The 144,179-nt window shown below is 40.9% G+C and overlaps 1 protein-coding gene across 1 annotated transcript; it reads right to left on the reverse strand.

Annotated features, from left to right (window-relative positions):
- Nucleotides 1–33,853: 33,853 nt before the first annotated feature.
- Nucleotides 33,854–104,583, reverse strand: LOC124605328 (E3 ubiquitin-protein ligase RNF185-like). The gene is made up of 7 exons (XM_047136937.1): nucleotides 104,454–104,583; nucleotides 104,234–104,333; nucleotides 103,838–104,050; nucleotides 101,993–102,124; nucleotides 79,191–79,245; nucleotides 47,361–47,475; nucleotides 33,854–34,182 (listed from the first exon to the last, which is right to left on the reverse strand). Exons 3-7 carry the CDS (start codon nucleotides 104,014–104,016, stop codon nucleotides 34,085–34,087), a joined length of 579 nt encoding a protein of 192 aa, XP_046992893.1. The 5' UTR covers nucleotides 104,017–104,050; nucleotides 104,234–104,333; nucleotides 104,454–104,583; the 3' UTR covers nucleotides 33,854–34,084.
- Nucleotides 104,584–144,179: the final 39,596 nt, after the last annotated feature.

Genomic DNA, 144,179 nt, shown 5'->3' on the forward strand with positions numbered 1-144,179 from the left:
ACTGAAAGGTTATATTTCCTCTGTTTCTTTCGTGAACACAACTTTTGGTTCTGTCTGCTTTGATTCCACTATAGCTTTCTTCTCTTTGAATCATTTCGAATGTTCCCTGCATGGAGATGATGTTAGCTACTTAACAGATTCAGAGCAATCCCATGAATTCCACACATAAGTCTGCATTTTATGTGTGGAATGGGGTGATAAACAAACAGGGATACAGTTTTCTCTTACTTTGTGTACCACACAAATGTGATATGATGCCCGTCAAGTATTAGTACGACAGGATCATCACCAGATGGCTTCACAAAGTGTACAAAATTGACAAACCACTTAGTAAAAATGAATATGAATTGAGCTACTAGGGTAGGAAGCAGAAGTTGCTCTAAATGAGATACCATGTCCTAATATGAGATACTGTCATGTGTTCGGATACCCATGGCATCATGTGTTAGGAATAAGGCATCTTCTGCTAGAAACTTAGTCTCATAATTCAGCTTCTCAGTTTGAAGGACATCTCATTATAGCAAATGAAAAAGTAAATATGTTTCAACAACCACTCAATTTCAGATATTAAATCCCTACAAACACATGCACTCGCAACTGTGTAATTCAATACTTTTAAAAATCAAGCGCTCTCAACAATGACCAGCTCCATATTGGTCTACTGTCACTGCCCTATACCTAAGGTGCTATGAGAACTAAGTTCTTATACTTTCCAACAGAGCTGAGCTGTTACTTTTAGTCAGAATCTAGCTGTATCACATTAATTAACTCTCCCATAACAAGCACCTTTCCTCTACATTCAAAATTATTTTCAGCAATGATAGTATCTTTTGGATAAATTAAAAACAATCTCAAATCAGAACACAAATAGTCCTTTTCTCAGATTAAATTCTAACTGCACTAAGGCAAAGCATGGTGAATTCCATCACATGGTGTCTGAGTTTTGTACCCACAGACACGTGAAATTATTGGGTTTTATTTTCCTTCAAAATGAGGAGAAACAAGCCATAATTTCCCTCACAAAAATTTTCTACGCTTGTCTTGGCAGTTAGAAGGTTGTGCAGTTTCATCTCTGCTTATCCCTTTTGGTGCATTATACATACCCAACCATACTTCAATAAATATGGTCTGCCAGAATTTAAATGTTTTATTCAGAGCCAATAGGCTGAATAGTTGAACTTACTTTCCCACAGAATATATGTAATTTTACTTTGAGACCAAAATTTATGAGCTCATCATTACACATATATTCTCCTCTCTTACTCAGATTCATCTTAATATATGTGTGTGTGTGTGTGTGTTTTCTTTATATTTCTTTTGAAAGTCCTCCCAAGAGGAAAAATTCTTTTTACTGTACCCCATCTGAGGCTTCCCCTAGAAGCTACCCCACAGCAAATTCGATCTTCTTAGAATTTTCCCAATTTTTTGGTAATGCTTGGTTAAACCTTTTTTAAGAAATGGGTCAGATGTACAGCTCCGTCCGGCTCAAATTTAGGGAAATGTCTAGATAACCCTGAATTAGCCCCCATTGTAAATCAGGCACAGCTTTACTAGTTAACACCACATTAGGTGACATTACCCTTTTTTCTACTTTATCCTGGATAAGCTTGAATTGTCTCCACAAGTCATCTATACCCTTCCTGGTATCACTAAGTTCAGAAGACAGAATAGGCGATACATTTCTGGAGGTTATTCTCTCGGTAACTTTTCGATCTATAATTTCTTCAAATTGTTCTCCAAACTACTTACATTTATGATATCAAAGTTCGTTATTTTCTCTTTGAAATTTCTTTCTACATCATCTACTCATGTACTGGCACCTCTAATTTGCGACTGAATAATCAGTATTAATTCATTATTCTTATCTACACTCTCTTTCAAAGTATTAAACTTAACATTACACACATTTCCAAAAGATACTAACTTTTCATTAATTTCGGATTCCACGTTATTATATCTGTCCTCAATCTTAAATTCTAACCTTTTTGATAAATCTTGGACATTGTCATTCTGTTTCTGAATAAGGTCAGTAAACATTTGATTTACATGAATGGTCAAAGGATTAGTCAATTCATTCTTTAAATCTTTTTTTAAATTCTCTACTCTACTATTTAAGGCCTCAAATACAGTCTTAAGAGCACCCATGCCTTCGCATAGATTACTAAACTCTTTGCTTTGCAAGTCGACTTTGGCATTTAGCAAACCTAGATTTGTTGCTTTATTATTTAGAGTTTCACCCTGGGCATTTAGAGTTTCCCTCTGAGCATTCAAAACTTCACTCTGGGTATTTAATTGTGAACCTAATGAGTTTAACTTAAGACTCTGAGCATTTGATTGAGAATTAACCAAACTTCGAGTCGCACTCTGAGCTTTGATTAAATTTACCAACTCAGCCCAGTCAGGTGTTTCTTTGCTAACTCTCATAGCTGTAGGTGGTTCTTGAGTGTCCTCAATTTGTTGTATATTGTCCATGTTTTTATATGATTTAGCCCTGGTAAGCATTTAAAAGTAACTTTAAATACTATAATTACACAATAAAAGTTCACTCAACAGTATGTAGCAGTTCATACTAAATAATGAAGTTTTGTTTCACGCTCATCCAGTGTAGAAGCCTCGTTGCGTAGGTGAGCGGATGCAGAGGCAAATCAGCAGTGGTGAACAGCAGCAGGTGCCGGTGGCATCGGACATAGGTTGGTTTCCGCATCTGCGTCCACGCGATGTGTGTGAGAGCTGTATACTCCCCGCACTAGATCATCTTGGCTGAAGTGTTCTATACATATTTCTTCTTAGACAAATGCGTCAAAATCCTCTTTGCTGCTTTATAGTTGTGAATTTTCCATGTCTTCAGCATTTTTCATTCAAATTATGCTTCATTGGATACTTGAACATATTCCAATATCTCAGAGTAAATCCCTTGTCATGTTATTTTTGGTTGCTGGGGCAACACATAACAACTTCTTCGTTAGTTTTTGACTTACAATTCCCGTTTTCTCAGATTCTTTCACACAGGTCACCACGTTCTAACATTTTTGATGGCAATTTAAAGCAAGAAGTAGACGTAAAAACATCCCACTTCTTTTATACGAGGTGACGTACTCGAGAATCGCAGCCGATCTTCTTTGCTGGCTAGCTGGCAGCTAGAAAATTCTGACTTTGTCTCCGTAGAATGATGCTAGGTATGGGATTATTTAAGCCTCTTTCTACTTGTGAAATAAGTAGATACATGAACTTTACTTTTCGTCAACCAACGACATATTTGGACTCCATACAGAATAAAATTCTCACTTTCCACATACATATATGACTTCCAGTAAGTCACTCGTTCTGTCCAACATCAGAAACAAATTTAATTTATAAAAGAGTTGGGTTAATAAACATGACTCCACTTCACTTGAATCATAAAAAAAGGTCTTGCCTCTAACAAGGCTGAATTAAGAGTTCACAAGATTACTTTTTCAACTGTTCTTCTTTCACTTGACAATACGCACAGAGCTGCATAAAAACTCCATGGTTCTTCCTCTAAAACATCTGTGGATTGTCCAACAAGTACTTGTTGGTGCCGTTCGACTGCCTCATCTAGTTTCTTCTCTCTTTAAAGCTGCACGCCCAAACATGTGACGCGCAGTAGGTAGGATTTTACCATCCCACACTCATATCTAGAATATCATGTGTTCGGGACAGTAGACGGCTCAGTGGTTCTAGAATTTACACAGAAATTCGCGAATCACTACAGGGCTTATGAGCAACTAATTGCAAATGAAGTTCATCTCAGGAATTCAGTATGTATCACATAAAATTGTTTACAATTGCTGCAATACTTAGGTATCACTTTTTTTTGTGTCATTTTCATTCTTTCCTCTGATGCCAGCTGGCCTATTATTGTTTGTGCGTTATGTACCTACTTTGAGACTGGAAACTTAATGGCAATCCAATGCTCTCCATTTTCTCATAATGATAAGCACAAACAAGTCTTATTTTTTTCAAAGTTAGAATTACGTAGACAGATCAAAAAACTTAATAATAGGTTAATAATAAACCTAGCAATCTGTTTCTTGTAACAAAACCATATGGGTGTTAGCTTAGTACTTGATGCTTGAGCAGCCCATTGTGCATCATATTTAATTGAAACTATCTCATTTTAGAAAATTCTGATGAGAGTTCCGGTTGGGAGTACATGAAAATGTGATGCTTTCTTAAGATTTTATTAGCATAATGTATTTACTTAAACTTCAACGAGAACAAAGTTTCCCACACGCCAAAAATATGGTAACGTCGTAAGCAAATGCATTTTCATAAACTACCCATATATTGTATTAATAATCTGTTGCCATTAAAAAAAAAAGAAAAAAGAAAAAATTAAAAAAAATAATAATAGAGCTCTTCCAGAACATGCCAATGCCAATTTCATACTTGTAGAAAGAATAGCTTGCCTGTTTGGGTGAGTTGATTGATATGTAAGATCATGCACCTGTCCTATGTGGGATATGGCAACCCTGCTCCACACCTTCCATGTGCTCCTGTTAAAATGTCAGTCCTAAAGTAATTTTGCAATATTGTGAATAGGTAGGAAGGTGCCACACTCACCATATGGCAGAGATGCAGAGTCACATACAGTCACAACAAAAAGACTGTCACAAATATAGCTTTCGGCCAGTAAGGTCTTCGTCAAAATTAGACGACACACACACACACACACACACACACACACACACACACACACACACTAACACACACATTTTTGGTAAGCCTTTGTGAGAGCTCAAGTCTGTCTGATTTTACATTCATAGTCTTTTCTCAAAATATAAGTAGGAGCTGCTGTGTAAGAGCACAGGAGCAAGTGAACACCCTAATGTTCAACACCTTGTGGATTTAGTGGTTATTTTTCTTTGAATACTGCTAATCGTAACATAGATGCTGCAATCTGAAAGATACGGCACTTAAATCTACTCCTCCTCTACTTCTCCTCTAGATTCTGTGAACCTTGGCATCAGGGTAGCGAGCATACCTTCAGTAATGCATGTTTTAAGGAGTTTTTGCGCATACACAACTCATGTGCCGTAATTGCCTTGTGGGCCAAATACATACAGATTTTACAAAAAACATGCGCAGTTCACGATGTGCACTCTCCACTCAACTAGAAGTTTACATCAGTGCTACTAGGTGCCCACTCAATCGCTAAACATTAAAACGTGGTCAAGGGAGGCCTGTTTAATAAAGTAGAGAACTCTGTTAACAGCTGTAAAACACCACATGTTCCTGGATATGGATGGTGTTGCTGACCAGAAGGGAATGTAAAACTGTATCATCTTATTTACGAGTTTACAGCTGTCAGTGTAAAAGATGGTAGCACCATGAAACTCCAGGAGGACTGAATGTAACAGATGCCGAAGCTCCTGGGGGTTACAGACACTCTTCGTTTACATTCCTGACATAAATGTTGTCGGTAGATGTAGAAGGGCATCCTGAACGACGGTCATCTTTAATTTCTATCTGGCCATTTTTAAACTGTGTGAACCATTTGTAACATCTAGTACGTCATAAGCACTCATCACTGGAGGCTTCCTTCGTCATTTGGTGTATGTCCGTTTTCTTGAGTTTTGTGCAAAATTTAATGCAGATGTGTACTCCTCAAACCCTGCCATTTCGAAATTCACAAACTGTGTCACCCAATGTTCTGCTCAATACAGCACTTAAAAATAGTTAACAGACATACAACAATGAAACTTCAGGTAGCTACACATTAAACACAAGCATGTGCAAGGATGCTATCCGCATTTTGTCCCAACGGTGGCCTGAAATTATAAACGTTCTGGAATTTTTTGAACAGACCTCCTACATCAGGGTGTATACACGGACAAGGAAAAAACAAAATTCCGTATTTCTCGGTTAAAAATACACTTTCTCCTGGGTGGAAACACAGTTTTTCCCTGTTAATTGACAGTATATTTTCTCTCGGAACTGTATAACTTATAAATCCTTTGAATGGTTATGGTTTTATACATGGGCGTAGAATTCCCCGGCGCTTTAGAAAACGAAACTCAGGGGAGAAAACACCTTTTGGAATGATGTTTGATGTGCAGTAACATATACGCTGCATATTTTCGAATTACGAAAGTATAAATTCGAATTCCATCAAACACCGCATGTTACTTTCCGAAGTATTGAAATCGAGATTTCGATGCGTGTTTGTAAGCCAGTCATAGCTTATGTCACGTGATGTCGCCAGCCGGATATTCAGAGCTTTGGACACATGGTGTAGTCAGCCAATAGCAACATCACTAATAAGTAGCACGAACACACGAACAGGAAAAGTTAATGGTTTATATATATATATATATATATATATATATATATATATATATATATATAACAAAGATGATGTGACTTACCATACGAAAGCGCTGGCAGGTCGATAGAAACACACACAGACAGACACACACACACACACACACACACACACACACACACACACACACACACACAAAATTCAAGCCTTCACAACAAACTGCCGCCCCACCAGGAAAGAGGGAAGGAGAGGGAAAGACGAAAGGAAGCGGGTTCCAAGGGAGAGGGCAAGGAGTCACCCCAATCCCAGGAGCGGAAAGACCCACCCTAGGGGGAAAAAAGGACGGGCACACACTCGCGCGCGCACACACACACACACACACACACACACACACACACACACAGCCATGTGTCTGTATATGTGTGGATGGATGTGTGTGTGTGTGTGTGTGTGTGTGTGTGTGTGTGTGTGCGCGCGCGCGAGTGTGCCCCCGTCCTTTTTTCCCCCTAGGATGGGTCTTTCCGTTCCTGGGATTGAGCTGACTCCTTGCCCTCTCCCTTGTAGCCCGCTTCCTTTCGTCTTTCCCTCTCCTTCCCTCTTTCCTTGTGGGGCGGCGGTTTGTTGCGAAGGCTTGAATTTTGTGTGTGTGTGTGTTTCTATCGACCTGCCAGCGCTTTCGTATGGTAAGTCACATCATCTTTGTTTTTAAATATATTTTTCCCGCGTGGAATGTTTCCCTCTATTATATATATATATATATATATATATATATATATATAGCTTTCACATATAATATTGGTCCTAAGGCCAACACGCTGAAAGAGAAGCTAAGCTTTCACATATAATGTTGGTCTTTTATTCACGTATTACATTTTAAGATATATCACACAAATGTGTCAGTAAATTTTTTAATAACGACACAAAAGTGTGATCTTCTGGGCTATAAGTTCTTCTACATGGCTCGTCATCAAAGAGCTGATTTTTAAATGAGTCCCAGTGAAGTAGGCATCGACCTGATATTAAGCTTTTCAGTGTGGTTTCGGGATGTAAATTTCCTTGGGTACCAGTAGTTTGTTATGTCTGGTTCTTTGTTATGGCATAATGCCATAAGTGCTAGAAGATGAAAACGTACAGTTGAAATGCACCGAACAGTTGAAACTAGCCAATAGTTCGAAATTAAACCCTTTGTTTCAAATATATTGACTGCCTCAGCGGAAAAGATTAATAAAAGAAAATTTCTTCAGCACACCGATAAAAATGACTTCATTGTTCTGCATGGCAATTAATGCTTGACTATCAGAAAGGTGGAAATAAAATAAAATCTGAAACTAATAACGTATTTTAGCCTTCCGTAATTATGTAAATGAATTTTAATTCACATGATAGCTCCCGGCCAAAGAAATCAATTTTGTTTTCATTTGACGTGAGTGCAGTAGACAAAGAGGAAACAGCAAAATCACTAAATGTAAACACGGGTCACGTTCGGACTACCCGCTTCCCTATTATAACTCAGGCTGCTCTGCGCATCACACCCATATCTACGATATTTCCGAACCGGGGCAATAGTAGATAGTGGCGTCCCTTGAGCGTTTGAAATAGGACGTCAAAAAAAAATCGAATTTTCAAAAATATGTTCATTTTGTAGCGCACATCTTTCTGAAGAGTCTGATACATAAAACATATGTATCCGAGGAATTGTAGCGCCGCACCTCTTCACACAGCATTCTTCTATCGCACGTCACTGTATTTCGGTCTGTGGAACTGAAACGTGTATATTTTGTACTGGATGCCATCAAACTATATTCAGGACAGTGGAAATTAAAATGTCCTGTGGTGCCTCTCCTGCTTCCAGTCGGCCGGTCTGACATCCCGCCCCTCTTCAAAAAAAATTTCAGAAAATTTGCACACACTATTCCCTACTAGCTAACAACTTGCTGCTTTGTGTGACGTAAAATTAAGTATAGGATACATAAAACCAGTAAAGAGAAGAGACATGCAAGACAGTACACATTTCTTCAATCCTTAGCTCCTAGAATTTTTTTCTCTCTAATCTTGCTACAGCTTTACATGGTGTGCTTTCCTTTCTGCGAAAGGATCTGTTACCTCATCAAACGTTTTGCTACATGAAAAATCAAAATTTCGCTGTCTAATACTGAAAAAGCTGTAATTACAAATAGACCCAAGGCTGGTGTGGTTTCTCGACCTGATTACCTACAGTTTTACACTTCATTCATACGCTCCAGTTTCTCAAGCATGAGATCGGAAAGTAGTAGTGCGAAATTTTTATATAAATTTGGAATCGTCATATTCTTGCATAATTTAAGTGATGTCACCATTTCTTCTCCTTCCTCGTTCTAACAAACAATGTTGTCATCACTAATTCTGTATCTATTCCTGCCAGTGTCAAAGCTTATTTGCCGGTTAATTTGACTAACTCTTCCAGAATCACCAGTTTAGGTATCCCGCAATTATTCTCGGGTTAGGCGTTATTACGTGTTCATACAACGTGTTTTCCACGCTACTTCCAGAATAAACCTTAAAGCGGCTGCTAGCCGAAGAGTGTACAACTGGCCCTTGCTAGTATATCGATCTGACAAAAAATTTTCTGTCAAAATTTCATTTTCTTGGGCACACCGTGAAGGTAATACGTAATCTTTCTTACCTATTAGTCGTTTATTCGCAATCTGGTTGCCTGAATCTATGGATTTTGCTGGTAATCATCATTCGTAAACCCAATCAACCACATAATCAGACAGCGGTTGGCTGTACTCTGCTCAGTTCGTATAGCCCCTTCTCTCTGCAGGAAAGTTTATTTCTAGATGTGACGAGGATTCCACTGACAGAGACATCACGTACACTATGCACGCATTCAGAAATCAACTTATGATTCATTCAGAAATCAACTTAGAATGCGTTCAACAATGTTTAAAAACTGACAGGGGCACGCTTGAAAGTCATAGCGAATAATCGATAGACCAAGGTGTGCTGGATGCTAGGCGCTTTGTGAAACAAGGTTTTTTCCTCAAGAATATGAATTTGCCCTCCCCCACTTCTAGATCCAGGGCTGCTGCGCAATCTGGCAACTTGGGCGCGCCAGTAAAATTTTTTTCCGGTAGCACCTAGCTGCCCTTTTTTTTTTTGCTGCGACTGCTTACACAGCCAACAGCCACGTTTCTGTAGCCACAAGCAGAAGAAGGTACTACGCAACTGCGCATGATCCCACTCGTAACTGTTAAAACGAATCTAATGTTAACAGTTGTGACGTCTTGCTCGTCGGAAGCAATTTGTTGTTACGAAGCATTGCAGTCTTTCTAAAGCCTTTGACACATTTTGCTGTTGGCAGACGCTTGTATGAGCAATCAGCAATGTGTTTAGTTGCTGTATATGGCGCATTTCCTTTGCAATTTAAGTTTTATTTCAGTTTTTTCTCTCGTTCATGTTTTATTGCTGCAGTATTATTCTGCAGTAGCAGGATACAGTAATATCCTTTGTTAGAGTATTGGTTCTTACCATTCAAAATTACAAAAATTTAGACACCCTGTACATACACACAAATGTCAATAGTGAAATACCATGAGCAAAGCCATAACGACTGACAGTTAGGATTAAATTACTTATCATGACTTTTTTTTTTTTTTTTTTTTTTTAACATTTGCTACTTGCTACTCAAGATGGTTGTTTTGGGACCAGTTTTGAGAGGCTGTACAGATGAAACCAGAACAAATCTGTTCTGTACTGTATGTTAACACTCTTCATCCTCTGACATTTTGGTGATGAATCTGGCAGGGAGGGAGTCATAGGGACTGGGATGGGAATCTGTCGTCTTTGTTTCTTAGATCCCAACACACCTACTCTTACTTTTCATTTCTTTCTTCTCCAGCAGGAGTATTGGTTCTATCTTCCCTCTTTACAGATATGTATGATTCTATGGCGGAAACCTGCACGAAAGCCAGGAGAGAATACAAGTAATACAGCAAACGACAGAAACTTTACTAAGTAGATCTACTGACAATTAACATAGGAGGGTTACAGATCTCATAGAAGAAATATAAATTTGATACCATACCAAACACCATCTACATTGCATTTGATCATGCAATATTAGTAGGAGATGACTTTAACCTGCCAAGTATAGACTGGGATATCTTTGGATTCACTGCAGATGGTACAGACAGACAGTCCTGCATCATACTTTTGAACACGTTTTCTGTAACTGTCTTGAGCAGTTAGTTCAACAGCCCACTTGCAATGAAAATATGTTAGACCTTGTAGATACAAAACAGGCCTGACCTTACAGACGGTGTTAGTATGAAGATGGGCATTAGTGATCATGATATCATAGTAATGATGGGTACTAAAATTAATAAATCAATCAAGAAGGCTAGGAGAGTATTTTTGCCGGAAAGAGCAGATAAACAGTCATTGGCATCCCATGTAGATAATGAATTGACACCGTTCAGTTCCAATGCAATGGACATAGATGAGTTATGCACAAAGTTTAAACAGATGTTAAGTTGTGCTTTGGAGAAGTATGTGCTGAGTAAGTGGATTAAGGACTGACATTTGGAAAATGTTGAGGAAGCAAAGACTGCTGCACTCCTGGTTCAAAAGAGAGTGTGCAAATGACAATAGGCAAAAGTCAGTAGTGATTTGTGCAACTGTAAAAAGATTGATGTACAAAGCATAAAACAGCTACCACTATCACACCTCAGTAAAAAATCTTGCCGAAAACCCAAGAAAAATCTGGTCCTATGTACAATCGCTAAGTTGGTCAAAGGCTTCTATCCAGTCACTCATTGACCAGTCTGCTGTGGCAGTAGAAGATAGAAAAATGAAAAGTTTTAAACTTCACATTAAAAAAAATCATTCACAAGAGGTTCATACAAATGTACCATCATTTGACCACTACACAGATTCCCATATGGAGGACACAGTAACAGACATCCTTGGTGCATAGAAACAACTGAAAGAGTTGAAAACAATTAAGTAACCAGGTCCAGATTAAATCCCAATTTGATTTCACAAAGAGTGCGTTACAGCCCTATCCCCTTACTTAGCTTGCATTTATCGCAAATCTCTCATCCAGCTCAACATGCCCAGCAAATGGAAACAAGTGCATGTAATTCCTCAACATAAGAAGGGTAAAAGCATGGAAAATTACAGACAATATCCTTAACATCAGTTTGCTGCAGAACTCTTGAATATGTTTTCAGTATGAATATAATTACTTTCTCAACACCAGAAAGCTTCTGTCCACAAATCAGTGCAGTTTTAGAAAGCATTACTCATGCAAAACTGAACTTCCCTTTTCTCACACGATACCCTACGAAGGGTATGAAGGGCAACAGGCATATTCCATATTCCTGGATTTCTAAAAAGCATTCAAGATAATGGCTCACTGCCGACTGTTAACAACGGTATGAACATACAGAATAGGTTCCTAGAGATGTGAGTGGTTCAAAGACTTCTTAAATAATTGAGCCGAGTATGGTGCCCTCGGTGAAAAGTGTTCATCAGAGACAAGGGTATCATCACTAGTGTCCAAGAGAAACGTGATACGACTGCTTTTATTCTCTATACACATAAATTTTTTCATGGACAGGGTGAGCAGCAATGCAGCTATTTACTGATGGTGCAATGGGATATGGGAAGGCATCATCATTGAGTAACTGTAGAAGGGTATGAGATGGCTTAGACAAAATTTCTAGTTGGTATGATGAATGGTAGAAAGATCTAGGTTAATGCGGGTGAGTAGGAAAAGCAACCCTGTAATGTTCAAATACAGCATTAGTAGTGTACTGTTTGACACAGTCGATTAAATATCTAGGTGTAACATTGTGAAGTGATATGAAATGGAATGGAATGGAATGAGCAAGTATGAATTGCAGTTGGGAAGGCAATTGGTCGACTTTTGTTTATTGGGGGAACTTTAGCAAAATGAGGTTCATCTGTAAAGGGGACCACATATAGGACACTAGTGGAACCCATTCTCGAATACTGCTTGGATGTTTAGGATTCCAACCAGGTTGTATGGAAGGAAGACATCAAAGCAATTCAAAGGCGGGCTGCTAGGTTTGTTACTGGAAGATTCAAACAACATGCAAATGTTACAAATGCACTTCAGGAACTCAAATAGGAACCTCTGGAGGGAAGACAATGTTCCTTTCACAACACACTATTCAGAAAATTTAGAGAACCGGCATTTGAAGCTGGTGCAGAACAATTCTACTGCCACCAACATAAATTTTGCACATGCACCACGAAGATAAGAGAAATTAGGGCTCATACGGAGGCATATATATAGCTGCTTTTCCCTTGTTCTATGTGGAACAGGAAATGAAATGACTAATTGTGGTACAAGGTATCCTCCCACACACCATAAAGTGACTAACGGCGTACATATGTAGATATAGAAGTGTGTGCAGTTTTGATTCCCGTCTGAAGAGATGACCAAATCCTAATGGCACATTTCATGTGCGAAATGTCTACCCTGATACAACCTAGACCAATCAAGGGCTCTCCCCACGGGTGCCACACAGGCACAGCAAGGGTCATCTGATATGATGGTTGTTGCTGGGAGTCCTGATGCCCTAGGAAGTTAGGTATCTACTCCTTGGTGTACATGGGGAGGTAACAGCCCATATTGTCAGCTCAATCAAAAGGGTACGTAACGACACCACCATGTCGCATTGGCTACTGTGCTGGCTTTGAAGCACAAATAACATCCAAAACAGGTATTGTCGCAGAAGATCTTTAACACTGCATGCAGTAGGTGATGTATCATCCTTTGAACCAAACTGCCATCTTTTTATTTATCATGAATGAACATTTTTAATTATATCATCCATGTGTTAAACAAAAGTATAATTACAATGCAAATAAAGCTGAGAATACAATCAACAGCAGAATCCATAACATATAATTTTACGTTGATCCTTCATTTCAAACCTATAAAAAGTCGTTTCAGTTCTTCACGCTTAGCCCTCACAAGTAAAAACACTATTTATGATACAGCTGAAAACGTGCTCTTCTGTTCATCGTACATAATCCAACTTTGCACATGGAACATATTCTTGTTGTTCTTTGGAAATTTTGCTTGCTTATGCAGTAGGTATACCACTTAGAAGTGCTCTTGACAGACACTTGTACTGCTGTATCAGTATATGCTGCCATTGAGATGTAGGGCATGAAATGACTTCTTGGACTATTTGATTTCCTCCACCCAAAAGGGGATGGGCATATGTCCCAATAGATCCTATGGCACTCCTGCAAGACTTCAATAATAACTTGGGCAACATATTGGGACATTTATACAAAATGTAATTGTTCATAATACTGACATCAATGAGGTGCTAAAATATTCTGGGCCACCATTTTCTGTTTTTGTGGTTATTGGCATATGCTGCCTTCAAGATGTTCTTTGTCAACAAATCCCATTTTTTTGGAGTACTCCACAATCTTTCAATAGTTGATTTTAGTTATGCTCCCATCTTTTTCTTTTCTGTTCACAGTTGTGATGAAGCAAGTAGGGATATTTTTTACTTCCCCTCTTGTTTTGACATCTGCCTCCTTAAAATTCATTTTTTCACTTTTAACTGATTATCGTTAACATATGTGAATATAATCCGCATTTTCATCAGTTTTAAAGAATATAACACCAGGTCTAATTTTGTGCTAGTTTTATGTATGCAACTGATTTTCTAATTTATTTTGACTATTACTAGTTAGTATCTTTCATTATAGGTTGAAATCAGTAATTGTTTTGTAACTTAAAAAATTCTATTGTTGACTTATAAACAACTATAAATTCGGTACTAATCGCAAACATTTGGAGGAACAACTAATAGTTTTCTTAAAGGATCTACTTGGCTCTACTCAAAAACATGTTAGCAAAACCAGCACTTAATTAATTCCAAAGTAATTAACAGTTCAGTCACAAGTATTGTTTCAATAACGATATTTGTTAATTTCATGATTTAAACAAATAACTCGGTCTAACTCTTGTAATAGAAGGAACTGTTAAAAAGAACCAATTTTTCGACGTATTCAGCTAGTTGAATGACTTAAGTTTTAATTGTAATTTCTGTAAATTAAACATCGAACAATGTATAGTTTCAGGACCTATTATCGTGAAGATACATAAGGGCCCGATTTTTGGTCCCGAGACAGTCAGTCTACAGACGACTTTCAGACGAGGAACCTTTATTGGTTAGATCAACAACAATGCATCCATTAAATAAGTGTAACACAATTAGACTGTGTTTTAAAACAATAACAGTGTCTGTTCTAGATATACTTTATTATTCTACAAGATATGTGAACTGTGTGGTTAAGCTTTTACTGTATGTAGATGTTCAACAGTAAACTATTGTGGCAGTATGTGGATGTCTGCCTGCAAACTATTAATGAGGCTTATCATAAGTTAAACAATAGAGCACTGGCCATATATAACTGAGTAATATTGGTGGGTTGTGAACAGTGGAATGCAACCGTGCACCTGTCGGCTACATTATTTACAGCAGTCAGAGTTGAAATTACAAACCCCATCTTTCTGCCAGTGTAGCAATGCAGTACGTCGACACCGAGGACAATCAACGAAGAAATAAAGCAGGTGAACGTAACACAGCGTATATTTCATTAGGTGATAGAATACTTGACAGTACTGTGTGACAGCATTTGTTCTTCGACTTGATGCATGCAAAACCATTATCACTTAAAAATCCTGCACTTTTACCTCTTTGAAGATCGCTATCTTTTGGTAAAACTGGAAGGTTACGTCTGTTTGGCCTCAGAGTTTATACTTATCACTGTCACTTTGATGGAGTAGACATCATAATAATTAAAAATAAAAGTTATATCTAAGAGTATTTCACAATAAGATAACTGATTTATAAAGTGATTTGGTAATGTGTTCCATTTTCAAAGATTCACACCACAGAGGTTTCAACGGACACCACAATTATAAAATTTTATACATACTTAATATAAACTAATATTTCGAAGCTGACACTATTGCCTATTATATACAGGGTGAGTCAGGAGGAGAGGTGCATGCTTTGAGGAGTGATGATTCTGAACAAAAAATTTGAGATGGGCATATGCCCTATTTCAAATGGTTTCCAAGATAAACACATTTAACATAATTTTTGTGCGCTTTCCTTGAATAACTAAAAAACCACACCCTCTAGTGTAAAAGTGTCAGTACATAATTAAACTACATTAAATTTCCTAAAAAAATTGGTCATATTCATTTTTTGTCTAGCACTAATAGTTTGGGGAGAGCATGCAAGAATGTTGAAACTATTGCACAATGCACAGGGGATGTAGTTTAGGTGGTTTTTGTAGGCCAATATGAAGTAGTTTCTTGACTTGATAGACCACTAGTGTCCTGCAACAAGTTCTTTATCTCAACTTACTCGACAGTGCTGTAGTATGTTGTAAACAACAACAATATTTAAATAATACAGAATATAAAAAAGAAGTACACTAAATGAATTCCAACTCTGAAACTATTTACAATAGGGTATATGTCCACAGAATCACTAATACTATCACATCCTAAGGTATGTACCTTTCCTCCCGACTCATCCTGTTAATAACAAAAACACACAATTATTGCAAATAAACTAATGAATGGGAACACTACAAACTTATCCTTGATTTGCCACTTACCTTACAGAGGAGATGCTGTCACACATAGGCACAACAAAGACTGTCACATTCCATAGTGGATTATCCATTGTTTGATATCCTTAACTTGCATTTGTTTTAAGTAGCACTGAGCCTGCCTACAGCACATAGTTCCTGTTCTGCTGCACGATGGTTGAATGTATTAATGCTGTTGAGGTGGATTGAGTGAGCAACTATCATTGCAGTAGGCACTAGTTGAAAATATTACGGTGGTTTCTCTATGAAACCATTTAGGCTGAAAGGGTTAAAGTGTTCTTCACCAGTCAGCCCACACTTCAGAAAGTTTGGAAAATGAAGGTCAAAACTGGAAGGGAACAACAAATTACTTCAGCAAAATAGTGGTGAATGAAATACTCCCAAGAAAGGAAGACAGAACCTAGACAATAGCTGGGCCGACATCAAAGAAAAAGAGAGCAAGAGAAGGAAGGATAGTCAGGGATGAGAAATTGCAGAATAGGAAAGATAGGAGGTGCTGCAATGGCTTGGGACCATATGTCCACCTCTCATGCATGCAAGAAAGAGTCTTCATCAAACAATGGAAAATCCAGGATGGAATGTAACAATACCAGAGAAGGAAAGTTGCTACTCACCATATAGCGGAGATGGTAAGTTGTGATACGCACAACAAAAAGATTCACACAATTATAGATTTCGGCCATTAAGGCCTTTGTCAGCAGTAGACATACATAGACACACGCACACAAGCATGCGCGCACGCACACACACACACACACACACACACACACACACACACACACACACACACACACTCAACTTGCCAACACGTAACCATCTCAGAGAACTGAAAACACACTGCGAGCTGCAGCACAAGTCCATCATTGGAGGAGCGACTGGGTGGGGCTATGGAGGACGCTGGGGTGGGGAGGGGGAGGGACAGTATGGTGGGAGACAGTGAAGTTTTGCATTTTAGACGGAGGGCAGGAGAGAAGGTGCGGGAAAGGAGAGAAATTAAGACTGGGAGTGGCAGTGAAATGACGGCTGTGTAGTGCTGAAATGGGAACAGGGAGGGGGTTGGAGGGTGAGGACAGTGACTAACGAAGGTTGAGGCCAGAAGGGTTACAGGAATGTAGGATGTATTGCAGGGAAAGCTCCCACCTGTGTAACTCAGAAAAGCTGGTGTTGGTGCCCAGGAAGGATCCATATGGCACAGGCTGTGAAGCAGTCATTGAGATGGGGGATATTATGTTTGGCAGCGTGTTCTGCAACAGGGCGGTCCACTTATTTTTTGGCCACAATTTGTCGCTGGCCATTCATGCGGACAGACAGCTTGTTGATTGTCATGCCTATATAGAATGCAGCACAGTGGTTGCAGCCTCGCTTGTAAATCACATGACTGGTTTCACAGGTAGCCCTGTCTGTGATGGGATAGGTGATGTTAGTGACTGGACTGGGGTAGGTGGTGGTAAGAAGATGTATGGGACAGGTCTTGCATCTAGGTCTATTACAGGGGTATGAGCCATGAGGCAAGGGATTGGGAGCAGGGGTTGTGTAATGATGGACGAGTATATTGTGTAGGTTCGATGGACAGCTGAATACCACTGCAGGAGGGGTGGGAAGGACATTTCTCTTTTCAGGGCACGACGAGAGGTAATCTAAAACCTGGCAGAGAATGTAATTCAGTTGCTCCAGTCCCGGATGGTGGCTGAAAGCTATAATTGTGTGAATCTTTTTGTTGTGCCTATCGCAACTCAGAAGGAGTCTTAAGTCTCTTGAGGATCCTATTTAAAACTGTACTAGTATCCCATCACTTCCAGTCACCTTTCCTCTGTTAACCGATTTTAGTTGTTTCTTAATCCCATGATTATTTATTTTGATGCCTGTCACTTTGATGTTCGTGCAATTATTTGAAGTAGGAACCACAGTACAATCTTCCCCCCTCGGAACTGTCTTGGAAAAAGGCATTTAGGATTTTGATCCCTCTGTTACCTTCTGTTTCAGTGCCATTATGGTCACAGTGTGTCTAGGCAGATGGCTTTCACCTGTTAACTGATTAAACATAAGACCAAAACTTCTTACGAGTTTCTGTCGAGCTGGCAGATAGAATTTTACTTTTGATTGTGTTGTGTGCTTCACACATGGCTCTTCTTCCGCTAATTTTTGTTTCATTCAGTTTTTGATGTCTGTGAGATTTTGGCATGTTTAAATTAACATTGGGGCTCTCTCTGCTTTCATAGCAGCTCACTATCACAGCTGTAATCCTCTTGAACTTTTTCCATTGATGCTCAACATTTTCGTCCTGGAGGTGAACTTTTCATGTTGACTGCACAAGCTTCTGGATTATCATTATTATTATAACATTTTTTTGCAGGGTAGTAAAATATTCCTAGCTTACTTTACATTCCTATTTCCAGTCATATTCAGTGATGGCAGCCTTGTGATCACTGATTCCCTGTACTACACTAACAAAGTCAAATATTTAGGGGCTGTTGGTGACTAATGCCTTGCCTTCAGGAGTCTTTTTCTGGTCTGCTGCTCAAGGCAACTTTCAGATAAGGCATTTTGAATGATTTCTTGTATAAGTCTCCCAGTCTACAGCTGGTATGAAATCTCCACTTAATACTATAGCAAGAGCAGGAAATTCAGGCAAAATCTTCTCCCAGTTTTCCTTCCAATCTTCAGCCACTACTTCTACTGAGGCAAGGTGTCTGTAACAGCACCTGATGACCATCTTTAACCTTCCTTAACATTTATCTTTACCCAAATTATTTTGCATTTGGAATCTGTACTAATCTCACTAGATGTTATTGTGTTTTTTACAGCTACAAACATGCCTCCATCACCAACTTTTAACCAGTCTTTGCAAAATACATTCCAACTGGAATTTAGAATTTAATTGCTATTGACACCTCGTTTCAGCCAGCTTTCTGACCTTATTACCACACTGGCATTGCTACTGTTTATAAGGCAGACTAGTTCTGGGTCTTTCCACAGAGACTGCTTAAGATAGTTAATATTATATTGACATTTTATTTTTTTGATCTGTCATGATGAACACAACTCTCTTTAGATAATGGGGATAACATTCTTCCCTGTTTGAAATTATAACAAACGATATCGGGCCTCTGGAGTGATTTCTCTACCCTAAAAAACCCACATGTGCACATCACACATGCTCCGCTATCCTAGCAGCCACTTCCTGTGTGCAGTCAAGCCTGATCTATTAAGGGGACCTGCACATTTCTTCTTTGATACCAGTGATTGTGAAATATGCATCCAAGTTTGTCACAGAATTGTCTGAGCCTCTGGTTTAAGCCTTCCACTTGGCTCCAAAGCAGAGGACTTGCTGCTGCAAAATGCTAGTTATGCTTCCATCCCACGCCGAATGAACCAGCTGCCTGTAGGATCCAAAGGTGATCTCTGAATCCAGGTGGCAGATGTCATTCGTGCTGAAATGCAGCCAAGTGCAACCACTGTGCTCAATCGCTGCAAGCAGCGCCTTCTCCACGTCTCGGAAGTGACCCCTGACTAGCAAAACAAGTAGACATTGGCCTTTCTTCCTGGCCAGCTCCTACTTCCCTAAGTGGCTCCATAACTTGCTTAATGCTGGAATTCCCAATGACAAACAACCCCATCCTCTTGACTTTTACAGACCTTTCTGGAAGATCCCAATGGATGAGATATACTGTGCTAGCTCAGATGTACATGATGATAACAATTAAACTCTCAAAACGTAGAAATAACACCACTGGTCAGAATCACATAAAATTGCAACTGCATGTTATCAGAGAAGGGGGAAAACATAAGGCAGAAGAAAAAACATCAGTTTGAAAATTGATCAATAGATGGCACTGTATGTGTCAGAATACGTAAATGAAAACACCTGTCATGCACACGACTCATTGAAGTTGGTATAAACACGACTGGTACACGGCTTTTCCTCCTTTCGCGTCTGTGATGTTTGCAATGACTGTCTCAATCCAGGATCGCACACTACTTGTAAAGCCGTGTTACAAGAATGATGACTGTGCACACATTACTCTGCAGAAGTTACGGACACTGAAGGGTTTGAAAAAAGGCATTGGTCCGACAAATGCCGTGGGTCTGGAGAAAATGATTCAGAAATTCGAAAAGACGGGTTCTTTCAGTGTGTAACCTGGTTGAGGGGGGGGAAATGAATTGATTCGACGTCAGTGGAAGCAGTGGCCACAGCAATGCAGGAGATGAGTTGTGGTGGGCAAACTTTTAGTGCACACAGAATTGCCCGAATATTGGACATACTCATGAGCACGGTGCATAAAATCCAACAAAACATCCTTCTTCCCTATTCACTCAAAATTACCCATATGCACAAGTTGCTTCCTGTTAGCCTGCCAGCAAGAGAGACCTCGGCTTTAGAATTTCTTGCTTGAATGGAAATGGACAATGATTGGCCATGGAAGATTTTGTGGACAGACGAAACCCACTTCCATCCGACAGGTTATGTCAATATGGGCAACAGAAAATTCACACACAAATCAACTAGTACAACTTCATCCTGAGAAGGTGGCTGCATGGTGCAGGTTTTTGGCATCATTTATCACAGTGCCATATTTTTTTTGAACAGACAGGTGCTTTCGGTCACATTACCTGTACCGTCACTGGTAAGCTCTGTTGAGTGTCTTTTGCGTGCAACCACATCATTCCAGCTCTCCAACAGTGTGGATGGGATCATTTTTATGCAAGATGGCGCACCTCCGCACATCACAAATCCAGTTAAGCAGATGCTGAAAAGCCATTTCGGAAATGCTAGTATTATCAGCCACCATTTTCCTACAGCATGGACATCCTGATCACCTGACCTTCATCCGTGTGATGAATGGCTGTGGGGCTGTATAAAAGATGATGTGTTCAGTGTTACGACTGCAAACTTAGCTGCACTGAAGGCATGCATTGCACAACACAGTCTGAACGTGACCCCAGAAGCTCTTATCAGTTGAAGAACATGCTGTTTCACATTTCAGCTTGCAGAAAATGGTGGGCAGCATATTGAACATTTGGTGCCAGCCACACAGAAATTAACAATCCAATTTGATTTTGATTGATGCTTTTTTATGCTGTTTTTGGCCTCAGGACAAATAAAAACTGATTTTTCCCATCCAATGTGATATGACCTTGCCATGGCGTATGGGCTTACGTAAGTAACATTATCACACCTGTACACCCATGCACACTGAGTACTACAGTTTGCTTAATGTCAAACATACACCTTAGGCATTGTTGTATCATTCACTTGTCATTTGTAGTTGGCCACTATTAAATTATTATGCTTACAGCGCCATCTATTGCTACATTTTTTAACTATTAATTTTTCTTCTGCCATACGTTTTCCACTTCTCTGATAATATTCTGTTGCAATTTGACCTCATTCTGACCAGTGGTCTTATTTCTACAGTATGTTGAAAGTTTACCCTTAATTATAATCACCTTGTACTTATAGCAGTGGACAGCACCTCAAATCTGTTTCAAAGGTGTAAAGGGACAACTGTGCAGCCAGTACCCATCTTCCGTCCAGAGATTTGTGACCTCACCATTGTTTGCCATTCACTGCAGGTGGGTGTTGACCAGCCGGACAAGAAAATCTGAAGGTGCTGCAACATAATGGACCCTAGGCGATGCTATAAGCACAAAAAATTTGGAAGTGTCCATCTCAGGTGTCCAAACGCCACCACAGCAGTTCGAAGCCTGTCAACCATGGCCAATGCTGCTTTCAGCATTGAAAGTGTCCATCTCAGGTGTCCAAACGCCACCACAGCAGTTCGAATCCTGTCGACCATGGCCAGTGCTGCTTTCAGCTGTTTACAGTCAATGGACAATTACCTTTGCAACCGTATACAATAGGTGCAACCCTATCCATCTTTAATTATTGTTTATCTATACTACAAGGAATACACCACTAACCCAAGTAGTCACTGTACACATTCAAAGTGCTGCTGTTATGCTACTTTTGGTTTGTGTTATAATCTAAAGCAAGCTTACACAATACAAATGTGCTACTCTTTAGGCAAAAATGTAAAACTTAGAATAAGTTAGCACACAGTAGTCAGCACAGTAAAACACAGAGATAAAATTCACTTCTCTGCAGAAGCACATGAAAACAAAAACTAAACTAGTCCTATGAATAAACAGATTCTCCTGCTGCCCTTGGTGCGTCTGCCCAGCTCCATGTTAGCAGCTACACTTACCATTACTGCCACCATACTGTCCATTCTAAGAAAGCAAAAAACAACTGGGGTTCAACCATCAACAATGAAAAGGTCATTAGAGGTAGGTACATTATAACCACTATCATGCAGGAAGATTTGCAGTTGCAAGCACAAGTGCAGATAGTTTCACTTTTATAGACTGACAATTATTATTAATACCTTTCTCTGATACATACTCATTTGCTGAAGCAAATGACTATTGAAGTAATTAGCTGACTGGTCTTAAATGGTTTTTTCACCCTGAGTACTTGATACATTGAGTGGGTACGCAATCTAACTTTTACTCTGAGGTGAAACAAAGCACTTAAGGACACTCAGCCACTCCCCTTTTTCCTCTCTAATGAAGGCTGGGCAATCCCACTCAACATTGGATGTTTTCCCGAAAAAATTCACATACTTATGCACAGCAACAAATTATATATGTAGAACCAGATCTGTGGCATAGTGCTTTCTTTTTGTAGATCACAGTTGCATGTTCATGATGATGATGATGATGATGATGATTTTGGCTGTAGGGTGGTCAACATCATGTCCATCAGTGCCCTGATGAAAAGTCAGCATGCCATTCTTTTGGGGGGGAGAGGGGGTGTAAAATGGCTGTCCCCACTTGAGTAGTAGTTTATAATGCATTGAAGGTCACCTTCCCTCTGCAGCACCTTAGGGACAAGGTCCGATAGAAGCCATATAACAAATGGTCAAATGGTGTCAGTGCCGGCATGCATGGTGAGCAGATCTGCTGTCAAACCAGGAACTATCCTAATGCCAGTATATAAGATACAGTCAAAATATGCTGAACTGAAAGTGGCACATCACACACTTCACACAGAGTGGTGGATCCTCCTGCCAGAGGAGGAAACTGTGCATGTCCTATGTGCAGTCAAGTGAGCAGTACTTCCTGCCACTGGTGAGGGTGGCATGGAGTCTGCCATTTCTGTATGGTCAAATTGAGTGACTACAGTTTGTTTTCCTACTACCTCCAACCACTCAGTTTCCTACTGAACCATGATTCATCTGTCAGATAGTGACATGATGGTGGAGAAGGCGAGGGCACATCGATGTACACCACCTTTTGGACATGCTTCTTCAGCCGCTTTGCTGACTAAGTTCCAGGTATCTAGCAAAGGACCAGACCAATTTCCTTCCACAGTGTTGGAGCCACTGTAATGGATAAGTTGAACAGACTGGTCACATGAGAAATCTCATACTGGGTGCCTGTGAATTCACTCCAGTGGCATCATAATTCCACATCATCATTTGTAAACTGTTCCAGAAAATATACTTTGAAACCCATATCAGAGAAAACAGCTGAGCAACTGAGGGCTTCTCTTACTAGGATTAATCTGTATAAGCAATGATAAAGTTGTAGTACCTACTTAAAATTGAAAAAAAGGTGACTTTTAAAAAATATGATATGGAGTACGAGTATTCTCATTCTTCATACAGCTTAAAATCACTTTGGGCCTTTGAAGACACCAAAACGGCATTCTGTTCCATTCCTGGCAGCGTAATCGGAGATCTGATGTATTCAGATCCTTGAGACAGTCTGTGGCACATATTTCGAATAGCTTGATAATAGGGACAATTCATGAACAGCTGCTCAAAGCTGGAGTGAATTGTCCCACTAAATGCCGACAAATGAGGCAACCCTAAGATTTCCAGGTCCTGTTGAACCAGATGAGGGCACCATCGAATCCAGAGTGGTGGGGGTCCAAAAGGCTCCAGGCAATGCCTGAATGCCCTCATAATGGAGAGCATATAACGTCTTAAAGTAGGAAATATGGACTGATCTGTACACCACACTCACACAGTCTAACTCTGATCTGTCAAATGCCCCATAAAACTGCAGGAGGCATGACCAGTCAGCTTCACCAGCCTTTCTGCTGAGCTATTTCAAAATATTCAACAATTTGGAGCCCTTTGTTTGCAGGTCTTTGAGTCAAACAGTGGGTCCAAAAAGCACAAATTGTCCTGAAAATGTAAAATATTGTTTCCCATTGTCAGCTCTGGTTGGTTAAAACTTTGATGAGCACAGTTCAAGTTTAAATATGTACACTCCTGGAAATTGAAATAAGAACACCGTGAATTCATTGTCCCAGGAAGGGGAAACTTTATTGACACATTCCTGGGGTCAGATACATCACATGATTACACTGACAAAACCACAGGCACATAGACACAGGCAACAGAGCATGCACAATGTCGGCACTAGTAGAGTGTATATCCACCTTTCGCAGCAATGCAGGCTGGTATTCTCCCATGGAGACGATCGTAGAGATGCTGGATGTAGTCCTGTGGAACGGCTTGCCATGCCATTTCCACCTGGCGCCTCAGTTGGACCAGCATTCGTGCTGGACGTGCAGACCGCGTGAGACGACGCTTCATCCAGTCCCAAACATGCTCAATGGGGGACAGATCCGGAGATCTTGCTGGCCAGGGTAGTTGACTTACACCTTCTAGAGCACGTTGGGTGCCACGGGATACATGCGGACGTGCATTGTCCTGTTGGAACAGCAAGTTCCCTTGCCGGTCTAGGAATGGTAGAACGATGGGTTCGATGACGGTTTGGATGTACCGTGCACTATTCAGTGTCCCCTCGACGATCACCAGTGGTGTACGGCCAGTGTAGGAGATCGCTCCCCACACCATGATGCCGGGTGTTGGCCCTGTGTGCCTCGGTCGTATGCAGTCCTGATTGTGGCGCTCACCTGCACGGCGCCAAACACGCATACGACCATCATTGGCACCAAGGCAGAAGCGACTCTCATCGCTGAAGACGACACGTCTCCATTCGTCCCTCCATTCACGCCTGTCGCGAAACCACTGGAGGCGGGCTGCACGATGTTGGGGCGTGAGCGGAAGACGGCCTAACGGTGTGCGGGACCGTAGCCCAGCTTCATGGAGACGGTTGCGAATGGTCCTCGCCGATACCCCAGGAGCAACAGTGTCCCTAATTTGCTGGGAAGTGGTGGTGCGGTCCCCTACGGCACTGCGTAGGATCCTACGGTCTTAGCGTGCATCCGTGCGTCGCTGCGGTCCGGTCCCAGGTCGACGGGCACGTGCACCTTCCGCCGACCACTGGCGACAACATCGATGTACTGTGGAGACCTCACGCCCCACGTGTTGAGCAATTCGGCGGTACGTCCACCTGGCCTCCCGCATGCCCACTATACGCCCTCGCTCAAAGTCCGTCAACTGCACATACGGTTCACGTCCACGCTGTCGCGGCATGCTACCAGTGTTAAAGACTGCGATGGAGCTCCGTATGCCACGGCAAACTGGCTGACACTGACGGCGGCGGTGCACAAATGCTGCGCAGCTAGCGCCATTCGACGGCCAACACCGCGGTTCCTGGTGTGTCCGCTGTGCCGTGCGTGTGATCATTGCTTGTACAGCCCTCTCGCAGTGTCCGGAGCAAGTATGGTGGGTCTGACACACCGGTGTCAATGTGTTCTTTTTTCCATTTCCAGGAGTGTAGTTCTCTCTAGTGAGAACATAAAACCAGTTTTATTGACACAAGCTTCCAACCTTCAGATGGTCAGCTGTAGTTGCCTTGTTGTTATAGGAAGATTGGAGGAAGAGTAAAGATTGCAAATTCATCCACAGAGCATTTAACAGGGCTCCTAACTGTGGAGGACATGCCACTAACAGTGATTGCAAACAGTGTGATACTGAGTATACTGCCTTGGGGGAACCCATTCTCCTGAACACAGCAGTCAGACAAAATATCATCAAAGCAATACTGAAAGCACTGGTCCTAGAGCAATGATTGGATAAGAAGTGGAAGACATCGACATAGTCCTCACTCATGAAGCTGGCAAAGGATGTCGTACCACCAAGTGGTGTCGTATGCTTTTTCATTGTCACAAAACACACCAACCAAATGGTTATGGTGTAATATGGTACCCTGTTTTGCTATCTCCAGTAGAATTAAGTTGTCAAGGGAGGAATAGTAGTGCCTGGAACCACAATCGGGGTAATATAGATTGTTGTAGTATAGACGGAACTCAGGATTCGAGGAGCCAGTTGAGAATGTGATTGACCATGCGCTCGAGAGTGTTACCAACACAACTGGTCACGTTTCACTACAGTAACTGTTAGGGTCAGTATGATCCTTGCCTGGTTTCCATGAATGAATTAATATTGCCTCCTTCCAAGTCATGGGGTACTGTCCATCAAACCAAATATCAATGAAACAAGATAGGAGCTTTTTGCCTTTGGCTCCAGGGCACAGATGACAGATCATGGCTTAATGAATCTGATCTGGAGCAGTGTGTCTGGCCATGGATGCAGCTGAGTCCAATTCCCACTTGGAGAATGAAAGATTTTGGCATCTGGGGTGATTGCTAGACTATGGAATGGAAACTGAGGCAACTTGTTGGACCATAAGGTGATATGGTCCACTATCTCCTGGGCACAGTCCTGTTGTTCGAAGATGGCCTGCTGATTGTACTGCTACCAATTTACGCTTTGAACCATTCATCTTCACGGTCTCCTGTCAACGAATGTCCAAGTCAGTAAACAAATCCACACTAGACAGTGAGCACTGAACTATGGCCAGTTTCCACTGAACTGAGTCTACAATAGCTGGGATGCAAAAACATAGGTCAAACATATGGTCAATAATCACCACAGCACATTCTGCGCAATGAAGTCATCCATCCCATTGTGAATGGGCAGGGAAAAGCCTAGAAGAGACCTGTCGGTGCATCTCCATCCAACAGATCGTGAGGTGGAATATAAAAAGAGCATACCATTATTTCATCTGGTGTGAGAACTTTCACTGCAGCTGCTTGTATGGCTGTGGTAAGATGGACAGATGAGTAGCGGCATCTGTCACTGACTAAAACAGCCACTCTACACTAAGTCCTGTCTCCAGTAACAACGTCCTCCTTGTAAATGTGGTACTCCCTCGATACAGGTGTGTAGGTGACTTTGAAATGAGTTCATTGTAAGTGTATGGAGAACTTTCTTCGCTGGACCACGGGTCCAAATGTGATTGGTATCTACTTAAGTTCTACTGCAATAGGTAAGTCCCTTTGTGAACCACTGATTAGTGATGGTTGTCCTTGTCCATCTCCCTTGTTGGTGGTGATTTACCTGAGAAGTCAGGGGAACACGGTGATTGCCTAGGTCTCTGGTTCCTCCATGTGTGCATCAGTGTCCTTGACAGTAAAGTCGCCACTGGAAAGAGTGACTGCACTCTGTTCCACTTTCTTCGATTTTGAATGACTTTTTGTGTGAAGTTTTTTCTTGCTCATAAGAATAGTTGCTTTCATTGGCAGAGAGGATGGTTCAGTGGGTTCTGGTGCTGTGCAGTGGTACATGGCTGAGGTTCCAAGTCTGTAACTGTAAGTTGCCGAATGATTTCAGGTTCAAGTGAAACTTTTCACCCACAGGTACACTGACAAGTACACGTTCTCATACTTGAATTTTTGTGTGGAGCCACCATGCTTGGTGACTAGCTTCTTAAGGGCCAATGCAAAAGAAGTAGTATACACCAGAGGTTTCATAGCTTTGAGAGCATTTTTAACTTCATCATACATTATGCGTCTAGTAACTTTCTACTCCAGGGTTTCCCTTTCCTCATTACTTACTGCTCCATACTGAATGATCCCTGGAGAAGTTTATACATTTCAGAGGCAGTGTACATGAGTTGTCTGATACATTAGTTAAGCCTCCACAATTTCCACATGTAACCCTCCCATTACATGCCATAGTGGTGCAACCAAATCTTCAGACATTTGAAGCTCTGCAATGGGTTGGGAACAAATGGTTGGTTCTCAAGACGGATGTAGCCTACAAGAATATGTTCAAGTAATTCCGGAGTGTTTAATGTTAGAATAAACATTGCAGTTTATTCCAATGTGCCATGACTGTCTTCATACAGCTTTTTAATTCTGTGATGCCCATGTTCATCCATTCTTCATGTAACTCCTCAGGGTCCAGGTCCACAATATCAGAGCAGGTAATCTTGCCTTTACAGAAGTTAAGGGTGTTTGTAACTAAGCCACAACAGTGTTGTCACCTAAGAACTTGAATCCCAGAAGCATAGAGACTTGGTTTTACACAGCAGTTTGAACTAGAAGTGTTCCATTACAAAGTCGTTTAACACTTTTTAAGCCAGAAACACTCTCCAACACATTGCGAATATAGAAAGGGAACAACCTTCTCAAAGGTTTCCCCTGCTCTCTTGATTATAATGGAAGTGTAAGGACAGACTCGTGGCTTGTTACAATAATTCTGAGATTACTTCTCACACAGACTGAACAAGTGAGCTCTCTTTGTTGGGTGGGTGCAGGTACTACCTGATGGTACACCTGTTCAATCAGGAATATATGTTAACTGAGGTCACTCCATAAGATTGGGTGGGTGCAGGTACTACCTGATGGTACACCTGTTCAATCAGGAATATATGTTAACTGAGGTCACTCCATAAGATTGGGTGGGTGCAGGTACTACCTGATGGTACACCTGTTCAATCAGGAATATATGTTAACTGAGGTCACTCCATAAGATTCTGAAAAGGCATTAGTGCAGGTGTTGAATCAGGCAGTGCCCCAGGTGGCTGAGCAAGTTTTATACAACTTTGGGGATGGAAGGTTCCCCAGGGGATGCCTACTAGAAACTGTTTATCCTCAATAGCCATACACCTCATCAGCACATGCAAACCTCAAGGTTGAAGTTTTTTTTTATATAGAGGAAGGACCTTCCTCGCAGTCCAGGTGGTGAGCCATGGTCCCCGTAGAAGAGGTCTGGTGGTGGCAGCCAGTCCCCAGCTTGGGAAACTGAGGTCCCCATCCCTGTACCTGTACCAAACCACCCTGGGAAAAAACACAGCCTCCCCTTCCCTAACTTGTGGGACACTCTTCATCAAGTCCCTCCGCTGACGTCTGTCCAACTTGGGTGGCCCTATCTGCAGCTATGCCAACACCAAAATAACCCTGAGTATCACTGAGGCAAACCCTCTTGCCCAGCACTAAATGTTCCTAAGATTTGCTGTGTCCCCTGGAAGGGATACTATTTGAAGCAGAATATTAAACTCAGTATATAATTCTTTACTTCCAGACTGATGAAACCTGGTGTTATATATTTGGATAATTTTGGCACATTTGCATTGTCAGAGGGAGTGGTGGAACAAGAATATAAATTCTCTGTGGAGAGTTAAAAATTAGGTTCAATATTAAGAATTGTGTGAAAATGTGAGGAAAAGCAAATATTTAAAAGAACAGTTTCTTTACACTTAGTTGTATGGTTAAAGGTGAATTCTGTAGACAGAAATGGCAATGCTGAAGAATAAAGGGTTTCTGAAGACATCTGTAACAGCAACAGCTGGCTCACGAGTTCTGCATTAAAATGTGTCTCAGAGGGGAGGGTCTGGTGTTGGGGAAACTTTAAAAAGTTAGTCACGCTGTGTTTGTGTAGGAGTGTGGGTACACAAGCAATAAAAATTAATAAAGTTGTCAATGTCAAATGAGACACTAAGTGTTGACAGGCACGTATACAAATTGAAAACAATGAAAGCTTTCACAGCCAATACTTATTACACTCTTGGTGGTTTTAGTTGAATAGATAAGAGGGCTATCCACAAAGTACATTACGTTTTGGAATTAAAAATAAATAAAGTATTGGAAATTTTTTTTATTATATACAGATGAAAGCCACACTTAAATACTACTTTTCTACATAGTTGCCATTTAAATTAAGGCACTTATCGTACCGATGGATGAGCTTGGAAATTTCTTCGTCGTAAAATTCGGCCGCCTGCGCCTTCAACCATGTGGTTAATCAGTAACCAGGTAGAAATACGATTTTTGTGGATTTCTTGGAAAGAGGCACTACAATAAACTCTCAAAGGTATTGACAAACTCTGCACAACCTCAGAAGAGCAATACAAAACAAGCGCAGGGGAAAGTTGGGCTCAAAGATCTTGCTGATTTACGACAACGCCCGAGCCCACACGGCAAATGCCACTCGTGAAGTTCTCGAATCTTTTAAGTGAGAGTTGTTTCCTCATCCACCGTACAGTCCCGACCTGGCACCGAGCGACTTCCACTTATTCCCAGCAATGAAGAAGTGGTTGGCTATGCAGTGTTTTGATGACGATGCACAGCTTCAAGAAGAGGTAACCACGTGGTTGAAGGCGCAGGCGGCTGAAATTTACGACGAAGGAATTTCCAAGCTTGTCCATCGCTACGAGAAGTGCCTTAATTTAAATGGCAACTATGTAGAAAAGTAGTATTGAAGTGTGGATTTCATCTGTATATAATACATTTTTTTCCACTACTTTATTTATTTTTAATTCCAAAACATAATGTACTTTGTGGATAGCCCTCGTATAATGGTGTGGTCTGTATGTTTTTACGTACCAGGTGGTTATAATTAAACTGACGCATGTTGCCAGTGCTGCAGTGTAGTGTGTATACATCGCAGGACACTGAAAAATCATAGGTATGTTCATTAAGCTGGTACGCTTGTGGAGTATGCTGGGGGGGGGGGCGGGGGGGGGGGGGGGGGGAGTTCCATTTTCTGCCACCAGGTGAAAATATGGCACTGTAATCACTGGGGGATTGGTACAGGTGTAGGAAAAGGGAAGGAACGATCAAACACGTGATAATGGTGGTTCTGGCAAGTTTATTAGGATATGGTCACAAACTACAACATGTCCTCGGACGGTCTGATTCAGCAACATACTTCATCCATAACATGGCATGGATGACAGTTGCTCGCAGCATATCTGATGTAATCAGAGTGACATGTCTTGTATGCTATCTTTCAGATCAGGAACAGTTCAGAAACATCCCTGATAGACAAGATCTTTCAGATACCTCCACAACCATAAGTCACATGGATTTAGGTTAGGGCATCTGGAAGGCCTAACATCTTGAAATTTCCTAGAGACGATGTGGTTGTTACCAAACGTTTCTTGAAGCAAATCTTTCACTTGTAAAGTGACATGTGATTTTGCATGACAGCAGCGGTGTGGACACAGTTGTGTTCCTACAAAGCAGGGACCACATGTAGCATAAGGAGGTCTTTTAATGTCCACATGTCTGCATACACCTAACAGGCCATAAAGAGTCAATCTTCTTTGGGAATAAAAAGGAGCTTGTTAAACCAAACCACGCAGTCAGATAAGCTGGGTGCAGTGGCTGTTCCTGTACATGTGGCAGAGTTGAACTCCAGTGCAACATTTATATTGCATTCACAGTACCGTGCAGAATAAAATGTGCTTCATTCATCCAAAGAATATTCCCTGGCCACATTTCATTCATTTCTACACATTTAAAAAAATGTAGGGCAAAGTCACAGTATTAAAGCCTACCTTGAGGTTTCGTTTGGTGCACATTCTGAATCTTGCAGGGATACCAGTGTCGAATACCCCACAAAATCATTTCAACTGTTGACCAGGGGAGACAGAATTTCTGTGACACAGCTTGAGCACTGCCTGCAGAATTTGTGGTATGTGCTGCTTGGTCAGTTGTAGACTTCGACAACAACTGCCATGGGAATGGGCCGCCTCCCTCTCCCTGCTGCGCTACCAAATTCTCCTGTGCTCCTTCAGATTTCTTGGTCATATTCTTTAGTCCACTTATTGACATAGGGCCTTTTCACAGCTGCCTCCTCGGTGATATTCCCGCAATGCAGCGCTGCTACTGCTGTTGTTCTGATAATTTTACCTGCAGTGCAGTTTCTATTCTTAGCAGACATTGTGTTTTGTGCAGAACATTTCACCCTTCTTAACCATTACACCTACAGTCACTTCCCGAAAGGAATCTACATGTGTCACCAAGTGACAAACAGCATATTGATGTCAAAACAGGAAACCTTTCACATTTTCACTACTCTCAGCACAACATTCTCATGTGGTGACAGAAAGTGGAACTATTATTTTTTCAGCATACTCTGCAAGCACACTGAAGTGCCTGTTAACTGTTCAACTGTTTTGTGATTATACATTTTTATTTTCTTCATTATTTATAATGTAACATAAATTCCAAATGAAAAGTTACGACATATACTTAAATTACACATCAGATGTGTGTGGTTTGCTGACTGAGCCAACCATTCTGGAAACAAAGTTAACACTTATTATCAGAAAGTGAAATTTTGACAACACAAACTACATAAATACAGACTACTGCAAAAGTGTAGCAGATTCGAGGTGTGTTATTTCTAAGATTATTTTGACCTGTAATAGTAATGTACTCTCAGTTGAAGATACTGTCCTCATGTATGTGAGCATCATATGTCTGAATCTTGGAAGAGAAAGGAGTTACAGCTACAACAACTGAATAAAGTATACAAGCTAAGTAACAGGAAATAAATTTATGTTTTTGGAATTGCAGAAAGAGTGAGTGGGTGTTGAACTGCATCAGACATTATTAGTATTTTCAGAGACTAAAAGATTAAAATAGCACAAGTATTACTGCAAAATGAATAAAATTAATTTATTATGGGACTCACCAAGACAAGATGATGTCTGAAATATAAATAGCAGTAGTTGTCCTGATCCACAGTTGGAAGAAGCAAGGGTGAGGAGGAATATGAATATATCACAGAAAATATATTTATGAGAGAGATGGCGGGATATGCCCTCTTCTTGTACATGCATGCTCTTTTTCCTGGTAAGAAACAGCTTCCTTGGAATTTTAGTTCATTATTCTTTAATTTCCCTCTATATAAAAATGTTACGTCACAGGACACAAAAAAGGTTATAGTCTAACTTTCATTGTGTACAAGAAAGCATACGCTACAATTACTTTTGATGGAGGACTGATTGTGAACTAAATCTTCTAAAATTGGCCAATACATTATATGCCCTTGGATTTACTATGTGACAGTAAGAAAAATATAAGGCATTTTTTGTGAAAGTTGTGGATGCATTAACTTGAATAAAGAAACTTAGTGCAATGAAGCATGATATCTGACATTTATGATTACTATAAGCAGTATCATCAAACTACAGAGCTATCCAAGCTAGAATATTAATTGAAAATATTATCTTAAAAGGTTGTGTAAGTAGAGCTGGGGTGGGGGAGGAGCTTTTGACTAATAATAAAGAAGGTCTCAGTTAAAATGTTAGTAACTACTCCATACATCTACAGAATATTAACTGAACAGCCCTGTATATATTTTACATGAATGTGATGTCTGGAATGCAAGTGCAAATATTTGGCACAAATATATTTCAGATTTATCTTTATACATAACCTATCCATTGACTTAGTCTGGTAGCAATGCATAAAATATGAAGGTAATGGAAGCCCAATTTAAAATTCAAATACATAATATTCACAATTTATGAAGGGTTACAAATTCTATAATACTGAACACCACTCGATAATCTACATATAATAAATGCAACATCAACAAAATAAATGGCTGCCCTTAATGGAGTTTAGGATTCTAGTAGCACAATGGATTGCAACTTCATTATTAGTAAAAAGCATTATTTCACTTACAATGGAAAACAAAGAACAGTTTTCTTTGCAATGCCTTGCAGATATATGGTAACCTACTATAAAATGACATATCTTCTTTCAACAAAAAGCTCCTTGAGACAAAATTTTGCATATTCCCAACCATTTATTGCTAATGCTAATATTATAAAACACTGCATTTATATGCACCTTATTTATATACACCTGAAAAGATGATATGAAAAATCAAGCAATTCAGTTATAAAGAATATTTATCTATCTATGTCGTGACAATATACATAATAATATATAAGATACATGATAAGAAAATGTTATACCACCACATATACATTCAGCATTTGACAACTGATAACAATAAAAGTGCTTCATATTTCTCTTTATACATATATAAATATTTGAAAAAATTTAAACAACTTTTACAGAAGGCTCTCGTGAAGTGGTTTCTGTGATCATGAGTGCTGATATTACGCCATCAACAGCCAACATATGAAAATAATTGCAACCCAAAGGAACACTTTTGACAGAAACTGCTCCTCTTCAAACTGGGGTGTTCCACGAGGAGCTAGAAAATACAAAGAAACAAATGCAATTACAACTAAAAATTTACAGCTTTACTACATGCATTAAGACAACTACACAAATATTTACCTAATTTTACTTTACTTTATTAATGTCTTTGAATGAAATGCTAATGAGCTTTCTAATGCCACAGTAATTCCTACTAAAAAGAATTCACATGTATCATCTTCCTGATAGATGAAAAGTGTGTGCTCACATAAGGGTTCAGGTTCAGGTCTCAGCCAGTCAATCAATTTTAAAGTGTCCCAAAGTTTCACAAAAGTGCACATTCCAAGGCAGAGTGGTCTATGAAGAGTTACAATTTTGATACTTTTTTCCAAGACATCCCCCCCCCCCCCCCTTTTAAGGGGAATATGGTGGCACTCTTATGCTGATATCTTCGTAAATCCATATCTCTATCATATTTTGTTCAATGTCACTGAAATTTTGCACACTGTATAAGTATCCAATATGCTTTAAATAATTTTTACAGAATCGTTAGTAGAATTTTAATGCTGTGAGAGAATTTTGAATTTTTTTTACATTATTATTTTAAGTAACACTTTTTCGTTATTTCCAGGCAAATTTTTTTTATGGTAAAGTAATCTAAAATAATAAATGTACAACAAGTGCAGTAATGTTTTGGTAAATTATTTGTATTATTTTCTATGATATTTTGGATTTTAACATTTTTTTTTTAACGGACAAATTTTCCATATAATATCAACCAGAAAACTGATTATAATGTCCAGATTAAAATTTTGTTCCTTTTAAATATTTCTTCCATGTAAAAGAATAGGTGTGCCAAATATCAACAAAATCCTTCCAATAATTTCTGATGTGTTCTTGAAAGGAGAAAAATTTAAGTTGCAGAAAAATCATTTTAAAGTTTGGATGAAGTATTTAAAATTTTTAAAATCATACCTTAGCTAAAACTGCCATGTCCATATTCCAGTTCATCATCATCATCATCATCATCATCATCATCATCTGTAGCTCTTTTAACTCCTCTGCTAACAATTTTTTCTATATTCTCTACTGAAATCTCCACCTTCATGATCTGTTGCTCATTGATGATCTGCAGTATCTGCTCAGTGAAGACTCCAGGTGTAAAGCCTAACTTGCCGAGGGTGTGAAGTCTTGCCACATTCCCCTCATTAAACACTGCTGCAGCTTCCAAAGCAGAAATCTTCACTACCAAATAGGAAACAAACACAGTCTTTGGACATCTCTTCCAAATAAACTTTGCATTGACACTTTCATTTTGGTTCTCCATTTTTCCATGCAGACGTTTTCTTAGCAGTTCTGGTGAAGCCAGTCCTTGTAAAGTTGTTTTAATAGTGATTGCAACCTCCAAGGGAAGGTTATTTTTATGGCTGTAAGCTTCCCCATTTTCCTTGCTTTTCAGAAATTTGCACCATTAACTAGAAAATAGACCATGTTGTGGTATAGTGTCTCTTGACAAGTAATGAAACCAAATAGCCCATACTACCTTCCTCATACTTTCCAAATCAGTGAGGTTATTTCAAACTGTAGCAGCATAACAGACTTGCAGAATGTCAGTTCTCTTCTTTGTTAGTCTGTTTTTACCTCCCAATGGCTTCCCATCCTTTAGTAGCTTGCCTTTATTGTCTGCAACAAGCCATCTGAGACGTCCGCCCATCTTCTTCTGAATACGGCCTAAGCACTCCAGATTTTTAACAGTGCAATCATTTCCATAGAGCTGATTTTCAACTACATTCTTGCAAGCTCTAGAGTCTCCAGCTCCTATATACTGTGTGTATCTTACACCATACTTTCTCCGAAGACCTACTGAAAATGATTTTCATACCAACAGCTTCTATACCACCACTGGAGTCTACATTAATTCCTGTTACAAACAGCTTTGTGAGCTTCTTGCCATTCTGTTTCTTTACCTGCATCATTACGTTTCTTGTGCAAGGAACATGCAGAACAATATTTAGACACAGCCTGTAAGTCTACCACTTTTTCAGTGTCATTAGTGTTGACTATTGAAACTCCATGCAGTGAAGTATGCTTCCTTTTAAGTGCCTCTGCCCACAATTCTGAAACCTGTATTTCTGTCGTGATTTGTTTCTTCTGACACACTTTTCTCAGGTTTTTGTTAGGATGCACTTCATCAGTTATTCACTTTCTATATAAATATATATATAGACTTTCTATATTTTTTAAATACTTTACCAGGCCCTTTGCACTGTAAAAAATGATCAATATATTCAACTTTGCACAAAGAATGACACAATAAATCCAATTTCACTCGAATTCCACTACTTACGGCTTTAATTTTTTTTTTTTTTTTTTTTTTTTACACCATCTGTAATTTAAATTTCAAAGAAAAAAATTGGAATAATAATCTCAATTAACTTTACTTTCTAATAAGCAAATATAAAAAAGGGGGGGGCGCGTGCGTGAGCGCGCGCACACACACACACCTGGTGTATACTTGAGGGGGGGCGCTCATGAATTATAAAAGTGATGTAGGAGTGGTAAAACTGATGTCCTAAAAGCAATATTGGTGCTACAGCTGAGATATAATTGGAAGGGAAGTAAAAGTGTATGGTCTGGGCTAGTACATAGTTCAAGACAGCAAGAGAAGCCCTACCCATGTGACCATGCGAAGCCAATTTTGGGTGAAGACAGTTACAGAGTGAAGATTGCCTTCTGGCAGGGAGATTTGTATCGGCCCTGTTTATACCAAAGCAAACATGAGTGTGCACAGGTGAACGCACATTCACTTGCAATGTGCATTCCATATTCTCTATGTAATGACTGTTGATGTGCTGGAGTATTATTTATAGACAATGTCAACTGGCAATACTTTTATGATGAGGATTATGATCCCACAAACACCTGTGGGGTCTGTACTCTTCAACTAAAAGGAAAGCAGTATCATCTAGCCACACCGTCGCTCCGAAATAACTCAACAAAATACTATATCACAGCAGTTTGCACGAAAAAAACATTACACTGTGGAAAAGCAAGTGTCTATTATCGAAGATTGTGCCGAATCGGTGAGGACGTGAACTTCCTTTGATAGTTTGTCCTGAAACCAAGAACAACTGAATCACAAGTGAACACATGCGAATGCAACCTGCACACAATCCAATGTCATGCACATAGCATTCAAACCAGAGCGAATGCGCATTCATTTGTGTGTGCTTTGGTGTAAACAGGGCTTCAGAGTAAAAGTGAGAAGGCTAAAAATGTAATGGCTATCCGTTGGACTGACAACAATAAAATAAAGTGAGAGAAGTAATCAGGTCAGTGGGTAGATGGGGCAAGGCAACTGTCCCGAGGGCTCTATACACAATGAGGGCCATCCTTCTCACAGTTTTGTCACCCCCCCCTCCCCCCCTACCCCATCTGTAACAGTGAAAGTGATGATGAGGGGAATAGCATCCACTTATTCATCAGAGTGCTACCCCTAAAACAGAAAATAGGGTGTAGCAGAAAAAAATATCCTCAATGTATCCCCAGGCAGTTAAAACAGAGTAAAAAGAGGGGCAGTTGGAAAAGGAAGTAGCCAAGGAGGAAGTCTCTGTTCTTTCGAAAGGAGGAAATTTTGCTATCACTCCATCACAGATTCCCACGGAAGATATTGTTGCCAATATAGAAGCAGGGATTCGTCTGTTACCACCGCATTCTGCCGATGAAATCAGGATGGAAACAGCTAGGATATTACGTATAGCCAAGCCACCCAGCAGTAATTTATCCCTAGGAGAAAGGAAGGCATTACAGGAGATTAATGTGGACAGGAATATTATTGTACTTACAGCTGATAAGGGTAATGCTGCTGTCATGCTGAAGAGTGAGGATTATCATAGAAAGATCAGTGACCTCTTGGATCCCACCACCTATAAAAAACTGAAAAAGGACCCTACAACGAAAGTGTTAAGTGCTACCCAGCGATTAATAAAAAGCTCTTCCATTCCTACAGAAGATAAAAGATACCTTTGCAAAACTGAAGCTTACCCTCCTAGACTGTATGGGTTACCTAAGATACACAAGCCCAATGTCCCATTGAGACCGATAGTAAGTGCCATTGGAGCTCCTACTCAAGAGCTGGCTAGATATCTTGCTTCTTTGTTGCAACCGTATATAGGTAAAACTGACACTCATATTAAAAATTCCATGCATTTTATTGAAAAACTGAGGGAGATCACAATTAGTCCAAGTGACATCCTTGTCAGTTTCGATGTAGTAGCCCTGTTCACCATGATCCCTGTTGACGAAGCTCTTTCTTACATAGCTGATATGTTTCCTACTGATATAATAGCTTTGTTTCGACATTGTCTATCCTCGACTTATTTTCAATATAACAACGAGTATTATGAACAGATTGATGGGGTGGCCATGGGTAGCCCTCTAAGCCCTGCTATTGCTAATCTACTTACGGAATTTTTTGAACTACAGGTGCTGCAGTCGGCCAAGAAAAGCCCTTTGAAATGGTATCGATACGTGGATGACACCTTTGTGATATGGAATCATGCTGAAGAGGAACTGAGTGATTTTTTGGTGCACATAAACAGTTTCAATCCAAGGATACAATTCACCATGGAGAAAGAGAGTAATGGACAACTAAATTTTTTGGATGTATTGGTTATTAAACGGGCAGATGGGACTCTAGGGCACAAGGTATATAGGAAAGACGCACACACCGATCGTTACCTACATAAGAATTCAAATCATCATCCTAAGCAGAAGAGAGGAGTCATAAAAACTTTAGTGGACAGAGCTAATAACATCTGTGAGCGAATTTACTTGCAAGATGAATTAAGCCATTTGCGAACAGCTTTCAAGAGAAATGGGTACACTGACAAGGAAATAGATCGAGCACTCCACCCTAGAAGAAAAGTGTCCGAAAATACACAACAACAACAACCGTCAGCTGGAAAAGTTTTTCTTCCATTTATTCATAACATAACAGACCGTATTGGTAAAGTTTTGGCCAAGTTTCAACTGGAGACAATCTTTCGACCTACCAAGAAAATTAATGAAAGTTTAAGATCGGTGAAAGACGCACGACACCCCTTAGCTACCCCAGGTGTGTATAAAAATCCGTGTAGCTGTGGCATGGTTTATATTGGAACAACTAAAAGGAGTGTTAATACCCACCTAACGGAACACAAAAGGAACTGTAGATTGGGACAGGTTGAAAAATCAGCTGTAGCGGAACACATTTTCAAAGACGGTTGGTCACTGTCCTCACCCATCCAGTCCCCTCCCTGCTCCCATTCTAGCACTACACAGCCATCATTTCATCGCCACACACAGTCTTTTAATTTCTCTCCTTTCCGCTACTTACCCCCCCCTCCCCCCCAACCTTCTCTCCTGCCCTCCGTCTAAACTGCAGCACTTCACTGTCCGCCACTCCCACCATACATCCCTCCCCCTCCCCACCCAGCCTTCTCCTTACCCCCACCCAGTTGCCACTCCCCTCATGCACTGGTGCTGCTGCTTGCAGTGTGGTTTCAGCTGTCTCAGACTGCAGACATGTATGCAAGTTGCATTTACGTGAGTGTATGTGTGCGCGTGTGTGTATGTGTGTGTGTCTATAGCTGACGAAGTTCTTAATGGCTGAAAGCTATAATTGTGTGAATCTTTTTATTGTGCTTATTGCGACTCAGCATCTCCCCTATATGGTGAGTAGCAACTTTCCTTCTCTAATATTGTTACATTCCATCGTGGATTTTCCATTGTTTGATATATTCAGATCCTTGAGACAGTCAGCAACACCTATCCCGAATGGCTGGATTGCATGGGGCTGATTCCTGAACAGCCACTCAAAGTCGGGGTGGGCTGCTGCACTAATTGCCAATAACTGAGGCAATACTGAAATTTTCAAGGCTTGTCGGCCAGAAACAGGTGCCACCAAATCCAGAGTGCTGGTTCACCAGCCTCTGCACACAAACTCTGAAATGGGGTGGTCCACAACGCTCAGTCGATATTCAAATTCCTCATGGTCGACAGCATCTAACATCTTGAAGGAAAAAATATGGGCTGATTCATAAACACTACTACTGTAATCCGACGAATGCCCTCTAAAACTGCAGGAGGCATGATTTGTTAGCTCCATTAATCTTTTCACTGTGGCATATCAAATTATTCAATGATTTGAAGCCCTCACCTGCAGATCTTTCAGGATCCAAGTTAATTTCGAATCAAATAGTAGGTCCCCGAATGTTATCCTTGAAACATAAAATACTGCTCCCACTGTGAGCTCTGGTTGGCTAAAACTTCAACAAGCATGGTTAAAATTGACACGCGTAGTCTCCTCTGATGAGAACCTAAAACCAGTTTTACTGGCTGGCCAAACTTCCATTCTCCTGATGGCCAACTGTAGCTGCCTCAGTGTTATCGTAAAACCAAAAGAACAGAAGAAGATTGTGAAGTCATCCACAAACAAAGATCCATGGTCATTGTAGAGGGCTCCTGACAGCGCAGGAGATGCCACTGATAGCCGTTGTGAATAGTGTGGCATTAGGTACACTGCCTTGGGGGACTCCATTCTCCTGAACACAGACCAGGTATCATCAATGCGATATTGAAAGCAATAGTCCTTGAGGAAGGTCTGAGTAAGACATGGCAGATGTTGACTTAGTACCGGTTTATAAAATTGGCAAAGCATGTTGTATCTCCAAGTGGTGTCATACTCGTTTTCAAGGTAAAAAACACACCTTCCAAAACATGCAGTAACTGGAGAGCAAAAATAAAGGTCAATGGCTGAAAATGCCCCTTTAGTTGTAGAAAAGTGTTATCTGACCAGAGTTCGAAAGGCAGATATTATCTGGACACATGAAATGCTTGATAAATTCAACCACTGGAGCAAATGGTAACTGAGGCTGACAGCACATTGGTGCACTGAAGTCACCCACGAGGAAGAATGGGCGAGGGAGTGCCCAGAAGAGTTCTAGGAGGAGGGGTTTAGTGGTTAACATCCTGTCAGCAATAAGGTCATTAGAGATGGAGCACAAGTTTGGAGCTGGGAAGGACGGAGAAGGAAATTGGCCGTGCCATTTCCTGCCATTTGCCTTAAGTGATTTAGGGAAATTGTGAAAAAACCAAATCTGGATGGCTGGACACAAGTTTGAACTGTCGTCCTCCTGAATGTGAGTCCAGTATGTTAACCAGTGCATGACCTCATTTGCTCAGAAGAGTTTCGTCAGTGCATCTACATCCAATAAATTATAATGTAGAAGACATAAAGAACACACTGTGATTTTAACTGGTGTGAAAAATTGTACTGCAACTGCTTGTATGGCCACGGTAAGAGCAGAGAGGGAGGGGAGTCTCATCTGTCATTGATGAAAACAGCCACTCCCCCCTTAGCCATGTCTCCAGGAACATCTTCCTCCCTGTAGGGTGTGGTACCTTAATGTATGTGTGTTGGAGAACTTAAAATAAGTTTCTTGCAAGTACATACGAAATTGTCTTAATTCTTTTAAATCGAAAGTCCCTGTGGGAGCCACTGATTAGCGATGGTTGTAGCTCTCCAGTTCTTCTATGTGGATATCAGTGTCCTCAACCGTAAAATCACCAACAGAAAGGGACAGTGCTTGTCAATCCAACGGTTTTGCTACTATTGCTTTCAATTTTGAACAACATTTTGTATGAGTTTTTCCTTACTTATGGCTGGAGTTGCTTGGATGGATGGAGTTGGCAGCTTAGTGGGCTTCTGATGGTGTGCAGTGGTATCTGGCTGAGGTTTCAAGTCCAACGTTGACAGATTCTGAATAATTTTGGGTTCCAATGTAGCTTCTCCCTCATAGGTACCCTAGTAAGTGCATATACCATACTTGAATCACTGGTCTGTGTTTGCATGGAGCCATCACACTGGTGCCTGACATTTTACCGGTTGCAGGTTGCAAAGCTTTGAAAGCTTTCTCATCTTCATCATGGGGTATACATCTCAAAACTTTCAACTCTTAAATTTTCCTTTCCTTATTAAAAACCCTATACTACCTGCTCTACACTGTAGATCTTTGGAGCAGTTTGTACACTTTGAGCACACCCCTATATCATATGTTATGGTCCAAATAAAATTTACACAAATTATCGATTCAAAATTCCGATGTTATGCTAATTATCAAAACTGAAGAAACAAATTTTGCCTGCAAAACTTTATTATTCAGCTTGTTGCTCTGGTCACAATGAACTAATTAGTTTTGTCGCAAATAATGAAAATCAAAAGATACAACAATTTAAAAAAAAAAAAATTCATACATCTAGTCATACAGAACAATCTGATGCACTAATAGGCAATGAAGGAAACACAACTTTCAAATTAAAGAGCTATTTTCCTCTTTCCAGCAACGAATTTACATTAGACCAAACTCAACTAGTTGAAAATATATTATTAATTAAAGATTTCACATGGTCCACACATTCATTGCCAATTACAGCCAAATTACTGTAAATTTCCAGGATTACCATTATATACAAATAAAATGTAATGACAAACTCAATAAACAATAAAATATGAACTTTCTGATCTACTGAATTTAAAAACTATTTTAAATTAACAAAAATTGCGTAATATTATGGAGGAAAGGCCAACTCTTGTGCCATTTCAGTCAATCTGTTGTTTTGCTCATGCTGCTCTTAATCTTCATTTAGTACAGCTCCAGTCTAGCTTTTTAGCTCAGCCTTTGGAATTGTTTGTGTCTGTGATCCATTCATTTAAATTAGGCTGAGAGAACATATTTTATAGTTATGAGCAGTAGACATAAAAATGTGTGTGTGTTTTGGTTTAGTCGAATAATACACTGAAGTGCCAAAGAAACTGGTATAGGCACGCATATTCAAATACAGAGAGATCTAAACAGAGAGAATACAGCGCTGTGGCAGGCAATGCCTATGTAAGACAAGAAGTGTCCGGTGAAGTTGTTAGATCGGTTACTGCTGCTACAGCGTCAGGTTATCAAGATTTAAGTGAGTTTGAATGTGGTGTTATAGTTGGCACACGAACGATGGGACACAGCTTCTCCGAAGTGACGAAGTGGGGATTTTCCCATACGACCATTTCATGAGTGTACTGTGAATATCAGGAATCCGGTAAAACAAGAACGGGACCAACAATGACTGAAGAGAATTGTTAAACTTCACAGAAGTGCAATCCTTCTGCAAACTGCTGCAGATTTCAATGCTGGGCCATCAACAAGTGTCAGTGTGTCAACAATTCAATGAAACATCATCGATATGGGCTTTCGGGGCCGAAGGCGCATTCGTGTGCCATTGATGGCTGCACGGCACAAAACTTTATGCCTCACCTGCGCCTGTCAACACCGACATTGGACTTTTAATGACTGGAAACATGTTGGCTGTCGGACAAGTCTCGTTTCAAATTGTATTGAGCAGATGGACGTGTATGGGTATGGAGACAGCCTCAAGAATCCATGGATTCTGCATGTCAGCAGGAGCTGTTCAAGCTGGTGGAGGCTCTGCAATGGTGTGGAGCGTGTGCAATTGGAGTGATATGGGACCCCTTATATGTCTACATACTACTCTGACAGTCGTCATGTACCATGTACGTACGCATCCTGTCTGATCACCTGCATCCATTCATGTCCATTGCAATGCGACACCCCACACATCCAGAATTGCTACAGAGTGGCTCCAGGAATACTCTTCTGAGTTTAAACACTTCTGCTGACCACCAAACTCCCCGACATGAACATTATTGAGCACTTCTGGGATGCCTTGCAATGTGCTGTTCATAAGAAATCCCCCCCCCCCCCCCCCCCCCCCCGTACCCCTACCCCTACAGATTTACGGACACAGCCCTGCAGGATTCATGGTGTCAATTCACTCCAGCACTACTTCAAGCATTAGTCGAGTCCATGCCATGTCGTACTGCAGCACTTCTGCGTACTCATAGGGGCCTTACACACTTTTAGGCAGGTGTACCACTTCCTTTGGCTCTTCAGTGTATTTGTAACTACGGTAACAGTTCTGTGACTTTTTTCTTTCTTTAACTTAAATTCTTGTGAAGCAACTTATGATCTTTTCATTTGTACTGCAAGCACTTTTACTTTCTGAAGAGAGAACAAATATTAACCTCTGCATATATCTATACTATCTACTGTTTGTAAACCTTAATAGAGGCTGTAAGAAACCTGGTTACCACTAGTAGGATAATGTGATTAAAGGTGGGTGACCTTCGAATTTTGAAAAGCTTCTGGATATTCACTTTAAGGGCAGATCCTACGAAATTAATTTCAGGTGATGGTCAGTGAAACTGCACAGCTACCAAAGGCTTAAACCACAACAGGCATGTTTAATTAAGATGATAAAGGACTGCCTGATTCACCAGCTGAGCCTCCACAATTTCCACATGCAGTCCTCCTGTTAAAGGCCATAGTGGCATGACTAAATCTTTGACACCTGAAACTTAGAATTGAGTTGGGAACAAATGGTAGACTCTTAAGACAGATATGGTCTGCTAGAATATCTTCAAGCAATTCCGGAGTCTTGAACATTAGAAAAATATGTTGTAGATTTTTTTCAATGTGCCATTGACACTCTTCACGTAGTTTTGCATTTCTGTCACACCATATCTTTCTATTCTTCAAGTAATTCCTCCAGGTCCAGCTCCATTATATAAGAGCGGGTAACCATGCCTTTACAGAAGTTAAGGGTATTATGCAGCTCAGCCACAACAGGTTAGTCTTGCTTCCCAGAAAGTTAGGGATGTGGTTTGACTAGGCAATTTCAACTAGAAGTGTTCCACTAAGAAGTTGTTTAACACTTTTTTAAGTACTCATACTCTTCAAAGCCTTGTGAATATAAAAATGGGAAATCTTCTCGCAAGTTCTCTCTACTCTCTTGATTACAATGAAAGTGTTATAGCAGACTAGTGCCATGTTACTACAAATCTGAGAATACTTCTCAGGTGGACTGTCCAACCAAGTCCTCTTTGTTGGGTGGGTGTAGCTACACCCATCCTGCCAGGAGTAGGTGTGAATTTATGTCACTCTATGGAAATCTGAAGAGCTGCTAGCGAAACATATGTTAACTTCGACAAAGCCCTGCCTGCCTGATCAAACCTATAAAGCTCAGGAGGGGGTGCGTGGGAGGGGGGAAGCAGTAGGTACCCCTGAGGTGCCCACTAGGGACTGTTTTAACTTAACAGCTATTCACCTCATCAACATTGTAGCGCTCCTCGAGGCTGAGGTTTATTTTATAGAGGTATATGCCTTCCTTGAGAACCAGGCCGTAAAGTCAAGGTCCCCACTCTCCGAATCTCACACCACTGCGCTGACACATTAAAAAAGTGTGAATGCAACATTTGTTTTACATCACTTCAGCCACAGCAAAAGGTCTATTGTACCACATCTCAAAAACTGTGGTTCTAATTTTTTTCATTGGAGGTACTGGTATGGTGTACCAGTGCGTACTGTCACAAATCAAGCACTGCCTGTACACAACCATTGTTGGAGGAGCTCCCTGGGAAAAACGTAGCCTTCCCGTTTCCTAACTTGAGAGAGGTACTGGCAGAAATAAAGCTGTGAGGATGGGGGGTGAGTCGTGCTTGGGTGGCTCAGATGGTAGAGCATTTGCTCGCGAAAGGCAAAGATCCCAAGTTCGAGTCTCGGTCTGGCACACAGTTTTAATCTGCCCGGAAGTTTCATATCAGCACACACTCCGCTGCAGAGTGAAAATCTCATTCTTAAGAGACATTCTTCATGAGGCGCATCTGCTAAGGCGGCATAGTCCTCACCATCAGTGAAGCATGCAAACACTTCTACCAGCACTATAGGTGTGTACAATGAGGTCGTGTCCTCCGGGAGGGAGAAACTAGTTGAGATGGATCTACATTCACTGTCAGCAACAATTCATGTAGAGTTTGAAACCAACTGCCATTGACAAGGTATGATACTCATCTCTGGCTCTTGTCACTTAGAATCTTTTTATGATCACACTTATCAAGACATGTTACTTGGCAGCGAATAGTACACCATTCCTTGCTGTCATGTTGGACTGACTCTGTTGATACAATGGCAAATCGACCAACTTACTTCACGGTGTTATGGGGACATCACAACACAATAAATCTTTCTGTCAGTCTTTCGCATCTCCAAATTGAGTCATTTTACTGTGCTGGTTCTATGCAAGCAATTGTCATGTACCGCCACTTCACCGCCGTGACTTTTGTCAGAAGTAGAGGGTGGCATGATCATCTGGCACCAGTTCTACATCGTATAATTTTCTAAAGTGAGCTGTGTGCTCTTTCAACTGGGTAATTATGACTTTCGTGCTGTGAGATACCTATGGCAGTTATTTGCTGGTGTCTTACCATATGTCCTATTAATCTATCCTTTCTTCTGATTGGTATTTTTCACACATTCCTTTGCTTGTTGATACTGTGAAGCTGTCGGTCATGTCAGAAATTATTTTTACAGATCCACGAGGCATGATGAAGTGCCGTGGTGCTATGAGCAACAACCTCGCCCTTAGCCCCTCTCAGTGCAGCTTTGCCTTGCTGATTAAACCATGTCTTCAGGTATCTGAGGGATTCCGGAAGCCAAATATCCAAATATTATGGTTCTCTCTAGCAGCCAGAGACCACCAGGGCCTAAGGGTCAAGATAACCTACTACAGAGTCCAGAGAATCATCAGAGATGTGATGATTAACTGAAAAGGAGTTTTGCAGTGTGGTGCGACAAGTACTTGTGGGTTCCATGGCTAAAGTGTAGATCGTCAGTCACATGATATTTGTCTTAGGATCCATGTGTGGAGCTGGTTATGGATAGTGTCTGAGACATTTCTTTGCTCTCATACTTTGACTATTCAAGAGAGGCACAACTGTCATCTAAGGCTCATTAGTTTCTTTCTCTAGTGCGTTCAGAGTAAGTAAATTTGGGTTGTATGGTTTGAGGTTGAAAAGTCTCTACGAAAGCATGCAGGCAACTCTTGATGAGAGATGGAACATTAGCCTCAATGAATGTGGTATTGTACAATATGTTACCAACAAAATAGTAAGAGTGAATCAATATGTCTGGAAACACATTGCAGAATCTAATGTGATCTCAAAAAAAAAAAAACAGTTTGAAATTCATTAGTATGGCCAGTCTTTACAGTTCCTACATACTTTTCTACAACTGGACTTCAATTTTTGAATTAAGAGTTGTTGTTAGTGTGTGCAGACGCACTATCACTCACCTGCACTAGGTCTAGGATCACCAAAATTGAAGGTAGATGTGAAGATACCAAAGGGAAAGGCACCAATGCCAAATGACATGTGAAGGCCATCTCCAAAACCAAAGCCTGGGAATCCCTGCAAAACACACTTATCAGCAACTGAGGGACAAAACTGAAAAATCATACACTTACTGTAAAGAGATGGATACAATGGCCACACCAATGAATCACCCTTCTGAGTTAACACAATGCAGTGATGAAATAAGGCAAACTGATTGTGTGTAGTTAACTATAACATCAGAAGACATACACATTAGTTTCATCAAATAAATACAGATATTTACATTTATAGTGCACAGTCTGACTGCACTGTATTAGCATTAAAGTAATATTTAAATTTCTGCATCCAAGAGCAAACTTGTTGCTAGATGCGTGAAACCCATATAACTTTTATGCAGCTTACAATACAAATTTTCTAGTGGAAGAGTAGGAAATGTGTATCTAATGTCTGACCCTATTTACCTGAATATACTGGAGCTGATTGAAGCCACATAACTACAACAGCTGCACTACAATGCGTACTCCTTGACTGCCAAATGCCAGTTAGCAATGTGGTACATTTATTTATTTATTTATTGAACATTGCAAAATTAGAGTCGATATACATATTTTAAATTACATCTAATATAGAACACATCATTTAGAAATTACTATGGTATAAAGAGTGAAGGGAAAAAAAACCATGATTGATTTTCATTCCTGGCTAGTATAATATTAAAGACAAATTACAGGAATGTAGATTTGAACTACGAACAATAACAGCACTGGAGTGAGAGATGGGGTGAAGAGGGAAAGAAAGAAGAATCTGATAAAAATCCAAGCAATGAAGACAGGAAAATGGTAGTGGCATCAATGATTCCAAAATTGAGGGGAGAGGGGGGGGGGGGGGGCGAGGGGGATATATAATGATACGTCTGCCTGTGTCTGTATATGTGCAGATGGGTGTGTGTATGTGCGCGCGCGCGAATGTATACCTGTCCTTTTTTTCCTCCCCTGAGGTTAAGTCTTTCCGCTCCCAGGATTGGAATGACTCCTTACCCTCTCCCTTAAAATCCACATCCTTTCGTCTTTCCCTCTCCTTTACTCTTTCCTGATGAAGCAACCTTTGGTTGCGAAAGCAGAAATTTGTGTGTGTGTTTTTTATTGTCTCTATCAACATACCAACGCTTTCGTTTGGTAAGTTACAGCATCTTTGTTTTTTTTTATATATATATATATATATATATATATATATATATAAACTGGGAGAAGATGACAGCACTTGCTTTACTATTTGACAGAGGTAAATTGCCCATATACATTAATTTTTAGGGACAAGGTACGACACAGACAGGAAGTACTTCAGCTTTTCCTCAAATGTAACAGGGCACTGACTTGTGCACCAAGTGCAGGGTAGCTTGTTCCAGAGGCAGACAGTAATAACACAGATGGAGCCTGTGGAAGCTTTTGTTTCGTCTGTGTGTGTGGTTGGGGGGACACAGTTAGGATACTAGGTAAGACAGACCTTGTGTTTTGATTATAATGACATGATAGGTTCTTATGTCTCATTCAATATACTGTGGTGTATGAACACTTAAGATGCAATGAAGTAGACACAGTGTATGGTAGTCATATAACTTGTCAAGCGACGAAATAAGAGTATGAAACTCCAACATTGTAAGACCTTAGCAGCTGTCCTGGCAGAAAGGTTGCCACACTATTGCCTCACTTTGCTTAATTTAATGTCCAATGTTGCAAGTGATGTGTTTATAGCTAAATCATCCCATCGCAACTTATACTGTACTTGACACTGGCTAGAGGCTTACTTTGGAGGGATCGTAAATCTTTGCAAAATACAAAGTTCACAGCAAATAATGGGCAAACCTTAACAGTCATTCACTTGCTGTGAGAAGACTGATGTAAGAGCTACTGATGGACTGCTTAATTGTGCCCTGAGGAGTTTCAGTAGTGTGCCACATTATTCTCAGTGCACTAGAATAGTAGCAAATTACTGTGCTGCCAAATTAATTTTCTAATCATGCTATGACTTCCAAAACTGATGCAGTTACATTAGTCTTAACTCAAATGAGTGGTTATAAGTTCCATTGACTGAGGGTATTATGAAACGCGTATTACAGGAATATTACAGTGAATGTAAATTCAATGTATATGACCAAGTCCTGATTTCACTTGTTTTTTGTCACATTTTTCCTCTTCTCTGACACATGCAAAATGTGTGTGTATTTATGAGGAATTTAAAAAAAAGTCATCTAAACTAGAGCAGCAGTACTATGATTCATGAACACGCTACTCGCATAACTGTATGCCACAATGTGAAAATGTGCGGACATAATCTTACTAAGTCTTAAGGCAGCATCCACAATAGGCTGCCAATGATATGCAATGCACTGGATATCATTTACTGTAATAAGTTTGAGAGAAATTTTGCCTTCTTGACAGCAAACTCAGTCTTTGAAGCAACAAACTGTAAACCACAGTACCCACAGCAACGTATTTATTTGCATTCTTAATCTAGATCCCAACCACAATTATATGTGCAGGAGAAGACCAGTAAAAAGACACTGGTAGCTAAACAAGACAGGACTTGTGAAAATGGTATGATCTGCAGGGCATGGGATTGGGGAGCCAGAGGGGTATTGGGATTAAACCAAGATGATGTGCAGACTATGTACATGACAGAGCATCAATTTGAGAGATGTGAAGTGGATGTTAGGAATTGAAGCCAATGTAAAGGTGTAGGATGAACTACTCAAATTCTGGATGGTAATTACTAACAAGTGGAGAACTGCAAGATGCACCATGAAATCAGCAGTATACCAAATGGAAGATCTGGTTTTGGGTCACATGCTAGGTAGTTATATGTTCCATTCATGTTCGAATTTTTATATTTTTTTTTTCAAAATTATTCAATTTACAAAATACATAATAATTATCAGTTTTCAAGTGAAGCTTTTGCTAGAGCTCAAACATTTTTGAATGTAGCTTTCTGTCAATGCTTATGTAAACACACATCTGATTCTAAGGATAGCATTTTTTTGTACGAACTGGGATGGCAATTGTGAAAGTTGACATGCTATTGGTGACTGGTGGGCTACACATGATCAAAGCTTCTTACAGACCCATGAGAAATGGAGACCGATACAATCAGATGTTAAAAGTTCTGGAGGGGCAGTGGATGGATATTCAGCCATAGGAGTCAAGATGATGTCTTCAATGAATCTGAATCACGAACGTAACTTATTAGTTTGTCTGGAGAAATAACTATTTTTCATTGCTATATACGCATTATATATATAAAGGATGCCACAGGAGACAGAAAACAGGCGTTCTACGGATCGGAGCGTGGAATGTCAGATCCCTTAATCGGGCAGGTAGGTTAGAAAATTTAAAAAGGGAAATGGATAGGTTGAAGTTAGATATAATGGGAATTAGTGAAGTTCGGTGGCAGGAGGAACAAGACTTCTGGTCAGGTGAATACAGGGTTATAAACACAAAATCAAATAGGGGTAATGCAGGAGTAGGTTTAATAATGAATAGGAAAATAGGAATGCGGGTAAGCTACTACAAACAGCATAGTGAACGCATTATTGTGGCCAAGATAGATACGAAGCCCACACCTACTACAGTAGTACAAGTTTATATGCCAACTAGCTCTGCAGATGACGAAGAAATTGAAGAAATGTATGATGAAATAAAAGAAATTATTCAGATTGTGAAGGGAGACGAAAATTTAATAGTCATGGGTGACTGGAATTCGAGTGTAGGAAAAGGGAGAGAAGGAAACATAGTAGGTGAATATGGATTGGGGGACAGAAATGAAAGAGGAAGCCGCCTGGTAGAATTTTGCACAGAGCACAACATAATCATAACTAACACTTGGTTTAAGAATCATGAAAGAAGGTTGTATACATGGAAGAACCCTGGAGATACTAAAAGGTATCAGATAGATTATATAATGGTAAGACAGAGATTTAGGAACCAGGTTTTAAATTGTAAGACATTTCCAGGGGCAGATGTGGACTCTGACCACAATCTATTGGTTATGACCTGTAGATTAAAACTGAAGAAACTGCAAAAAGGTGGGAATTTAAGGAGATGGGACCTGGATAAACTAAAAGAACCAGAGGTTGTACAGAGATTCAGGGAGAGCATAAGGGAGCAATTGACAGGAATGGGGGAAATAAATACAGTAGAAGAAGAATGGGTAGCTTTGAGGGATGAAGTAGTGAAGGCAGCAGAGGATCAAGTAGGTAAAAAGACGAGGGCTAGTAGAAATCCTTGGGTAACAGAAGAAATATTAAATTTAATTGATGAAAGGAGAAAATATAAAAATGCAGTAAGTGAAACAGGCAAAAGGGAACACAAACGTCTCAAAAATGAGATCGACAGGAAGTGCAAAATGGCTAAGCAGGGATGGCTAGAGGACAAATGTAAGGATGTAGAGGCCTATCTCACTAGGGGTAAGATAGATACCGCCTACAGGAAAATTAAAGAGACTTTTGGAGATAAGAGAACGACTTGTATGAATATCAAGAGCTCAGATGGAAACCCAGTTCTAAGCAAAGAAGGGAAAGCAGAAAGGTGGAAGGAGTATATAGAGGGTCTATACAAGGGCAATGTACTTGAGGACAATATTATGGAAATGGAAGAAGATGTAGATGAAGATGAAATGGGAGATATGATACTGCGTGAAGAGTTTGACAGAGCACTGAAAGACCTGAGTCGAAACAAGGCCCCCGGAGTAGACAATATTCCATTGGAACTACTGACGGCCGTGGGAGAGCCAGTCCTGACAAAACTCTACCATCTGGTGAGCAAGATGTATGAAACAGGCGAAATACCCTCAGACTTCAAGAAGAATATAATAATTCCAATCCCAAAGAAAGCAGGAGTTGAAAGATGTGAAAATTACCGAACTATAAGCTTAATAAGTCACAGCTGCAAAATACTAACACGAATTCTTTACAGACGAATGGAAAAACTAGTAGAAGCCAACCTCGGGGAAGATCAGTTTGGATTCCGTAGAAACACTGGAACACGTGAGGCAATACTGACCTTACGACTTATCTTAGAAGAAAGATTAAGGAAAGGAAAACCTACGTTTCTAGCATTTGTAGACTTAGAGAAAGCTTTTGACAACGTTGACTGGAATACTCTCTTTCAAATTCTAAAGGTGGCAGGGGTAAAATACAGGGAGCGAAAGGCTATTTACAATTTGTACAGAAAGCAGATGGCAGTTATAAGAGTCGAGGGACATGAAAGGGAAGCAGTGGTTGGGAAGGGAGTAAGACAGGGTTGTAGCCTCTCCCCGATGTTGTTCAATCTGTATATTGAGCAAGCAGTAAAGGAAACAAAAGAAAAATTCGGAGTAGGTATTAAAATTCATGGAGAAGAAATAAAAACTTTGAGGTTCGCCGATGACATTGTAATTCTGTCAGAGACAGCAAAGGACTTGGAAGAGCTGTTGAATGGACTGGACAGTGTCTTGAAAGGAGGATATAAGATGAACATCAACAAAAGCAAAACAAGGATAATGGAATGTAGTCTAATTAAGTCGGGTGATGCTGAGGGAATTAGATTAGGAAATGAGGCACTTAAAGTAGTAAAGGAGTTTTGCTATTTGGGGAGCAAAATAACTGATGATGGTCGAAGTAGAGAGGACATAAAATGTAAGCTGGCAATGGCAAGGAAAGCGTTTCTGAAGAAGAGAAATTTGTTAACATCCAGTATTGATTTAAGTGTCAGGAAGTCATTTCTGAAAGTATTCGTATGGAGTGTAGCCATGTATGGAAGTGAAACATGGACAATTAATAGTTTGGACAAGAAGAGAATAGAAGCTTTCGAAATGTGGTGCTACAGAAGAATGCTGAAGATTAGATGGGTAGATCACATAACTAATGAGGAAGTATTGAATAGGATTGGGGAGAAGAGAAGTTTGTGGCACAACTTGACCAGAAGAAGGGATCGGTTGGTAGGACATGTTCTGAGGCATCAAGGGATTACCAATTTAGTATTGGAGGGCAGCGTGGAGGGTAAAAATCGTAGAGGGAGACCAAGAGATGAATACACTAAGCAGATTCAGAAGGATGTAGGTTGCAGTAGGTACTGGGAGATGAAAAAGCTTGCACAGGATAGAGTAGCATGGAGAGCTGCATCAAACCAGTCTCAGGACTGAAGACCACAACAACAACAATATATAAAAAAACACAGATGATGTGACTTACCGAACGAAAGTGCTGGCAGGTCGATAGACACACAAACAAACACAAACATACACATGAAATTCAAGCTTTCGCAACAAACTGTTGCCTCACCAGGAAAGAGGGAAGGAGAGGGAAAGACAAAAGGATGTGGGTTTTAAGGGAGAGGGTAAGGAGTCATTCCAATCCTGGGAGCGGAAAGACTTACCTTAGGGGGAAAAAGGACAGGAACGTGCGCACACGTGCAGGAATACGCGCGTGCGCGCGCGCACACACACACACAAGCAGACATTTGTAAAGGCAAAGAGTTTGGGCAGAGATGTCAGTCGAGGCGGAAGTACAGAGGCAAAGATGTTGTTGAATGACAGGTGAGGTATGAGCAGTGGCAACTTGAAATTAGAGGAGGTTGAGGCCTGGTGGGTAACGGCAAGAGAGGATATACTGAAGGGCAAGTTCCCATCCCCGAAGTTCTGACAGGTTGGTGTTAGTGGGAAGTATCCATATAACCTAGACGGTGATTTACCAACTGACATGCCTACACTGTGAAGCTTTCTATGTGGGAATGACCAGCAACAAACTGTCCATTCGCATGAATGGACACAGGCAGACAGTGTTTGTTGGTAATGAGGATCACCCTGTGGCTAAACATGCCTTGGTGCACGGCCAGCACATCTTGGCACAGTGTTACACATCCAGGTTATCTGGATACTTTCCACTAACACCAACCTGTCAGAACTCCGGAGATGGGAACTTGCCCTTCAGTATATCCTCTCTTCCCGTTACCCATCTAAGGATAGCATTTTTTTGTACGAACTGGGATGGCAATTGTGAAAGTTGACATGCTATTGGTGACTGGTGGGCTACACATGATCAAAGCTTCTTACAGACCCATGAGAAATGGAGACCGATACAATCAGATGTTAAAAGTTCTGGAGGGGCAGTGGATGGATATTCAGCCATAGGAGTCAAGATGATGTCTTCAATGAATCTGAATCACGAACGTAACTTATTAGTTTGTCTGGAGAAATAACTATTTTTCATTGCTATATACGCATTATATATATAAAAAAACACAGATGATGTGACTTACCGAACGAAAGTGCTGGCAGGTCGATAGACACACAAACAAACACAAACATACACATGAAATTCAAGCTTTCGCAACAAACTGTTGCCTCACCAGGAAAGAGGGAAGGAGAGGGAAAGACAAAAGGATGTGGGTTTTAAGGGAGAGGGTAAGGAGTCATTCCAATCCTGGGAGCGGAAAGACTTACCTTAGGGGGAAAAAGGACAGGAACGTGCGCACACGTGCAGGAATACGCGCGTGCGCGCGCGCACACACACACACAAGCAGACATTTGTAAAGGCAAAGAGTTTGGGCAGAGATGTCAGTCGAGGCGGAAGTACAGAGGCAAAGATGTTGTTGAATGACAGGTGAGGTATGAGCAGTGGCAACTTGAAATTAGAGGAGGTTGAGGCCTGGTGGGTAACGGCAAGAGAGGATATACTGAAGGGCAAGTTCCCATCCCCGAAGTTCTGACAGGTTGGTGTTAGTGGGAAGTATCCATATAACCTAGACGGTGATTTACCAACTGACATGCCTACACTGTGAAGCTTTCTATGTGGGAATGACCAGCAACAAACTGTCCATTCGCATGAATGGACACAGGCAGACAGTGTTTGTTGGTAATGAGGATCACCCTGTGGCTAAACATGCCTTGGTGCACGGCCAGCACATCTTGGCACAGTGTTACACATCCAGGTTATCTGGATACTTTCCACTAACACCAACCTGTCAGAACTCCGGAGATGGGAACTTGCCCTTCAGTATATCCTCTCTTCCCGTTACCCACCAGGCCCCAACCTCCACTAATTTCAAGTTGCCGCCGCTCATACCTCACCTGTCATTCAACAACATCTTTGCCTCTGTACTTCCGCCTCGACTGACATCTCTGCCCAAACTCTTTGCCTTTACAAATGTCTGCTTGTGTGTGTGTGTGTGTGTGTGTATGTGTGTGTGTGTGTGTGTATGTGTGTGTGTGGGTGGGCGCGCGAGTGTATACCTGTCCTTTTTTCCCCCTAAGGTTGCGAAAGCTTGAATTTTGTTTGTATGTTTGTGTGTTTATCAACATGACAATGCTTTCGTTTGGTAAGTTACATCATCTTTGTTTTTAGATATATTTTTCCCACGTGGAATGTTTCCCTATACAGGGCGTTTCAGCTATCTTGTCCACCCAAAATATCTCTGGAACAATAACAGCTATTGGAAAACGACTTTCACCGGTATCAATGTAGGGCTGGGGCCCATGAATGTACATATTTGGAAACATTCTAAAACAAAAGCATATGTGTTTTTTAACACAAATTTATGTTTTTTTAAATGGACATCCTATATTTTTTCTTCAGAAATCCATAGCATGACAAAGCACATACACAATGGCGTTGATTGAAATCGCAATATTCCCATTACATCCCGAGATATTAAGACGCGAAGTTGACGCTTGAAACACCAGACATGGGCTGCTAGCGCGCGATGTGATTGACATGCGTAACAAAACATATTGAAATACATACAGTTTACAATTATACATTTAAGGTTTTAGGCACAGGGATAATATGTTTGAATTATTAAAGTTAATAATTCAAGAATAGTAAATGGAGGACATTTGAACTATAAAATTAGGACTGTTAATTAAAACAAATACATTTAATCAGAGTTCAGCATCTGCTGAATGAAGCCAACTGATAGCAGATAAGCAGCATTAATAAAATCACTGAAATGCCCTGGGTACTTTCTCAGAGGGCAGTCGCTGGCAATACACTGAATGGTCTGTTCTTGTGCTGCACAGTCACAGGCTGGAGAGTGAGTCCCCACTTGTGCATCAGAACACTGCACCTGGACTGACCAGTTCTTATCCTGTTCAATGGCGTCCACTCACTTCTCTTCAGATCAAATCCTGGTACACGGGCAGATCATCTTCAACACCTTGAGGTTTTATTGTTGCCGCATTTCATCCCTTGCACCACCCTTCTTTAAAGTCAAACTTCTTGCACCTTCCATTATGTCGCAGTGGAGTGCGTGATATCGAGGGTCATTTAAGACTGTATGAGATGGAAGGTCTTGGGGGTAGTCAGGGTGATGCAGCTTCCTCCATTCTCTTCAAGTATAAGGATATAATTCAATGTATTCTTGAAGATAAAGGCCTCATATGTTTGGAGTTAGTAGTATACTGGTAGTAATGCCTTCCAATGATACTGCCACCACATGAATGGGAGATGTATTGGTGTACAAGCATATGGCTAGGTGACAATGGGATGAAGGTAGTGGAAAAGCATTCACAAGATGGTGTCTTACATGTATGGGACAGGACAGAAACAGAGTTACTTTTATTGGGAGATGTTTCTGTATTCCTATTTCTGTGTTCTCTTTCATGACATCAGAGGGAGATAGGGGAGGGGGGAGAGAGAGAGAGAGAGAGAGAGAGAGAGAGAGAGAGAGAGAGAGAGAGAGAGAGAGAGAGAGAGACTCTCTGTGTGGTGTGGTGGAAAGTGTCAATTTGTCGAAAGAGTTCAAAATTGTAGCACTAATCACAAAAAGATTTAATGGCCTGCCACAGAGGTGGTAATGATATCAATAAATGTTTATATATGCATATGAATAATAAACCTGATCTGTGAAACAGTGTTGTTTTTGCACTTTTTTAAAACATGTTGTGTTGTGGGGTTTCATTTGAACGGAAATTTATCTGAAGTGGACACGATGTAATGAAGACTAGAAATGTAAAGGGACTCAACTATGTGGTTATTAGTTCCTCAAGCCTCTCATGGTGTCCAAAGGTGTAGTTACAAGCCTCTTTTTTAATAATCACAACAAACTTATCTGATTTGCACTACATACATGACTGGGTAATTAGGCTACTAAAATTCAACTGTTAAAATACAACCAAGATTATTATATAAAAAGTTAATTGGTAGCCTAGTATACGTAGTCAGTATACTATGTTTAGTAATAGAGGTATTTTGTTGTCCATGTCGAGTTCCAGTAGTGTAGGAGGAACTGGGTGGCACCTCGGAGTCATGTTGAAGGCAAGAAGGCCCCCTCCCACTCCTCAGCCAACATGACTGTGTTGACTTGAAATCTTATTACAATAGCCAATCCTTCATAGGTAGTGTAGCTCATGGTTTATAGCTGTTTTGTCATACATTAGAACCTATGATAGGTGGTGTCCTACGTCTGTTTTCACGTTACAGGTCTTGAGTAGCTGTACAATATTCAAGATGTGGCAAACCATTAATGCTGCTTCACAGACACACTGCAGGGGCTGTCCTTGTCATAGTAGAAATTACAGGATGATGCCCAATTCTGAGATGACCTACGGCAATACCTTCACTTCTTGACTTTCGCTGTGAAGTCTGCCAGACCTTGGTGGTGTGTTTGATAGTCTGTACTCCACTGAATTATATACTACCTTGCCATTTCTTCAAGACCTAGCATCTATTGTATGTTCTTAAGTCAGCATTTGGAATACCTGGTTCCAGTGTTATCAACCCCACTGCTTTGTTGGTGAGCTTCTCAATCAGCTCGTAACCTGGAATTCCGATGAGACTTAGTGTCCAAAGAAAAACGCTGGATATCACTGTACTGGGACGGATATATAGTTGATCATGGGTGTTTTGAATAGCCAATGGGAGTTTTGAATAGCACTTGTCTAAATTTGCAGTCTACTTATTGAAGGTGTTCGATGTGACTAGTGTACAAACACTTCTGCATGCTCGTTCTGTGTTTAATCTATTTTTGCCACATATGTGATGCAAGAAGATGGTCTAAACATTGTAATTCTTGTATTGCTATACACATTGTTGGATAGTCTGTGTTTGTTAAATTTCTTCTGGATAGTGTAACATAACATATCACTTGGGTATGAAGTGTTGCACAAAATCTACCAAATCGCTGATCAACGCAGTAAAAGTATCGCTTTTTTTAATATAAGTCTAGAATAGCGTAGCCTTTGGAAGTTCATGGCTGGCAGTACGTGTATATGGGTATGAATGGTTGCCATATCCTGCAAGGCGGCATGAAGTCAGCAGCTTTGATACACTTCATGGCACTTATGAGTTTAGTGGTTGATTCTGTGCTGCAGCTGACCTGGGTTGGAGACGTGAGGTGTGCCACACAACAGCGCTTCTATGACAAACTCATGTTACTGAAAGAAAAAAAAAAAAGAAGTTGGATATATCAGTGCTGTACAGAGGGTATTTAATGCCATTGTTCCTGTACAAATTCACATTCTTATGAAGTGTTATCTCATTGTATTTGACAGAGCAATATAATAAGATTAACTGATATAAAATTCAAAATGGGTAAGATTCTCAAGATTTCCAGCAGAGATACAACTGCAACAGAGAAGTATTCAATAAGAACATAGTTAGTCTGAATATTAACTCAAGAAGCACTTCGGGATTGAAAAGGAATGGCAATCATAATCTAAAAACAATATATTCACATTAGGAAACACTCCATTCTGGCAACCATGCTGAAGAACATTTAATTTGACATTCAACCTACAAGAAATTGTTAAATTCAAATTAAGCTGCACCACATAGAAGTTCTAAGTTACGTGCATTACAACACCAACTCAGAATGAAGTTTTTCACTCTGTAGCATAGTGTGCGCCGTTATGAAACTTCCTGCTGGTTAAAACTGTGTGCCATACTGAGACTCGAACTCGGGACCTCTGCCTTTCACGGACAAGTGCTCTACCATCTGAGCTACCCAAGCATGACTCGTGACCCATCTTCATAGCTTCCATTCTGCCAGTACCTCATCGTTTGCCTTCCAAACTTCACAGAAGCTCTTTTGCGATCCTTGCAGAACTACCAGCCCTGGAAGTTTGTAAGGTAGGAGATGAGGTGCTGAAAGAATTGAAGTTGTGAGGATGGGTCGTGAGCCGTGCTTGGGTAGCTCAGAGCTAGAGCTCTTGCCCGTGAAAGGCAAAGCTCCTGAGTTCGAGTCTCGGTCCGGCACACACTTTTAATTTGCCAGGAAGTTTCACATCAGTGTACACTCCGCTGTAGAGTGAAAAATCTCATTCTGGAAACATCCTCCAGGCTGTGGCTAAGCCATGTCTCCACAGTATCATTTCTTCCAGGTGCGTTAGTTCTACAAGGTTTGTAGAAGAGCTTCTGTGAAGTTTGGAAGACGGGAGACGAGCTAGTGGCAGAATTGAAGCTGCGATGACAGACTGTGGGTCGTGCTGAGAGCACTTGCCTGGGAAAGGCAAAGGTCTGGAGTTCGAGTCTCAGTACTGCACACAGTTTTAATCTGCCAGGAAGTTTGACATCAATCCATTCTGGTGACCCAGTGAAAGGACCCAGAATATTCCTTTGCTGAAAAGTCAATGAAATATGAATAAAAATAATAAAGAACATCAAGAAGGAATTAATAATTTTTGAAATAAGAATGTAATACTAATAGCACTGTTGTGCTTGGTAATGGAGTCAACAGCAAAAATTACACTGCATTGCACAATCTATCACCAACAATGCAGTTAAAAAGTATGGATATGGACATATTTGTTCAGGAGTTGTTATAAATTCATCAACAATAATTACTTTACAGAAGAACTAAGTGAAGTTGACGAATCGGTGGTGGCCGTGATCGACAATGAGGACTACAATTGTTTCCTCAGTCCCACATCTACGCCACGGCACCGAGAAATGGCAGTACCAGTCATGGATCAACTCACAGAAATGCAATTTGCCCAGCACAGATTCCAGCTTGTTGTTGTTGTTGTTGTTGTTGTTGTTGTGGTGGTGGTGGTGGTGGTGGTGTGCTGTGTAAGTAGTTACAGGGCACTGGTGTGTCGAATATTGTTTAAGAGAATTAACCTTGTCAGTGTGTGAGAACTCTTTACAAGAAAACATTAGTGGAAAACCTAATCTTGTTGTCACTGTTCACTTGCAGTGATGAGAGGTATGGATGTGCACTTACAAGATTTGTTTAAGAATTTGGGTGAAAAATTAATAGCAAATTTAAAAGGAGTTTTTCAAGTAACAAGGTTACAAATTCAGTACTAAGTTATTCGCAAATAAGGCTGAAAGCAGATCTAAAACAGTTAAATACTAATTTAAATGGTCAAAGATTAGAATTGAAGGCTGAAATACAAGCAACTAATGCCATTCTTGAAAAAGTAAAACAGATTCACGTAAAGAAAATTTACAAATCAATAATCAAAGATCTAAATCAGACTCTACTATTGTAAGAATAACACAAGAGTTGTATTTTCGCACATTTAAATTAAACTGGTGGAACCCACATGTAACATGACTCTGCTGACAATTTCAACTTCAGTAGTTTGATTTTGGTTGTCATCAATTTGCAATCAATTTCTCTGATATTTCTGACATTTACTAAGATTAAAGATTATGTACTGATATTTTCACAGAATTAAGTACAAGCAACATTGTGTTAACGTTTTGTAAACTACCTACCTACAAAAAGGACAGATTTATGCTCAGCTATGCATTCACGTGTAAATTTTATATTAAGTTAAAGACTAATTATAAATACTTAAATACTGTTAAAAGAAGGTGAAAAGGTTAATTTCAGATGGAAGGTCAATTGCCTCAAGTCTATAATTAACCTAAGTGAAAATTGAGCATCTGTTAGGGATATTCAGGATACCATCTGGGGTGCTCTTTTCCAAGCTACCAACACACAGGACTGCTGCTGACCTCGGAGGGTTCATGTCTTGTCTGAATAATGTAGAGTGATGCTGACAAGGCACTTAGGTGTCCATTATACTTCTGGCTATTTAGACTTCCTTATCATGGTCTCTACTTCTTACACACAATAATCTTTAAATTTACATTTTGCAATTCTATTTGTATTATTTCGATGATGAAATGCTAGCTACTCTTTCACTGACAGCGAAGCAGTTTCGTGGCTTCTCATGTTGCAATTATTTCCTATCGCTGTACATATAAGTAAGACAAAATGGAGAGTGGTGTGGCGACAGCATTATCATATTTACTGTGATTTATCTTACTCAGGAAACTCCCTGTATATTTCCATAATCAACACAGGTAACAACTGACCCCCCCCCCCCCCCCCCTGTAATTTTACGTAGAGGGCAAACAAACTGCCCTTAAAATAACAAACGTAATTCATACATTAAAATAGTGAACTCTGTGGTCCTACATTTTTAGAGAGTGTGTTTCAAAATGCTGTAAAAGAGAACCACTGCCCAGTATGACATCATATCTGAACAGCACATTAATGACGCAGAGATTAAGTCATGGAACAGGATGGTCCTGTAGTCGTCAAAGTAAATGGGGCCAACTACAGATGATGGATGAAATGTAATATTATGGCTATGGTTTGAGTTGCATATTACACTATCTGTTCTGTTCAATGTGTGTAACTGCACACGTTTGGCAGTCAACAGTTGTCACAATGTTTATTAGGTAAGCCTACCCACCATGGCAAGGCTGTAAATAAGATGGCAAAAATCAGTTTTCCTCTGCCAAAAAAACTGCATAAAAAGCACAATGACATTGGTTTCTAAGTGTTGTTAGACTGGTGCAAACATGTTCAATTTGCTGTCCACCATTTTCTGCCACAAGATGAAACTGAGAAACAGCACGTTCCAAAACAGATCGAAGCTTCTCGGAACTCACATTCAGAATGTGTTGCGCAGCATGTGCCTTCAATTCAGCTATGTTGTAACTGGAGCACTGAATACGTCATTGAGATAACCTCACTACCAGAAGTCACAAGATTAAGATCAGGTGATGTCGACAGTCAAGCTTTTGGGAAATGACAGTTGATATTTCTAGCATTTCTGCAATGCCTCTGCAGCAGTCACTTGACTGGCTGTGCAATGTGAAGAGGAGCACCTTCCCGCATAAAAACAATCCTACCCACACAATCATACCAACACCCATATAACCTGTGTTCACCTGCAGATGCCTGAATGCTTCTTAAAGGAAGCCACGTACTGTCGGCCAAATGTGTCTATAAATACAACTCAAAACTGTTATAAAACAGAACACACTTTAAATAATCCAAATTGTTTGTTCAGAATGAAAAGACAACATGTCACCCACAACACAGATACTTTCTGTAACGAGATGTAGTTTCGCACTTGAGTATGTGCTCAACATTATTTATCTTCAAGCTACACGGCACATTTGCCATCTTCATTTGAGAGATAGACAATCAAACGAAAATACATTTGATGATACGCTGCAGCACACTGAGGCAATTTTAAGGGGCATTTGTGGGAGGCGTCGAGTCACATACAGCCACAATGAAAAGATTGCAGACCATTTAAACTTTCATACAAAAAGATTGCAGACCATTTAAACTTTCATACAAAAAGTCCTTCTTCAGAAGTGTGAAGACACACACACACACACACACACACACACACACACACACACACAAAAGCAAGCAAGCAAGCACTACTCCCGAACACATCGCCACTGTCCCCGGCTGCTGTGGATCAACTCAAGTTTGCTGGAGACAGAGGCCATGTGTGTGTATGTGTGTGTGTGTGTGTGTGTGTGTGTGTGTTTTATGCTTGTGTGAATGTGTGTGCATTTTATATTTCTGAAGAAGTATGTTTCTATCTGAAAGCATAAATGTTTAGCAGTCTTTGCACAGTACCTGTCTGCGACGTAATGCCTCCTACGTGGTGAGTAGCAATCTATCTTTCTCATAATATACTGAAGAGCCAAAGAAACTGGTACACCTGCCTAATACTGTGTAGGCCCCACGCGACCACACATAAGTGCAGCAACAGGAGGTGGCATGGGCTCGACTAATGTCTGAAGTAGTGCTGGAGAGAACTGACACCATGAATCCTGCGGGACTGTCCATAAGTCTGCAAGAGTATGAGGGGGTGGAGATTTCTTATGAACAGTAAGTTCCAAGGCATCCTATAAATGCTCAATAATGTTCATGTGTGGGAGTTCGATGGCCAGCTGAAGTGTTTAAATTCAGAAGTGTGTTCCTGGAGCTGCTCTGTAGCAATTATAGACATGTGGGGTATCGTATTGTCCTGCTGGAATTGTGTAAGTCCATTGGAATGCACAATAGACATGGACGTATCTAGACATATCAGGGGTCCCATATCACTCCAAATGCAGATGCCCCACATCACTACAAAGCCTCCACCGGCTAAAACATTCCTCTGCTGACACGCAGGGTCCATGGATTCACGAGGTTGTCTCCATACCCAAACACGTCCATCAGCTCGATACAATTTGAAATGAGACTTGTTTGACCAGGCAACATAATTCCAGTCATCAACAGTCCAATGTTGGTGTTGATGGACCCAGGCAAGGTGTAAAGCTCTGTGTTATACACTCATCCCAGGTACACGAATGGGCCTTCAGCTCCGAAAGCCCTTATCGATGATGTTTCATTGGACTGTTCACATGCAGACACTTTTTGATGGCCCAGCATTGTAATTTGCAGCACTTTGCAGAAGGATTGCACTTTTTCAAGTTGAACGATTCTCTTCCATTATTGTTGTTCCCGTTCTTGCAGGATCTTTTTCTGGCCGCAGTGATGTTGGAGATTAGATGTTTGATAAAACACATTGATATTCACAGTACACTTGTGAAACAGTCATACTGGAAAATCCCCACTTCACCGCTACCTCGGAGTTGCTGTGTCTCATCACTCATGTGCTGACTATAACACCATATTCAAACTCACTTAAATCTTGATAACGTGATACTGTAGCAGCAGTAACCAAACTAACAAATGCACCAAACACTTGGTGTCTCACATAGGCATTGCTGACTGCATCTCTGTATTTGAATACGCATGCCTATACCAGTTTCTTTGACGATACAGTGTATTAACAACAAAGGAAGAGGTGGATTGCTACTTACCATAAAGATAATGCACTATGTCGCAGACAGGCACAATTAAAAGACAGTTACACATAAGCTTTCGTCCACAGTCTCTGGTGGAAAGAGAGAAATGCACAACATTATCTCACGCAAGCAAGCACACCTCACGCACACATGACCAACTCTGGCAGCTTGCGCCAGAAAGCAACTATCACGTGGGATGAAATGAGCAATTTGGAGGGGGCAGTGTACAGGTGAGAGAAGAGAGGAGCATTGTCTGGTGTAGTTTGCAGGAATTAGAATGACAACAGGTACAGCATGTGGAGGTTGTGGGGCAGGGAGATGGGGAAAATCATGTGAAAAAGGAGAGGAGCGGAGAAAGATGGGCAACCTAGAGCAAAGGAGACAACCCTGTGGCACAACATGCAGCTGAACATAACATCCTTGATTTAAATGACTGCTTCAATACTCGAGCCACCTGATCACTCCCTCCACCACCAACCTTACTGAACTGTGCAGATGGGAGTGTTCCTTACAACACATTCTCCTATCCTTATAACACATTCTCCACCCATGTAATTATCCCGGCCTCAATCTACAGTAACATACTGTCCCCACACCCTCCACCCAACAGTTCCCATCCCTGTGTTCTACCACCCCATTCTCATATCCCACATTCTTTGTTTGCCACCCTCTGGCAATGCACCCGTTACTCTTTCCCTGTTCCTCTCCTTTTTCACTCTGTTTTCCCTAACTCCCTGCTCTACAACCTCCTGACACAGCAACTGTTGCCATTCCAGTCCCTGCACACTCTGCTAGACAGTGCCCCTCTCTTCCTCCACCCATACACTGCTATCTGCTCCCATTCCCCTTCCCCATCCCCTCCACATTTCTTCTACCAACCCATGTGATAATTGCATTCTGGCCTGAGTTGCTGGAGTCGGCGATCGTGTATATGAGGTGCTTGCTTGTGTTAATGAATACTGTGTGTTTCTCTTTTTCCGGTGAAGGCTGTGGCTGAAAGCTTATGCGTAAGTGTCTTTCAATTGTGCCTATCTGGAACTTAGCATGTTATCTGTATGGTAAGTAGCAATCTATCTTTTCCTACACTGTTGATATTCTTACCTGTAGTTTCCACTGTTTGATTTCTCACAATATTCTAATCTCCTACTAGAAGCAAATGGATACATATGACTTGAGATGTATATCTATTTTGCAACTGTACCTTAAGATGTTCTGTGCAGTTTCGTACACTTTTCTCATGGTTAGAAGTAACCCTGTCCGTGAAGAGTTTTTGTAGTACGATAATATACATCATTTTTGATGCATGGCCGAGTTCAGATATATTTTTTAGGGGCTGTTAGTTTAACTTAGAGTAAGGTTAGCTACCTGCTTATCTCATCTCTTTTGAATCCAATGTAGAGCAAGTAAGACTTATTGTTCCTAAGCCAGAATTTTCTCAGAAGTTCAGCTAATAGGAGGGGGTTACTGTTTGTGTTGCTATGCTTTCTGTAAGCTGTCAATAGTAGGGTGTTAGATATATTTTTTGAGGCTTGTGGAGGTGAATATGGTGGTGACCATTCTGTAGGATTGGCAAACACCTTCGTCCTACAGCTCACTGGTCAAGTACCTCCCAGGGAGGGACCTGAGGGGTGATGGATGAGATGAGTATCTCTCTTTCGGATCTACTATTTTTCTTTCTTCAGTTTTGACATTCCTAGTCTTTCTTTCTTCTTACCATGCCTATGGTCCTTCTTTCCATATTCGGTAGTTTCCACTGTGGAAACCCTTCTCTTATCTGTCTGTTAGAACCTATTTCCAAAGGACTGCCCGAGATGTAGTGCATGCATGATGACTTCTGGATGAAGTTATGGCAACAATCAATATGTAACAGGAACGGCTAATTACTTCATGTCCAATGACCATTATTACATGATGAATAGTAATCCTGTTTAAATGAGGAATTGACAGTTAAACTAGAGGTGCAACTGATTTAGCAGCCCCATTGCAGCTAGTCAACCTACACTATGTGCCCAAAGTATCCGACACCTGGCTGAAAATGATTTACAATTTCATCTGCCCTTCATCAGTCAAGCTGGAATTCAATAGGCATTGGCTCACCATTAGCCTTGATGACAGCTTCCAGTCTCACAGGCATACGTTCAATCAGGTGCTGGAAGGTTTCTTGAGGAATGGCAGCCCATTCTTCATGGAGTGCGGCACTGAGGAGAGGTATCAATGTCACTCGGTGAGGCCTGGCACAAATTCGGCGTTCCAAAACATCTCAAAGGTGTTCTATAGGATTCAGGTCAGGACTGTGCAGGCCAGTCCATTACACGGATGTTATTGTCGTGTAAACACTCCGCCACAGGTTGTGCATTAGGAACAGGCTCTCGATGGTGTTGAAAGATGCAATCGCTATCCCTGAATTGCTCTTAAACAGTGGGAAGCAAGAAGGTGCTTAAAACATCAATGTAGGCCTATGCTTTGATAATGCCATGCAGAACAACAAGGGGTGCAAGCCCCCCCTCCATGAAAAACATGACCACACCCTAACACCAACACCTCCGAATTTTACTGTTGGCATCACACACGTTGGTAGATGTTCACTGGGTATTCGCCATACCCATACCCTGCCATTGGATCACCATATAGTGTACCATGATTCGTCACTCCACACAACGCTTTTAAACTGTATAATCGTCCAATGTTTACACTTCTTACAGCAAGCTAGGCGTTATAGGACATTTACTGGTGTGATGTGTGGCTTACGAGCAACTGCTTGACAATTAAATCCAAGTTTTCTGGTTGGTCGGTTTGTGGGGTTGAAGGGACGAGACTGCAAAGGTCATCGGTCCCTTTTTCCACTTCCATGAAATGTCCACAAGGAATAAAAACAAGCAACGGAGAGGACAAGGGGCGATACAGAACAAGGAAGACACAGACAAAGACCAGAAAAAAGGAAATAAAAGCACACAGAGCATTACAGTGCTTTGCTGACCATGGAAACAAAAAAAGAAAAAGCCAACCACCACGATTCGCACTAAAAAACCCAATCTAAAACCGTAGGCCAAAGGTCAGACGCAACACACAAAAAGAGACAAACCCTTAGATTGAGCGACAAAAGTCCCCTGCTCAAATAAAACTCAAAACTAAGCCTGCCATTGCAGCGTAATCCATTAAAAGTGCAGGGAGTGTATCACGCAGCGCAAACGTCTGCCTGAGCACAGTGAAAAGCGGACAGTCCAACAAGATGTCGACCACTGTCAACGCTGATCCAGCAACACAGAGGTGGGTTCTCGCAGCACAATAAATGACCGTGCGTCAGCCAGGTGTGGCCAATGCATAGCTGGCAGAGAGCAACTGAGTCCTTGTGAAAGGCTTATGTGGAGGAGTGCCACACACTTGTAGTCTCCTTGAGAACCCAAAGTTTGTTGGGTGACGGCAGGGTGCACCATTCTTCACCCCAGGTACCAAGGACTTTCTGCTGCAATATTGGCTGGAGATCAAAAACCTCGGAGTGGCCACAGTGGGCAAGAGTATGGATGGACTACTGGATAGCCATCACCAGATTAGAGCGAGGCAAACATCGGTCGATAGCCTGTAAACCGCTCAGGGAGTCACTACAGATGACGAAGGACTCACGTGAGCAGTAGCAGATATACTCTCGGGCACGAGAGATGGCTACCAGTTCTGCAGTGAAACCACTACAGCCATCCAGCAAGGAGCATTGTTCAGATTGATCCCCAAGAGAAAGCATAACCAACTCGACCAACAACCATCGGACCGTTGATATACACTATGTCAGAGTCGTGAAACGCAGCAAGGATGGAAAGAAAGCGTCGGCAAAGGGCCGCAGGAGGGACTGAGCCTTTCAGGCCTTGTCCAAATCCAGCTGAAGGCATGGGCAGGGCACACACCACGGGGGTATAAGTAGATGGGCCCAGAAAAGAGGTGGGAGAGGGAAAAGCCCAAGCCCAGAGAGAAGAGACCGTCCGATACCGGTGGTTGTTGCGTGAACCACTACATCAATGGCATCATGAGAAAGAGGCTCAGTAGTGGCAATGGAGGCGAACGTGTCCCAATCAGCCTTATTCAAGGCCCATCTAGGGAGGTACCCAAAAGAGCGTCGCTGTGGCAGTGACAGAAAGATCAGAAAGTGGTCACTACCGCACAAGTCGTCATCCACACTCCTTTGGACAAATGGTAGAAGCCCACAGCTGCAGACCATAAGGTTGATGGCTGAGTGCATGCCACACGTCACACTGAAATGTGTTGAGGCACCGTTATTTAAGAGAGAAAGGTCGAGCTGTGCCAACACTTGTTCAACAACTGTGCCTCTGTCTGTTGCCACCAATCCACGCCACAAAGGGTTATGGGCATTAAAGTCGCCCAGTAACAGAAAAGGTGGTGGCAATTGGGCTATCAGCACAGCCAATACATGCTGTGGGACATCACCATCCGGTGGAAGATAGATACTGCAAACCCTAACAGCCTGAGGTGTCCACACCCGAATAGCGACAGCCTCTAAAGGTGTTTGAAGAGGTACACACTCACTGTAAAGAGAGTTACGGACGTAGATGCAGACTCCACCAGATATCCTCGCATAAGCTGCCCGATTCTCATAATAACCACGATAGTCACAGAGGGCAGGGTTCAAATCACTGGACACCAAGTTTCCTCGAGAACAATGCTGAAGAATGGGTGAAGGCTGATAAATTGTTGGAGCTCAGCAAGGTGGTGGAAAAACCGCTGCAATTCCACTGGAGAATGAGATTGTCCGCGACTGAAAAAGTCGTGAAGGGACCGATGAGGCAGATTACACCACTGTGTCATCTACTGCCACCCAGGAGAGTCTGAATCGAGAACAATTGCATCTGAGGCACAGGGGAGATTGAGGTCATCGGGGGGACGCCAAAATCTGCAAATCATCCTCAGACACAGAGCTGGTAGTAACAGGTGGCACAGAGGCAACCTGAAACTCTTCCTTCTTACCCTGAGGGCCCACTGGAGGTTTAACAAATGCAGGGACAGCTGTCGCCAACAGGGGCAATGAAGTCACAGTCACAGTATATGATGTAGTCATTGGAACAGGATGAAGTCATTTGTATTTCCTCTTTGCATCTTGATAGATGAGCCCGTCCAGGGTTTTTATCTCCATTATTTGCAGCTCCTTATGGAGAACAGGGCAGTCAGGCGAGCAGGAGGAATGGTGCTTCCCACAACTGACCCAAGTGGGAGGAGGCACACAAGGAGCGCCCGCGTGTAATCCCTGCATATGGCGCTGGTGGTACAGCGAGATGACGTGTGGCCAAACTTCCAGCACTTGAAGCACCGCACAGGAGGAGGGATGTATCGTTTCACATCACAACGGTAAACCATCACCTTGACCTTTTCAGGTAAAGAGCCACCCTCAGAAACCAAGATGAAGGCACTGGTAGCAACCCTGTTGTCTTTGGGTTCCCTAGGCACGCACCGCACCGCACGAAGTGGACACCCATCGCTCTAAGTTGGCGCGTAGCTCCTCATCCGACTGGAAAAGAAGGTCTTGATGGAAAATAATATCCTGGACCATGTTAAGGCTTTAATGGGGTATAATCGAGACAGGGATGCCACCCAGCTTGTCACAGGTGAGCAACGCCCACGACTGGGCTGGAGAGGCCGTTTGGATCAAAATCGACCCGCTGCGCATTTTGGACAACGCCGCTACTTCCCCAAACCTATCTTCTAGATGGCCGACAAAAAACTGTGGCTTCGCTGCCCGAAAGATCGCTTCATCAGTCCTGCTGCAAACTAGGTACTGAGGCAAATACGGCTCGCGAGACCTGGTCGCCCTACAGTCCTCCCAAGGTGTGGCCTGGGAGGGCAACGATCGGGAATCATAGGTCGCAACATCGAAATCATTCCTTACTCACTCTGAGATTGCTGGGGCCGAGCAACCACCAGCGTGATTCAATTTAACCCATTTCATTGTGGGTCAACCACCTTGATGCCACCCACTTCGACCAGCGGCTCTACCCATGGGCACCACCCAGCATCAGCAAGGGCCACCTGGCAATATGGCCTGGGAGTCCTGGTACCTCAGAAAGGATGGGCACCTACTCCCTGGCATACACAGGGAGGTCTCACCTCTGGCATCAGTAGTGCGATCCCTGTGTTGTCAGGGGGCTACCACCAAGAGAGTACATAACAACCCCACCAGGACGGACTGGCTACCGCACTGGATTTTGGGTGCTGAAATGGACCAGAATTGTCGTGGGCACAAAGGGTGGGACAGCGCAGGAGACGAGAAGTAGGCAACCCGTAAAATGTTGGGTGCAAAGCCCCGTACATGACATAAGTAGCATGCAAGACCTTGGTGCATGAGGGACAAACAAAAAACACCATGTAAGGTGTCCTTCCCCAACTAGCACACACTATCAACAGAAATTTGGAAAAGGTGGAGGCCAAACCTGAGAGGGGACCACCACAGAAAAGCTGAAACACTGGAGACTCCTTTTAGTCGCCTCTTATGACAGACAGGAATACCGCGGGCCTATTCTTACCCCCCAGACCCGCAGGGGGAGGGTCCAAGTTTTCTCACCTGCCGCTTAACTGTCATAGTACTTGCAGTGGATCCCGATGCATTTTGGAATTCCTGTGTGATGGTCTGGATACATGTCTGTCTATTACACATTACGACGCTCTTCAACTGTCGGCAGTCTCTGTCAGCCAACAGATGAGGTCAGCCTGTACACATTTGTGTTGTACGAGTCCCTTCACATTTCCACTTCACTATTACATCGGAAACAGTGGACCTAGGGAAGTTTAGGAGTGTGGAAATCTTGCGTACAGACATATGACAAGTAATACTCAATTATCTGAACACTTTCAAAGTCAGTGAGTTACGCAGAGTGCCCCATTGTGCTCTCTCATGATGTCTAATGACTGCTGAGGTCACTGATGTGGAGTACCTGGCAGTAGGTGGCATCACAATGCATCCGATATGAAAAAGTACATTTTTAGATGTGTCTGGATACTTTTGATCACATAGAGTACAGAGAGAAACAGAGGCAATGCAAAAAAGTGCATGATCAAAACATTCTAACCTTCAGTCAACAACATGAAACTCCAGGACAATGTTGCGTCTTTTTAACCCAACTCGTTTTTTAGGTAATGTGTCGTTTTCAACATTTTACGAAACAATTAAGTACACATTTTTAATATACAACTTTATTAAATGTTTTGGAGAGACAAGTTCCAATTGTTAAGAAATAAATGCCAAAAAACATACTATAAAATGGAAGTCTAAAAAAAAAAAAAAAAAAAAAAAAAAAAAAAAAAAAAAAAAAAAAATGTTGAAAACCCAAAATCTTTTTGGAAAAAAAAAGTTTCCACCTCTTATGAAATATTTTTGAAAACTACGTGAAAACTTAGTCTAAAATTATACAATCTTATAAAATTCAAAATAAATAATGTAAATTTACAAATGATACACAGAATCACAAAGAAAAAAGTAACAACTGTGTAACATAAAGACATAAGCAAAAATACATTACGAAGAAAGCAAACATTACTTAACAACTATGTCAACATATGTAAATGACTAGGTACTACTAGATTAGGTAAGTGATATATTCTTCAGTCTTCGAACACTTACTCTGGTTCAAACCGAAAGCATAGCCAATTAATTTATCATGTAGACTACAAACTGGCAAGCCACATGACTCACAGGAATTGTGTGTTTTTCTCTCGTTTGTGCACTGACATTATCTCTTTCCAGCTCCGATGGGTGGGGGAGGGGCAGTTTCAGCAGGCTCTGGAATCCCCAGAACTCCTCTTATTTAAGTTTGTACATTTCTGGATGCCTTTCACTGGTTACCCACAGGTTTCATGAGGGGTAAAGCAATGTGTATGTCAACGAATTCATAAAACTGGATCGGCTAATTTGTGTCATGCAATATTTATCCGATGCAGTATGAAGGCATTTATTTCTGCAGCATCCAGTAACCCTGTAGAAATAGTGCACTGGCCATCTTCTAGCAACTCTTTTTGTTGGATAGCTATGACACAACTTGTTGAAAACATGAACTCCACCTTCTGTGCAGTTGTAAATTTTAACGATATCATGTTTTTGGTGTCTGTGTTCACAGTTCTAGTAGTGTGTATCAATGATAGTAGAATCACTTTCTTTTCTGGTGGTACAAAACTAACATCCTTACAAGCTGCTAAATAAAACATACAAGTTCCCAATGATACGCCTTTGGTTGCAATGAGTCCTGGAGGAATTTCATACTTTTTTTTTCACAGTGTACCAACCATGGTGATCTTGCATTTACAGAGCTCATCATAAAGTTCTAGAGATTAAGAGATGAAAACCAATTGTCACAAGTGACACTTCAATTTGGAAGATGGAGAGGTTGTCTCAGCAGAAGAACGTATTGGGTAGGTGATAACAAACTTTGTCAAGTTATTGTTCCTTTCCTTATTTATGGGATACGAAACAGAAGGTGGCGCTTCTTTCATCACAGATCGATACAATTTTCATCCCGTATATGTCAGGTTTTGCTGGAATGTGCATCTTGAAGAGGCATTTAACCCCGAGACTGGGAATTATTTCATTGTCACATATTCTGCAGCAGTATAATATACAGAACAATTTTGGTTGAACAACTCCCGAAATTCCAGAAATGCTGCACATTTTTCATTTTCCTTTTTTCATTCTGCTTGGGATGCTTTTGAGTCAAATCTTAGGCAGCAAATTAGGAACACAAATCTGTTTTTCAACATAAATGATCACAAAATTGGCACACACTAGATTGAATTCCTCATAACACCATTAAAAAACAGAAGGCCAAGCAATGATTTCAATTTAGTGGCACCTGTGGTTCCCATATACCACTGGTCAGACTTGTATTAAGCTTCACTGCGTTCAATTTGTCCATTAGCAAACTGAACACTAATGGCTTGGTTTATGAATAAGGATAACAATTTAACTCACCTACCAGGTTCTGAGCATCTCCTTTGGCACTAGGTAAGCGGGTAATGATGTTCCTTGATGGGATCTGACTTTTCTGGATGGTAAAAGAGTGACATCAGTACAGATAGTTTTCTTCTTTGCCCAACATGAAGTTTTCTTTTGTTTTAGGGTGCAAAAACAACTATTGTCATACGCGCCTATGTCAGAACCATAGAACACAAAAACAAAAAAGGCGCTAAAAACGGTTACATGTTAAGCCCAATCGACAGAAGGAAATACAGCTAAAAATAGGGACTTGGAGAAAGAGACAATGGAGGTCATGAACTAAAGATTAAATGTCCTTCGCCATATTGCTACAAGAGATAAAAAAGTAACATGCAGTCAACAGACCGAACTTCGTTTGCTAAAACAGCCAATAACTTAGATGGAAAACATACAACAGGGGGGGATTCCATAATGAAATGGTGAATCTTCAAAGGTTGACAGCAATGAACACAACATGGTGGGGGATCACCACTTAACAAATGGTGATCATTAAAAAAGAGAGTGCCCGATACGCAACCTAACTAAATGATCTCACAGCGAGAGGGCTCAGAGGTTATCATCCAAGCCACTGGGAGAGGTTTAATTCCCTGGAGCTTTTTCCCCATGAAGGGAAGACCAGTGGTGATGCCGAAGTGCCACCACCTGCTAACAGACAGCAACACACTCATCACTGGAGGAAATGGAAGAACTAGTGGGCCGAGGTACGAGAGGACTGCAGCCTTGGCAGCAGTGTCAGCAGCTTCATTTCCCATCAGACCAACATGACCAGGGAATAATCATCACAGTGGCTCCCCCAGCATCAAGTTTCAGCTCTGCTCATACGCTTCTGATGTTAAGGTTGAATAATCTTGTGGAGTAAAAAATGATGCTTCAATATAATGTTGTCTTCTGCAAGGACTTCAAAGGCATCCTTGTTCATTGACGTCTTTTTGTGTCACATTATTTTTATCGTCAGTGTTAGATAATTCTTCAGGAAAGTGTTCCACGTCATCAAAATTAGCACTGGTAAATCTTTTGAATTCTTGTAGAATTTCTTCATTGGGTAGGAAATGTGTGCTGTTCGCCATAGCTGAAACAATTCAGATGGGTTTAAAAATGTAAAATAAAGGAAAACCAAAGATTCACTCACATAATATTATAAAAAAGAAATTGGCTATAAAAAAACTAGTACAACATATGATACAACATGCAATTGACCCAGTTCATTATTTCTTTCATTATTTGTTAATAATAAACACTCACTCACCTCTGACTAGGATCCAACTGCGTCCACAGCTGCTGATAGGGTGGGCAGAACGCTACTCCAGGCCACAAGCCTCTCCTACCACCTGCCACTGACGCACGTGTGTTTTGACACTTCCAGATCATTTTGACCCGCACATTGTAGACGAAACATTGAGACTATAACATACTTCACAAACTTAAATTTATATTGAAGAGATGGTTACATTTTGGCAATGTTCGTATAACTTTGATCGAAATACTCTAAGATCAGGTACACTGCAACAATCAGTGTTATTGATTCTTTGTGGGTAATTGAAAGGCAATGATTAAGTAACATTAGGACTATGTCATGGTTAAAGACATTTCGAAATGGAATAATATGAAATATTACTTAGCAAAAACACTACAAACAGACTATTTTTAGCTTCCAAAGTTTAAACTAATTTTAATTTGTGAAGGTAAAAATGTGTTCTTAACTACCACTACTATTTATTTTTGTATGTTCTATAGCTGTGATGACATCATCTCAGTCTAACGAACTGATGAATGATGGTCTCACAGTGAAGGTATTTTTCTATTAATTAGCTTACAGAGCTTCTTAATGTCATTGTCCATGCATGAATTCACTTTCTTATGAAGTGTTATCTCACTGTATTTGGCAGAGCAATGTAATCATATTGAATATGAAGAGCTTTCTATTAATTGCTAGAAAGTTAAAAATAGATGAGAATCTTATGATTTCCAGCACATATATAATTGCAATGGAGAAGTCCTCGGTAAGGAAAACTACATGGTTAGTCTGCATTCATCAAAAAATCCTTAAAATGTAAGTATTCTAGTGGGTACATTAACATATCAATGTAGTTAATCAAAGAGTGCTCATGATAGTTGAGTTCTGTCTAAAGTTATTTGTGTAATCAATCTCTTATCAGCATAACATTTCCGGACAGACTAAAATATGCTGTGGTTAAGCCTCTTCACAAGAAGGGGGATAAAGAGATACCATCAAACTATCGGCCAATTTCACTTTTGCCGACTTTTTCAAAAATATTTGGAAAGGCTGTGTTCAAGCTTCTCCTTAAGCTTCTGACTGCAAGTAATATACTGTCCAAGTTACAGTTTCGGTTTCTTAAGGGTTCCGACACAGAGAAAGCTATTTACACTTACAGTGAGAATGTACGATGGTTGGAACTTAAAATATTGGCAACTACTTATACACAACCGATACAAAAAGAGTTACAGGTTTGCACCTGTTACTGTCCTTCAAAGTGGCCACCAGCTTTGTGTAGAACCCGTTGCCAGCGATGTGGAAGGTGTGGTATACCGTTAGCAGAGCCTGTTCTGTTGATGGTGCGAATGGAGCGGTCTAAAGTTATGGTGATTCTCGTGGATGACTGTGATGGTGTTATCGTAATGCGTTACATTCCTCCACGGCAGACCGCCAATGCACAATATTACTGTTCGTTTTTGGAGCATCACCTGCGACCAACTTTGCAAAAGAAGCGGCGACACTTTCTGCGCAACCCACCCATCATTTTGCACGAGTGCATGCAGCGCAAGCTGTGGTTGCTCTGTTCGGTTGATGGGACTGGGAAGTACTGTACAATCCACCATACTCATCGGACTTAAGTCCCTGTGACTTTGATTTGATTCCGTAGATGAAGGAACCACTTCGTGGCATTCGCTTCAGAACTGTTCCAGAGATTTGACAGGCAGTAGACTGTTTCATTCGCACCATGAACAGAACAGGCTCTGCTAACGGTATACTATGCCTTCCACACACAGCTGGTGATACTTTGAAAGACAGTAACAGGTGCCAACAAGTAAATCTTTTGTATCGGTTGTGAATAAATAGTTGCCACTATTTAAGTTCCAACCATCACACGTAACTGATTGGACAACAAATTAAAGGCTACAGGCATTTTCTGTAACCTGTCAAAACCCTTTGACATGTGAATCACAGCATTCTCTTAAGCAAAATAGAATACTATGGTGTCACTGGCAATTCTGCGAAATGGTTTTGAGTCTCACCTAACTAATAGCAAACAAAGGGTGTCATTGCAAAATACCCGTTCATTAAGTAATCAGACTTCATCTCACTGGAAATTAATTACATGTGGTGTTCCTCAAGGTTCCATCTTGGGTCCGTTGTTTTTTCATGTGTACACTCACTCCCTCTTGTATGTTACATTGCCAGATGCTAAGTTTTTTTGTTTTTAGATGATACAAACATTGCAATAAGTAACAAGTCAAATGCAGATTTAGAAATAGCTGCTATTCAAATTTACACTGACGTTAATAAATGGTATAAAGCTAATTCACTGTCATTAAACTTTGAAAAGATGCACTACATGCAATTTAGAACCTGTAAGAGATCTCCTTCCAGCATGTGTATAACATATGAAGACATGCAGATCAAAAGGTCGATAGTGTTAAATTTCTGGGATTACACCTCGATAATAAATTCAGTTGGAAAGGGCATACCATAGAACTCTCGACGTGCCTAAACAAGTCTGTTTTTGCAGTGATAATGCTGTCAGATATAGGAGATATAAATACGCAGAAGTTTGCATACTTTGCTTACTTTCATTCTATTATGTCACACGGAATCATATTCTGGGGTTACAACTCATCAAACCGAGCAAAAGTTTTTAGAGTGCAAAAGCGAGTAATAATAATCATTTGTGGTGTAAATTCATGAAAACATCTTGTACAAAACTGTTCAAGGAACTGTATTCTAACCACTGATTCTCTGTATACTTATTCCTTAATGAAATTTGTTGCAAGTAATATATCTCTATTTCCAACCAACAGCTCAATACATAGTATCAATACTAGGAATAAGAAAAATCTACATTCAGATCTAAACTCACTCACCTTGGTCTAAAACGGCGTCCAATATTCAGGAACACAATTTTTCAATACATTTCCAGCAACCATTAAAAACTTGGTTTCAGCTAAAGCTTGGTTTAAACAGAGTTTGAAAGACTTTTTGATAGACAACTCTTTGTACTCTACAGATGAATATCTTAACAGGGACTGTTAAACCAGCTTAAGTAAAACTTTTTCTGACAGCTCTTGGTCACAACAGTCAAGATCAGGTATTTTGTGTGTGGTAAATTTATTGAGAGTGTGTAACCATGTTTCATTATGACAGTGTATTAATTCTGTAAATATTAGCAGTTTCCGTTCACTGTAATGTATTCACCTGTTTTGAAAATCTCCTGACAAATGATCAGGATAGTAAGTATTATATTCAAATGCTTTATGTTTTTTATGTTATACTTTCTGACATGTTCCACACCCATGAGAATCATCTCATTTTTGGGTCTATGGAACGAAAACTGAATCTAATCTAATCTAATCTGAACATGAATCAAGAAGTAGGTGTTCAGAAATGACAATCATATTCCATTGTAAAACCCCTGATAAGGGTCACAGCGTGGTGAGTGAAGATGAAGGTGATAATATGATGATCTGCTAAGTTTCCTAATGCATCCTGTGTGGTTAGGGTAATGTCTATAGGTTCATCTGCTGTCAAGGAGAGTTCTGATTTTGACACGACCGATGAGTTACTTCTCTGGCTTGATCTTTTTCTTTTGTTTTCTCTTGCACCTGTTTCTTTTTTTGTAGATTTTCAAGTTTGCAGGTCCGAGTAAGAAGCTGACCGGGCAGTTCCTTGTCCCAATGTCTTACTCTGTCTTAACCACTGTTGAATATCTGAGTGTACATCTGCTACATTTTGGGAGGAAGAATGGGTGGATTGGAGCTTTCTCTATTGTGCTGTTTGAGGTATATGAAGTGTCTCCTGCTGTATCTGCTTGGAGACTCCTGCTGGGTCTGTAACATTGGTCGTCAAGAAGGGCGGAGATCTCTCCTCCTAATAATTTTTTGTTCTGTCTCCTTCTTCTTTAGCTTGTAGCACATGTTAGATTTGGTTTCAAAAAAGTTGAGGAAGGCTGAGTGATAGCTGTGTCATCATGCTCACTAGATGCATTTGTTCATATTTTTTCCTTGCCTCAGTATATGTCAGGGGTTCAATCATTTTATATTCTTGTACTTTCTTTTCTTTTTAAATTCTGGGCAAATCAATGAATGTGGATCATGGAGTTCCATACTATTTACACACAAATGTGGATGTTCACGATGATAACCTTTGTGAAATGGTCATCCACAGTTTCCTGATTTTCGATCTGCCATGCAGTGGAATGACGTGTCCAAAATGTAAGCATTGGGAACATCTAGTGGTCAGTGAGATGTAAGGTTTAATGTCAGTTCTATATGTTATAGAAGCTATTACTTCTCAGTTCAAAAGTTTATTTAAAAAAAAGTCTTCCAAAGTTCTGACAAAGAAGACAGAAAGAAATGACAATATAAACGAATTGTAATACTCAAACAATTAATGCTGTGTAAACTGTGTACAGAAAGGCAATATCTTCTACAAATTAGTGCTACACATCATGAAATGTGGAATTATTGTGACTAACAAATACATACCCCATTATTTTCAGGTTCAGTACGCTGTCCAGGAGGGCGTGGCGGAATCTTGTACCTGAAAGCATTAATTGGAACATTCACAAAATTACTGACACGTGTGTTCGTGATTTATAGTGCTTGTAAAGTGACAGCGTAACACAGATGTATTATTCTATGTATCTGTAGAACATCTTTATCTTCAATGTATTGTATTAATAATTATTTAAATAAAGGTATATTTTTGATGTATCATATTTTAAAATCAGAAAACAAAGTATAAAATAATTTCTCCTAGCCCCAGTCAACTTCCTAACCCATTACAGATAGTTCCGAAACTTCAGGTTACAATAGATAATAGTATGGAAATGAACTATTCTTGCATTAGATATGTTACAAATATTTTCACAACAACTAAAATTTCACAATAATAAATTTTAAGGACTATCTGTATGGGGTTATGAATCTATATGGGGCTAGGAGAAATTATTAAATATTTTTAGTTCAATTTAAAAACTTGGTATATTCAAAATATACTAATATTTAATAACTTTTTCTGCTTTTTTGTCTTGAGTCTGAAATATTTCGATGGATTTTAAAAATGTTGACAAGATTATAAGAGAGAAACGTTAAATTTCAGGTTTATTTCAGTGTTTTTTCACCTGATAATATCTGTTTAACTGTTATTATCCTACAAAATAGAACAATAAAACAAGCAAAATCATTTTATATGAATTTTTAAAAAGATTTTTTGTTTAATACCTGCAGCTTCGCCCTCACATACATATATAACACATCCCCACCACCACCACCACCACCACCACCACCACCACCATCCATCTCACCCCCCCACCCTCCCTCTCACTACCATCTCTGACCGCCAACCCCCCCAACCCCCTTTTCAGCCATCCCCTTTTGCATGTATACCCTATGAAATGTCTTCTGATACTATCTGACACCATGCTGGGTATCAAATGGTTAGGCAGAAATGAAAGCAATCTAATGAAAACTTGTTAAAAAGCTTGAGAAACAGAAAATGATCTCGGATCATTTACGATGAGCTGACAGTAAATAGACAATGAATCACAACCATGAAGGGTAAAACGCACACGCACGTGCGCGCACACGCACACACACACCACTTTCATATTCAGATGCTTTCAGCTAATGCTTGTAAGTAGTGATCACAGAGGGGGTGGGTTGGTGCTGGAACAGAGGGGAGCAGTGAGTTAGGAAGTGGGTAGAGGGAAGAACAGGACAAGTGAGCATTAAGACCTATCACGCTGGAATGGAGTAAGCAGTGAGTTGCTGCACATGTTTTAACATAGATGTGCTGGGAGAAAAAGAGGAGGGGGGAGGTGGAACAGTAACAGGTAGAAAAACACAGTAAGAGTGAAAGATCTGAGATAAAGAAATGATTCAGGCAGGGAGCCATGATGGATGGATGGTGGTGGTGCTTTTGGATGTGGAGCACTCAACAGCATCATCAGTGCCCTTACAAAGAATTTACCATGTCATTCTCTTGTGGGCGAGGGGAGGATGCAGATGAATGTTGTCCCCATAGGTGGCGTTGTTTATAATGCACTGAAGTCCTTCCTCCCCAGCTATTCAGGGAGGAGGCCCAAAAGTTCACATCATCTCAAAAACAAAATGTGTGACACTGGTGTCAGTGAGGACAGTTGGCTGATTTCCAGCCAAACTGAGGCCTGCCCTGATGCCAATATATAAGGCACACACAGCCAAAATACCGAATGTGGCACCCACAAATTTCACAGAGTGGTCGTGGCTCCTGTTGGAAGAGGAAACTATGTTATATGTGCAGTTTTGTGAGCAGCACCTCTTATCATAGGTGCGGCCGGCATGAAGTCTGTCTGCCCTGCCCGTGTCATCAATCTGAGTGACCGCAGTTTCTTGTCTGCCGCCTCCATCCATTCAGTCCCCTACCAATGCACGATTCATCCACCACACAATGAGAGATGATTGCGTGCAAGAGGACAACACATTGGCATACAATACCATCCCAACAGGCTTCTTTGGCTGCTTTGTTGCCTATGTCACTTCTCTGTATTCCCGTGTGTTCAGATATCCAGCAAAATACCACCTCCTTACTATGGTTTTGGAGCGGCAGTAAGGTGTCATGGATGAACTGAATCTCTGGTCGATGACTTACATTTGACGAGTCCCTTGTAGCGTACTGAGCAAGTCAAAACATATGAGAAACTGTGTACTGTGATGCCCGTGAAACCACTCCAGGGCCATCATAATGTTATACAACTACTCATCACTCATCATAATTTATTTGTAAACTGTTCTGGAAGGTACATTTCTTGCGCTGCTTGAAGCTTACAAGCACTTGAGGCCTATGAAGATGTGAAGGTGGCAATTTGTTCTGTCCCTGGTTGTGTATTTTGAGGTACAACATCTGTAAGACAGTCAGTAGCACTTATCCCAAAAAGGAACACTTAAATCTTTCCATTCAAGCTCTGATTTCTCTTATTTTATTATGATGATCATTACTCCCAATGTAGGTGGGCGTCAACAAAATATTTTTGCATTTGGAAGAGAAAGTTGGTGATTGAAATTTCGTAAATAGATCTCGCCGCAAAGAAAACTGCCTTTGTTTCAGTGACTGCCGCCCCACCTCGCGTTATCATATTAGTGACACTCTCACCCCTATTGCACGATAACACGAAACGAGCTGCCCTTCTTTGCATTTTTTCAATGCCCGCCGTCAGTCCTACCTGGTAAGGATCCCACACCGCGAGGCAATACTCCAGCAGAAGACAGATAAGTGTAATGTAGGCTGTCTCTTTAGTGGGTTGGTCGCATCTTCTAAGTGTTCTGCCAACAAAGCGCAGTCTTTGTTTCGCCTTCCCCACAACATTATCTATGTGGTCTTTCCAATTTAAGTTGCTCGTAATTGTAATTCCTAGGTATTTAGCTGAATTGACAGCCCTTAAATTTGTGTGATTTATCATATACCCAAGATTTATCGGGTATCTTTTAGTACCCATGTGAAAGACCTCGCACTTTTCTTTGTTTAGTGCCAATTGCCATTTTTCACACCAAACAGAAATTCTCTCCAGATAATTTTGTAATTGGAATTGATCGTCTGATGATTTTACTAGACGGTAAATTACAGCGTCATCTGCAAACAATCTAAGGAGGCTGCTCAGATTATGACCTAGATCATTTATGTTAATCAGGAACAGCAGACGGCCTATGACACTACCTTGCGGAACACCAGATATCACTTCTTTCTACGCAATGATTTACCATCTATCGCTATGAACTGTGGCCTCTCTGAGAGGAAATCACAAATCCAGTCACACAACGGAGACGACACTCCATATGCACGCAATTTGATTAATAGTCGCTTGTGAGGAACGGTATAAAAAGCCTTCTGGAAATCTAGGACTATGGAATTGATCTGAGATCCCTTGTCGACAGCACTCATTACTTCATGGGAGTAAAGAGCTAGCTGTGTTGCACAAGAACGATATTTTCTGAATCCGTGTTGGTTATGCACCAATAAGCCATTTTCTTCAAGGTGATTCATAATGTTCGAGTACAGTATATGCTCCAAAATCCTACTGCAAATTGAGGTCAATGATATGAGTCTGCAATTCAATGGGTTACTCCTATTTCCTTTCTTGAATATTGGTGTGACCTGTGCTACTTTCCAGTCTTTGGGAACAGACCTTTTGTCAAGTGAGTGGTTGTATATGATTGCTAAGAAAGGTGTCATTGTGTCTGCATACTCTGAAAGGAACCTGACTGGTACACCATTTGGACCGGAAGACTTGCCTTTCTTAGTGATCTGAGTTGTTTCGCAACACCTAAGATATCTACTTTTATGTCACTCATGCTAACAGCTGTTCTGGTTTCGAATTCTGGAATATTTACTTCATCTTCTTTCATGAAGGAATTACGGAAAACTGTATTTAGTAACTCTGCCTTAGTATCGGTAATACTTCCATCGCTATCGCGAAGCGACGGTATTGACTGTTTCTTGCCACTGGTGTACTTTACATATGACCAGAATCTCTTTGGGTTTTCTGCAACATTTTGAGGCAATGTTCAATTGTGGAAACCATTACAAGCATCTCCCATTGACATACGCACTAAATATCGAGCTTCCATGAAACCTAGCCAGTCTTGAGATTTTGCGTTCTTCTGAATTTGGCATGCTTTTTTCGTTGCTTCTGCAACAGTGTTCTGACGTGTTTTGTGTACCACGGTGGGTCAGTTCCATCTCTTATTAACGTATGCAGTACGAATCTACCTATTGCTGTCAATACTGTATCTTTGAATTTGAGCCATATCTGGTCTACACTTCTATAATTAGCTTGGAAGGAATGGAGACATTCTCTTAGGAAGGCATCAAGCGAATTTTGATCTGCTGTTTTAAATAGATATATTTTGCATTTATTTTTAGAGGTTTTGGTTGATATGATTTCGAGCCTCGCTACAATGATCTTGTGCTCACTAATCCCTGTATCTGTCATGACGCTGTCTATTAGATCAGGATTATTTGGGGCTACGAGGTCAAGTGTGTTTTTGCAACCATTTACAATTTGTGTGGGCTCATGAACTAATTGTTCAAAGTAATTTTCAGAGAAAGCATTTAGTACAATTTCAGAAGATTTTTTCTGTCTACCACTGGCTTTGAACATGTATTTTTGCCAACAAATCGAGGGTAGATTGAAGTCTCCACCAATTATAGCAGTATGAGTGGGGTACTTATTTGTAATTAGATTCAAGTTTTCTTTGAACCGTTCAGCTATTATATCATCTGAGTTGGGGGATTGGTAGAAGGGACCAATTATTATTTTGGTATGATTGTTGAGTATAACCTCACCTATAGTAATTTGCAGGAACTATCAATTTCAACGTCACTGCAAGATAAACTACTACTAACAGGCACAAACACACCACCATGTACTTTATTTAATCTATCCTTTCTGAACACGGTTTGCACCTCTGTACAAATTTCACCAGAATTATCTCACATTGCAGTAGTAGTTGGTGTTAGAGCTGCACCATTTTTAGATTGAAGTCAGTTGATAAGTATAGTTGCTTAGAGGAAGTCCCTCTACCTAAGGGCTCACCTTCAGAGGACGTCATGTTTCCAAGTAGAGAAGGAATTAGCGTATTTCATCAAAATATAAGCGTTATTCGAGATAAAGTTAGTGAACTGCTTATAGATGCTGACTTGAAATTACTGATATATTGGAGCACCACTTAAATAAATTGGCGATTCAGAGACTTCCTTTACCAGGATACAGATTAGCTGGCTGTTTTCCAAGGAGTTCCTTGAGGGGTGGGGGAGTGGCCATGTACGTACAAACCAGTATTCCATTTGAGTCCATAGACGTATCATGGCACTGCACTCAACAGATATTTGAATGTTGTGCACAGACAGTTGAACGCAGTGTAACTGAACTTCTAATTGTTGTTGTTTGTAGGTCCCCTAACTCTGACTTCAGAGCATTTCTGTTCAAACTAGTGAGGGTTCTTGATTTACTTTATAGGAAGTAGCAGAAACTAGTTATATGTGGTGACTTCAATATTAATTTTGTATATGATGTTGCAAGAAAAAGGATGTTGGTAGATTTCCTAAATCCATATGATCTGATGCAGATTGTGTTTTTTTTCCAACTAGGGTGCAGGGGAACAGTAGCACAGCCATAGAAAATATTTTTGTTCATTCTACATTACTAGATGGGCATTCTGTTAGTAAAAGTGTGAACGGCCTTTCATACCATAATGCACAATTTTTATCACTAAAATGCTTTTGTACTCAAACAAATGTCACATATAATTAGGAAAGTTAATCCAAAAGCAATAGACAGTTTTTTAAACCTTGTCAGGTAACAAGAGTGGCAGGATTTTTATAGTGCCGATAACATAGATGACAAATATGCTTTCCCTAATGCATTTCTCATGCTCTTTGAGAGTTGCTTTCCATTACAACATACCAAACGGGCTACAGCAATAAAAGGGAGCATGGGTGGTTGACTAGTGGGATAAGGATGTCGTGTAGAGCAACACGGGAATTATATCAAAATGTTAGAAGAAGTCACAATCAAGTTACAGTAGCCCATTACAAACAGTACTGTAAGGCGCTTAAAAACGTTATTAGGAAGGCAAAGAATATGTGGTACACAAATAGAATAGCTAATTCACAGGATGAAATTATAACCATATGGTCAGTTGTGAAGGAAGTATCTGGTCAGCAGCACAAGGTGAATGATATAAAGTCAGTTCGTAGTAAAAATATTTCTGTTACTGATAAATCAGATATATGTAACAATCTTTTCTGAGCAGTGCTGGTGAATTATATAAAAATTTAGTTTCTACAGGGAATCATATCACTCTCTCAGCAAATGCCTTTCCGAGATTGATGTCTGAAACACTCCTCTGTGATACAGACAAGGGGGAGGAGTCAATAATTAAATCACTGAAGACTAAGGACTCTCATGGATATGATGGAGAGCCTAGCAGAATATTAAAGTACTGTGATGCACATTGTAGCCCTGTATTTAGCCATATTTGTAATTTTTCCTTTAGGAATGGTCAGTTTCCTGAACGATTAAAGTACTCAGTAGTAAAGCCGCTTTATAAAAAGGGAGGAAGGGATATGGGGACTAGCTCACAATTGGTTCACCTCTTACTTTACCATCAGACAGCAAAAGGTCATTATTCACAATGTTGAGAATGGCTGTGATGTGGGGTCTGAATGGGGTTCAGTCAAGTGGGGGGTGCCCCAAGGATCAATGTTGGGGCCCCTTCTGTTCCTTATATAGATAAATGATATGCCCTCTAGTATTACGGGTAACTCAAAATATATCTGTTTGCTGATGACACTAGCTTGGTAGTAAAGGATATTGTGTGCAACATTGGCTAGGTTTCAAATAGTGGAGTTCATGACCTAAGTTCATGGCTGGTAGAAAATAAACTAACGCTACATCAAAATAAGACTCAAGTTTTTACAGTTCCTAACATACAATTCAACAAAACCTGATGTTTTAATTTCACAGAATGGGCATATGATTAGTGAAACTGAACAGTTCAAATTTCTACATGTTCAGATAGATAGTAAACTGTCGTGGAAAGCCCATGTTCAGGGTCTTGTTCAAAGGCTTAATGCCGCCATTTTTACTATTCGAACGGTATCTGAAGTACGTGATTGCTCCACACGAAAATTAGTCTACTTTGCTTATTTTCATTTGCTTGCATCATATGGTATTATGTTTTGGGGTAATTCTTCACATTCTAAAAGGATATTTTTGACTCAGGTCAGGTGGTTCGGTCAATAAGTAGTGTTAAGTTCATGAACTTCTTATCGACCCCTGTTCATGAGTCTGGGTACTTTGACATTGGTCTCTCAATATACAGGGTGTCTCATTTATCTTTACCACCATAAACAACTGTTTGTGCAGATGCAAAATACAAAATTTTTCAAGCAAATGCTCTTTAGCTGTCAGAGGGACATCAATCAGCACGATTGCTTTCGTTGTGGCTTTGTTTTTTTACAAAGATATGAACAGCAGTACGACTTTTTGAAATGGCACCCTGTATTTTTTATTCGGTAATTCATTTCCTCTCCTAAAGACCTATTCAAAAATGTATCACACTGTACCATTCAATGAAACACAACGTTATTAATCACATAACACAACATTGACATTGACACTCGCAGCGCTTAGTGCAGGTACTTGGAGTAATGGAACACATCCACGTGCTGACATTGACAGAGGACAAATGTAAACATAAGGAGAATGCACACCCATCATTCCATCAAACATCGTCAGTTGAAGAGTTGTGCGAGCAGAATGCACACCAATGAAGATAAGGTAGAACTGCTACTCATCTATGGGGAATATAAGTTAGCAGAACAGTAATTGCAATACTAATTTCTTATGTACGAGTACATTTAGTACAGTAGTTTAGTCCTTTTAAATACTGTTGTGTAGAGTAGGCATACAGTAAAGGCTGTTCTTCCTACAAACTGCATCAACATAATGTTTATTTTATTGTTGTCGCTGAAGGTAGGCGAAATGCTATGCAGGCAGTGGAAATGTAGAGAGAGTGATATCCTGACAATAATCCACCTTCCCAACAGATTTTTTCTCGTCTTGTTGCGATGCTTCAGGAAACGGGAAGTTTCAACCCACGACAATGCAATTGTTGTAGCACTTGCACAGACAAAGCTGCAAAAGTTACTGTTCTCGTTTCCATTGCTATGAATCCACATGTGAGCACACGACAACTTTAACACAAGATTGGCATTCCTAAAACCAGTGTACATGGTATTCTTACATGTCACTGGTTCCATCCTTAACATGTACACCTACATCAAGAATTGCATGGGAATGATTTTCAGAATCGTGTACAGTTCTGTAAGTGGGCACAGCAGCAAATCCTCACCAACCCGAACTTCTTCTCCAATGTTCTATTTACTGATGAATGTTCCTTCTCAAACAAAGGACAGGTAAAGACAAGGAACGTCCGAAATGTGAAATAATTTGGGTAAAGGTCACGGTTAAAGCAGGCTCAGACATGGTAATTGGATGTCTCTATAGACCCCCTGGCTCAGTAGCTGTTGTGGCTGAGCATCTGAAGGATAATTTGGAAAATATTTCGAGTAGATTTCCCCACCATGTTATAGTTCTGAGTGGAGATTTTAATTTGCCGGATATAGACTGGGAGACTCAAACGTTCATAAGGGGTGGCAGGGACAAAAAATTGAGTGACATTTCTTAAAGTGCTTTATCTGAAAACTACCTTGAGCAGTTAAACAGAGAACCGACTCGTGGCGATAACATATTAGACCTCCTGGTGACAAACAGACCCAAACTATTTGAAACAGTTAATGCAGAACAGGCAATCAGCGATCATAAAGCAGTTACTGCATCAATGATTTCAGCTGTAAATAGAAATATTAAAAAAGGTAGGAAGATTCTTCTGTTTAGCAAAAGTGACAAAAAGCAGATTACAGAGTACCTGACAGCTCAACACAAAAGTTTTATCTCAAGTACAGATAGCGTTGAGGATTAGTGGACAAAGTTCAAAACCATCGTACAATATGCGTTAGATGAGTATGTGCCAAGCAAGATTGTAAGAGATGGAAAAGAGCCACCGTGGTACAACAACCAAGTTAGAAAACTACTGCGGATGCAAAGGGAACTTCACAGCAAACATAAACATAGGCAAAGCCTTGCAGACAAACAAAAATTATGCGAAGCAAAATGCAGTGCGAGGAGGGCTATGCGAGAGGCGTTCAATGAATTCAAAAGTATAGTTCTATGTACTGACTTGGCAGAAAATCCTAAGAAATTTTGGTCTTATGTCAAAGCGGTAGGTGGATCAAAACAAAATGTCCAGACACTCTGTGACCAAAATGGTACTGAAACAGAGGATGACAGACTACAGGCTGAAACACTAAATGTCTTTTTCCAAAGCTGTTTCACAGAGGAAGACTGCACTGTAGTTCCTTCTCTAGATTGTCGCACAGATGACAAAATGGTAGATATCGAAATAGGCGACAGAGGGATAGAGAAACAATTAAAATCACTCAAAAGAGGAAAGGCCGCTGGACCTGATGTGATACCAGTTCGATTTTACACAGAGTACACGAAGGAACTTGCCCCCCCTTCTTGCAGCGATGTGCCGTAGGTCTCTAGAAGAGCGTAGCGTTCCAAAGGATTGGAAAAGTGCACAGGTCATCCCTGTTTTCAAGAAGGGATGTCGCAGAACTATAGACCTATATCTCTAACGTCGATCAGTTGGAGAATTTTGGAACACGTATTATGTTCGAGTATAATAACTTTTCTGGAGACTAGAAATCTACACTGTAGGAATCAGCATGGGTTTCGAAAAAGACAGTCGTGTGAAACCCAGCTCGCGCTATTCGTCCACGAGACTCAGAGGGCCATAGACACGGGTTCACAGGTAGATGCCATGTTTCTTGACTTCCACAAGGCGTTCGATACACGATACAGTTCCCCACAGTGGGAACAAAGTAAGAGCATAAGGACTATCAGACCAATTGTGTGATTGGATTCAAGAGTTCCTAGATAACAGAACGCAGCATGTCATTCTCAATGGAGAGAAGTCTTCCGAAGTAAGAGTGATTTCAGGTGTGCCGCAGGGGAGTGTCGTAGGACCGTTGCTATTCACAATATACATAAATGACCTTGTGGATGACATCGGAAGTTCACGGTGGCTTTTTGCGGATGATGCTGTGGTATACTGAGAGGTTGTAACAATGGAAAATTGTACTAAAATGCAGGAGGATCTGCAGCGAATTGACGCATGGTGCTGGGAATGGAAATTGAATCTCAATGTAGACAAGTGTAATGTGCTGTGAATACATAGAAAGACAGAACCCTTATCATTTAGCTACAATATAGCAGGTCAGCAACTGGAAGCAGTTAATTCCATAAATTATCTAGGAGTACGCATTAGGAGTGATTTAAAATGGAATGATCATATAAAGTTGATCGTTGGTAAAGCAGATGCCAGACTGAGATTCATTGGAAGAATCCTAAGGAAATGCAATCCGAAAACAAAGGAAGTAGGTTACAGTACGCTTGTTCGCCCACTGCTTGAATACTGCTCAGCAGTGTGGGATCCGTACCAGATAGGGTTGATAGAAGAGATAGAGAAGATCCAACAGAGAGCAGCGCACTTCGTTACAGGATCATTTAGTAATCGTGGAAGCGTTACGGAGATGATAGATAAACTCCAGTGGAAGACTCTGCAGGAGAGACGCTCAGTAGCTCGGTACGGGCTTTTGTTGAAATTTCGAGAACATACCTTCACCGAAGAGTCAAGCAGTATATTGCTCCCTCCTACGTATACCTCGCGAAGGGATCATGAGGATAAAATCAGAGGGATTAGAGCCCACACAGAAGCATACCAACAATCATTCTATCCATGAACAATACGAGACTGGAATAGAAGGGAGAACCGATAGAGATACTCAAGGTACCCTCTGCCACACACCGTCATGTGGCTTGTGGAGTATGGATGTAGATGTAGATTGGTCCAGTGACAACCCACGATGGCTTAGACAGGTGGAACATCAGCGTAAATGGAGAGTTAACGTCTGATGGGGGATGCTTGGTACTACAATTATTGGCCCTTATTTCATTAATGGTAGTCTAAAAGGCACTGCATATGCCAACTTCCTCAGACGAATTGTTCCCCTCTTCTGTATGAAGCGCCGCTAAGAATCAGAATTCTTATGTGGTATCAACACAATGGATGTCCAGCACATAATGCCTTGCACGCATGTCGTGTTCTGAACTGAAGGTATCCTGCCAGGTGAATTGGTCGAGGAGGAACAGTTACTTGACTTGCTAGGTCTCGTGACTTAAATCCTCTGGACTTTTTTTCTTTGGGGATGCATTAAAGACGTTGTCTATTGTGATATTCCAACTCCAGAGGACATGCAGGAACGTATTGTGCTTGCTTGTAATTCCCTTCAGCAGGCAACACTGGAAGCAGTATATAATTCTTTCATTCAACATGTGCACCAGTTTATTGGTGTCCAGGGTCACCACTTTAAGCACCTTTGAATGTTCTACTCCTGGGCAATGGTACAGGAGAGTCAAAGACAATTTTGTGTTATGTTTTTACTTTGTTTTCATTTGCTTTCTGACAACTCCAGAAAGTGGACGAGTTTGTGATCCTGGGCTCAAAATCAATGTTGTGTTATGTAATTAATAATGTTGCGTTTCAGTGAATGGTACATTGTGATACATTTTTGAATAGGTCTTTAGGAAAGGAAATGAATTAACGAATAAAAAATACAGGGAGCCATTTAAAAAAGTCATACCGCTGTTCATATCTTTTTCACTCAGTTAATACTTGGCAGAAATCAATCCTGCATTTGGATCGGACTTCTTTAACTCTTGTGCAGAGAGGTGTGCAATATAACGCTTCATCCATTTCAATAAGCTACCACAATAATTCAAAAATCCTAGCAGTAATGCACGCGCTTTCAGATCAAAAATGAATAGTTTCCTCATAGGTCACTCCTATTCTGTCAAGGAGATCCTTGAAAAATAAGCTGATTCTTGTTGAATTGTTGATTGGGTTTAAGCAAACTTATGGCTTGACTTTTTTTGGGTTCATAAACATTTTATTTTTATCTGCTGTAATTTCATGTACTGACACTTTCAATGACCTTGGAGATTTGCTCCTCAATTTGGTCCTATGTAACTTCACATGTAAAAAAAACACACAGGAGGTAGGACCTGCTTTCTGTAGAGGCATTTCAAAATATTCAACAATTTGAAGCCCTTTGTTCACAGATGTGGTCAGCTGTTGGAGCCAGGTTCATTTCAAGTCAAATAGTAGGCCCAAAAGGCAGATACTGCCCTTAAATTTAAAACAGTGTCCCCCGTTGTGAGCTACGATGGGTGAAAACTATGATGAGCATGGTTGAAGTTGACACAAGCAGTGTTCTCAAGTGAGAACCTAAAACTAGTTTTGCTGGGCCTCGTTTACAGCCTTCTTATGGTCAGCTGAAGTTGCCTCGTGGACACTGTACAACTGGAGGAGTAGAAGGTCATGAAGTTATCCACAAACAAAGACCTTCTAACTGGGCTCCTCACTGCAGAGGAAATGCCATTGATAGCAACTGCGAACAGTGTGGTGCTTAGTACACTACCTCAGGGAGAAAGTAAAAGTGGTTTTCTTTGAGAACTGACTGACTAAGGAGTGACATACATCCACAAGGTCCCCATTCATGAAGTTGGTGAAGGATGTTTTATCTCCAAGTGGTTTCTTATACTTTTTCAAGATTGAAAAACATAGTGACTAAATGATTGCACTGTAAGGAAGACTTCTGTATCTCAGTCTCCAGAAGAATTAAGTTGTAAAGGGCAGAACAGCAACAGATGAAACCACACTATTAGAAGCAAAGGTGATCTCAGCATTAGAGGAGCCACATGAGGCAGATACTGAACTTGCGCTCTAATGTCTGTCTTATTCAGGTGATAAGGGATACATTCCGACAACTACTAGGGCTGGCATATTTCTTGCCTGGTTTCCATAAGGGAATTAATAGTGCTTCCTTCCAAGTGACAGGGCACTGTCCACCAAAACATGTCTGATTGAAATGAGGTGTACTGCCCTTGTCTGAAATCAATCTGAGTCCCAAACTTGTGTAGTGGAAGCGAAATGATTAATGGACATCAAGACTTCCTTCTCAGAGTTCCCCTTCCATTCTCTTATCACTAATCTCACTTGTGCTCTTACTGATCCGAAGGCACACGTTTTCTGTAGTAGGATGGTGTTCGAATAGCTGCGTAGTTGTGTGTCTGGTTTTGATGGCTGAGCATCATTCTTTATTCCACCAAAAAGCATGCTGTCACCTGAGGTGGTTGCCAGACTGGGGAATGCAAATGGTGGCATCTCATTGGATTGTGCAGGTAACAGGCTTTATCACCTCCTGCTGTTTGAAGGTGGCATGTTGACTGTACTGTGACCAATCTATCCTTTGAAGCATCCCTCTTTGTGGTCTCCTGACTATCTCCATCGAAGTCAGCAGTTGGACCTAGACCACAAAGTGGTCACTGGACTGGAAATTTGTGGCCGCTTCCCACTGAACTGAGTCTGTAGAAGCTGGGGAGCAAAAACAGATGTCACTGAGTGAAGATGACCCTATAACTGTAGAAAATTATGTCATCTAAGCAGAGGTCAAACAGCAGATACACACTAACCGGATGAGGTGCTCGATAATTTGACCCCTGCAGCAAGTGGTAGCTAAGCCCCATAGCACATTGTGTGCACTGAGGTCATCCATGAATAGCAATGAGCATGGAGTGCCTGAAAGAGCTCTGTCAGTGCATCTGCATCCAACAGATCATGAGGTGGGAAATGTAAAGAATACACTCTTATCTTAACTGGTGTGAGAACTTCCACAGCAACTTGCTGTATTGGTGAGGAGTGTCATCTCTCTTTGATGAAAGCAGCCATTCCACCCTTTGCCCTGTCTCCAGTATCATCATCCTACCTCTGGAGGTGGTAGTCCTTTAATGCAGATGTGACGAAGAATTTAAAATGAGTTTCTTGTAAGCAGATGATGAACAATCTTTTCTGGACCAGGATCTACAATTCCTCCAACTGCAATTAGTACTCATCTAAGTTTCACTCCAATACAGAAAGACCTGTTAGAGCCATTGAGTAGCATCAGCTGTTCTTGTCCTTCTCCCTTGGTGATGGTGATTTATCCGAAGAGGTCAGAGGAAACACTACACAGATGGTGCCCAGCACTCTAGTTCCTCCACGTGGAAATCAGTATCTGCAATCAGAAAGTGAGAGTGCTTACCAATCCAATGATTTTGCTGTCACTTTCTTCGATTTTGAATGACTTTTTTTAAGAGTTGTCCTTACTTATGAGATGAGTTGGTTGCATGGATAGAGAGGACAGCTTAGTGGGCTCCTGATGGTGTGAAGTGGTATGTACCAATTCCGTTGTTAATGCCTTCTGAACGGTTTCAGGGTGTAACCTTCCTCACTGCCCAGTACGTGAAGGTGAGGCAAAAGATGTAAAGAACACACTGTGATCTTAACTGGTATGAGAACTTCCACTGCAGCTGCTTGTAATGCCATGGTAATAGGAAAAGGTGAAGAGTGTCATCTATCATTGAGAAAAACAGCCATTCCACATTTAGCCCTGTCTCCAGTAACCTCATCCTTCCTGTACAGACAGTAGTCCTGCACTCCAAAAAACACAACATTCCACTGGTGAGCCTAACGATGGTCCCTGAATTAGGTCCAGAATTTATGGAGGAAGAGGTTTGGTGGTGCTGGCCAGCCCCATCTTGGGAAACCCAGGGTCGCTGTGCCTTTATCCAACCACTGTTGCTGGAGCTTCCCGGAAAAACACAGCCCTTCCTTAAGTAGGTTGTGTGACATTCATTTTCCGGTCCCTCCACCGAGAAATGTTTGACTTGGGTGACCCTACAATTAGCTATGCAACTGCTGGCATAGCCCCCAGCCACAACGGTTATGCGAGTTCTCCTGCCTGGTAAGCAGGTGCCTGCAGTAAGGTCGTGTATCCTGGGAGGTAGCCGAGATGGAATTAAAGAGAAAAGGAATGAGGGGAGATAAAACAAGCTGGGATTAGATGAGATACGATGTACTTTTTATTCTATGGATATATAACAAGATGATTCTCCAGCATGATGAACATGACAGAAAACAAGAATATACAATAAATATTTACAAACAAAATCAGATTTACTAATGAATCTTCCACAAATTCCAAGTGAAATGGTCTTCACAGGTCAGGACAGGAAAAAAAGTCTTAAGCATATTTCCATTCAAAAGGTAATAATAAATCTGTCAGAAAATATGCAAATATTCAACACAATGAAGTGTAGATGATAATTGTTAGCTATTGTGACCGCATATCGTTAAGAGAGGTGTAAACAAAATTTGTCAAAAACGATAAAAAATTTTGTTGCCACCAGATAGTTCTGTAGCATATTAGAAATACTGTCTACAATTTTCACGGATTAACTCGAATTACAAATGATAAAAAAAAATCTCCCTTGTTTCAATCACTGCGCAACACCACTAGATGACACTCTTCTTGTTTGTGATGTTTTATTACTTCCTGGTGTCAAAAAGCATCGGAAGAACGTAGTAACCAGGAGAAAGAAAACTGGAATTCTATGGATCAGAGCGTGGAATGTCAGATCTCTTAATCGGGCAGGTAGGTTAGAAAATTTAAAAAGGGAAATGGATAGGTTAAAGTTAGATATAGTGGGAATTAGCGAAGTTCGGTGGCAGCAGGAACAAGACTTTTGGTCAGGTGAATACAGGGTTATAAATACAAAATCAAATAGGGGTAATGCAGGAGTAGGTTTAATAATGAATAAAAAAAATGAGAGTACAGGTAAGCTACTAGAAACAGCATAGTGAACGCATTATTGTGGCCAAGATAAGACACGAAGCCCACGTCTACTACAGTAGTACAAGTTTATATGCCAACTAGCTCTGCAGATGACGAAGAAATTGATGAAATGTATGATGAGATAAAAGAAATTATTCAGGTAGTGAAGGGAGACGAAAATTTAATAGTCATGGGTTACTGGAATTTGAGAGTAGGAAAAGGGAGAGAAGGAAACATAGCAGGTGAATATGTATTGGAGCTAAGAAATGAAAGAGGAAGCCGCCTGGTAGAATTTTGCGCAGAGCATAACTTAATCATAGCTAACACTTGGTTCAAGAATCATGAAAGAAGGTTGTATACATGGAAGAATCCTGGAGATACTAGAAGATATCAGATAGATTATATAACGGTAAGACAGAGATTTAGGAACCAGGTTTTAAATTGTAAGACATTTCCAGGGGCAGATGTGGACTCTGACCACAATCTATTGGTTATGCACTGTAGATTAAAACTGAAGAAACTGCAAAAAGGTGGCAATTTAAGGAGATGGGACCTGGATAAACTGACTAAACCAGAGGTTGTTACAGGGTTTCAGGGAGAGCATAAGGGAACAACTGACAGGAATGGGGGAAAGAAATACAGCAGAAGAAGAATGGGTAGCTTTGAGGGATGAAATAGTGAAGGCAGCAGAGGATCAAATAGATAAAAAGATGAGCGCTAGTAGAAACCCTTGGGTAACAGAAGAAATATTGAATTTAATTGATGAAAGGAGAAAATATAAAAATGCAATAAATGAAACAGGCAAAAAGGAATACAAATGTCTCAAAAATGAGATCGACAAGAGGTGCAAAATGGCTAAGCAGGGATGGCTAGAGGACAAATGTAAGGATGTAGAGGCTTGTCTCACTAGGGGTAAGATAGATACTGCCTACAGGAAAACTAAAGAGACCTTTGGAGAAAGGAGAACCACTTGCATGAATATCAAGAGCTTTGATGGAAACCCAGTTCTAAGCAAAGAAGGGAAAGCAGAAAAGTGGAAGGAGTATATAGAGGGTCTATACAAAGGTGATGTACTTGAAGACAATATTATGGAAATGGAAGAGGATGTAGATGAAACGGGAGATATGATACTGCGTGAAGAGTTTGAGAAAGCACTGAAAGACCTGAGTCGAAACAAGGCCCCGGGAGTAGACAACATTCCATTGGAACTACTGACGGCCTTGGGAGAGCCAGTCCTGACAAAACTCTACAATCTGGTGAGCAAGATGTATGAGACAGGCAAAATACTCTCAGACTTCAAGAAAAATACAATAATTCCAATTCCAAAGAAAGCAAATGTTGACAGATGTGAAAATTACTGAACTATCAGTTTAATAAGTCACAGCAGCAAAATACTAACGCGAATTCTTTACACATGAATGGAAAAACTGATCGAAGCCGACCTCGGGGAAGATCAGTTTGGATTCTGTAGAAATGTTGGAACACGTGAGGCAATACTGACCCTACGACTTATCTTAGAAGAAAGATTAAGGAAAGGCGAACCTACGTTTCTAGCATTTGACAATGTTGATTGGAATACTCTCTTTCAAATTCTGAAGATGGCAGGGGTAAAATACAGGGAGCGAAAAGCTATTTACAATTTGTACAGAAACCAGATGGCAGTTATAAGAGTCGAGGAAGTCTTTTCTGAAAGTATTTGTATTGAGTGTAGCCATGTATGGAAGTGAAACGTGGACGATAAATAGTTTAGACAAGGAGAGAATAGAAGCTTTCGAAATGTGGTGCTACAGAAGAATGCTGAAGATTACATGGGTAGATCACATAACTAATGAGGAGGTACTGAATAGAATTGCGGAGAAGAGGAGTTTGTGGCACAACTTGACTAGAAGAAGGGATCGGTTGGTAGGACATGTTCTGAGACATCGAGGGATCACCAATTTAGTATTTGAGGGCAGTGTGGAGGGTAAAAATCGAAGAGGGAGACCAAGAGATGAATACACTAAGCAGATTTGGAAGGATGTAGGGTGCAGTAGGTACTGGGAAATGAAGAAGTTTGCACAGGATAGAGTAGCATGGAGAGCTGCATCAAACCAGTCTCAGGACTGAAGACCACAACAACAACAACAACAACAACAACGTGGACCCGTGTTATCTTTGCCTTTTGCTAGCTATCTTTCGCAGCTATCTTTGGCAGCTGTTACTGTCTGTGCTGCAGAAATATAAACATTTCAGTTCTGCTGTTAGTGTGAGAATTATGAATGTGTTCAAGCTTTTTTTGTATGGTTTACCATTTAAAATACCAAGGTATAGTGATAAAATGTCTAAGAAAGTGGCTACAGCTCACCATTTGTGTGTGAATGAACAGTTTCTACAAGTGAGTCAACATAATTCACTGGAAGATAATTGTGAAGCTAAGATGATGAGCAGTTCACAGAAGAAACTTTGAACTGGTGAAGAGTTTCAGTCCACTAAAGACGAAGTGAATAGTGGTTTTAGGATAACTGATTTAGAAATTATGTGTTATATTTTAGTAATTCGTGTGCATGTGGTAACTGTGGCAATAAATCTGTAAGATTATATGACAGCAATGACAAAGATGGTATTGTGTGTAATATGCACTTTTTTGTGACAGCTGTCAAACTGACATTCAATACAAAACATCAGCTGCTAAGAATTGGGTGTATGAAGCCAACATAAGATTCTGCTATGGGATGTGTTGGTGTTTTATGTTACAATAATGGCAGAATTGAAGTGTTGAAGAGAGCTGGTATAGATCCTGGTGTGTTTACAACGGAAGCATTCTACACCATCAACGAGAGGGGCTGTTAAGTCAGTTCTTGGGAGGGGGAAGAGGCACTCTTCCAACCTTCAGTCTCATTTAGATGAGTACTGTTGGCGGAAGAGTGTCCCTGAGGGCTATTGTGTTTTCCTGGTTTTTTAAGGGCTGTTAGTAAAATGTATATGCTGAAAGTGGTTGGTTAGGGTGGTTTGAGTTGGTGGCTGCAGCTCAGGGTGGGGTGGGTGGTTTATTTCGTGTTAAGAGTGTTTGTGTGTGTGTGTGTGTGGGGGGGGGGGGGGGGGTTGGTTTGTGCTTTAGTTGTGGAGGATCTATTTTGTTGAGTTGTAGTGTGTGATTGAGATTTTTTTATGTTGCATTTGGTTTTTGTTTTATTTTGGGGTGAGGTTGGGTTGGTTGGGTGGGGGGGGGGGGTGAGGTTTGGGTGGGTCCAGTCTTTCTTTTGGTTGAGTATTTTTTCGTTGGTTTGTGTGTGTGTGTGTGTGTGTGTGTGTGTGTGTGTGTGTGTGTGTGTGTGAGAGAGAGAGAGAGAGAGAGAGAGAGAGAGAGAGAGAGAGAGGTGGCCAACCTAGTTTGTGGTGCCGGAACTTTTTTGTGGTAAGTTTTTATTTCTTTATTTTTATTGTATGTGTTGTGTGTTGGGTTCAATCCCAATGTGTGGCTGTGAATGTTGGTATTGGTACCGGGAGACGTTTTTGAGCTATATAGGTCAAGAGAGGTGTTTGATCTGGGTGTATACGTGGACAAGGGGGGGGGAAAAAAAAAAAAATAACCTGGATTTTTCCCAGTTTAAAATACACTTTCTCCCAGGTGAAAATACACTTTTTCTGTGTTCAGGAACAGTATACTCTTCTTTGGCACTGGAAAAGTCATAAATCCCTTGAATGTTTATGGTTTTATATACCGACGTAGCATTTCCCGGCACTTTAGAAAACAAAACTCGGGGGGGTGGGGGGAACGTGTTTTGAAAGACCTTTGATGTGCAGCAGCATGTACACTGCATATTTTCATATTACGATGGTATAAATCTGAATTCCAACAAATACCGCATGTCACTTTCTGAAGCACTGAAATCGAGATTGCGATGCACTTTCATAAGCCAGTCATAGCTCATGTCACATGATCTCGGCAGCTGATGACAGCATAAGACACATGATGCAGTCAGTCAATAGCAAGATCATCCTTAACTAGCACGAATACACAAATAATGAAAGTTAATAGTTTAAATTAATATACATAGCATTCACATAAGAAGATTAATAAGCTGGAAGAGAAGCTAAGCTGCCACATATTATGTTGATCTTTTTTGCGTATGTTACACTTTAAGATACATCACACAAATGTGCCAGTAAATTTTTAATAATGATGTAAATGTCTGATCTTCTGGGCCCAAAATTCTTCTAAATGGTCGTCCTCAAAGAGTTGATTTTTAAATGAGTGTCAAACACTTTGTGATTTAAGAAATTCATCGTACATTCTCGCACATAGTTCATCTTGCGTAAACAGAAATTTACTTTTTAATGTAACGCTTTTCAAAACACCAATAGCAACATTTTCCTGCGACGTGTTAGAAAGAGGTTCGTTTCAGCAGTTGCCAGAGAGCGCCAGATAACAGGCATCACCGCACTTGCGCAGCTACGATGATGCAGGAAACCCGATGTTCCTACGTGTAAAACATTAAAAGATCTTACACTATGACATAAAAGAAACAAGACATCAGAGGATGCTTCAAGAGCATCGGAATTTCATGAACCATACTAAAATGCATAATTCGGCTTAATGTGCACATTCGTATGTCCAGGTTCGGATGCTAATTTTCTTGGAGTACCAGTACTGTATTATCTTATGTTTGGTTCTTTATTATGGCATAATGCCATGCGTGCGCTTGAAATGCAGCGAACTGTTGAAACTAGCCAACACTGAAATTAAACACTTTGTTTCAAATAAACTGACTGCCTCAACGGAAAAGATTTAATAAAAGCCAAATCTCTTTAGCAAACCGACAAAAATAACTTCAAAGCCAATTAATGCTTGACTGTCAGAAAGGTGGAAATAAAATCTGAAACTAATAACATATTTCAGCCTTCCGTAATTATGCGAGCGTATTTTAATTCATTTGCTAGCGCCCGGCCACAAAAATCGATTTTGTTTTCATTTAACGTGAGAGCAATAAACGAAGAGGAACATAAACACAGGTCATGTGAAGACGATCCACTTCCTCACAACAACTTGGACTGCTCTGTGCATCAGCTCCAGATCTACTATATTTCCGAACTGAGACAATACTAGATAGTAGCACCTAGCCACACTTCTGTAACCAGAAGCAACTGCTCAAGCCCAGGAGCCTGCCCATAACTGCTCAAACGAATGTAATTTAAACAGTTGTCACGTCACGCTCATCGAAGGCAATTTGTTGTTAGGAAGCATTGCAGTCTTTCTAAAGCCTTTGACTCACTTTGCTGTTGGCAGACGCTCTTCTGAGCACTGTGTTTTGTTGTTGTATACGACTCATTTCCCTTGCAACTTAAATTTCATTTCCGTTTTCTATTTTTCTCTTGATCATGTCTTGTTGCTGCAGAATTATTCTGTAGTAGAGTATCAGTTCTTACCAGCCAAAATCACAAAAATTTAACCGAAAACTACAACAATGAAAAATTCTCGGAATTCTAAACAATTCCCGGGTTTTTCCCGGACGAAAAAATTCGCGGGTTTTTCCCAGATCTCCCGGGTCGTATACACCCTGTTGATCCTAATTTATGGGATCGGGAGCTGCTGTTGGGCTATATAGGTCAAGGGAAGTGTTCGATCCCAATGTGTGGCTGTGAATGTTGGTATTGGTATCGGGAGATGTTTTTGAGCTACAAGGGAAGTGTTTGATCCCAATTTATGGGATTGGGAGATGCTACTGAGCTATACAGGGTGAGTCGTGTAAGACATAACACCCCCTTTATTTCAGGGGCGATTGCACGTATCGGCATGCGGTTTTCGGCGAATCATAGTGGACTATGGGGGAACAACATTTATACTGACGAAGATAATGAGGCAAGTACGTTTTTTAAATGGGACGCTATACCTTTTTTACAATCATTTGAACGCTCTGGGAAAGACGCGTATAGTGATGTAACACATGTTGCTATTGTGATTCAAACTTTGCTTAAAAGAGGGCGGATGAGGATTTACCTACGTGGCGTAGGAAGTGCATGCTGCATAGAGCACAGCAATTCAGCCTGCGGGTCGCGCGAGGCATGCTTACAATCTGCAGCTGCTTCCGACCGCCTTGACCTTCAATCGTACAATATTTCCCATCGTCTTTAAAGCGAAGTTTGAATCACAATAGCAATATACATTAAATCACTATATGCGTCTTTTCCAGAGCATTCGAATGATGGCAAAAAAAGTATAGCATCCCATTTAAAAAAGATGTACTTGCCTCATTATCTCGGTCAATATAAACGTTGTGATTATTGTGCATGTACCACAGTATGTGCCCATATGATTCGCCGAACACCGCTTGTCGATATGTGCAATCGCCAACAGTATAATGGGTGTGTTACGTCTTATGCGACTCACCCTATATAGGTCAATGGAAGTGTTCGATCTCAATTTATGGGATCTGGAGCTGCTGTTGAGCTATATAGGTCAAGGGAAATGTCCGATTCCAGATGATATTGTGTTTAGAGGAACTTGGGGAGTTTTGTGATGTTTTTTTTCGTCGTTTTGCGTGGTTTTGTATGGGGGTGGGTGTCTAAATTTGTTTATATTTAGTTTGCCCCACCCAAAAACCCCCAATTTCCCATGCATGTCCCATTAGTGTCATTAGGCTTTTTGTGGAACGTGTGGGTGTTTGTTTTTCAATGTATTTTCGTCTTTATAATGTGTACGTAACGAGTTTATATGCGCCATATTGGTATCGTGGTTTATGGTCATTTCAGCCGTATTTGTGACGTCATGGGTCAAAGCAGATGGGCAGGATCGGACGCTTCTGTATTTCCCAACGTAATCTCTACCATCTTCCAAGCAAAGGAAACAGGTCAGATAAGCCAGCAACAAGTAGACACAGTCATATACAACTGCATGAAGTAATCATGAACTACGCAGCAACAAACTTACCTAGGATCCTCTTGTTTGGTGCTCCCTCTTCCATACAATGGAACTACTTTCTCCTTGCTGATTGCAGCCTTACATACAGGGCACATCTGACGGTTTGGCCTCGTTTCAAGCCATTGGTGTAAACATGGCCAACTGAAATAATGTAAGCCTTAAGAGAATCATGTTTCAAAACACAAAGCAGTATACACATTTAATATCTGAAATTATATTTAAGCATATAGGAAAGTTATATTTCTAGCATGAAGATCAATGCTACTAATAAATTAAGATTACAAAGCGAATTCCTACACAGAAACTACAAAAAGGTGGAACCTCCACTGTTTAAAGCTGATGGTGGCACGAAATAGCAACATGAATTTCAATTTGTAATAGCTTGCCAATAACATGTCCTTTAATTAGTTGACATCTGTTCAAGATACTAAATCCCTGCCGCTAATTTCATACCAGTAGCAAAATAACAGAACCAAATACTAATTTTTGAGTCCCATATAAATCTACTATCCACAGTTAAATCTGAACAGTGAGTTTTTAATGGAAACACTGAACCTACCGAAACTATCTCCTTAATCTCCTGACACAAACAAATTAACATTGAAATCTATTATGTGAAAACTTATACTGTACTAAGTCTTATAATTATTCTCAATGTTCTACCCCTAATTGTGCACATTTGCCACATCACTACATCAAGACTACATGATAATCTCAAATATCTATCCGACCATCCTGAATTTTTAATAGCTTATGTACAGATACAAATAAACAAGATACGGAAGATCATCCTGAACACTGACAGTCAACACACAAAACTATACTGCACAGACATCTGTCTAGCAATTGTTTTATATACAAGTGCTATAAAAAAGTGAGTGGTTTTACTGTAGGCTCTAGTGTAATAGTTATCGGTTCTCTTGTTATGTACCTCTGCTGCACAGTTTTGAATTACTTGACCAATGTGTTAAAGTGACAGTTGGATCTAAATGGGAGTTTTTATACAGATAGTTTCACAAGTTCAAGAATTTTGTTATTGTGAGCATTACAGTACAATATGCTAACGAAATTTTTTTCAAGAAAATCACTAGGGAGACATGTTGCTATGGCTGGCTGATTTGAGGGGGGGGAGGCTAGTGGTGGGGGGGGGGGGGACAGTGAGGTAATTTGGTCCCATCGGATTAGGGAAAGTTGGGGCAGGAAATCGGCCATACCCTTTCAAAGGAATCATCCCCGCATTTGCCTGAAGCAATTTAGGGAAATCACAGAAAACCTAAATCAGGATGGCCGGATGAAGATTTGAACCATTGTCCTCCCAAATGCCAGTCCAGTGTGCTAACCACTGTGACACTCTGCTTCATTGGTGTTGTGGGTGTGGTCAATAAAACCAGTAACAAATCAGTCAATGGAATAATACTACTAAAACAATAGTGGGAGGCACTAAAGAAAAGAACTATCAGTAGTGCAGCTTCCTAAGAACTACCTCCTCAAACATATCAGTCTAGTAACAATGTGAGCTACCCAACATAAAAAAAAATTGAACAGTAGCAGTTTTACACCCATCCTGCTCATCAGATCTGGGTTCTTGTATATCTGAATAAGAACCAAAGGGGAAGTGTTTCACAATAATATGAATTGGAAACACTGAATATGTGGAATAGTTGTTACGAAGACACGATAAACTATTTGATATTAACCAGCAGATGACAGATGGTAACATAACTAAGAATACCGGTACACTGCAAGGAGAATCTGTTTCTATTGCTACTCCAGTGTGTGTGTGTGTGTGTGTGTGTGTGTGTGTGTGTGTAGTTATAACAAAGTAGGAAACTCCAGAAAAACGTAGCAACATACCAAAACAGATGACCACACAAGCTCACTACAGCATCTCTTGCAGTATCTAAACAAATGTTACATTCGAACATTCGTTCGTCTTTTTCCTTGTCTTTTTCTTTTTCTTCGCCATTGTTACTTCTGGAAGGTCCTGGTTCACTGCCACTACGGGAAGGCCCTGCTTCACTTGTGATTGTCATTTCTCGAATTTGGTAATGAATACGGGCAATATTACTGAAAATTAAAAAACAAATATCACGGTATCAGTGACACTGTTTTCGAAGGTGGGTGTGGAACAATTACGATGTACAGCATCTTGTTTATGGGTAATCAGCGAATGATAATCATGACAACGCTATCACTGAAAATAAACTTTTGTTCGTAACACAATCTGACAAATCACGATACTGTGCTTACCGGCCAAGTAACAGCTAGACATTAACATCATAAAATTCTTCAAACACTTTCAAACTACTGCACCATACTTCTACAAACGTAAAAGCTTAGGTCATTTTCTCTGAAAAGTAATAAGCAAAGATCAAACATATACCACCGTCAGCAGCAAAAAAACTTTAATAAAAATTACACTGAACAGTCCAACAGCAAATTTTAACAAAAACACTGTCTATCAAATTACATTCATCTGATCACGTTATTATCTTTGACCTTCGTGTTACAAACAACACCAGCCAAACGTTTCTGATTGGTGAGTACAAGGTTGTCACAGATGAACAATAAATACAACTTTATGTAGAGCCGACGTGTACTAATCAGGGAGTTTAGAAAGCAACCTCCTTGATATAGTCATAAGCTTATATAAAAACGTATTTTTATAGAACTAGGTAATAATAGTTCATAATACTGGTTACTAATATTAACAGTGTTTAAAAAGTTTCCAGTATTTTGATCACGACCCAATTTTTTATTTTGGCAGTTGTACGCAAACTACAGTATTAGAAATGTTATTATTTCACTTAATATAAGTGTCTGCTGTCTTAACTAGGTACATTTTCAATGGCGATAGTGTGTTTTAATAATTTCGGAATATTTAAGAAGTTTCCTATGCTGTTCGTACATACATTATTTCTATAAACCACGTAATTGACAGATAAGGTTGCCACATGCCTCAATTTTGTAGGGAACATCTCTACCTTTCCATAACTGTCCCGTGACCCTATAACGCGACACACAAGTCCCTAATTTTTGGTTAGTTTTACAGTTTGGTTGGTTGGTTGGTTGGTTGTGTTGGGGAAGGAGACCAGACAGCGAGGTCATCGGTCTCATCGGATTAGGGAAGGACAGGGAAGGAAGTCGGCCGTGCCCTTTGAAAGGATCCATCCCGGCATTTGCCTGGAGCGATTTAGGGAAATCACGGAAAACCTAAATCAGGATGGCCGGACGCGGGATTGAACCGTCGTCCTCCCGAATGCGAGTCCAGTGTCTAACCACTGCGCCACCTCGCTCGGTAGTTTTAGAGTTTTATTTCCATATTCTTAAGTTCATTACCTTTCTCTTCTTAGCCAAAGCCAGCATGTATAAAATACACCAGAGAGCGACTAAACAATGCATTAGAAAAGCCAATTATTTCGCCTCATCGTTGCCATAATGACGCAGACTAGGTAGGTGAATTTACGGAGTGAGCGAGTGAAGGAGTGTTTACATCTTCCGTATTTTCGCGGTTTCGTAAGAGGCTAACGTTATTCATATTTTCGTGATTTTAGGGTTTTTCGAAGTCCGATTCATGTGTGAAATGCTTAATAGATTACAAAAACCAGTGACAGTGTATGCAGTGGTGACAACATAATGACACAATGAAACCCTAAAGGAAAAAAGCGAAATGTAAGCGCACATTTCGTAATGAATGGTTAGGCGATAATCAGTTCAAAAGTCGGTTAGCTAAAGGTGGTGGGGGAGGGGGGATGGCAAAGTGTACAGTGTGTATTGCTTCCTTTTCAACAAAAAACGAGGTAACTGGGCGATGAGAATGTTTTTTACTTCGACCATAGATACTGGTAGACTGGTCATGACGTATATTTCTCTACTGCTATACCACGTGACTATTGGCAAAACAATGGTGGTATCCTGTTGTGCTTATGGTTGTACCGAGCGTTTTGTGAAGGGAAGTAACATTAAATTTCACGTGTAAGTATTATTAGTATAATTTAGCGGCATTTCTTTAATACTGATAAACTATTGTGTGTGTCATATCCTTACCCAGAACGCCACAGTTACGTAAATTGGCGGTTTGAAGTGCTGTGTGTGTTTCCAGGCGCACATTGCAATCGTATATATTTCTTGAAATGGTAAGCTACAAAGCTGCTTCTTCTCTTTCGTATAGGTTTCCAAAGGATGAAGGGCGCAGGCAGATGTGGATACAGGCAGTGAAACGAAAAGATTTCAAGCCTACTGCGCACACACGCATCTGTTCGAAGCACTTTAAAGATAGATGATGTGACTTATCAAACGAAAGCGCTGGCATGTCGATAGACACACAAACAAACAAAAACATACACACAAAATTCAAGCTTTCGCAACCAACGCTTGCTTCGTCACGAAAGAGGGAAAGAGAGGAAAAGACGAAAGGATGTGGGTTTTAAGGGAGAGGGTAAGGAGTCATTCCAATCCCGGGAGTGGAAAGACTTACCTTAGAGGGGAAAAAAGGGCAGGTACACACACACACACACACACACATATTCATCCGCACATGCACATATATTGTGTGTGAGAGAGAGAGAGAGAGAGAGAGAGATATATCTATTACCAATAACCCTTCCCACTCCAAAAGCAATGGCAATGTGCATTGCTACTACATAAGAAGAAAGGATGATTTTTACTAGCCTGGATTAAATCTGACTTTGGTACAAAAAGGGGTGAATTATGCTGGTATTATTTTAAAGAATAATTTGCAAAAACAAGTTAGGGGTTTGATTTCTCATCAGGGTTTAGTTTTATTTTGTACTTCCCAGTTACAAAACATACGAATATCAGAAACAAATACTGAATACCATTTGCAAAAAGGTAGTTGTATGGCCTATGTTAGTTTCCAGATAATAAGCTGTAACGTATGGGATAAATAATATGCTGCTACAAAAATCTTTGGTCATTTACCAAAAAGCATTAAAAGCCTGACAGATAGCCAACCAGCATTTAAAATCAAACTAAAAGAATCTATGAATGACAGCTCCTACACAGTAGACGATTTTTTAGGTATAAATAAGTGATTGGAAGAATTGTCATGTAATGATAGGTCTACCTTTCATTAAACTGACACATCATTGTGAAGTATCGTATTCATGATCTGTGGAACAAGTATTCATGTAGGTAGGTACTGATTTTGTAGATATCTTATTTGATACATCTACGAAACAAACTGTTTAAACCAAGAAAGTGCTTTCAAATGAAACTGCTTTACGTTTTGTGGGTGAACGACACAATTGAGTTCGTTACATTCGATGTGAACACGTGCGTTTACGTTACAGGTTTCGTTGTTTATGCCTATTTATGAAGTCTATAACACTTTCTACAACCAAGGCACTAAAACACACACACGCAATATTTACATTTTATGCAGTGCATAACGCGTATTGTTAGTAGAGAATGCATCTCATAATTGATAACACTGAAATATTCGCGGCGAATATATTGCTGAACATCGAAAGTGTTTCAGAAGTTCACAAAGTTCATTGTGAAGTAATGGCTGTAAAACTAAATTTGTACAGTGGTTACGCAATAATTTATCACTTCTAGCTGTGTTTACATAAGCTACATTTAATGTGGTGAAGTTAGTAGGAAATCCACTGAGAAATACTGGAAGTGAAATCAGGAATCAGAATGCTGCCTTGAACTCCCGCCGACGTTCTGCCAACAGTCACGTGATTCTATGTTGCAGCCACGCCAGATGTATAGCCGCTGCACTGCTTGCCCAGTCTATTAGTATCCATGGTCGAAGGTTTTTTATCAAGACATAACCATGATCTTTCTCTTGCATCAACTTCCAAAAGTAAATCGATTGCAAATTTTTCTAGCATAAAACATTCTTTGTTGGTTGTTGATTTATTCATCCATAGAACAATAAACATTGCATGGATGTCGTCAAATGTTTGTACAATATTTCTTATAAAATAAACATCTCGACAAAGTCTCGGCAGTGAACTTAATTTATGTAGAGTAGAGCTGTGTATAACCACAGCTATGTTCTACTGAAGGTAACATTAAGTTATAAGCACAGTTTTCAAAGACGCCAAGTTACGTCCAAAATTTCATTGTGGGTGCACAACATGTGCAATATCGGTACAAAATGAGCTGGATCTTGCATTTGGTAGAACTGCTAGAAAATTAATTAAAAGGTGATACATTTATATCTGTTTTTAGAGATGCTTCCAATAAAAGCAACATTAAATGCTTTCCTGTATCGATACGATATTTTCCTGATGTGTCTGGGTTGAAGGAGAAATAATTAAGCTTCTATGATGACAATAATAAAACAGCTGATGCTATTTTCTGAAAACTTAAGTTTATTTCAGATGAACACATTTTGGAAGTTTCTAATATACTAAGTTTCTGTGCAGACAATGCAGCAATAAACCTTTGAGAATATTAAAAATTTAAATCTTTTATAGTAATATAATACGCTAGTTATAACTGTTTTACTGCAGATAATATGGCGAAAAATGCATATAAAACGACGAACTTCTACATCAAAAGTCAAGTGTCTAAAGTCAAGTGTCTAAAGTCAACAAAGAGTTCTCATCTTCGGGTAAGGAAACTCATGAATCCAAAAAAGATTATATTTGTTGAACAAGAATATTCAACAGTTTTATGGCATACCCCTGTACAGTGGTGGTCCTTGTTGCTGCATCTTGTGTGTTTACTAAGACAATGGAAGCTATTCGATTGCACATTCACTCTCAAGGGGAAGAGAAGACCAATACTTTAATAAGGACTTTCGTGAAAGCCATGGATGAATAAGGTGAATGGTTACTTTCCTTTTTGTATACAGTTCATATACAACTGCATGAGTTTTGATACTCTAATAGTTTTGCAAGCTGAACACCCAAAAACACAACCTACAAATCATTATATCATTTTAGAATTATTGAAGTAAAACGCTGAATCTAGATTAAAATGCGTTTTTTTGTGTTAAAGTGAACCAAAACTGCCTAATAAATTCGCAATGTTGAGAAGTGTCATTGAAACTTTTAAAACTTCAGATTTACCAGCAGACAATAACAGATTCATTTCTATAGTAAAACTGCAGCTCAAAACTTATTAAAGATGGTGAAATTTGTGTTTTGTATTGGTCTGAACAATACACACAAAGAACGAGTGTTTACTCTGATGAAACTTGTGGACTGAAGAGCGAAACACACATAAGGTGAAATCGGTGGAAAGTAAAAGTTAACGTAAATTATGATATAGATATTCAGTGTTCTATCCGCATGGTCTACATGACAAGAAACTTCTAAAGGCCACTAAAGGAAAACTAAATTCCTCCCAAACAGGCCGTGAAGGCCCAATGATACCGACCAGCCGCCGTGGCATCCTCAGCCCACAAGCGTCTCTGGATATGGATATGGAGGGGCATGTGGTCACTTCACTGCTTTGCCAGCCATATGTCAATTTCCAAGGTTGGAGCCGCTTCTTGTCAATCAAGTAGCTCCTCAGTTTGACTCAGAAAGGCTCAGTGCACACCGCTTGCCAACAGCGCTCAGCAGACCTCCTAGCAGCTCTTAACTTCAGTGATCTGACAGGAATCGGTGTTACAATTGCGACAAAGCCGTTGGCTCTGAAGGTCACTACATGAGACAATATGTACATCTATAAGTTACATTCCCAGCCTCATTGATTTGTAATTTAGTTTCGACGTGAGGATAAAAACTGGCGCACTTTAGCAATGCTTTCACATTAAATATACAGGGTGTTTCAAAAATGACCGGTATATTTGAAACGGCAATAAAAACTAAACGAGCAGCGATAGAAATACACCGTTTGTTGCAATATGCTTGGGACAACAGTACATTTTCAGGCAGACAAACTTTCGAAATTACAGTAGTTACAATTTTCAACAACAGATGGCGCTGCGGTCTGGGAAACCCTATAGTACGATATTTTCCACACATCCACCATGCGTAGCAATAATATGGCGTAGTCTCTGAATGAAATTACCCGAAACCTTTGACAACGTGTCTGGCGGAATGGCTTCACATGCAGATGAGATGTACTGCTTCAGCTGTTCAATTGTTTCTGGATTCTGGCGGTACACCTGGTCTTTCAAGTGTCCCCACAGAAAGAAGTCACAGGGGTTCATGTCTGGCGAATAGGGAGGCCAATCCACGCCGCCTCCTGTGTGTTTCGGACAGGCCAAAGCAATCACACGATCATCGAAATATTCATTCAGGAATTTAGAGACGTCGGCCGTGCGACGTGGCCGGGCACCATCTTGCATAAACCACGAGGTGTTCGCAGTGTCGTCTAAGGCAGTTTGTACTGCCACAAATTCACGAAGAATGTCCAGATAGCGTGATGCAGTAATCGTTTCGGATCTGAAAAATGGGCCAATGATTCCTTTGGAAGAAATGGCGGCCCAGACCAGTACTTTTTGAGGATGCAGGGACAATGGGACTGCAACATGGGGCTTTTCGGTTCCCCATATGCGCCAGTTCTGTTTATTGACGAACCCGTCCAGGTAAAAATAAGCTTCGTCAGTAAACCTAATGCTGCCCACATGCATATCGCCGTCATCAATCCTGTGCACTATATCGTTAGCGAATGTCTCTCGTGCAGCAATGGTAGCGGCGCTGAGGGGTTGCCGCGTTTGAACTTTGTATGGATAGAGGTGTAAACTCTGGCGCATGAGGCGATACGTGGACGTTGGCGTCATTTGGACCGCAGCTGCAACACGGCGAACGGAAACCCGAGGCCGCTGTTGGATCACCTGCTTCACAAGCTACGCGTTGCCCTCTGTGATTGCCGTACGCGGTAGCCCTACCTTTCCAGCACGTTCATCCGTCACGTTCCCAGTCCGTTGAAATTTTTCAAACAGATCCTTTATTGTATCGCTTTTCGGTCCTTTGGTTACATTAAACCTCCGTTGAAAACTTCGTGTTGTTGCAACAACACTGTGTTCTAGGCGGTGGAATTCCAACACCAGAAAAATCCTCTGTTCCAAGGAATAAACCATGTTGTCTACAGCACACTTGCACGTTGTGAACAGCACACGCTTACAGCAGAAAGATGACGTACAGAATGGCGCACCCACAGACTGCATTGTCTTCTATATCTTTCACATCACTTGCAGCGCCATCTGTTGTTGAAAATTGTAACTACTGTAATTTCGAAAGTTTGTCCGCCTGAAAATGTACTGTTGTCCCAAGCATATTGCAACAAACGGTGTATTTCTATCGCTGCTCGTTTAGTTTTTATTGCCGTTTCAAATATACCGGTCATTTTTGAAACACCCTGTATAAACCCAACTTTTAACCATAGTGGCAAAACATATCTTGTTGGCAAGTGGTCAATGACAAGCAAAGTGTTTTCAGTCACAAATAAGCCAATAGAAAGAATTGTACACATGTCTGACCGTAAGATTAACAAGACTCTGACAGTGCAGCTTATTATATTACACTACCCACTTTGCGTCTGGGAAGGTTATGCCTCCACTCTCCTTTTCTTGTGACTTTGTCCTGCATCTGTGCAGGGTTTTCATGGTTATTAGTGATTAATGGGAGGGGTGGCCAGATGCACTTCCATTTTCCACTCTGTTACCCCCTTGGGATGTACCCCAACTGTCTGTATGTAGTAAGAGTATGTGCAGGTGTGTGAAAGTTTTCTAAATGTTTACAAATCATGTAACTAATTCATCTAGTTGTATATGGGAAGCCACCAGGAAACCACATTCAGACTGCAAGCCTCATTTTTAATTTAGATTAGATCCAGTTTTCGTTTCATAGACCCAAAAAAATGGGATAATTCTTATGGGTGTGGAATGTGTCAGAAAGTATGACATAAAAACATAAAACATTTGAATATAATACTTACTGGAACAGCTAATATTTACAGAATTTTCTGTCAGAATGGAAATATTTTTACTTAAGCTGGCTTAACAGTCTCTGTCAAAGTATTCATCTATAGAGTAGAATGAGTTGCCCTGTTTAAACTGTGCTTTATCTGAAACCAAGTTTTAAATGGTTGCTTGAAATTTATTAAAAATGTGTGTTCCTGAATATTGGACGCATATTTGGACCAAGCTAAGTGATTTTAGGTTTTTATGTAGATTGTTCTTATTCCTAGTATTGATACTATGTATTGAGCTATTGGTTGAACATGGAGATATATTACTTGCAACAAATTTCATTAAGGAATAAATATACTGAGAAGCAGTGGTTAGAATATGAAGTTCCTTGAACAGGTCTCTAGATGATGTTCTTATCACACACTTTTGCATACTAAAAACTTTTGCTTGGTTTGATGAGTTACCCCAGAATATGATTCCATGTGACATAATAGAATGAAAGTAAGCAAAGTAGGCAAGTTTTTTCTTATATTTATATCTTTTACATCTGGCATCACGCTCAATGCAAATACAGACTTGATTAGGCTCTTCAGCAATTCTGTTGTATGCCCTTACCAACTGGGTTTATTATCGAATTGTAATCCCAGAAATTTAACACCGTTGACCTTTTGATCTGCATGTCTTCATATGTTATACACATGCTGAAGGAAATCTCCTACAGGTTCTGAGCAGCATATAGTGGGTCTTCCCAAAGTTTAATGACAGTGAATTAACTTTAAACCACTTATTAATGGCAGTGAATATTTGATTAGCAGCTATTTCTAAATCTGCATTTGATTTGTTACTTATTGCAATGTTTGTATCATCTGCAAACAAAACGAACTTGGCATCTGGCAATGTAACAGATGAGAGGTCATTAATGTATACAAGAAAAAGCAATGGACCCGAGATGGAACTTTGAGGAACACCACATATAATTAATTCCCAGCGAGATGAAGTCTGATTACTTACTGAACAGATATTTTACAACGACACCCTTTGTTTCCTGTTAGATAGATAAGACTCAAACCATTTCACAGCATTGCTGGTGACACTATAATATTATAATTTGCTTAGGAGAATGCTGTGGCTCACGCAATCAAAGGCTTTTGACAGGTCACAGAAAATGCCAATAGTCTCCAATTTATTATCTAATGAATTGAGTACCACAGTTTATTTTTTGACTTCTGTGTGAGTTGAGTTACCTTTAGGGGAAAAATATTTTCAAAAGTGGAGGTAACTTTACTAATGAATGGTTTGTATTTTCTATTTCAGTCAGAAGTATTGTAAACATCTATCCAGTTCATGTCTTTGAGCAATTTCCTGTATTTCTCAATTTTTGACGTATTTATTACCTTCCTGTACTCAAATTTAACAGATTTTTTTATCTTGACATCTTTCAACTTTTAACACAAGATGCTGCATGTCATGATCAGATACCCCATTTACTATTGGTTTTGTGATATGACTTTTTTCCCTAGATTTGTGTACAAAGATATTATCAACAGCCATCTCGGAGCATTTACATATCCCAGTAGCAACGTTCACTGTAGGAACTAAATTGAATAATAGTGTTACTGACTGCAATAATTGTTCACTGACAGGGCTTTTTAATTAATCCACATTAAAATCACCAGCAACCACTATTTCCTTGTTTTTTACCATGAGATGGGACGGCATAGCTTCCAGATTTTTTATGAAGAGGTTAAAATTTCCTGAAAGTGATCTGTATATACCTACTATTATAAATGACTTATGAAATACTACTTCTATTGCACGAGCTTCTAAGTGTTGCTCTGAGCAAAATTTATTAATATCAGTATTCTTGAAATCAAAACAGTTTCTGACAAATGTGGCAACTCCTCCTTTCTCCATATTTTCTCTATGGAAGTAAGAAGCTAACTCGAATCCTGTAATATTTATCATAACTATATCAGTGGTCACATGATGTTCAGAAAAGCAAATTATATCAATTGGTTTGCTCAACTGTAATTCTTCAACACAAATAAGGAACTCATTAAGCTTACCTCTTAGTGAAACTTCCTGGCAGATTAAAACTGTGTGCCCGACCGAGACTCGAACTCGGGACCTTTGCCTTTCGCGTGCTCTACCATCTGAGCTACCGAAGCACGACTCACGCCCGGTACTCACAGCTTTACTTCTGCCAGTACCTCGTCTCCTACCTTCCAAACTTTACAGAAGCTCTCCTGCGAACCTGCACTTGCCCGCGAAAGGCAAAGGTCCCGAGTTCGAGTCTCGGTCGGGCACACAGTTTTAATCTGCCAGGAAGTTTCATATCAGCGCACACTCCGCTGCAGAGTGAAAATCTCATTCTGGAAACATTACCTCTTAGTCTTCGAATTTTCTGAGGCAATAACGATAACTGATTTTGTGCACTGGCTGAATTATAACTGGGTGAAACTAAATTTCCTGCCATTTCTTTTATTGACTCTAGTTTCAATCAGAGGCTGTCTGTATCAATTGTGTGCATTAAAATTTGCTTTCTGACTGCCTGTTTTATCAATGTGAATGTCTTTTTCAGTCTGTCTATGAACCTTTTTTTATGTCCTTACTACCCTAAAAAACTGCTGATCTGTCACTTGTAACCACTGGTACGTTACCACTTGTGACAGTGCCCCCCCCCCCCCCTTCTTAAGTTATTTGCTATTAACCCAGACAGTTTTCCCATCCCTTTCCTGTTAAGGTGAAGACCATGTCTAGTATTAGTCCCACCTGCTGATAGAGTCAACAGGAACCACACTGATATGAGATATCTGATCCCAGCAGCCGATCCACCTCTAAATTAACTCTCCTAACAGAAGAGTTTAAATGAGACCGGTCATGGCGCCCCAGAACAGTCCAACACCAGTATGTCTTGTTGCTGAAGCTATCTTTACCAGGTCACTCTCAGTTGAATAATTAGGGTTCCTATCTGTGTTGTTGCCCACCCCACCCATTGTTACCATGGTGTCTTCCTTTGTGAAGTCTCTGCAAAGTGAACCTACATCCTCTATCACCCTATCTAGACTTGCACTAAATTAAAAAAAAGCTTGTGACCTGTTAACCTGACCCTAGTTCATCCTGCAACAATTGTCCAACACCTCTACCAGCGAACTACTTAACAACAAAACTTTCTTCTTCTTCTTCTTCTTCTTCTTCACAGCTTTCTCTGACTTCTTACTTTTCAAACACTTTTTGATAGTTTGTTGTGTTCTGCCTACTCCTACATCTATTTGTGGCTCATCAGTTTCCAACTGTGACAACAGATCAAACCTGTTTTCCACATTCACAACCACACTGTCTGAGAATGTCCTATTCATATTACTTCTGTAACCTGTTGTTTCTTCCCACCTCTCTTTTCCCTTCTCCCCCCTTAACCTTTCCCGACGTTGTTTCGCTTTATCTACACTCATGTTCATAAATTAAGGATAATTGCAGAATGTGGTGTCACACAACGTGGCGCTACACAAAACTGGCGCTAATAGCATAGGCACATAAGGAACACACATGACACAGATCTGTAAGTCCATGGTATTGGTGATAAGTTGAGAAAACCGTCCCGAAACACATGTGCTACAAAACAACACTGTTTCCTGCGCATGTACCCTGACATCAATATGGGATATGATCACCATACGCACATACACAGGCCGTACAACAGGTTGGCATACTTTGGATCAGGTGGTGGAGCAGCTGCTGGGGCATGGCCTCCCATTCTTGCACCAGTGCCTGTCGGAGCTCCTGAAGTGTCGTAGGGGTTTGAAGATGTGCAGCAATAAGTCGATCGAGAGCATTCCAGATGGGCTCGTTGGGGCTTAGGTCTGGAGAACAGGCACAGCACTACATTCGCCTGATACCTTCTGTTTCAAGGCACTCCTCTATGGTGGCAGCTCGGTGAGGCCATGCATTATCATCCATCAGGAGTAAGGTGGGACCCACAGCATCCCTGAAGAGGCGGACATACTGGTGCAAAATGACATCCCGATACACCTGATCTGTTATAGTTCTTCTGTCAAAGACATGCAGGGGTGTACATGAACCAATCAAACACCATCAAACACCATCAAACAATGGCCTCCATACAGGTCCCTTTCAAGGACATTAAGGGGTTGGTATCTGATTCCTGGTTCACGCCAGATGAAAACCCAGCGAGAAACACTGTTCAGACTATATCTGGACTCATCCGTGAACATTACCTGAGACCTCTGTTCCCGTGACGATGTACTGTGTTCTTGACACCAGGCTTTACAGGCTCCCATGTGACCAGGGGTAAGTGGAATGCTCCTTGCAGGTCCTTGGGCGAATAAACCATGTCTGTTCAGTCGTCTGTAGACTCTGTATCTGGAGACAACTGTTCCACTGGCTGCGGTAAGGTCCCGAGCAAGGCTACCTGCAGTACTCCGTGGCCATCTGCGGACACTGATGGTGAGATATCGGTCTTCTTGTGGTGTTGTACACTGTGGACGTGACGTACTGTAACGCCTGGACACGTTTCCTGTCTGCTAGAATCGTTGCCACAATCTTGAGATCACACTTTGTGGCACACGGAGGGCCCATGCTACGACCTGCTGTGTTTGACCAGTCTCCAGTCGCCCTAGTATTCTACCCCTCATAACGTCATCAATATGTGTACTTTGAGCCATTTTCGACACACAGTCACCATTAGCACGTCTGAAAACGTTTGCACACTTACTCGCTGCACCATACTCTGACATGCACCAACACACCTCTGCGTATGTGGCCTGCTGCCAGCGCCACCATGTGATGACTGCAGGTCAAATGCCCCACATGGTAACACCACGAGGTGATTTAAACCCAAAAACCGCCCACCAGAGCGCTGTTTCAACATGTATCAGCATTATCCTTAATTTATGAACATGAGTGTAGTTCCACCTGAAGGGCAGCAATCTTCTCCTCCTGTTCCGCTATCTTCCTATCTCTACAGGAAATCCTACACATCCAATGAGCTTTGTTTATTTCCCCAATTCCCAAGATGCTACAATCAACCACATGAATGAAACTGCAAAACCCCTCTCACCACATCCCGGAACTAACAATCCTATGGCAAGTTATACACTTCTCATTCATGGAAAACAAATTTTAGGTTTAGTCTAAGTTAAGGCAAGAATTACCTCATAGACTACTCAATTAATATATTAAATTTCTTAGAAAGTTTAGGCCTAAAGTTTGGATACTAATTCAAAAACTGATATAACCTGTATTGTTCACATGACAAAACAAAAAGTAAACAAAGAACTGAGCCTACTCTATATAAACTTTTCACTTATTTCAGAACTTTTCACTTCAGCTACTTACTAGAGAATCAAATTGATAGCATATAAGAATACAGCAACAACACAAACCTTTACTTTACTGAAACAATCACGTAACTTACAGTATATCACAATGCAAACAAATCCTAGTCCAAAATTCGTGCCAATGAAATGTTCACTTTTTTCGGAAAGTATGCAAAAAAATGTGAAACCTTCAATTGATAGCTTACAGCAGGCATGAATTTACTTAATTATGATGTAACATTGCCTTAATTAATTGTTATTACTCAATGAAACACATATCTTTATGAGCACTGTAAATGTGCACGACTCGTCAGCCAAAGATGGGTTGATTCGATCTGGGGCTGGTGCAACTCCCCTTCATGGAAGTGACACTTTAACATGCATGGCTACCCAGTTGGGTCAATATGAACCTCCATCATGAAGTGGTTTATGTCAGTTAATGGGACATATGGATAATGTATGTAGGACTTTTGCGTAAACTGTGATATTGTCATTCAGTGGACACAGGCTCCATGTCTAGTCATATGTCACATGCTATGCTATGAACTTCAGTCTAAAAATTGTCATATGCACTTATTGTAGTTCTATAGATATTTATGTATTTCTTACAACAATATACTACCTCACAAAGCAAACAAATTTCAAATTTTTCACTTATTTCCTTATCCCACATATATGATGACCTTTTCACTAAGGATCTCTGGAAGGAACAATCTGAAATCTTCTTTCTTGTAAATATTTATTAGTATGTTTTCTTAGTTGATGCCATGTTCTGTGTCCTTGAGGATCTCCTCAGTATGTGTATATCATATGAAAAGAATATTTAATCGAAAAAGTTTAGATAGACATGTACTAGGGACAAGAAATACTTTGACTGTGAAGTTTCCAACGATGAAATGCAATCATAAAATGAATATGCACCATATGTGAGTAATTGAACTCCAACTCTTTCCTCTGTGATGTTAAACAGATTCCTTCTGCCTATTACTATCTCCATTACTTACTCTCCCATAATGGACCTGACTCCATGAGCCAGTACTATGAAGTGGTCAAAATTTGACACAGCCTTATGGAAGAGTCTTTCTCTTTTGGAGGACATATGATCCGCAATGAAGTGAGGAAGAAATATTTTTGTTCAGGCAAGCACCAAACCTGTACAAAATTCATGAAAGGACAACATTTCTGCTATCAACTGTAATTATTGTTTACATTTAACTACTGGTCAATTTCAGCTGTTGTGCCATTTTCAGGTGGTAGTTGACATGCACCAAGGCATGCCACTAAGTTGTCAAACCAGCAGCATATGGCAGACAAAAGAAAAGAACTCACAAAAAGTAATCATTGTAATATATTGTTTCTACCCTGGCGGCAACATAACTCGTTCCATTTAGTTTTATGTAGAAGTTTGATCTCTGTTTTTCTCATCAAGTGTCCTTTACTATCACTTATGGCTCATTTGAGCAATAATGTCACTATGCCTGTCTGAATTTCAGTTGCCTAAAATTGTCTTAAAACATGAAAAATGCGGATGTAATTTTGTTTTCTGCTGGTGGAAGATGAGCTGACGAGGGGATGGCTCAATAGGACATGTCTAAACCTATTCTGAATTTTTTCATGCAGGAAGAAGACAATAAAAGGAATGCACTACAAAAATTTTAGTGGCTAAGAGGTTCTGCAAGTATTTCATAAAAAATGTTGAAATCAAACATTTTTGCCACTTGAAGAACAACTTATAACAGCGGTTTGTACAGCCCTACCCGCCTAGCGTGCGACTCGGCGAATCACTCAAGCAGTGCCATGTAGTGGAATTATCCGGAATTCACAGACACCAATTTTAAGTACCTAAAACCTGATTTACAATGGAGCAAATGGAAGCGAACATGTGCAAATGAGCATTTACAGAAAATTCACTACCATTTGCTTGTGTATGGGTAGAATCGTTTATACTAGATGGAACGGAAGAGAACACGAGGTAGATAACATTGCTTATGAACGCTGTGTTACTAGTTTTTAGTTTTTGGAGCTAATATTCGGCATACAGGATACAACTCCATCTTGTTAGAGCCACAATACGAAACGTTGTTATTCGGTGAGGATTATTTTGCATAGCGAGTGCATTGTTGTTGTCAGAGTATGCAAAATGGCACAGGGAAGGAAGCATTTAAGTGTCTCAGATTGTATGGAAGCGTGACATGAGTGGAGATCGTGAACTTTTTTTCATCCTGAAATTATAAAGTGCGGTGTGCACGCAGTTCTTCCACAGAACATGGCTGATCAGCATTATATACAACAGTTGCGAGGATAACAGCAAGTTTCTTCTTTACGTCAGCTATGAATTTCTCTATAGCAGTGTCTCTCACTGTCAGCTGCTCTACACGTTTACGTGACGTAAACTTGGTAATTTTGCGACTTCCTATTATGTACGATTTCTTGAACCTGCTTAGCCAGCCTGAAAATTAGCGATGTTCATGTCAGGTGCAATTTGGAGGACCCACTCTTGTAGATCTCCATCGGTGACGGTGCATATCTTCTCACGAGCAGTTTTGAATTTTTCGAACAGTTTTTCTTTCGGATGGTTTCGGGTTTCCGTTTGTCGCATATTTCTTACTGCATGTAATTCATTCTTAAATTTGTACAGTTCACGCTCCAATTTTACGGAACGAAAACGCCTTTGTACAATGCATAACTTTTTGGTAGTAGTAGCAGTAGCTTTATTTATCCATAGATCTCTTTTTACAAGGATATAGGACATGTCAAAGTATTTACAAGTTTAGACCAATTTAAAATAAGCTAATTCGTATACACATACATTTACAGACTTCTAGTTAGAGACAATCATTAGATTTACTCCTGGTATACAATACGTTTTAACAAATAACTTATTAATGCAATGTCACAACTGAAAACGTTTTTCTGCTCCTTCATTTAACCAACATTTCACTGCCTTTTCTTTGTCGCTGAAAGCTGTTGTAGCACATATTTCTCGTTTAGGTTTGGAAGGTATTTTTCTTCAGAACTGTTACTGGCACAACTGAAGTCGTCGGAACCACAGTTCATGGAACTGTGACAGTTATTCCCTATTTCTTTTAATGTATCTACAGTTTCAAACGAAATGGCGATATCATTCGAATAAATGTGAAGGAAATCAACTAGAAATGACACATATGTATGTCCTCAAGAGTAGTACGTGATTTCGGCTGGAAACCACGTTCTTCATATTTCATCATTGCTAAAGTGAGAATGTTAACTGGATTCCACATTGCTGTGATACTGGAAGGAAAAAAACAAAAGGCACCGTACTATTAACAGGCATGCCTTACAAAAGCACAATAAATATTAATTCAGCTTTATCTGCATTGTCAATAATTACGAATACTGCAAAAAGCAACTCATAACTTGAAATAGATGTTACTTTAGTGGCTAATTCGAGAGAATAGCAACTATGTACTGTAGTGTCAGAGGAATTATCAACGAACGGTAACCTGAAACGTCCTTTACAAATTACGATCGGGCTGTGTCGTGTTTCCTGTTTACATATGTCCTCCCGACTTCTTGTCTGTGTGTGTGTGTGTGTGTGTGTGTGTGCGTGCCTGGCTGCGCATGCGCAGTTGCTACAGCGCCAGTGCGGGTGTACATTTCTATCGCCGCCTGGCGCGCTACGAATTTGGCAACTTTCAGCTTTTTGTTTTAATACTTGCACTGCCTTTTAGCAGCTAAAGTTTTGACAGTGCATTTCTTTAGTAGTCTTCTTCCTGTGTAAAAAAATTCAAGGTGGGTTTCGAATGTATTATTGGACCATTCCCTAGTAAGTGGACATAAAGTGAAGTGAGACTACCTTTTGCAAAATATTTCATTAGCAAATTGTGAGTACCAAAATACTTTGGTACAGCTGACAGTACGTTAATTAATTACCTGTTCAATGATATTACGTAGAAACTCTGAATGCCTTCATAGTACAGTATCTATGGATGGAGAAAACAGATCCACCATCGAAATTACAGAAACCACTGCAACAAAAGCGAATGACTAAAAGTTCTAACACTATAAACACTGATCGATGTACAAGTTGCATTTCTTTGCTTTCCATGAAGTCTGTGTGATGACTCTCTATCCATTCTTGTCTTTCCCCTTCTAGTGTCCAGATGGCATTTTACAAGTGGTTGATGATACAAAGATGCTGAATTCATGCAGTTCATGAGTAGTTTCCTGTGGGGAATGAAAACTTGTAACTGTCTCTAAAACTTTTAAAAAATTATATAATCCTCGAATTTTCTTGATTGCAAACATGCATTACATTACAATTGATTACTAGTTTCGATTGCTAGCTAACCATCTTTGGAACATTCATGGTAAAGACGCTGTGGCTGCTTATACTGTAGGCTACACTTTGTACTAAGGATACGTAAATTTTGTAGTCAATTACACTTCTTTATAAATGTAGTTCAGAACTGTACTCTGAAAATTCCTTGGTAAAACCAACAGTGTGCTGAAATCTGGCTATTAATGAGCATGTCCCAAGATATACTCTCAGAAGATGGTGTTCTGGCTTGCAGTGTATGTAGACACAATCTTTACCATTAGTGACCTGAAGGTGGTTGTTTAGCAAGTGAAATTAGTAATTAATTGTAATGCAATGTAGTTTTGTGATGAAGACAATTAAAAATTTTTATAAAGTTAAAAGTTTTAGAAATGCATAAAATCATTTATCTTCACCAACAGATAACCTAAGGTTTGTACAACTGTCTGTCAGGGATTCATGTTATCTTCAATGCCAGAAGCAGAGGACCCTGGTGACTGGTTTTGATCTGACAAGGCGTGGTTTCACTTGGATTGATATCTCAGTGCACAGAATTATTGCATTTGGGCTATGAAAAACTCATGCCAGCTTCTCAAGTCCGTTCTGTATACACAAAAAGTACGATTTCCAAGTGCACTATCGTTTACGTGACTATATTGCTTGCAGTCATGGCACAGTGGACAACAAACACTACATACAGGTGTTAGAACAGTTTGTGAGCATTACATGTGAAGATGAGCGGGAAACTGCTATGGCTCATACCTTCAATTACTCCATGACTTTATTGGATCATGCTTTCTTCGATGAGCGATTTGGAAAAGAGGTGTGGCTCTCTCAGACTATAGACTTTTGCTGTTGCAAATTATTTGTACAAAATTAACAAATAGCATATATATTTGTCTATCATCAGTTGTGAGAGTAGTTGTAGGGAATGGGCTTCATCTCTGTAAAAATGTGGGTTGCTGCAGCCACCACAGACGCCTACTGCAGCGGCAACTCCGCAGACAGACCAGCGATGCGGGTTGCTGACTCCACTGTGAAGTCTGGCCAACGCAGGAGTTTTTACAAGCAATTACCACAGTTGACAAGAAACGCAAAGGTATGGCCAACGTCTTTCAGAGGGCATCAGCCAGTAGCAGAGAAAGGGGCGCGACGATAAATGAACTATTTCCTGGCGATCACGTGTATGCAAATAGTCCCAGAAATATCCCTCCACCTGGGGCTAGATAAGTGGCAACTAGGCATTGAGCAGGCAGTTCCTGACTTGCCGAGTGTAGAGACGATTGGCCAGTCCAGTGGTATGCCATCTCGACAATCCTCTCTTCTGTAACGACTGTGAGTCGTCTCTTCCATTGTGTTAGGCTATCTACCAGCTGCTAACAGCCAACTTCGACATCAAACTGTTGTATGGGTATAGAGTCGAAGGGATCTCTCATTATAAGAATTAGGTGTTATTTGCTTGATCTGCAGAAGAGATCCTTATTGTTTTGTTGGTTTTGAAGAGTTTTTTACTGTTGGTAGTTTATCGTAGTTTCCTTAATAAAAAAGTTGGCAAGGCGAGTTGGTTCTTGCTCCATGGATATAGCATAGGGACTAAGAGAATAATCCTGCAATTGGCACCATCCATAATGGTAAGGTGTGCACCAAGTGAAATTGGTTGTGGATCTAAAACTGCTAACAATATTTCATAATTTTGAAGGCTGTCAAAACTTTCTTGTGCTCTGGTGGAATGTACATAAAAATTGTACCTTTGCATTATATGAGAGATAGGCAGTAATGGATACAAATGTTATGTATTTGAAACCTGAGCATAGGATTTGCTAATAATATTGATATATCTGGAATTTTGCCCTACTGTATAAATGGTAAGCACACTTCAATAATATGCAAACCAGAATGTTTTATGCATGTGTTGTTCCACAGCTTGTATGTATCTGAAGGAGATAGTAATTATGCACAGAAAATTTACATAAGCTGACGATAATCATGTTCATTGAAACTAATAGCAAATGCAGTATTATTCATTCAATAGCTTCTGGTGATTAAATGTGATGTGCTTGAAATACATACATAATTTTTTTAAAAAAATATGCTAAGTAGAAGACCTAAAAAACAATGATTTAAATTATCATACCATTTTTTAAAATTCTCTTACTTTGTGTAACATTATAAGCTGAGAATTTTTATGTGTTCTGTATTAAGAAATAATTGTTAACTGTCAGAATTTTAAGTTGCAAAACATGTCTATAGAATTGGAGGATTATATTTCGATAGCACTGATAACACTGATTACTTGTTTTTACTCTATTTCGGTCACTTGAGTCTGATTTCTATGATGTGGAATTCCTGCTCAAGATGACAAAAGTTGTTATGTTATTAAAAGTGAGATAAACTCATTGTTAATGCCATGAATTAACTTATATTTCAACAGTAATCGCTGCATTCCATCAGAACTCACAAAAATCGCAGGTAATCAAATTATAGGGAAATAAATTATTCTTTGTTACTATGAAGTAAAATTGAAATATGGTTTGTAATTTACTCTTCAAAATTTTTGGTCTTGTGTGCAGTAAGGAAAATTTGTGCTTTCAATACAGGCAACATTTTATATGCTATCACAAACATCAAATGTGTCAATACCCTCAAAATTATGACATATGTCTACAATATTGATCATTATGTATATTTGAGTACTGTTACAACCATGGAAACATTGTGAGTATTGCATAACAAGGAAAAAACTACACATTTAAGTGAAAGATGTGACAAGATCAACATTTAATCACAAATTGTATACAAGAGCCAATATGTCGAATCTACCATACCCTAATCAAATTCTGTTTACCTAGTAGTGATATTCGCTGGCTTTAAAATGAAGCCTTGACAGAAACTATGTAATACATAACAGCCACTAATAATGATCAAAGAACTTTCACAATGGACTGGACTATTTCTGCTTAACAGGATACTGCAAATGAAAAACAGAATTTCCAGTAAAATAGGAAAGCAAAATATGAAATTGATGTTTGTATTGCACCATGACTCAGTCTGGTGAAGCAGCAGCTGTGACTGTCATATCAAAAGACATCATAGAAAGGATTGTACAAAAAATTCGTAGTAGGTATTATTGTGCAAGAAGATGTGTTCTGTACACTGACACTGCGGAAGTCATCGGCCAGGGCTTGTGAAAGGAGAAGTTGTGACACCATTACCACACTGCCAGGGCTGTGAATTTGCTGACGTGATAAGAAAGCTGGAGCAATGATGTCATGATTACTCAATCCTGTTATGATTTAGAGGCCAAAAGTGCTACCATTTCAGAAATGATTGTTGACCATATTTGGATGTACACTGTCAAATTTAGACACTCACTGTCAGGCATCAACAGACACTAGCCACAAGGGGAGATCTGTGCTAGAACTGAGATGAATCAGGAAGCTGCCAGCACCAAACTCTTTCTTCACTAGCTGCTGGTCACCACCCTCTGTGCTGTAGGAATGCTGCTGATTTAGTGACTTCCAAACAGTGGGGCACCTGCTGGGTGACTGTTCAAATGGCTCTGAGCACTATGGGACTAAACTTCTAAGGTTATCAGTCCCCTATAACTTAGAACTACTTAAACCTAACTAACCTAAGGACATCTCACACATCCACGCCCGAGGCAGGATTCGAACCTGCGACCGTAGCGGTCGCGCGGTTCCGGACTGTAATGCCTAGAACCACTCGGCCACCCCGGCCGGCTGGGTGACTGTCATTTGTCATTGACAGTCCACCCTCATAAGACGTGGTAAGAGCCTTTGTCCTCTAGATACCGAGCCATCTTCACCCTGAATGGGCAAAGACTATTGTTGTTCATTACCCTATGCAGGCATATTTTACCGTTGTGGGCTGCCTTCATCCTCAGTTGGGTCCTGCCTGCCCCAGCACACTTCATGCTGAGCAGCACGAAGGAGCCCAGTTGCCGCAGGCTCTGTGCATTGTCCTTCATGTACCATTCACACCTAAATTAGCACTATGGCTGCCATGCTGAGAGCAGCATGCCTTCGCCAACTGCCGCCGTCACGCTGTTCATTACTGGCAAACAGTACACTTTTGCCAGCAGAGTCCATCTTTCATCAACTTCAAGTATCCTCGTCACTCTGTAGTTTGTTATGAAGTAAAGAGATTAGTTGAAACCCTATTTTCATCACCTTTGGACAGCCACCTCACTGCAGCCATGCCCAAGGAGGTGATTTGTGGGCATCTTGACCTATGACTGCCAGCCTCACCACCCACCATTGCAATCACCCATCCTGGCTACCATATTCTGAAGCTTTTATCAATTACTATTTCATACATGATAGACGTTCGAAATTCTGAGAAAAGTAGGTGTGAGCTGTAGGAAAAGACTGACAATATACAATATGTACAAGAACTAAGAAGTAACAAGAAGAGTGGAAGACCAAGAACGAAGTGTTTGGATTTAAAAAGCTACAAAATAGGAATGTAGTCTTTTGCCCATACTGTTCAATTTATCCATTGAAGAAGTATACAAAAGAAAGATTCAAGAGTGGAATTATAATTAATAGTAAAAGGATATCAATGATAAGATATGCTGCCTAAGTTGCTATTCTCAGTGACAGTGGAGAAGAATTACAGTCTCTGCAGAATGGAATGAACAGTCTAATGAGTACAGAGTACGGCTTGCGACTAAATCAAAGAAAGATGAAAATATTGAGAAGTAGCTTAAATGAGAACAGAAAGAAACTTAACATTGCGGTTGGTGTTCCCAAAGTAGAAGAAGTTCAGGAATTCTGCTACCTAGGCAACAAAATAACCCACTGACAGATGGAGTAAGGGTGACATCAGAAGCAGTGTAGCACTGGCAAAAAGGGGATCCGTGGCCAAGAGAAGTCTACTAGTGTAAAACATCGGCCTTAATCTGAGGAAGGAATTGCAGAGAATGTGCGTTTGGAGTACAGCATTGTATGGAAGTGAAAGAAGGACTGTGGGAAAACTGGAAAAGAAGAGAATCTAAGTATTTGTGATGTGATGTTACAGAAGAATATTGAAAATTAGGTGGACTAATGAGATATGGAATGAGGAGGTTCTCTGGAGAATCGGTGAGGGAAGCACTGACAAGAAGAAGGGACAGGATGGTAGGACATCTGTTAAGACATCAGGGAGTAACTTTCATGGTACTAGAGTGAGATGTAGAGGGTAAAATCCGTATAGAAGACGGAGTATGTCCAGCAAATAATTGAGGACATAGATTGAAAATGCTGCTCGGGGATGAAGAGATTGGCACAGGATGGGAATTCGTTGTGGGCCACATGAAATCAGTCATAAGACTGATGATTTAAAAAAATCATACATTCAGTATTGTTCCTCCAAGACAACATTGTGCATTATAGTGCGTTCAAAATTAGTTGCGACTTTTGAGGTTTGGCTCTCTAGAGCGGACGCGATGCCATTGTTGGGTAACACCAGTGACAAGCCGGCTTTCCCCACCGCGCAACCAACAGTTTGGTTGGCAAACCACCCCTGTCACTACACCATGGATGAACAGTAACAAGTGGTACCGTGCATTAGATGCATAATGTTCCTCAACTTTCGTTGTGAAGTGGTATTTTTTGGTGTTGAAGTGATCTGCAGTCGTCAACTGTTGAGAACGATTGTTCTATGAACATGTGACTCACAATAAAAGAGGCCATCCAAGGACACGTTCACCGGCTGTGTAGATATCGAACGTTGGAACGGGAATTCCGACCTGTAGAAAAGGCTGTGAATTGGCGTGCTCAGTGCGCAGTTACTTTGAACTCGAATGTAATAGTAGCGATACGATTTTAGATGTAACAAAAGTGGTGGACAGAACAGCTGCTGCATTTAACATTCAGTGATCTATGGAGCTGAGAACTGGGAAGGAGAAGGAAAGAGAGCAAGGCGTGAACGAAGAAGCAACACCTGCTTTTTCTTTACTACAGACTCCGGGCAAGAAAAGAAAACATTGTAATCAAGATGGACGCATTCCAGTTGATCGCAGTGCACAGACATGTGTATGTTTATTATCAACGCCAGAAATATCCAACTTTAAATAAACATCTTTTCAGCCTCAAAGAAGCAGATCTGTTCAGTTGGGATAAGTCGTCACTTCGAAATTGTTCCCACAAGCTGGTTTCCATCACGTAAAGTTTTCGTAGCGGACATGTATCATCAAGAGAAGCAACATAGTGGTTTGGAGAAACTAATCACCACACACATTAAGACATTTCCTGTTTTGTAGAACACAGTCGGCTGCTGATGGCTCCATAACCACATACACTCTAGAACTTCCTCCTCTGACTGAAACCGATGTCCACAAATCTGCCTTCAGGTCTCCAAAGACGTGAAAATCACATGGTGAAAGATCCAGGTTGTGTGGAGGATGTTGCAGTGATGCCCACCCAAGATGCTGAAGTGTAGCATTCATCTGATTAACGGTGTGGGGGTGGCCATTATAGTGCAACAGGATTATTCTGCCTGACAGCATTTCTGGATGTTCTGACTTTATGGCATGTCACAGTTTCTGTAAAGCGTCGTAATAGCAGTGTGCATTGATTGTAGTTCCATGCTCAAGGAACTGGACGAACAGAGGGCCCCTGCAATCGAAGAAGAACTCGTATCCTGAGCTTCGGATTTATTTGGTACTGTTGCCGGAGAGTAGTCGGAATGCTGTCAGGTGCAATCTCCTTTTGCAAATAATGCCCACACCCATACTACCAACTGGCTGAAGCCTATGCTTTAGTGGTTGGTTGGGAAACACAGCAGCATCCTTCACACAGCCCGGTTCTTTCCCTGTGTAATTTTCACATCTTTGGAGACTTGAAGGTAGACATGAGTAGACGTCCCTTTCAGCCAAATGGAGAAGTGCCAGAGTGTGTGCAGTTGTGGATCCGTCAACAGCCGACCAGGCTATGTGAAACAGGAATCGATAATCTCATCTGATAGGGGGATAAATATCTTAATGTATGTGGTGATTACATTTGAATGGAAGCACACAATGGTCCTGCTGTAGTGGGTATTTGGTTTTCATTTAATTGCCCCTCTCGGTTGAAGAGTCATGGATTCGTGAAGGGCTGCTGGAAGAACAGGTTGAAGAGATGGTCATTTCAGTTGGTTCCAGTACCAGTTCCAAGGAAGAGGATAGTGAAGATTCTTCTATTGGGATGACTCCACTTACACTAATCCTGTGAGTATATATAAAAGATTCACTGGTGCAATTGCTTTGTTAAGTAAAGTCGTTTCTTTGCCACCAGGGAATGTTTACCTGGCAGATGACTGGCAGCCATGACCTAAGGTAGGTGTAGTGTTATTGCTGTCTGTTGGCATGTTCAGCTTCCGTACAACCACTCAATACCGAACTGTCAAAAGACTAAGCTTATTTTAAATGCACCATAAAACTGTTTGTAAAATATTACGAAACTCTAAAAAAAGAGGTTACTACAACTAGTAACAGATTATGTTGAGTGAAGTTCAAACATATTTTCTACCATGAAGCATAAGGCACTATATGCATTTCACAGCACTGGATAAAGTTTGTGAAATATCTGATTTAAAGAAATTGAGTAATTTGTGAAGAATGCTATATATTTTTGTAATATACACTGCCCGACCAGAATGTGAATCACCCAGAAGACACGATTGCATATCAATGTAACGTCGTATATATATATATATATATATATATATATATATATATATATATATATATATATATATATACACCATTGGTGGTATGTAAATGACTAGAGCTACAACCTTCTGTGACAGGTAAAACAGCTAACACAATGAATTAATGTTGTTCACGTTTGGTGATATTACCAGGCCTGGTAAGGTACACATGGGGATTGAACAGTGTCAGATATGGAGTGATCACAGTGAAGGAGATGGAGATGTCGCGTACCGGTATGAGACAGCGTTATCAGCACCTGATGGAGCTTGAAAGGGGCCTCATTGTGGTTCCTCATTTGACCAGATGGTCGAATCCAAATTTGTGGGGCATTTGGATGCGAGAATGCCCTGATCTTGGACTGCATGGAAACGTGTGAGCAGACATACTTGTCGTCAGATCTGACCGCCAAAAGGATGCACCAAGCACATTGTAACCCCTTCACTTCAGTTCTGCAACGCAAGAACAAGTAATAGACTCCCTACCACATTTTTGCCCTCTTGCACTATTGGCCAGAGAGTAGCAGCAGCCATTACACGAAATTAACATCCCGTGCATAGGCAGCCGTCAAAACCACAACACAAACGGTTGTGTTACGAGTTGTGCCGGCACTAGGAAGCGTAGACAGCTCATGAATGATGCCACATTATGTCCTGCTATGTACCACGGTTCTGCACTACCAAATGACCATCATCGGCGACTATGGCAGTATGCTGGAGGGAGGACACATTCTTCCAACGTTTGGAGAGGTACAGCGGTGTTACTCTTGGCAGCATGGTGTGGGGAGCCATTGAGTATGATTTCAGGGCATGACTGGAACTCTGATGGCACAGCGATAGATCATGAACATCCTGCATGGTCATGTGCTAACTATTACATTATCATGGTGCTACTTTTCGGCAGGAGGTGCAAATGGGATGTTTTTCTATAAACTGTCTGCATGGTGCTGGGGTACTTCTGCGACCAGCAAGATCCCAGGTCTGTGGGACCAGCTCGGATGTCAACTCTGTCTCAGTGCCAGTATCAACGATATCAAGGACCAGTTCTGACACTTTTGGACGAGATTGCCTGAAGACATGATACAACAGCATTATGACACTCTTCGCAGCCGAATCAGCGCATATATCCAGGCCAGAGGGATGCAACGTTATACGGATATGAATGTTGATATTGCTAAGTTCTTTTTACATTTGATCCGATTTTCTCATGACCGAAATAATGCCTTATACCATTTCAAACCGTGAAGTTTCATATCGTTTCTTCCTCCCATTCTGGGTACTCCATTTTTTTGTCTGGCAGTTTATTAATACGAGTTTATCTCAGTTTATGACTAAATTACTCTGTTGTTTCCAAGCTCTGTATAACGTAATACAAAATAAGTGAAAATATAGACAAGAACTAGCTCAGAGACAGTACAGTGGAAATGCACATAATTTTTCATAAGAAATAATACAGCCTTCTCAGTTGTCCATTGTTAATCACATAAAGGGAAAATTAAAAGAAAAGCAGAAAAATACACACACACACACACACACACACACACACACACACACACACACATTCAGAGAGATAGGTAGAGAGAGAGAGAGAGGGAGAGAGGGGGGGGGGGGGGAGGAAAAGAGGGAGGAAGAGAGGGAGGAAGAGAGGGAAAGAGACAGAGGGAGAGGTGGGAGGAAGTAAGGAGGAAGATACCAGTAAGAACTGTCGACAGTTGTGGTGATTCTGAGACAGAGAGAGAGAGAGAGAGAGAGAGAGAGAGAGAGAGAGAGAGAGAGAGAGAGAGAGATTTGGGGAGGAGGATGGGGAGGAGGAAGATACCCGTAAGAATTTTCGACAATTTTGATTTTATTAACTCTGTTAACATTGCGACTGATAATGAAAGCAAGAATTAAGAAAGATCAAGAAACGTTCATGTGACTTCCCGACCAAGAGAAAGGGTTCGACAGCGTAAAATGGTGCAAATGTTCGAAATTCCTAGAAATGTAGGAATAAGCTCTAGGAAAAGACGGATAATATACAATATAAACAAGAGAGGGAGAATTAAGAATGGAAGACCAAGAATGAAGTGCTCGGATTAAAAAGAACATAAGGCAGATATGCAGTCTTTCAGCCATACTGTCAGTCTAAACATTGAAGAAGCAATGATGGAAATAAAACATAGCTTCAAAAGTACGGTTAAAATTCAGGTTGAAAAGATATCGGTTATAAGATACACAGATTACATTGCTATATTCAGTGAAAGTGATGAAGAACTGAATGACCTGGCGAAAGGAACGAACGGTCTAATGACTATAGAATATGGATTGAAAATGAAGCAAAGAAAGGCGAAAGTAATGAGGAGTAGCAGAAATGAGATTAGCTATAAGCCTACCATCAAAACTGGTGACCACATAATAGACGAAGTTAAGGAATTTTGTTACCATGGAAGCAAAATAACACACAACAGTCGAAGTCATGGGGGCATAAATAGTAGGCCATTACTGTGTAAAAGAAATCCACTAGTACGAAACTCAGGTCTAATTTGAGGAAGAAATTCCTGAGAACGTACATTCAGAGCACAGTTTACTATGGTAGTGAATCACGCACTGTGGGAAAACCGGAAAAGAAGAGAAGCGAAGCGTTTGAAATATGGTGCTCCAGAAGGATGTTTAAAATTAGGTGGACCGATAAGATAAGAAATGAGGATGTTATTGGCAAAATCGTCGAAGAATGGAACATATGGAAAACAGGGACAAGAAGAAGGGGCATGGTGGTAAGACATGTGTTAAGATATCAGGGAATAACTTCCACGGTAATGGGTGGAGCTGTAGAGGATAAAAACTTTAGGGGAAGATTGGAATGCATCCAAAAATAATAGAGAACGTAAGAGACATTTTAAAGTATCTAATAAATAATTGAGGTGGTTGGCACTGGTCAGGAATTCATGGTGGACTGCATCTCACCTGTCAGGAGGCTGATGACTAATGAAAAGTGGTATAAGCAACAATGGCACCATTCTGCCCATTTTTTTATTTTCTTACGCTGAATTATATAAATTAATATTTTGTAGGCGCCCCGGTGGTCGCGGTCGCCTACGGTGGACTGGAAGCCGAACGGTGACCTCTCCTGCTGTCAGGATGCTAGGAAATGACTGCGGACGCATCAGAAATGCCAAAGAAACGTTATTAATTCATGACACCTTTATTCCCGCCGAGTACAATGTGGCCCACGTAACACAGGCTGGCTGAGCTTGGTGATATCAACGACCTTCCCCGAGTCCTCGCTGACTCAGAGTGATGACACCAGCTCCGGACTGCACCAGTCTTGCTAGCGCAGTGCCGCGTGCTGTGACATAGAGGTGGAATGCCTTTACTTCGGCCGCGCGTGGCTGGCAGCGCCCGGCTGGCCGGCTGGCTCGGCAGCGGACAGCAGGTCGCTGCGCATAGGAGGCTCCGTGTTGGAGTCCCGGCGCTGTCGGCACGAGAGGCGTTCTAGTAGTGCTGAGTGTACTCTGTCCCACCCCGTCTTCTTCCCTGCTCCTCCTGGAGGCTCGGCCGGGGTGGACGGGCGGAACGGGCTGCAATCCCCCAGCGTCGTCGGCTCACCCGGTTGTGACGGCGGATGCACAGGGCCTAGGCCCTGCACGATCTCGACTACGGCTCACTGATGTGGTCTGCATTGGCGGCGAGCAACTCTGCCGCAATGTCTGCTAATCCTGGGTTGATGATTGACAGTGGCAGCAGAGAGGACCAGAGCTGGTCCTGACGTCATGCTCGTTTGTAACGAACGAATTCGTTCCACTCATACTGCTGATTTATCTGTCGTACTCGCCCCTTAGGTGTTCTTGTGACAGAGTTACGTATTGTTACTGCAGACTTACGTGAAGTTATGAAATGCAGTACAGCTGACGCTTTACCTCTTGTTACGGCAGACTTACGTGAAGTTATGAAATGCAGTACAGCTGACGCTTTACCTCTGTCTTACACTCTACAAAAGTCTCCGTCTATCACAAACCCGCGTGTTAAGCAATTCTCTCTCGCCTGTTGTGTGTAACCAGGCCACTGCCCCTGCGTGACGACACATTCTGATACATGTGCTATCCTCTTGGCTAACCTACTGCCTCTGGCTCTCGGCATAGGCAACGAAACTTTGACAATATTCCACGTTTCAAACTCTTTACTATTCTGCGACACTACAATTTCTAGTGTTTCCACTCTGGCTGTATTAATTATTTAGCCTCACTGAAATGTATGAGCCTATAAAATGTTTGAACTAATGTGGTCTGAAATTAATCAATGGGAATCCCTGGAGGAAAGGCGACGTTGTTTTCGAGGCACACTACTGAGAAAATGTGGGGAACCTGCAATGGAAGCTGATGCAGAACGATTCTACTGCTGAAAACATAAACTTCGCATAAGGACCTTGAAGATAAGATACAAGAAATTAGGGCTCATGCGTAGGCATAGAGTCAGTCGGTTTTCCGTCGTTCTGTTTGCGAGTGGAACAGGAAAGGAAATGACTAGTAGTGGTACAGGGTACAGAGTACCTTCTGCCATTCAGTGTACGGTGGCTTGTGCAGTATGTACTATATATAGATGCAAATGTACCAATGCTGTACGTCAAATTGTTGATAAAATCTTAACATTTTCACTTTCATCAAACTGAATTAATGCAACATCTGTAATGATCTCACTGATCATGTGACCATACAGTACACAAAAAAAGATATTGTTTCCTCCTGCAAAGCGTGTCACCTCCATAAGTGTTTATCGCAGCTTTTATTTAGAATGGGAAGACGACTCTAGTTTCCAGATCTAACAGACATAGATAACGATTTACGCAGGTCAGGTAGACTGACTGGTAATCGCCCGTGGCATTTGGCGTCATGTTACAGGTCCCCCCCCTCCCCCCAATCCCCATTATCTGTAAGTATTCAAATGTGGGGAATTTGAGCATCAGTAAAAACGTACACTAACTCTTGATCGTATAAACTGTTGGACTTGAACATTGAATGCAGATGTGCTAATGTTACAAATGTACAAATGTTGTTAAGACGATGGCAAAACAGGGGTTATCAACCAGTTTGAAGTAGGGGTGGAGGGTGGTGGTGGGAGGAGGGGGCCATGGACCGTTGATAGTAAATTCGGCCGGTAGGAATTTGCGTGATTACAAGTTCAAGCAAAGTTTCTTGCCTGAAGCTTTTCGTGGGTAGAATGTCAGCAGGGTATTGACTGGTGATTAAGTCATTATCAATCTCGACATGGATACAGTCTTGATAGGCATGGTTGTTGATGTGGGACTATCCCGTGGAGTAGCGAAATGGGCTTTAGGAAGAAGTATGAAACATATCTCTTCTACCTTTTCTACATGCATCCGCCACTAGTGTTCTCGTCGAACGCTTGTCTTAACGAATCGGAATCTTTCTGCCTGAGTACTTGTGCATGTCGAAACGGACCTGGCAACCGTGCCATCAATCAATGCCGTCTGGCACACGTATACACAAGCCGTTCACCTGACACTGATACGACAACCGAAATCGGCAGATAGCAGATCGCAAGAAAGATTTTATAACCAGAATCGGACAATGAATTATTTTAAAGAATTTTTTTGTAGCTGCGAAACAGTACACCTGCATCTACATCTATGATCCGCAAGCCAAATAGGTGTGTGGCGGAGAGACGTTGTATACCTGTGTCCAGTGTCTAGTCAAGTGCGATTCGTGGGAAGAACGAGAGCTGGTAAGCCTCCATGTGGGCTCGAATTTCTCTAAGTTATCTCGATGGTCTTTTCGCGAAAAGCATTATATTGGTTGAGTCTTCTACGAACGTACGCTCTCGAAACTTTGAGAGTAGACCATACTGTGATGCAGAATGCCTCTCTTGCAGTGTCTGCCGCTGGAGTTGCCTGAGCATCTCTGTGACGCACTCGCGCTTACTAAACGAATCTGTAACGAAACGTGCTGCTCTTCTCTGCATCTTTTCTATTTGGTCTGTCCGTGCCATTTTGTACGGACCCCATACTGATGAGCCATACTCAAGTATTGCTTGAAAGAGAATTTTGTAAGCTACTTACTTTGTTGATGGACTAAAGTTCCTGAGGATTCTTCCAGTGGATCTCATACTGGCATCTACCTTACACGCGATTCATTTTATGTGGTCGTCTCACATCAAATCACTCCGTACGCATACTGCTAGATATTTTAAGGATGTAATTGCTTCCAGTGGCTGTTCTGCAATTTTTTAATCATACAATGAATGGTCTTTCTGTCTTTGTATTAGCAATACATTTGTTTATATTGAGGGTCTATTACCGCTCCCTACATCTACATCTACATCTACATCTACGTTTATACTCCGCAAGCCACCCAACGGTGTGTGGCGGAGGGCACTTTACGTGCCACTGTCATTACCTCCCTTTCCTGTTCCAGTCGCGTATGGTTCGCGGGAAGAACGACTGTCTGAAAGCCTCCGTGCGCGCTCTAATCTCTCTAATTTTACATTCGTGATCTCCTCAGGAGGTATAAGTAGGGGGAAGCAATATATTCGATACCTCATCCAGAAACGCACCCTCTCGAAACCTGGCGAGCAAGCTACACCGCGATGCAGAGTGCCTCTCTTGCAGAGTCTGCCACTTGAGTTTATTAAACATCTCCGTAACGCTATCATGGTTACCAAATAACCCTGTGACGAAACGCGCCGCTCTTCTTTGGATCTTCTCTATCTCCTCCATCAACCCGATCTGGTACGGATCCGACACTGATGAGCAGTACTCAAGTATAGGTCGAACGAGTGTTTTGTAAGCCACCTCCTTTGTTGATGGACTACATTTTCTAAGGACTCTCCCTATGAATCTCAACCTGGTACCCGCCTTACCAACAATTAATTTTATATGATCATTCCACTTCAAATCGTTCCGCACGCATACTCCCAGATATTTTACGGAAGTAACTGCTACCAGTGTTTGTTCCGCTATCATATAATCATACAATAAAGGATCCTTCTTTCTATGTATTCGCAATACATTACATTTGTCTATGTTAAGGGTCAGTTGCCACTCCCTGCACCAAGTGTTTATCCGCTGCAGATCTTCCTGCATTTCGCTACAATTTTCTAATGCTGCAACTTCTCTGTATACTACAGCATCATCCGCGAAAAGCCGCATGGGACTTCCGACACTATCTACTAGGTCATTTATATATATTGTGAAAAGCAATGGTCCCATAACACTCCCCTGTGGCACGCCAGAGTTTACTTTAACGTCTGTAGACGTCTCTCCATTGATAACAATATGCTGTGATCTGTTTGCTAAAAACTCTTCAATCCAGCCACACAGCTGGTCTGATATTCCCTAGGCTCTTACTTTGTTTATCAGGCGACAGTGCGGAACTGTATCGAGCGCCTTCCGGAAGTCAAGAAAAATAGCATCTACCTGGGAGCCTGTATCCAATATTTTCTGGGTCTCATGAACAAATAAAGCGAATTGGGTCTCACACGATCGCTGTTTCCGGAATCCATGTTGATTCCTACATAGTAGATTCTGGGTTTCCAAAAACATGATACTCGAGCAAAAAACATGTTCTAAAATTCTACAACAGATCGACGTCAGAGATATAGGTCTATAGTTTTGCGCATCTGCTCGACGATCCTTCTTGAAGACTGGGACTACCTGTGCTCTTTTCCAATCATTTGGAACCTTCCGTTCCTCTAGAGACTTGCGGTACACGGCTGTTAGAAGGGGGGCAAGTTCTTTCGCGTTCTCTGTGTAGAATCGAATTGGTATCCCGTCAGGTCCAGTGGACTTTCCTCTGTTGAGTGATTCCAGTTGCTTTTCTATTCCTTGCACACTTATTTCGATGTCAGCCATTTTTTCGTTTGTGCGAGGATGTAGAGAAGGAACTGCAGTGCGGTCTTCCTCTGTGAAACAGCTTTGGAAAAAAGTGTTCAGTATTTCAGCTTTACGCGTGTCACCCTCTGTTTCAATGCCACCATCATCCCGGAGTGTCTGGATATGCTGTTTCGAGCCACTTACTGATTTAACGTAAGACCAGAACTTCCTAGGATTTTCTGTCAAGTCGGTACATAGAATTTTACTTTCGAATTCACTGAACGCTTCACGCATAGCCCTCCTTACGCTAACTTTGACATCGTTTAGCTTCTGTTTGTCTGAGAGGTTTTGGCTGCGTTTAAACTTGGAGTGAAGCTCTCTTTGCTTTCGCAGTAGTTTCCTAACTTTTTTGTTGTACCACGGTGGGTCTTTCCCGTCCCTCACTGTTTTACTCGGCAGGTACCTGTCTAAAACGCATTTTACGATTGCCTTGAACTTTTTCCATAAACACTGAACATTGTCAGTGTCGGAACAGAAATTTTCGTTTTGATCTGTTAGGTAGTCTGAAATCAGCCTTCTATTACTCTTGCTAAACAGATAAACCTTCCTCCCTTTTTTTATATTCCTACTAACTTCCATATTCAGGGATGCTGCAACGGCCTTATGATCAGTGATTCCCTGTTCTGTACATACAGAATCGAAAATCTCGGGTATGTTTGTTATCAGTCGGTCCAAGATGTTATCTCCACGAGTCGGTTTTCTGTTTAATTGCTCGAGGTAATTTTCGGATAGTGCACTCAGTATAATGTCACTTGATGCTCTGTCGCTACCACCCGTCCTAAACATCTGAGTGTCCCAGTCTACATCTGGTAAATTGAAATCTCCACCTAAGACTATAACACGCTGAGAAAATTTATGTGAAATGTATTCCAAATTTTCTCTCAGTTGTACTGCCACTAATGCTGCTGAGTCGGGAGGTCGGTAAAAGGAGCCAATTATTAACCTAGCTCGGTTGTTGAGTGTAACCTCCACCCATAATAATTCACAGGAACTATCCACTTCTATTTCACTACAGGATAAACTACTACTAACAGCGACGAACACTCCACCACCGGTTGCATGCAATCTATCCTTTCTAAACACCGTCTGCACCTTTGTAAAAATTTCGGCAGAATTTATCTCTGGCTTCAACCAGCTTTCTGTACCTATAACGATTTCGGCTTCGGTGCTTTCTATCAGCGCTTGAAGTTCCGGTACTTTACCAACGCAGCTTCGACACTTTATAATTACAATACCGATTGCTGCTTGGTCCCCGCATGTCCTGACTTTGCCCTGCACCCGTTGAGGCTGTTGCCCTTTCTGTACTTTCCCGAGGCCATCTAACCTAAAATACCGCCCAGCCCACGCCACACAACCCCTGCTACCCGTGTAGCCGCTTGTTGCGTGTAGTGGACTCCTGACCTATCCAGCGGAACCCGAAACCCCACCACCCTATGGCGCAAGTCGAGGAATCTGCAGGCCACACGGTCGCAGAACCGTCTCAGCCTCTGATTCAGACCCTCCATTCGGCTCTGTACCAAAGGTCCACAGTCAGTCCTGTCGACGATGCTGCAGATGGTGAGCTCTGCTATCATCCCGCTAGCGAGACTGGCAGTCTTCACCAAATCAGATAGCCGCTGGAAGCCAGAGAGGATTTCCTCGGATCCATTGCGACACACATCATTGGTGCCGACGTGAGCGACCACCTGCAGATGGGTGCACCCTGTACCCTTCATGGCATCCGGAAGGACCCTTTCCACATCTGGAATGACTCCCCCCGGTATGCACACGGAGTGCACATTGGTTTTCTTCCCCTCTCTTGCTGCCATATTCCTAAGGGGCCCCATTACGCGCCTGACGTTGGAGCTCCCAACTACCAGTAAGCCCACCCTCTGCGACTGCCCGGATCTTGCAGACTGAGGGGCAACCTCTGGAACAGGACAAGCAGCCATGTCAGGCCGAAGATCAGTATCAGCCTGAGACAGAGCCTGAAACCGGTTCGTCAGACAAACTGGAGAGGCCTTCCGTTCAGCCCTCCGGAATGTCTTTCGCCCCCTGCCACACCTTGAGACGACCTCCCACTCTACCACAGGTGAGGGATCAGCCTCAATGCGGGCAGTATCCCGGGCAACCACAGTCGTAGTCCGATCGGGGGATGCGTGGGACGAGCTGGCCGTCCCCAACAAACCCCCATCCGGAACCCCACAGTGATGCCCATTGGCAACAGCCTCAAGCTGTGTGACCGAAGCCAACACTGCCTGAAGCTGGGAGCGAAGGGATGCCAACTAAGCCTGCATCCGAACAAAGCGTCGACCCTCTGCACATCTTACTGCATTTCGCTACAGTTTTCTAGCGTCACAGCTTCTCTGTGTACAACAGCATCATCCGCGTAAAGCCTCATGGAGCTTCCGACGTAATCTGCTTCGTCATTTTATATTTACTGTGAAAAATAATGATCCTATAACACTCTCCTGGAGCACGCCCAAAGTTACTTTTACGCCCGAAGACTTCTCTCCATTTAGAATGAGAGGCTTTGTCCTGTTTGCTCGAAACTCTTCAGTTCAAACACACAGTTATCTGATATTCCTTACAGTCGTATTTTTTTCATTAGGTGGCAGGTCGGAACTCCATCGAATACCTTCCGGACGTCAAGGTACTCCAAGAAAATGTTTAAAAAGTAAAGTAGTAAAATAGCAACCTCTCCATATTAATGTATTCTCGCAAGATTTATGAGGTGTATTGTAGTAAACTACACTACTGCTGCTCGTCTGTTGAATTGCAAAGCTAGTTTCGATTATTTGAACATTTAAGTATTTCCTAGCTTTACGTGTTAGTTTTAAACATGGTAAGAAAGCAGAGACACGTGTCTTTTGTTCCACGTATCTGTCACCAACATACTACCGCCACAGGCGGTGTAAGCTGGGAGGCTGTACTGCGTAGTATTAATCAGAAGAGAGTAAAAGAGTAAAAGGGAACACGACTGGAAAGGGATCGGAGAGAAAGAACAGCGTTTACAGCATTCGAGGAGGAAGGGGGGGGGGGGGGGGAGGGCGAAGGGGCAGAAACAGGAAACAAAATTTAATGGAATGTATTGTTATGTAATTGTTCTCTTCTTAAGAACGAAGAGCATTCAAAAACTCACTATCCAGTAAGTCATTTGAAGCAATGACAATGTTTTCAACTAAATTTTCTCAGGTGCCTTCCTTTAGTAAGCAATTTTCTCGTACGTACCTAATCCAGTCTTCTCCTACGACATTAGCAATGTCTTCATCATGTAAATTCCCCACATCTTTAATTACGAATGTGCTATGATGCAAACTTTCGCTTCAGTTAGGCCTGTACATTTTCTGTCAGGTTTAACTGGCAGTGATAAGGCCGCCGTGTTGTGTTCAGCCAATTGCGTCATTGGAATACAGTACGGAGGGCCCCGAGTCTTGTCGGGTTTGTAGACCTTGGAGCCGCTATTTCTCATTCAAGTTAGTTCTTAGCTGGCATCACGAGGCTAAGTGGACGCCTCTCAAGTGCTCCCACCAAGGGAAAATCCCTGGTGTTACCAGGAATTGAACCAGAGTCCTCCGCATGTCAGGCGGCCATGCTGATTACACAGCTGTGGAAATGGACACGAATATAATAAACTGTTGTTTAAATACATTCCGATTCATTCCTCAGTGTTAGTAACTGGATCTAAATATTAACCTTATACCTTTCATATATCCATATTCAGGTGATTCTGTATGACAGAACAAAGACTCTTTCTTTTGCCAGTGGGCACTTTTAAACAGATATTGTCCCTCGAATCTTGTCAGATGTACTTCCTGGCGAGATTGTAAATGTGCCAGGCTTCATCAAGATAAACAGTAACAAAGCGACGATGATTTTCTTTAGTGATGTGCATTTTTCTCAGAAAAGCTGCCTTAGGTGTTACATTATTGGATTTCACAATTAGAATACCTCTTTCGTCGTTGCTTTTTCTGTGCCTGAATCTTACAGATTTCAGAATTCCACTTGAATGGCACGCCGTTATGAAAGCCATCGTGTTGTGTAAAACATCTGCCACATTTGCCCACTCGTCACTGTAGTAAAATTCCAATACAGTACGACCGAATAACGTGAATCTGGAAATCGTAAAAATGAGTGACAGTTCTTCTTCCAATAATACCTTTCCTCGGAGATTGCAACTTCTTTCTTGGCGACAGGTTTCCATTACCTGTGGTTGTGTAATGTTCGGAGTAAAATACCAAACGCCTTTGCTCTTGCAGTCTACATCGATGATAAAATTTCGTCTCTTTTAACTCTGTGACCAAAATGGTACTGAAACAGAGGATGACAGACAAAAGGCCGAAATACTAAATGTCTTTTTCCAAAGCTGTTTCACAGAGGAAGACTGCACTGTAGTTCCTTCTCTAGATTGTCGCACAGATGGCAAAATGGTAGATATCGAAATAGACGACAGAGGGATAGAGAAACAATTAAAATCGCTCAAAAGAGGAAAGGCCGCTGGACCTGATGGGATACCAGTTCGCTTTTACACAGAGTACGCAAAGGAACTTGGCCCCCTTCTTGCAGCGGTGTACCTTAGGTCTCTAGAAGAGCGTAGCGTTCCAAAGGATTGGAAAAGGGCACAGGTCATCCCCGTTTTCAAGATGGGACGTCGAACAAATGTGCAGAACTGTAGGCCTATATCTCTAACGTCGATCAGTTGTAGAATTTTGGAACATGTATTATGTTTGAGACTAGAAATCTACTCTGTAGGGATCAGCATGGGTTTCGAAAAAGACGATCGTGTGAAACCGAGCTCGCGCTAATCGTCCACGAGACTCAGAGGGCCATAGACACGGATTCCCAGGTAGATGCCGTGTTTCTTGACTTCCGCATGACGTTCGATACAGTTCCGCACAGTCGTTTAATGAACAAAGTAAGAGCATAAGGACTATCAGACCAATTGTGTGATTGGATTGAAGAGTTCCTAGACAACAGAACGCAGCATGTCATTCTCAATGGAGAGAAGTCTTCCGAAGTAAGAGTGATTTGAGGTGTGCCGCAGGGGAGTGTCGGAGGACCGTTGCTATTCACAATATACATAAATGACGTTGTGGATGACATCGGAAGTTCACTGAGGCTTTTTGCGGATGATGCTGTGGTATATCGAGAGGTTGTAACAATGGAAAATTGTACTGAAATGCAGGAGGATCTGAAGCGAATTGACGCATGTTGCAAGGAATGGCAACTGAATCTCAATGAAGACAAGTGTAATGTGCCGCGAATACACAGAAAGAAAGATCCCTTATCATTTAGCTACAATATAGCAGGTCAGCAACTGGAAGCAGTTAATTCCATAAATTATCTGGGAGTACGCATTAGGAGTGATTTAAAATGGAATGATCATATAAAGTTGATCGTCGGTAAAGCAGATGCCAGACTGAAGATTCATTGGAAGAATCCTAAAGGAAATGCAATCCGAAAACAAAGGAAGTAGGTTACAGCACGCTTGTTCCCCCACTGCTTGAATACTGCTCAGCAGTGTGGGATCCGTACCAGATAGGGTTGATAGAAGAGATAGAGAAGATCCAACGGAGAGCAGCGCGATTCGTTACAGGATCATTTAGTAATCGCGAAAGCGTTACGGAGACGATAGATAAACTCCAGTGGAAGACTCTGCAGGAGAGACGCTCAGTAGCTTGGTACGGGCTTTTGTTGAAGTTTCGAGAACATACCTTCACCGAGGAGTCAAGCAGTATATTGCTCCCTCCTACGTATATCTCGCGAAGAGACCATGACGATAAAATCAGAGAGATTAGAGTCCACGCAGAGGCATACCGACAATCCTTCTTTCCACGAGCAATACGAGACTGGAATAGAAGGGAGAACCGATAGAGGTACTCAAGGTACCCTCCCCCACACACCGTCAGGTGGCTTGCGGAGTATGGATGTAGATGTAGATTGTCTAAGGTCGTGAAGAAATTCCTATACTTCGTACAAGAGTCCCTCTGTTTGTCTCAGTGTGTCTTTTAACTTAGCAATCTTAACTCGCAAGAACGAATAACAGTAGTACACGATGGAATAGCCATAACATGTCGTAGCGTACGATCTGGGTGGAGTGGGGTTCGTGTTGGGGATCGTGCAGGTAGGGAGACAGTTTTACAAAGAATTTACTAAACGTATAATATTCTTCTTGATAACAGAAAAATGATAGTAATACTTTTCACCCAGTTCAGTTCATGGAGGCTGGGTTCAACGAGAGAATAGAAACATAGAATGCCTTTAATTCCATGAAAACAAAATTTGAATAGACTTCGCCGCAGCAGATAGAATCGGACCATCATAATTTACAATACGTGACCCCTAGCCACAGGGAGAAAAGTAACAATCAGTTTAACTTCCTCAATTAACCGCAGGACAACCAACTAGAATACAACTCTCTGACTTAATTAAGGTTACTTAAGTTAGCACGTAACTAAATACAGATGTACCACCATCCCCATCCCCAACTGGTCACTAACGCAAAGCTCTATCAACCACCTAGAGGACAACCTAAGCCAATTTCTTAATGGATTTTTCTGTACAATATGACATACAAAATAGGTCACTCAGACAGGGGAAAATAGCAAGATAACTTTCGGTAAAACGCCTTAAACAAAACCGTTTACGCTCACAGAGTAATACTGACAAGATCACCTTCTGTACGACATCCATCACACTCACGGCGTATAAGTAACAAAATCAATATGACCCTTGCTTTTAGAGAATTATCCACACGCTCACCTTGCCACCACACAACCTGAACACGCCACACTTTACTCATGAACCTTCATCTTGTAATATTACTTATCATCTGATACACTCAATGCACAGCCTACACTCTTCACTGTACACTATGTTGCATCACTCGACTGACCAAAATATTATTGTCAGTCGCTAAAGCACCCAGATAGTGCTCCTCTTGTAATATGGAAGACCCTGTCTGCATCTCCATAGGAATCGTTGTCCTTTTGCTACCACTCGATGACCTTTAGTGACGTCCTGTAGACAGCTCCTTGGTGCACCATGTTGGAGAATGCTTTGTGTTCTTGGCTTTCCACCAGGTGACTGCCTTCAACTGCTCTGAAGGCAATCACTGGACAGCACGCATGGCACCAGAAAGAGCCCCGTGGGCTGCTGGTAGCACTCCAGGGCCTAATTTCTCTCTCAAG

The sequence above is a fragment of the Schistocerca americana genome, chromosome 1, assembly GCF_021461395.2.
Source record: "Schistocerca americana isolate TAMUIC-IGC-003095 chromosome 1, iqSchAmer2.1, whole genome shotgun sequence".
NCBI classification, from domain to species: domain Eukaryota; kingdom Metazoa; phylum Arthropoda; class Insecta; order Orthoptera; family Acrididae; genus Schistocerca; species Schistocerca americana.

Excerpts from the sequence above, each read along its gene's own strand:
- LOC124605328 (XM_047136937.1), bottom strand. The coding sequence starts at position 104,016 with ATGACAATCACAAGTGAAGCAGGGCCTTCCCGTAGTGGCAGTGAACCA. Across the intron at positions 102,125-103,837 it reads TTGTGTGGTCATCTGTTTTG|TTGGCCATGTTTACACCAAT; the intron begins GTATGTTGCTAC and ends ACATTATTTCAG. Across the intron at positions 79,246-101,992 it reads ACCAAACAAGAGGATCCTAG|GTACAAGATTCCGCCACGCC; the intron begins GTAAGTTTGTTG and ends TAATGCTTTCAG.